The 121,896-nt window shown below is 40.3% G+C and overlaps 4 protein-coding genes and 1 long non-coding RNA gene across 12 annotated transcripts; 3 read left to right on the top strand and 2 right to left on the bottom strand.

The window, feature by feature from the left end:
• Positions 1–204: 204 nt before the first annotated feature.
• On the bottom strand, positions 205–37,211 carry FHDC1 (FH2 domain containing 1). The gene is made up of 12 exons (XM_032109624.1): positions 37,134–37,211; positions 32,117–32,751; positions 25,207–25,268; positions 24,588–24,690; positions 16,354–16,439; positions 16,172–16,272; positions 13,442–13,512; positions 13,217–13,324; positions 12,250–12,320; positions 9,803–9,920; positions 7,386–7,550; positions 205–4,242 (listed from the first exon to the last, which is right to left on the bottom strand). The coding sequence occupies exons 2-12, from the start codon at positions 32,597–32,599 to the stop codon at positions 2,197–2,199; spliced, it is 3,414 nt and encodes a 1,137-aa protein (XP_031965515.1). The 5' UTR covers positions 32,600–32,751; positions 37,134–37,211; the 3' UTR covers positions 205–2,196.
• A 5,585-nt stretch (positions 37,212–42,796) lies between these two features.
• On the bottom strand, positions 42,797–84,113 carry ARFIP1 (ADP ribosylation factor interacting protein 1). Of its 6 annotated transcripts, none has more exons than XM_032109628.1 (10): positions 83,981–84,100; positions 79,668–79,747; positions 75,670–75,771; positions 67,053–67,167; positions 64,492–64,563; positions 62,952–63,061; positions 57,662–57,883; positions 54,098–54,255; positions 51,836–52,010; positions 42,797–44,397 (listed from the first exon to the last, which is right to left on the bottom strand). In XM_032109628.1, exons 2-10 carry the CDS (start codon positions 79,743–79,745, stop codon positions 44,242–44,244), a joined length of 1,188 nt encoding a protein of 395 aa, XP_031965519.1. In that variant the 5' UTR covers positions 79,746–79,747; positions 83,981–84,100; the 3' UTR covers positions 42,797–44,241. The 6 variants fall into 6 exon arrangements, with proteins under 6 accessions (XP_031965519.1, XP_031965517.1, XP_031965518.1 ...); XM_032109626.1 differs by having other exon boundaries at positions 64,468–64,563; positions 83,981–84,099; XM_032109627.1 differs by lacking the exon at positions 83,981–84,100 and adding an exon at positions 81,619–81,636 and having other exon boundaries at positions 64,468–64,563.
• Positions 49,435–56,632, top strand: LOC116444328. Its single transcript, XR_004240276.1, has 2 exons — positions 49,435–49,613; positions 55,628–56,632. It is a non-coding gene; the product is annotated as an uncharacterized LOC116444328 (long non-coding RNA).
• A 60-nt stretch (positions 84,114–84,173) lies between the features above and the next one.
• TIGD4 (tigger transposable element derived 4) lies at positions 84,174–87,164 on the top strand. Its single transcript, XM_032109625.1, has one exon. The coding sequence runs from the start codon at positions 84,190–84,192 to the stop codon at positions 85,900–85,902; it is 1,713 nt and encodes a 570-aa protein (XP_031965516.1). The 5' UTR covers positions 84,174–84,189; the 3' UTR covers positions 85,903–87,164.
• Positions 87,165–102,948: 15,784 nt separating this feature from the next.
• Positions 102,949–120,207, top strand: TMEM154 (transmembrane protein 154). 3 transcript variants are annotated; one of them, XM_032109634.1, is made up of 7 exons: positions 102,952–103,164; positions 107,118–107,420; positions 111,397–111,708; positions 113,439–113,466; positions 114,633–114,718; positions 116,153–116,213; positions 119,972–120,207. In XM_032109634.1, the coding sequence occupies exons 2-7, from the start codon at positions 107,360–107,362 to the stop codon at positions 119,985–119,987; spliced, it is 564 nt and encodes a 187-aa protein (XP_031965525.1). In that variant the 5' UTR covers positions 102,952–103,164; positions 107,118–107,359; the 3' UTR covers positions 119,988–120,207. The 3 variants fall into 3 exon arrangements, with proteins under 3 accessions (XP_031965526.1, XP_031965525.1, XP_031965524.1); XM_032109633.1 differs by lacking the exon at positions 107,118–107,420 and having other exon boundaries at positions 102,954–103,164; XM_032109635.1 differs by lacking the exons at positions 107,118–107,420; positions 111,397–111,708 and having other exon boundaries at positions 102,949–103,164; positions 119,972–120,079.
• Positions 120,208–121,896: the final 1,689 nt, after the last annotated feature.

Here is a 121,896-nt window from a genome sequence, read left to right as displayed (position 1 = left end):
CTTCCGTGTTATACCCAAACCCATGCCGAAAGTCTCACCCCAAAAATGTTCAGAAACTGAAGTTCAATTGCATGTCTTAGTATAAAAACAAACCACAGTTTCTGCTGTGAAGTCCTTCCCACAGTCACCCACCCAGACTCAGTTGCTTGAGATCTTCAGGACCAAAGCCAAGAGTGTAACAGGAAGGAGAAAGTACAAACCTCATACCCAGTAAATGGGAACTTTATTAAACTACTGAGTTACTCCGAAATGTATAAATGTTCCATTAAATACAGTCAGTTTTCTTTTACACGGATTTATAGAAATTTATTTACATGTTCCAAACACATTTAAATTATTTTTCAAGCTTGCTACCAATAGAATTTGTTGGTTTCTTAAAAAAAAAAAAAAAGGAAAAAAGTCAATCATCTGCTCTTCCAGATGTGCATACATCCACACAGGTACAAACAAGCAGGGAGATGCTTTTGTATCTAACCCACAAGGGAGGCAGTATCCGAAAAGCTTATCCAAAAAGCAGAATATTTGCCCTTGCAGAAAAGCGGGGTCTATAAATTCTCCCTGTGGGACAGACTCAAACAAGAGGCCCTATGCAATACTTTTTGGTGTTTGGGTATGATGTCTGCATCAAGGTTGGCTGGTATGTGGGAGGAGCTAAAGGCCCCTTGCCAGATTCAAACTTAGCTGTTCCTGATACCAGCCCATGAGACGCATGTGAGCTCATTCTCAGTGAATTACACTCTCCCAGCACGAAGGGATAGAGCAGACAAACAGATCTATCACTAGTATGTCAACGCCACTTGTCCGAAGAGAATTTCCCTTTCAAAAAAATTTTATTCTTAAATGAGGCTTCATTTGTAAATGAACAAAAGGCAACTCTTTAAATAAAATGCTTAGGAGAACAGCACTTTCCCCACCTAAATATATTTCTCTTGGGAAGATGCACAGCATGCTGAGTTTTCCCTCATTCTCTGTATCTTAAGTCTGGCAGAAGTTAAAATTCGTATCTGCAGGGGAAAAGGGGTGTTTTTACTTTGCAAAAAGCTTATCAAATGCTAGTTTAATTCCTTTAAAGTCTTTAAACATTAAAAACCACATTTGAAGCAACCAAAAAACTCTACAAAAACATTGTCATGCGTAAGCTCTGTGTTTCATGCTAAATATTCTTGTTGACAAGGAGAGGGAGTGGAGGAGGAGGAGGAGGCAGGGAAACTAATGGCTCAATCAGAGCCATTGCAACATTCAAGTAGTTTGGTAGTATACAAACCAGTGGAAACATGGAATGGTAAGAAAGTGCTCGGCACTGCATTGCAGCCTTCTAGAGCTGAACTGCAAACATCCTGATATGTATCATAAATATATGGCACTTCTGTATGACCAAAAGCTGGCAAGTTTGCTCGTGATCAAAACAAGTCAGGAGTAGTCGTCATGCCAATGGCCCTTCCAACAGGCACAGCCTCCAGCTGTGCTATCCTATGCAGCACCGGCCATATCTACTTGTGCATGCAAGACAATGCTGCCACATTCTTGGAGAACAAGCCTCCTGCCCAGCAGAAAGCCTTCCCCAGACACACATTCATAAAACATGCTATAAATTCTTCAGGGAGGTTAAAGACAGCCACAAACAGCAAATGTCGTTTTACAATTTTTTGGCCAGCAGTTCCCAGTCTGTCCAATTGCCAGCAATGGACTTTGCAACAGGCAAAAAGAGCTCCCAAATCCAAGGAATTCCAATGAAAGCAACGGAAAGCACAATCACCTAAGTTCATTTCAGTACTGTTCCACAGGATTCATTTTGACATCAAATAAGAAACCAACAAGCACAAAGGCTTGAGTCCTAGGAAGAATCTTATGTACACAAAAAAACTGGCCTTTATCCATGTTTTTTGTCACAAAGTGTTTCATCTTGTAGTTAAAACTTCTTAAAACTTTTCAGCTTTTGGTGACCTTTTTTATCACAAATGCAAAGATTTGCTGTTCTGCTCACATTCCATCACAGTAGCTTTAAATACATTCAGATTAATAAAAAAGGATTTAGACCAGAACACAACTACTTGCCCCCTTTCCAACAGTGTGCTGTACTTCAATGAGCACATGATGCCATGTATTGGCAAGGTTACTGTTTTAAGGAATTTCACTACACAGACATCCAGTGGTTGGACAAGTGTTCACATTCCAAGGTTAAAAAACCCCTCTCCCTTATTTCAATAATGGCTTTAGTATTTTACCAATTGTGGTTCGGTTTGCATCCTTCAGTTTAAGAGATGCCTTTTCCACTGTTCCCTGTTCCTTTGGTGCAGGCTCTGCTTTCGTGCTGACAGCTTCTCCCTGCAGGATGCTCCTTCCAACCACTCTGGCACTACTTGCTCTCTTTAAGGTACTCACACTATTCTCCTTTGGATTTGGATCATCAGAGGTTGCTGCTGGCTTCACTTTAGGCAGCCTCTGGGACACAGACCTGGTAATGGGTGGAGGTCTGGATGAATTGGATAGATCCACTTTTGCACGCTTTGAAGAAGAGGCCACTGTATTCCTCGCAAAGTTTGGGACCGCGGGTGGTGCTTTGGGAATACTGACTGTGGCAACCTTGGTGTCCTCTGCAGGGGTCTGGGGTTTTACACTGGAGCGACACATCTTTGTTTCATCTGTCTTTGATTTGACATTACTCCTAATGGGTTTAGAGCTTGGCTTCTTGAGAGCGACTCTGTCCCTCTCAAAGTGAGCACTGCTTGAGGTGACAGTGCCCCTTCGTAACTTTGGCTCTTCCACTGACATGCTGTGCCTGTAGGGACTTCTTGGCAGCGTGTCTGTTGTGCCTCGGACAGAGCTGCGGTGAGACAGCCGACTTTCCACTGTACTGCTTTCACGAAGGGCTGGCTTGGGTTCTGGCTTTTTCACGCTGCTTGGTGCCCTGTTTGACCGAGAAATAGGCACCACTTTCCTCATACTTTCGTTCTCAGAGGCATTCAAAGTTCTGACAGGTCTGGAAGGAGCTGTGTGGCTAGGCCGAGTGCCACTGGGTTTTGTGGAGCTTTGAGATCGATCTTTTAGAGAGTTTGTCTTTGGTCCTGCTAGATCTTTATTTTTTATGGGTTTTTCTTTAGGAGGGGTGTGCTCGCTATCGGCATCATCCTTATCATTTGCAGAAGCAGAAAGTGGCAGCTCCTTGTCAGAGGTGGAATTCAGATTTGAGAAGAATGACCTAGCCTTGTGTTGAGCATCACTGCCAGAAGAGCATGCTTTGCCAGCCTCACTTCTTATTTCATTGCCTGCCGATTTAAAATCATTTCCCTCTTCAGAGTCCAATGTCAAAGAACAATCAGTCGTGGTATCTGACATGTAGCACACTGGCCCATCTTCCCTACTTCCTGAAACACTTGTATCCATAGACATAGGGCTGCTGCTGCTGGGCTCTAAAGCTTCATTCTTGCAACCCACTGCCTTGGCTTGATGGTTGCGGGCCTCTCTGGAACTTCTGGAAGCTGGAGGCAGCTCATCATCGGCAGTGCTCAGGGAATGAAAGCTGAGATCATCCAGAGTCTCCAGGTCCGTCCCACCAGCATCCTCTAAATATGTTAAAGGTGCATTCTCTGCACGCTTTGCTCCTTGAATATCAAACTTACATAACCCTTTAACAAGTTCATGCTCCTCAATTGCAAGGGCCAGAGCATTTATATCTGTGGACTCCTCGCAGGACACGTTGGAAGTGTGCACGTTGTAGTCGGTGCTCCTCTGTGAGTAATGGGCACCAGGACCAGCCGAGCCACTGAGGTGACTGGGCTGAGCTGGAGGCACCTGCCCTGAGCCACCATTTTTCACTTCCATTTCAGACTGTTGGTGTAAGTGCAAGGTATTTAAGTTGAGATCTCTTGTTTCTTTGGATTCCGTCCAGGCTACGTTTGGTCTTGCTTGTCGGGTGTTTGCACGGGGAAGGCTGTTAAACTTGTTTGGATCCTCGTCTTTTGAGATTTCCAGGAAACTCTGCAACTCCCTGTCTGCAGTCATCCCCAAAGAAAGTCGAGAACGTCTGGAATTTGTGTTTCTGTACAAAGGGCTTTGAGGCCTCTGCTGCAAGAAGGGAAGAAATTCTCCAAGTCCGTTTTTAGCCAACATCTCTACATCATTTTCACTGCTGCTCCGCCCAAAGCTCCCAAGCTCTCCAGCTGCCCAGGATCGACGCTTCTCCTCCAGCTCTTTTCGCCTTTGCAGACTATGAAGTTCCTGGATCTCTCGTTCCCTATTTTCCTGAAGGAGGAAAATCACAAATATATGTCTCAGAGGACAGTGTCCTATGCATGAGAACAAGACACATTCCTTTCTCTCTCCCTTTGTTTCTTCCCATCTAAGTTAGCTCCTACTGCTATCACCCACTCCCAACCTCCAACACATACACACACATGAAATCACCGTGGCAACCACAGCCTGCAACCATTAACCCTATGGAGAGCAGCTCCCTGCATAACTAATGGTGACGAAACATCCAGCCAGTCAGCGTAGGCAAAAGAAATGCACCAGACCTTGCAAAGACCAACAACATGACCCATCAAACCCAAGCAGATGTCACATCTTAGAATCACAGAAAATGCTGAGTTGGAAGGGACCCACAGGGATCACTGAATTTAACCCCTGGCCCTGCACAGCACCATCCCCAAGAGTCACACCATGTGCCTGAGAGCATTGTCCAAACGCTTCTTGAACTCTGTCAGCCTTGGTGCTGTGACCGCTTCCCTGGGGAGCCTCTTCCAGTGCCCGACCACTCTTTGGTTGAGCCAAAGAGTTCCGGATGCAAGATGGAGAACATCAAACCCCCACTAGGTGTAAAGGTGGTGGTCTTATCAGGTGAGTAAACCTCTACCTAATCATTATATTAATATTTTAAGACAAACTTGTCTGACCAGCGCACGGCCAACGTGGTTCTTCCAACCTACCTTACTACAACTGCAATTGTTCCTCAGCAAGTGCAATTTCTACACAGTGCTACTTTCCTCTAACATTACAGATTGAAAATTTTGCAAAAAGGCATTGCTTAATTGCATATGAAAGCAAACAGAAAAGTTAATACAACGCATGAGATTTAGATATCAAGTGACACCACTCAAGGACCATTACTCAATGTCTCGCTCAAATTTTGGATCTCATAATCACTGTTGGTTTCAAAAACTGGCAACTGTTGTACAGCGATTGCCCAGGGTAGGATGGAGATTTTGGCAGCTAAACTGAGGGATTTTGGTTCAGGAAGCCATAGAAGAGGTAGTTTGAATTTGAAAGACAACACAGTAAATGCCTTTTTAATAAAACAATTAGCAGTGATTTACTGTGAATATCAGCACTTCAACTGTTACCTCTAGGCTTCAGATTTAATCTAACTGTACCTTTGGTTGAACTTTCTGCATTACTTTCTGAAATGAAGAACCTGGCTTGCTGCAGCCAGTACAGCTGTAGCAAAAGAAAGGGGGAGGCTAGTCTTGACAGAGGATTCAAAAATTGCACGATTTTCCAGCATGTTGTTAAATCTGTTCTGATCAATGACACACTGTTCAAAAAAAATCACACCTATATTTGTCTAAAGCTCTGTGTAGTTTGATCATCCTGTTGTTGTGACAACAGAAGAGCTGCACAGCTAGAAGAAGTCACCTGAAAGCTTTCAGTAAACAAAAGCCTAATGCTTTGTGATGAATGGATTAATCTACACCTCTTAAAGTGGATTTGAGACTACACTGGGCTCTGAAAGATAAGATGCATTAGAGACCTAAGAAACCTGAACATCTAAGAAAGGAAAAACTTGCATTTCAGGAAAAATGTTTGGCAGGAGCTTTCTTTCACAGGTATGGGATTACAGAATGAATTTAAATATCAACTTTAAATATCTCCTTGTGAAGAGAAATGGTTAAAAAAATTGCAGATATTATTACCATATTCCATATTAGAAAAAGAACATTTTAACCTCACCTAGGACATGTTTTAGGAAATTTTATTCAATGGAAAAATCTACTTTATGCACACAGTTAAGCATGTCAAAAAATTGCAAAAAATGTTTAAACATCTGAAATATGTACACATGGCCACTGTGGTATAAGCCATCTTTTTAGACTGTTGGATGTGCTGTCTACCCATGACATTCTTTTGTCAGAACTGCCATTTCTATTCCCAATTCTTCTGCCAATTTTGTAGGAACAACGGTCAATCCACAGTTAGCAAGCAAATCTTCTCAAAATTTGCAAGCAAGAGTCTAATTTGTAATTTTTTAGAGTGTAGCTGCTTACTACAGAGAGAGGACCTCAAAAGTCATAGCTGTCCAACAACCACTTGTAATATGTGACTATGAATGAAATCCTCAACCCCAAATATTTGAACATATATGGATGAAGTCACCTCTTGCTTAACTGACTGCAATAGCTATCACCATTTGGTTTTATACATTTGTGCAACGTTCACATAACTATGTGCTGTCTTGGGTGGTAAAGGTTAGGTAAGCTAATGGTACAACAGACACATTAGCTGAACATCCAGTCAGCTCACTACAAATCAAGACTGTTCTCTTCTTTCTGAACTAAAGCTTTTATCCAAAGTGCTGCCAAATGCAGATTGCATAAGGGCGTGGATCCAATTAATGCATGCCATTTGTAAAGACCTAAGAAATATCTGTAACAATAGACAGACTTTGCTGAACCAAAACTGTAACCAATGCCAATACTGACTCCTCCATCTTAGTACAGTTCCTGAATTATTTAGGACCAATTCAGGGTACTTGGTGAATGAATGCTCACACTGGAGATAAGGTATCTTGCCTGCCATAGGCCTGTTCCACTTCTTAAGTTTTCACCCACAAAAATAATTTGGAAGGACAAAGCAGAATACACAGCCCTTACTTTACTTGGTAAAGTGCCTCTAGTCATGTAAAGGAAGGCAGTGGAAAGCCCGAGCTAGTGTGGATTCAGGCTAGTAAGTACATCCAAGGAATGGCGTGCCACACCTCAAGGCCTTTCCAGTGATCCAACACTACCAGTCCAAGGCCTGAACAGCGAGCAATAGTCAGGAAGTCTGTGCAATCTGTCTCACAGCTCAGCTTAGCAGTCACCAGCCTTCCTCACCGAAAGAGGAGGAAGGGGCCCACTTACAAGCAGGCAAATGAACAAACCTGATGTATCATCCCAGTGGTCTCGCCTGCCTGAAACAGAAGATGCAGAGCAGCAGAGCTGCTCACAATGGCCATTTCCCACCTGGCTTCTGGCAAGGAATGCTTACAGGAGTGCAGTTTTCTGTAGCCATTTGAGCAAATAGATCAAATACTATCAGATAAAAAATGCCCCTTAAGCAGAAAAACCAACTTAATTCACACGAGCCAATATCCATTTCAAAAGAGTGAGAATCTCATTCAATGCTCTTACCTTAACAGCCGTGTTGAATCTTACGCAGAAGTCCCTAAATATCTGGAAACATTCATCCAACTTCATAGTTTCTTTGTCTTCACAGAAAAAGTCAATGAGAGCATTTCCCTCCTTTTGCAATTCTCGTTTCTGGTGTTCAAGCTCCTTTAGATGCCTTACAGCAAACTGTAGCAAAAACCATACACACATGAACCAGACAGAAAAATTAAAGTCCCAACAGGTCATGTATATATTAGGAACTTACGAAATTCATGTTCCAACCCAGAAATTGTTACAGAGCCCAGGAAATTAACATTTTGAAGGAGAGCTCCTACTAACAAAAGAAAACATGCCATTTCAGCAAACTGAGTAAACAAGGTCAAGAAAAATGGACTGATCAAAATGTCCATTCTAGTGACTAGGACAGAAACCAGGAAAAAGTTCAAAAGCTCTTGAACAAACTTACAGCTTTAATTTTTAGATGAGTAAAACCAAAGACTCTACTAGAACATTGACAGACCACCTGGGAGATCCTTAAAAGCTCCTCAAAAGCTCCTCATTCCTTATTTTCCCAGTTCCTCTTCAACCTTCAACTAAGCATAAAGGATTAATTGCTCCTCCTCACTTTTCCAAGAACACATGTGACCTGATTCCTGGATACACATCACAAAATCAATTCCTTCCTAAGGGGACCCTAGACCACAATAAAAAAGGTTTTCATGCTTGAAAGGTAAGGAACTGCTGGAAATATGTGTATTTTAAGACACCCAGAAAATATTCCCATAAAGTAGCATTTTGAATCGTAAGTGTAGAGCAATACAGACAGGATGGGAGTAGTTTAGTGGAAGAAGATTCAAGAGGAAGAGAATAAGGCTGTGATTAGACTTTGAGCAGCACAGCTACTTGAAACACTTTGATCAGGTGCCCCTGCCTCCTCTATCTGCATCACCAGCTATCCAGTTCCATTCTTGCACAACCCCACATCTGATACCACCTGTAGCTCAAAGTAACCTGATGAGAAAAGTTAATTTTTCACACAAATCTAGTCTCTAATTCATGGTTGCCTAAATATTTTTCATAATGTATCACTGGGGTGGGAGAATGCAGCTGGAGGCACTTGTGACCACTTAATCCAACCCTGCTTTCAGGAATTACTTGGAAAATTATACCACTAGGATAGGAACAAATACGACTTGCTAGTCTTAAGAAAAAAAAAGAAAAAAGAGGAAAAAGAAAAAAGCCCACAATAAAACCTGAAGATAAACTGGACAACTGATAAAAGCATACATTAAAAATTAGTTCCTCCACATATTTCACTAATTATTTCACAAGGGTGAAATAATCAAAGCTGAGTTCTATATCAGCTTGGTTATCACCTGTAATTTAGAAACAAAAACTGGAAGTGTTTATGTAAGGTATGCATTTGTAAAATTTTTTTTTTCCCCAACATTTCTTTTGGAATGTGGCCTAAACAAGATTGTCATGTTACACAGAGCAAGCTATTAAATTTTAAAAAATTCCAAACATGTTAAAACATAACATTAAAGAGTCTGGGTGCAATGGATAAAAGCCAACAATTCAGAGTGAATGAGGACAGGTATCTCAATCTTAACCTGCCCCTTTCTTCATCAGCTTTTTATCTCCTGAAAAACTACAGGGACTATTAACTACATTTGCAAGTTGAAAATCAGGGTGGGTTAAGTTCCAGATCAACACCTGCCTCCTTTTAATAATTACCTATAGTGTGAAACAGAAAAAAATCATTTAATTGAAGTATAATATGTATCTCTCCAGGCATCACCACGTACTCAGAAAATCGCAAGAACTCTGCTTCCAAGGTAAGTGCTATATGCATCCAGACCTGTAAAGTCTCTGCAGTACCTAATAAAAAAAAATAAAAAAGGAAAACCCACACAGAAATAATGGTGTGTCTCTGAATAAGAGACTCTGTGCTAAGGGCAAATTAGTAGAGAAAACAGTCCCCTAACCTTCCAGCTTCTAACAATATCTCTTCAGTCACCCAGCAATCAAGATTCATATGCACAGCACAGCCTCAGCTAAAACTGATGTGCTCCAGAATAATGTAACATGCAGACACTATTCTTTGGGCAGCTGCAAAGTACAAAACCAGAGACCACTCCAAATTGTCTTACATTTTAACTACTGATCTTCATCAGTAATTTCGCACGCACTAAATGTGCTTGCCTAACAAGCCTTGGGCAATGTACACTCAATATCCCTCCCTGTAAAAACACAGTCCTTCCAACACTCTTACTCGACAAACAGCATGAGGCTGGAACACCTTTGTACAACTGACAGGGCAGGCATATAAAAACAATGCTTCTGTTTATTAACAGGTCCACACAAATTACATTCAGCTGAGGAATGCTGCTGTATTCAGGCGACAGTAACACATTAAACACGGATATCCTACAAACCTGGAGAAAGCTTTCCATCTGGTGAAAGAGTTTTGGGTCTCGTCGGAGGCTGTCTTTAACAGATCTTGTCTTGACAGACAGTGAGTGGAGCTCTGCTTCTACATTGTCAATGGATAACCTAAAAACAGCATATACAGAGAATCTTTATCAAAGGAGAAGGAGTGGCCCACAGGTTAGCCACAACATGCTGCAAAATCGGATGCTTTACATGAGGTGCAAACGGGCTATCAAACAAGACCTGCCTGTTCAGGAAATCTTTCCACAGTAGACACTGAAAGTTAGGAGAGAGATAAGCACATTTCTCCTTATTTGCAACCTGAAAAGATTCCCATGGGGTGTGGTTTCATGATTAGCTCCAGCCAGTCCTACCCACCCTACTCACCTAACCTTAGAAAGGTTAATGCTGCCCTGCCTTTGACTAGGTGTTCCTTTTCTCTCCTGGTGCCTGTCCTAGCACTCCTTTTTGAGATGGCCAGCCATTTCTGTGAACTGAAAATTAACCTAGGAAAAGGAAAAAGCCAATTTGCTTCCAGATGGAGCCTTTGCTTGGTCCAACTGATTACATGACTGAGTGCAGGAGCTACCACAAAAAGGGGGCCACAAGAGACTGTCAGCCAGGAGTACCAATTTTGGCGGTAGCATTTGGCATCACGAAATTGCATGTTACACTCTTCTAAGCAGTCACAGCAATGCAACCTACACAGTCTCAACCCAGCAGTTACAATATTTCATCCTTCTACCACATACCAGCAGCAGAGCTGCTGCTGTGAAAAGGGAACTCCGAAATTGAAGATCACAGGAAAGAGCTCTGATCTGGTGTAATCTAAGTGTTCTCCTGGGAGGCCCACATTCCACACAACAGGAGTTCCCACCTAAATGTCCCAGTCACTTCAAGGGTAAATGCTTCTAAACCTGTGGCACTTCCTTCATAAGAGAACTAAGCTTTGCCTAGGAATTGAAGCACTACAGTTTGCCAAATGATAAGAACAAACAACTGTACACGTGCTCCTCCTAAGGTTGTTTCACCACCAGCATGACTTTCAAACAGTAAAGCTGAAGAACTTGTGGCAGCCTGATTAAAATGCACATGGCAGCAGACGGTGACACGTGTGGCAGTAGACACATGAATATAATGTGCGCTGGTTTTTCTTTGCTTACTTCACCTGCAAAGTTTAGTTCCCTGTTTTGGGAAAACATGGTGTTTTTGCAACTAAGGAAAGCAGTAGGAAATACAGGCTACATTTTTCTGAACATGAAGGAGGAAGAGGGTGGCCTACAAGTAAAGAAGGCAAGACAACAAAAAATAAAGAACATAATGGTAGTTGTTTTAACATGCTCTAATTGAGAAGATTTATGAGCAACTTGTACATGACAGTTCTCTCTAAACACCTTCCTCATGCCCAGTGGTGAGGTACATATTTAATTTTGTTTCATTTTCCTGTACAGAATGCACTCCCTGAATAGACTTCAGCATGAGTTACAGCAGAAGACTTCCAGCGTTAACAAATGTGATCAAAGGACAAAGTGGTTAGAAAATAAATATCACGAAATTTGGGATTCTGCCTGTTCCTCTCCTGTTTGCCAGGGGGCTTGGATGCTGAGGAAAGCCACATTCCCCAGCAGGCCACATGGCAAACTGCCAAAAAGGTGTGTGGGTTGGATGGCAGAGAGCCACACAGGTGGTCCCTCAAAAATTTTCTGATTAACTCCACGGCCACTCCTTTCCTCAGAAGATTTCAGTCTTTTGCAGACATTATTTAACCCTCCATCAGATCTAAGAAACGGGATCCACTGTGCAGCTGGGAAAAGAATGTAAATAGATTGCCCTAAGCTCAAGAGTAAGGAAGTAGCAAAACTGGGAACAGAACTTCAGCATTGCTAGCTTCCAGGTTTCAGACTTAGATCACACTGTCTCACAAAAGTAAGTACAATTATCAAGGTACGAATCAGGTTCAGTTTAAAATTATGCAGCTTAAGACTTTAAGCTGAAAAAATTCAGAGCCACAAACCCTTCAGATTTTCCAACCAAGACAGCAAATGAAACCTCAAAAAGCATCTCAGTGAAGCCAGGGCCAGCACCTGTCTCTGGTACCAGATTTGGAAAAGTACTGTAGCCTACTCAGAGACTGATGAAAATTGGTTTAAGGAAAAACAGTAAACATGCTTTTAGTTCAATCCCTTAAAAGTAATGAACAGGCACATGTATTTGACAGAGACAGAAATACCAAAAACCTATGGAGATCATGTAATAAAAAAACCTCGTACCTGAAGGCACATTGCAGGCATACTTCTGCTAGTAAATGGAAATGAAGACCTCAAAGCTGCAGTAAACATTTGTAAGAATCTGTTTTGTGCCAAGACTTTCCTGAATAAGCCTCACTGCTTCACAAATGAGAAAATTCCAAGTCACCGTGTAACCGTAAGTTTTCAGTTTTCTTTTAACTCACCTGGCAGCATCATGAACACTCCTAATTTTTTCTGAAAAGTTGAGAAGAGCAGCATCTTTCTTTTGAGCTTCCTGAAACAAACAGAACAAAACCAAAACACACACAATCCATTAACATTCCACCACCATGCCAAAGTCCCTAAGTCTGGCTGTTCTAAAGCTTCTGGGAGGGCACTTAGAGGTTTCTCTCCCACACTGTTTTTCTTCCCATTCAATCCTAACACAACTGAGTGGAAGACACCCCTTAAAAAAAGGCAGGGATCAGAACTGGAGACTTTAAACTACAGCTTCCATTTTGCAGTGTACAATAACAGCTGCTTCTGCCAGTAAACACAAGCCAGATGTATCAATAAGGAATGCTAGGGAAAGAATGATGTACTGATGCCATTGTCTGAGCAGATATGATGCTTCCTGCACAAACATCAATTAATACCCTATTGTTTGCTGGTTGGAAATCTGTTAAGCCAGTTTATACACAGATAGCCAAAGTCATATAGATGCATTTAAATTCTCTCCCTTCTAAAATCAAGACATTTGAAAGGAAGGAAAAATAGCTTGGAAAAAGACTGCAGCAGCTTTAAAAAACACAAATCAGTCATCAAGGGAGAAAATAAAGCTATCAAAAAGGCTGCTCAGAAGATTCAATGGGAAGATTGAGAGAATATTTATCAAAATAAGACACTTCTACAGTGTAAGAATTTGGGACAGTAAGAAAAAATCTAAAATGAAGAGGTTTGATCAAGGCAAGTTTCTACATGATATAAAAACTAAAGCTTTCCATGGGGTTCCAGATAGGATGACCAGGTATTTTTGGTGAATTTTGTGGCAGGAGAAGAAAGGTGAAGATTAGATCAAAGCTGTGAGAAAGCTGCTTTTTTTCTGAGGCACATGGTCCCTTTTATTGTCTATCAATTAATGGACCTGTATTTGTAGAAGTTGCTTATACCAGCAAAATAGCTTTTCTATACCAGAGCAACAAAATGCAGCAGACTCATCCCAGGTTTGTTTGCTTTCGTATCCGCCAGCTTGAGCAGTGACGACAATTTAAATCCAACAGCATTGCCAGCATAACCTCCCTAAAAAGACACAGTTTGCAAAAGAGCACATGAGAAGCTGAGGCATGACATGAGAGCACTGCAATATTAACAAGGAAGTATGGTCCATCAGCCATCTCCCTTTGGGATGTCACTTACCGCATTCATAATATTCCCAGCCTGAAGGACCAAGTGCAATATGGAATGCAGTTCCTCACAAGTCATTAACTCTGTAAGGAACAAGAAAATTGCTGTCTAACAATTGTTTGTTTAGAAATACAGTCAGTTACCAAGCTCCTCTTCAGCTTTTTTTTTAAAATTTGACAGGAAACTATAATAAACTGAAGAGGTCGTGGGAAAAATAATGGCACTATATACTTCCAATTCACAAGCACAACTAACAGACCTCAAGTGTATGTTCAGACTTTAACTTAGCAAGTGTAGTATTTCCAAGGCAACCTCCAGCAGCTAAGGAAACATTTGGGGCCTAATCCTGCAATGTGTGAAGTGTCTCATGCAAGCAGTTCAGTATCCTCACCACCTACTCATTGTTCCAGTGTGAGGCAAGTGTTCTGCACCCTGCAGGATCCATTTGCCATCTGCCAGGATTGGGCTTTTGAACAATTATTCTTTTTTTAGGAGACTTGGCCATAAGGCTTGAAAAGATAACAGGCAATGTTTAAATCTTCCTTGCTTATCCCACTCCCACTATGAATCATCATTTTATTTCTGTATGATCACCAACTCAGAGCAGCATTTATTTTACTTGTCATATCAAAGATGATTTAGCACAAAGTTACATTCAGTGTGACAAAGAGTCAAATGGAACAAAACTGCCTTTTAAAGCTTTCCCATCACACAAGCCATTTGTAACACTGAACATTTGTAAATATATTCATTCATGTGCAAAATGCACAGCAGTGTTCCATCTGAATTCATACACTTTTTCACCCAGCCACATATGAGCAAAAAACCAATATATGTGCAAAAAAAAATGTATGTGCACCAGAGGGATTGCCTTAGAAATAACATGTGGAAATTCAACACTATAAAGAGTTAATAAATGTGGTACAACAAACAAAGTAACTCCAAATTTGCAAGTGCCCATATGGCAAGAAAATCACCATGAGCTGGTTTTAATGTAAGGTACTATATTTTACATTAATGAACAAAATAAAAGGTGGAATCCTCTTGATTGCAGTGTAAATACTTTTAAAAACTATTTTGCTTCCAAGTCCACATTCTATAATCTATCCTGCATTCAGCCGCTCAACACAATACAGTAATCAATCATTTTGGAAGCACACAGCCCTTGTACATTTGGATTTCAATACTGGCGGCCTAAAAACACAGAAATAATTAAATAACCTTCGATCTAACAAGCTATAGGTGAGGAAGCAAGGAGGAAGAAAGAGGAGAGAATAAATCAGAGAATAGCAAATTTCACAAGGCCAAGAGGAGAAAGCAACTTCTAAAGACTTCCCACAGTAAGAGCCTGCTCCGCGTCACTGTGGCATACATCCATTTGCAGGCTAGATGAGAATCCACTAGGCTGTTTAGACCATCCTAACCCTTAGTGATTACCAGCATTAGAATTGAAGTAAATATTCTCTCAGTTTAATTACAGGAAAGAAGCCTAGGAGACAGCAGTAGAAAAGGAGACAAAATTCCTAAACAACTTCAGGCTATCAACAAACCCTGAAGTGAGAAGACCAAATGGAGAAGTGCGCATGACAAAGTGGACTGAACACAGGGACAGCCCAGTCAGTGATTTGCATGACTGGCCTGATGCAGGAGTTGGAGACCAAAGTGTCTCCTCTCTGGAGGGAATTAATTCACCAGTTTACATCCGTCCTGGGTGAAGGACAAGGAGGACATTAAGGCGTGGCTGCTTTTATACATAACATATTCCCTCACATATGTCTGTTGCTCAAAACACAAAGAACAATGATTTGAAAGAGATCCCAACAAAAGGCCAAACTCAGACCTAATCCTAAGGTACTGCACGCTTTCCTGAGTCAAGGACAAGTTCAATCCCCACTGGTGGGAAAAGGCTTTTTTCCCTTTGCTTTCACTTGAAAGGACTATTCTAATCACCAGCGCTCATAGTTGAGTATTTTACTTACTGCACCTTTTTATACCACTAGAAGCAGTCTAAGCAGTGATCTACTAGCCTGTCAAAAAATTTCCAACATGAAATAGGAATTTCATATTGAGGGACAGGACAAATAGGTACTCAAGATACTGTAAAGGGTCAACATTAATGTTTAACTGAAACCAGGAAATCAACTATTTTCTTGCAGAGTACAAGACACTACATTACCTAAAAAGTAACCAGCTGCAGCAGTTCAAAACTTGTGAAATGTAAAGAACAAAACACGTAGACAAGCATAGAGAACATTAGCAGAAAACAAAGGAATAGCAACAGTATTCTCTGCAATAAAGATTTTAACCTATCAATACTGACACCTCAAAAGGAAATGGCACACAGAGAAATTTAGAAAAGTCATTTTTTTCAATGGATCTCTGAAAGAATGAGCAGAGAGGTGTAACAACCACATTCCATCAGAGGGAGAGCAGTGCAGGAGCGAGCAAACTGTACTCAAAAGATGACATCCTAATTTGGTCATGGACACCTTTGTTTCTGTTAATTTAGGATACATTACTTATAGGCTTCGAAAATGAATTTGTTGCTAGTGTATGCAAAGTCTCCAGATTCTTGATTTTGGAAGGAAAGATCCACCCTGATGGCATTTGTCATTTGATGGGAGTTAGCTTCCTTTTAATAGCTAAGGTACCTGAAATTCAAGCTCTGGTCTTCGTAATGCAGACTAATTAACATGCTAACAAAAACAAGAGTATTAGGCATGTCCCAACATATTTAATTACCTTTTGTTGCCCGTCTTATAATTTTCATGTCATTCTGTAGAGAAGCACAGGAGGGTGAGAACTCCGTCTCCAACACCATGGCTTCAATCCTAAGAGCATAGCTGGAGTACACAAACAGGTTTAGAACTGACAGCCAAAAAAGAACACTTATCATAAACAGAATAAACCTACTATCTCCTTACTTTGGCACCTGGATTAGTAAATACATGAAGGAATCGGCTTGAGACAGTTTTGATACATCTCCATCAAAGGCTTTTAATTTCTTTACCTAGAAAAGAGAAAAAAACACTAGCAAAGAATTTTATCAAAGATCAACTTGACTTTGGAAGGCAACACCTTGAAAAGCAGTAAATTTAACAGAAGGCATTGAAAAGTCCACCCAGTGACTGAATGGCTTCACTGTCTCAAGCTCCTGTAATTTGCACACACCCCAACCACAAAAAAATCTAAAAAATAATGTCACTCTTCTCCCAAAAACTGGCTACACAGTCCAACAGAAAAAACCATGATGCCATCACTCGGATTGGTGATTCTGATTTCTGATCAGTGATTGCTTTCATCACTATGTTTAGGATACTGATGATGATCTGAAAAATGACCCTCAACTCTTCCACAACTGTGATGTACATAATTTAACTGTGTTCGGAATATCCAGCATAGGACTTGCCTTGATCTTACTGGCATGATGCAACTAAACTTTAAGTTACAGGTTTTTTTTCAAGATACTTGCTTCAACCATTTCCCCTAAAATGCTCTTAAGGGGTAAACTTCATCATCTTGAGTTTGTATATTTTTCATTCATATGAAATATTTTAAAGATAAATGCACTCTTGCATTTTAAGTAATTTGTTGTCAGTACTCCCAGTACTCTGAGGACACCATTTACATGCAAAGGAAATACCACTGCATTAATTTTGTTGATCTTCCTTCCCAGCTCCACCAAAATCCATATATTTGCATGATCTGGAAGCCACCGATCCACCCACTTACTTACTATTTGTTTATACAGAAGAACTGAAAAATACATGCACATATGTTTAAGCGTAACTGGAATTTCTTCCATATCTTCCAACACAGCAACTGTGTCCAAAAGCAAAGCTCACTCTCAGTTACACTATTTCTTCATTCAACCAGACCAACAAGTTCACACCTAGCAGCACTTGTATGTTTCCACTGATTTAGACATCACCTCATCATCCTTCCTGTGTGTAACATCACACTTAAAGCCCATTCACAACCACATTTACACAGATGGTCTTCAGTTTTAGAAAGCATATTCAGCTATTTGAGAGAGGGACACTACACCAGGGCATCAACAGTTACCCAGCTGCCATGATTTAGCAAGATATACACTTTTTTTTTAAAGAATCAGCCTACAAATTAATCACTTCAGGTATTTTTCTGCTTTGACAGTAAAAAAGTAATTGATCTGTAGTGAAAGACAAATATGCTATGCCAAATCAGGGTTCTGAACTAGTAGGAGAAAAGGATTCTTTTAACAGCTTTTTTCTGCTTTATTCCCATTTTTCCACATCATAAAAAAATGGAAATGATGAGAACACATAAAGAAAGAGAAAACAAAAAATACGAATTAAACCCAGAATAAAAATGAATTTCCTTTCGAATTAAAAAACACATCAACAAACAAATGAACAGGAAAAAAACCTAACAAACTCTTATGACCAAGAAAGAGACCTCTAATCAGAGAGCAATTTTTATTCAGGCTATCTAACTCCATTTCCTAACACTGCCAGACCCCCATTTAACTCAAGACACTCAGACAAAAGCTCCTTCTAAAGATAAACAGCATACCCATTTTTTTTAGGCCTGAGAAAACTCCTAATTTACTGAGTAATTCAAGAAGTCTGCCAACAAAAAAACAGGAAAGACCAGACTTGACATTCCTGATAATTCTAAGGTGTTAAACGAGCAAGAAACAAACCCAAAATAAACACTTTTTCTACATCATTAAGTGGGGAGTGGGAGATGTCTCCTATCTCAGTCTTTAAAGGTGTTCTTTAACCTAGCTTCCCAAAAATAGTGGTCTGCAACCTAAACAAAAAAGCCTGCAAGTTCTCCAACCTCATTTTAGTATCTTGCAAACATCAGATTTTGCCTGAAAAGGATACAGGCATTCAGATATGGGAGAGAGGGAGGAAAGAAAGAAAAGCAGCCCACCAAAAAAACCCACGCCACCTCACCAAATTCATAGCATATAAGCCACAGGTAATTATAGGAAGATGCAATTTGAAGACTTAAATATACAAAAAGTGAACAAGAAGAGATCCTGAGGCACTCACAGGAATATTAACTTACTGATGCTACCAGTACTGTATTTAAATATACTTTCAACAGTAAGTAGCAATCAATGTTTTCTATGTGGAATTTTAGTTTTACATGCACTGGATGAAAACCTCTTTCTTCTACCCTAGTAGGAAAAAGGCCTGAAGTGGTACAAGGGATTCTAAATCCCAGAATTAGTTCAGAGGAGGAACATTCCTACACATGCACAACAGAAGACATTGACTGAGCCTGCCTTCTGATGGGTAGGATGGGGTGTGAATGTCACTATGCAGAAAGCTTTGGCCAATAGTCAACCCAGAAGAAAGTCTGTGTAATCAGACTTGAAACAAAAATGTGCTCATCACCTGCTTACACTTTTCCCAGCCTACATCTACTGCCTAACCCTAACACTGTCTCCTCCTTAGATATCCCAAACTACCTTTGTAAGAAGCATCAAGGCAGCTCACCCAAGAAGCCCAAAACCCTAGGATGGCGGAGAACAGTGACCCATTCCACAAACAGACAAAACAGGAACATGACAGAGTTGTATGGTCCTTTTCACCATGGAATTTGGCAAACATAGCCTGGTTCTCCATACATGTCTTAAGTTTTTCACAGACAAGACTAAATAATCTCTTATCTTGGCCTTGAAACAGTAAGTAGTCTGGGAAGAAGCTACAGTAAAGACAGGATAGCAATTTTTGTGTTCCCTCTTTCTTAAAAATTTCATAATTGAAAAATAATTCTCACCATGTGGGGAAAAAAAAAAAAGTTATTTGACTTTATCAACACTACCAATAAACTAAAAAAACCAACTTCTGAACCCCAAAGCTAAAAATTACAGGAACACATTTTGGATGTCTGTCATTACACATTCCAAGGGAGACTATTCAAAATCCCATGGGACTGTCTCTACTTGCTGCTGCTGCCATATTGTCCAAGTATTCCGGAAGAAAACCTAAGATTCTCTGATGGCTCCCAGAAATGGGAGTCAAATTCAAATACCAACTGCAGCCAGGAGCTGCAAAGAAACTATGGGGATTGACAACTATGTTCACTATTAATAATGTTAACAGATATAGTAGATCGGTTTATAATTAGTCCGAGAACACAAGAGAGCTAAAAAATGTGGTTTATTATAAAATTTTAATGAATAACCCTATCAGTTCTGGCCTTGACCTTCTCTCTTCAAGCACAACAAAACTTTTCCACAAGAGTAGGCAGGCACGTACCGAGATATGGCAGTGTAATGTGTGTATGCAAGAGAGCATAATTACATTGTATGCTCAGCTCTGTATTACTCAAATTGGGTGCAGAGCTACTAATTTAATTTTTCATTATATTTGTATACGGAATATGCATTTGCACTGTCCATGCATGCCCATGCACACTAAATCTGATTTTAGATACACAAGGTTCTCACATCTGTAATTTGCTTTATTTCAAGAACAGTTATGAAACATAGAAAGCCTGATCTTTGATTTGATTTGTGAACAACTCCAGTAGAGATGCCCATTGCAAGTATGTCATTATACCTTGCAGAACGAAAGCTACTGTATTCAAGTTCTTGGTAATTTTTGAGCTACCAGTAGCACTTATAGTGGGATTTTACTTTATGGCATACAACAGGTACCTTGCAGATCTTGTATCTATGCAGGAGCTTTGAAGAAGAAGAATAAACATTTTCTCTGTGGTTTTTTAATTATTATTTAATATGTCCATACCTCTGCAAATAATCAGGACACTAACAAAAAAGAGAGTTAAAAAATACCAAAGCCCCAAAAGGCATCACAGTGGAATCCAACTGCAAGGGCATGTGGGAAACCAGCTGATGGATGAGGGAGTGAGGCACCATGGGGTTCACAAGCCTGGGCAGTGGCAAACCACTATCAGCAAATGATAAAAAGAAATGGAGAAAAACCTGCAGGTAATCATAAAGGGCAAAAAAGGAAGAGGAGATGAAAGCTCTGAAGGATGGTCTGCCCTGTAAAGCACTAGCTGAGGAAAGGAGGGAGCAGTTAACTACAGACAGGGTTCATAAAGGGTAGAGCTGTTCCAGTAAAGCAGGTGACGGATGACCAGGGTTTGAAATCAGAGCACACAAGCAAAGGACAGGCTTGAGACATTATTAAGGAAGTTAAGACATTGTGTTGATAACCTGGGCGTGCATGTGTGTAGGTGAGCTGACTGCCAGTATTATATGCGCTCTTCTGTATATATTTTAAGTACAAATTCTGGCTACTCTAGCTCGTTAAACACTGGACTCTCTCAACTTTTCCAGTCTGGGCCTGCTGAAGACTGCAATGATATGCACATAAAAGCAGCTAAAAGCTTCTTCTCTGCTTTAGTCAGGATTCCAGTAAATTAAAGCTGTCAGCCATTTCAACAGGATATCATTCAGAAACAGCTAGGAATCTTTTCAGAAGTGATACAGCAGAGAAGACCAGTGCTTCAGTCAAGGTTCCCTGGAAAAAAAACCAAACTGAAAAAAGGGATGAAGCAGATGAGATTCCAAATAGGTGTTTCTTTCTCCTTAAAAAACTTCTAAGCACAGTATGGTACAAACAGCAGGACATCTAAGACGGCTTAAACAAAATCAGTGATCTTACCCTACTTGTTAATGTGTTGAGAATTTTTATACATTTGCTTGGACTTTTTTCTAACCACTGTATAGTGGCCAGGCCATACACCCACAAACAGCCCTGAACAAAACGTTGAGCGGAGCCTTGCAGCAAGCTCCATGATGGCCAGCTTCAAGTATTTGTCAAGTTTTTCAAATTAAACATTTGAAAATACCCAAACGTTTTAAGTTGTAGGAAAGACTTCACAGCAGTGCCAATATGTCAGTAATAGTCTTACTCAGTTCGAGAAAAACATTCAGTAAGGAGCTGGTATTTGCCATTTACATGCAAAAATCTCAACAGCTTTGATAGCTGCTGGGATTTTTCATAGAAAACAGCTAGAAAATTAGTAGTACTGACACCTATTTCTGCATGCAAATAGAGCTGCCACATTACAGTACTGCATTTAGAATAATTTTAAAGACAACAGATGTTAAATGTATTTGTTAGTCCAAGTACCTGGCCTCCATTGTCAAAAATCTCGAATACCATCTCAGGTGCCTGAGATACTATAAACTGAAATGATCTAAAATATGTCAAAAACGTCAAACAAGTGACCAGGGGCACATTCATGTAATGTGACTGTGTATCACAACACTTCTAGAGAAGATACGATTGGAGTTCAAAGCTGGTGTTTATTCACACTAGGTAAACTGTAAACTTAAACTTCTTGGTAAAAAAGAAGAAACAAAATAGTCCAGAGTTGCCCTTGCTAAAGCTATGAGCAGGAATGGCATTCCTCTCCCTCCTTTCACTTTTACAGTTTAAGGATTTATGGTAAAATGGAAAAGAAAAAGCAGAAGACATCTCAAAGCACAGTTACTGGTGCAGAGCACAAGCCTAGCAGAAGGCACTTGGCTCTCCGTCCAGCTTGCAAGAAACCTGTGCATACAGGCAAATGTGACTGTAAATACCTGAGCTACTGCAAAGGGCATACAGAGAGGAACTGCAGAAGCCCACCCACGGTTACACGAGACAGTTTGCCCTGGTAACTGAACAGCCACTAACCTTTTAGGATTGGAGTGCTTAAGTCTCTGCTCAGAGTAATTGCCAACTCTTACAACAACAAAGCAGGTCTTTAGGAGAACAGGAAGTATCTTAAGGGCAATCCCAGGGAATCCTTGCTGAGGATGGGTGCAACATTGTGCAAGGCCAATGTGATGACAGCTTGCCAAAGGTATCTCATGTGATATGGCAAAAAGAAATAAGGGAGTATTAAACAGAAGAGGGAACAGCAGAACAAATAACACCACTTCACCTGGTATCTCTAGTGATTCTGGATTATTTGTATATGGGGCCGTAAACTTCTGATGCCTTTCCCTTAGCAAATGGTGAATCACTATTCTAGGAGACAGCTATTCAGACTAGGAAGCAGGCAATAAACTAAGAAAAACTAAGGGGACATAGCACGAGAACAATGAACATACATTTAGGGGGAAAATAGTGAAAAAGAAATAAAAAGCTCTGAGGCTCCTAAAAAGAACGAATTTTTTAACTGCCTACACTAAAATTTTAGGAGCCACTGTAGTGAGCGATTTACTGGACCCACTTATTCCTTGGCCACATCAAGCATGAAGACGTGAAGGCATGGAAACATTTTTCCATACCAGCAGAATCATCAGTCCCTTCCATTCAGGATTTTCTCCCTGTCTTGCCTGCCACCACCCACCCAGCTCTCAAGGGGAAAAATCCAAAAAGGTTAAACAATTTCCTTTTTCTGATGCATGAAATCAATTAAATACATACAAACACCTGCACACTGGAAAGTAGCCTCTTTCCAGCCTTCCCATGGGAACAGCAACAAATCTCATGTCTGATACCCCTCAATTTCTAATACTCTCCTGTATCACAGAATATCTTCCATTAATTTCTCAAGTGACTCCTTCAAAGCACTTAGTAAGCTCTCTGGCCCCACGATCTTGAGGGACAGACCTGTTGTCAAATCAATAAACACACCTTTTTACTCTTAGCAGTACCTATTGGGTAGCTAATGCATCCAGTTGAGCATTGCAGACAAAATTGATAAAATTCAACAACTTACATTACAATGCTAGCTGAATGACAACAGTTATATCACACAGACTACATTAATAGAAAGATTTTCTACTTGTCATAAAATAACAACCAAGATCTAAGCCAGAAAGAGGAAAAGAAGAAAAAGTACTTTTCTTTAAGTCTAATTTTCTGACTATACACAAAGTTAACTAGGAGTCACTCTCTTTCAAGTGAGCACTCCATTGTTCTCTGACTTTCAGAGGAAGGAGATAAGTTCTGTTTATATAATGGAATATGTACTAAAACGCAAACAAAGAGGGAAGAGGGAATAGTTTTGAGGTCCCAGAACTACTGTCACCTATTTTTTTTTTTTATTAATTACCTTTCAACTTGTTGATATCCCCCCAACTCTAAGAGATACATTAATCAAGTATAAAATAACATAACACAATTTTTACAAGATTCTCTGCAAAGGCTGCCCAATTTAGGGTCATAAATTTGACAGCAAAGGTTTTAACATGTTCTACTGATGACTGGACCTGAGATTTGCTGCTCTACAGAGGAAACAAAGTGCTTTGACAGTATGACCTTGAAATAGTAAAGCATGTGAGTTGAGGCTGATCTGTATGTGGACCTTAACTTAGCAATTTCCCAAGTTTCAGTCACTCACTTTGATGTGAAGCACTCAGGCAATTCTAATGCTAATTTTGTCAGGTTTGTGGTTTACATTTCTCTCAAGTACATACAAATGGGTCAGTGCCAATAGTGAGCAGCCAAGGAACTGTACATCATTAAGCAGGGCTCCTAGGTCAGTTGATGGAGCTTCACCTCTTTAATCATGTAAATAGACTTGAAGTTTGGGACTGGAAGGGGAAAAGCTGCTCTTGGATGTTGGTCATACGGTGATCACAGGAACACTGAGAAGGTCATGCTAGTAATTCTGTGCCTTCTAACATGTCTCCTTTGAGCACTAAGCCATGGTAGCAAATTCCACGGGTGCTGCACTATTGGAACCCAGTGACCAGGCCCAGGAACAGACAGATCCCGGATGCACCAAGCAGGCAGTTAACCAGATGGCAAAAAGGCAGCAGCACAGGGCTACCAATATCCAACTCACAGGCACTGCAATGAGAAAGCATGAGGCAGGTGCCAAAGAAGGGAAATTTGTTTGCTTAGAATATACTTGGATTCTGAATTTTCTGACCTCCCTAGAGCAAGTTACCTGTACATAGGAAGGTTCCAGATCTTGCTGTCTATGGGACAAAAGGGACATCATAAAAACAAAAAAATGTCTTATCAGCTCCCTAAAAGCAGGTCAAATTACTTGATGTGAAGGGAATGACTACACTGCGACCTCAATACCATAAGTCAAATGAAGATTAAATTTTTGCACTCAGTGGTTCCCTATTCCCTACTCTCAGGAAGGCATTGAGATTCCTGTTTTACAGAGCTTCATGTTGGAATCCCAGTAAGCAAAATTCTACCAAAAGTAAGTTCCACGTAAAACCATTATTTACCTCCTCTGCTTCTGGTAACAATTTAAGAAATTCATGTAGCAGTTCAGAACCATAGGGCTGACTCCTTCCATGATAAATATCTTCAGTGATGGATTCGGCAGACCTTGAAAAAACAATTGAGCATATACATTTCTAACACTTGCAGGGTGAACAGTTGCACAGATTCAAAAAGCCATGCCTGGGCTACTCAACAGAGTTATAAAGAGGTTGTGGATGCATCAGTGTCCACAGCAGCGCTGCTCCAACACCATTTCGGTGATGCCTTTATTAAAGGGCAACATTATCAGTGAATACAGGCAGCAGTGAAACAGCTCGCTCTTAAAAAAGTTCCTCACATTGCCCCTTCCTAATTGTTTCTAAAGAGAGGAAAGGCAGTTCATGGGCAGTGTTACAAGAGGTTACATGAGGCTTCCCTTAACCATACCTGAAAACTCCCTTCAACTGGTTAATATCAGCAAACTCCAAATGTTTGCTGCTAAGTCATAAAGGCGCTCAAAACTAAACATACTAGAAAACAAATTATGTCAAATTACTTTTGAGAAAACGACATAAAACTGAAAACTCCACAAGGAACAGAACACAATGTATATATTTTATGAGAACCACAAAGAATTCTTACTTTTTGAATTGTTTGAGAAATATCCCAATGTTCATACTTCGTTTTGCATCCAAAATGGAAACCTGGGAGAGAAAGCAAGAGAGATTAATCTAACAATACCTAAGAAAATAGCGTATAATGCAGATATCATTTCTTAAATTGCTACAGGTAACTGTTTGCAGTTGCCACCAAATCCCAGGCCAAATAAATATACAGTCACTTCTTATCAACTGCAAAATATATATTATATATACTTATATACTGCAAAACTAGTTTATACCACAGAAATACACAGCACACTCACATCACCTTTTTCCAAGTGAAGCAAAAAATTCCATAGCAACATATAAGGAAGGAAGGAATCAATATTTCTATTTCATTACAAAGTAAAAACATTCTTCTTGCTTATTTCATAACCCTGCATCTACAAAATGTTGCTTATGCAGTAATACACTATATTGCATTTGAAAGCCCCAAGATTAGTGAACACCGCACTTCAAAACCCATGTAAATTCAGAGGTTTTCTGACAAATGTGAGGATGGGATTTCTAAGCAGAGGTCAGGTGCACTACTGATTTAATTCATGCCAACTAACAGCCACACTGATTCAGGGGAAGATAAGTAAGTCAATCTTGAATCAAACCCTGAAACAGATGATGCTCAAAACTGTTTGCTTTACCTAGAAGCAAACAGAAATCCATAATAAAATAACAGTCTCTCCCAGTTTTGTATTTCAAAGTTGGTTTGCTGTATCATCTTACATGTACAATTCTGAGGATTAGGCAGAGGGGAAAAAAACCCAAACAAAACACCCTGCAATATTCTCCCCTAATTTTGTAAAAAATTTTTAAATAAAAGTGCCTCTTTTATACTAGTTTTTCTTCCTGTACCAGCATACAAGTTTAAACCTGAGAGGCTTGCCCTGTTTCAGCAAATTGTGTCCTTAAGGTTAAAATTTTACCACAGCTATTCTAGTGATAACAGCTACAAAAGTCATGAGATTTACAAGGACAAGAGAATTGTTTCACCTTAACAGTTCCACCTGACTGCTACAATAAAAGAGCTCAGTACATATAGATGTTCAAGACTACTCTTGGACTCGCATGCTGTTTGTGGTTTTGACAACTGGAAAGGCATTTTGACCTTTGTAACAGTGCTCAGATTAGAAGTAGATATATAAATGCAACATTGGCATTGTCACGAAATTGAATTAGCCCGCAGTCAGCTGGTGACAGTGAAAATAAAGGTATAATTAATGGGCTACCCTCAACATACACCTCTCCTGAAATAGTGAGTCATATCGAAAAGTTTTCTGAAATCCTGGAATTTCCTCTCATCTGAAAACAGCAAAGACTAGAAAACACAGGAAATATCAGCATATTAGTTTTAATTAGATGATTGGTAGCCTGAAGACCTTCAGTTTTAGCATATGCAGAGATAAGGGGACAGATTGTGGTTTATTCTCCTGTTATCTTAAGAGCTGAGAGGCCCCCAACAGATCATTAAGGAAAAGCCCCTTAACACAGGACAGGTTCAACTATCTCTCCCCCTGCAGTATCTAATCTTTTTCAAATGTTTTACTGCAGGGACCTCTCACTGACCTCTCTAACTGTAGCTCCAGTCTCCAGTTGCTCCGGTCACCCCTAATTCTCTGATTTCTCTGTACTACTTTAAGCCTATAAGCTTCACCATCATTTGGCTTTTGGTTTGTTTGGGGTATTTAAGCATACTCAGAGTTAATCTTGTGCACATTTTTTAAATCACAGTCAGTAACTGCTACAAGAAGACTGATCGTCAGCTGAGTAAACCTCTGTTTTCCATGGCACAACTCAGATTTACAGTACAACTTCAAACAAATTACAGAATTTTTTTTTTTTTTAATATCTCCCCTTGAAGAAAACAACAGACGGGAACATACACAGCTGCATTTGTCTTATCAGCACAACATAAAAATGTCATAGCTGTTCTCAAGTACCAGGATTTTACACACACTTCTTGCTCTGTATATGACTGTACTCTATTTCTCCCCTGATTTCTTGTTTAAGCACACAATCAGAACAAGGCTCAGTTTTTGGTCACTCTTTGCTTGGTGTCTACTTCAAGCTTATCAAAAGTGTTTGAAAATGCTGTCATTATGTAACTACCTTCGAGGAGTTTCCAGATGGGAGCACAAGGAGGAGAAAAGGGGAACCTGGCAGACACTCCATAAATACAAGTCCCTACTCCTTGCACACAAATACACGATCTTCCATCTCACATTCAGTTACATATTAGATTCATAACCTCAGCCTGAACATCTGTTCACAATGTCTACTCTTCTCCACTGAGATTTCATTTGATTTCGCTCATGCAGAGCACTGTCTGCTGTTGCTTTTTACCCTTTAAACATTACCGCAGCTTTTTCTAAATTCTGCTCAGTCTGTTCCTGTCTTCTGCTCACACACTGCTGCCGGCACTGCACGTTTCAGGGCTCTGTTCACCACCCAAAGAGGCTTTGAAGTGCTGTCCACCAGTAATACCCCCGGACTTCTTGACTCAAAAAGTTACACTGGACTGTAACTGAGAATTGAGAACAGGCATTCCTAGTCTCACTGGGATTCTCTACAGCAAAAAAAACCTCTCATACGGTTTCTTATGATTTACTTTAGATAAATTCATGAGAGCTTTCTCCATTCTCATCTTCTACTCTCTGAAACTGGAAATACTGCAATTCTCTCAGATACTTTCCACCATCTCCACACCTGCACTTTGCTATCCAATGCAAAGCATCACAGGTCAGACACTTGCCACCTCTGCTTTATAAACAGTGCAATCTTTAAACCAAGGACAGCAATTTACTCATGAATCTGCTTTTCATCACCAGAGTATTCAACCCAGCACATTTCCAAAATCTGCAGTGGGCACAGATCACACAATAACAGGCCTCAGTTTGACAAATGTTAATCCACCACAGACATGTTCAGTTTTCAAGGCACTATGAGAAGGAGAAAATTAGCCTGAATACCACGGTGAAGCTGTGTTGATGGTAAGAGGATATCTACTCCTGAACCCCAACACAAATTTGTAATCAATGCAAAAGATTCAGAGGAGTGTCCTGGGAGACACAAAAAGACCCACATCAAAACTGACTTTGTAGCGACTGGAGAAATGGAACAGAAGTTTCTTGCCATGAAATCATCAATGAAGAACAGAAACATGACAAAGTGGATTTACTTTAACGGATCAGTAAAACAAAACATTGTATGCTTTCTTCGCATAAGAACAATGGGGGCTCACAAGGTGGGATACAGTTTACAAATTACAGCAAGCGTGGAACAGCCTGGTGGCTCAGGTTTGGTGCTGAAGTTTAGGTAGGATATAAATAACTTCCTGTTTCAACTTCCACTTCACATTACAACACACTACTCATCACTCCATGCCTGGAGTCACGGTGCAGCAGAGTGAACCTAGCAGCTTACTAAAGCGCTGTCCCACTCCGTGTCATCCTCCCTTGTCACGTTCCCAGCCTGCTCTCTTAGGCAGGTACTGGCACTCATCTCATCTGGTTCTTGCTGTTAGTTCTTCACTGGATTAACAGGTTGAATCAGCTCTCAAGAAGGTGGAATGAGCATCTGAGCAGGCACAGGGAAAACAGAGAGAGGGCATATCTAGGGGAGGGGACAAGAGAGATTCTGTTCACTTCTTCCATCTTCCTTCTCTCTGTTCTCGCTATCCCCTTGCACAGGTTCTTGAATTCACTGCACCCTTTCACAAAGTCATCAAAACTCACCCAAAGAGCAGAAGACTACTGCAGCAGAAAACAAACTAAGAACCTCACAGCACTCTGCTGAGCTGCTTAAGTATGTTTACAGAGGGTGCAGTATCTGCATTATATTATCCAATATCTGTCCAGAGCCAGCAGACAGATGGTGTGAGGTGAGAGACAGGAGCAAAGACACAGTTTGAAGGAGAAAGCAAGACTAATTCCCCAGGCTAACCAGAAGCTGTTCTGCCCACTCCGCTGCCAGGCTGATGACAGCCTGGGTGAGTGTATGTTGTGCCACACTGGGACACCACTGAAGAATGGGGAAAGTAAATTGGTGTGTAAACTTAATCTTGCACCCCCTATTTTTCAGAGCCTCAAATTACATGGAACCATAGGGCAAATTAAGCCTTTAGTGAAGGAAACATGTTAATTAATCTCCTAAGGGCTTGGTGAGGGCTTGTTTACAAAAAGGAAAGCATTTGCTGTAGGAGTTTGACTCAAACGTCAAAAGGGACTTCTGTTATAACGATGATGTTACATCTAAATTCCCTGTATAAATCACTGTCAAGTGAGGAATTAGAAGGACATGCAGTCTTGTAAGCCTTACATGTGTAGAACTTTTACCAAAACTGCTCATGATTTCATAATCAACAGCGATCTCTGGCAAAGGTATGAAACCCCAAATCTCCTCCACAGTCTCTGGGGCAATGCCCTCAACACTGGCTGTAGAGTAACTCTTCACCACTTCCACGGAAACTTCACCGTTGCACCAAGAGGGACCCCATAGTGACAACAGTGCACTCTCTGGCCATGCACTTCTGCACAGCAATTCAGACATGTGCTATTTTTTTCAGATTTGGATCTAAGCAAAAGTTGAGTTTATGCACTTGAAATTATCTTGAAAATTCATTGCTGATATACTGTGCCAGCTAGGCTAATTCCATTATGTAAACTTCAAAGAACAGTTTTCATTGCTAGACCATAAAGCACTGTCTAAAATCAACCGTGTTTTACACAAAAGGAACAGAGGTACCTGAAACACAAAATGTCTTGTCCACCTGCCCCTGCTGGCCAGCAACACGGCCACAAACAGAACTAGAGCTCCCTCAGCCCCACACTAACACGCTCTCCACAAGGTCACACTGATTCTGCGCACCTCAGCCTGCCCCCAGCTCCTGTCAGCCTCTGTAGGTTTTACCAGGGCGAGCTGAGGATAACCATCCCACATTAAAACAAGTGCTGGCAGCAGACAGCACCAGTGGCAGGAGTCACAAACAAGGCCTGGGCCTCCAATCTCCAGCCCCTTGCTGAACCATGCCTGCAGCAGGGTTAAGCACGTGAGCTGCTGCGCATCTGTACTTCCGCACTTCCAATAACACATAGCATCTGAGGAGGGAAGGATTATCTCCTTCCCTCCTCCCTAAGCAGATAGGACTGCAAAGTCCATTAACACATCAGAAATTGCTCACCACTGTTTGACACACTGCTGCAGCATGCTTGACAAAGCTTAGCGAGCGAGCTAAGTGAGTTTTGTCACTCAAGGGGCATCACTCAGAGGCAAGTCCTGTTGCCTCGTCACCTGCCACGTGCAAAGTCACCGTGGGAGCCCTGAACCGGCGTGCACAGGCATCAAGCAGGGCAAATACACTGCACCACCAGATCAGACAAACAAACATCCAGACAGACAAACAAAACCAGTAACTTTTAGCAAGGCAGGGTTTTGTTTCCAAGGCATTGTATATTGGAGAATCCCTGGTTTTGCAGGCCTCTGATTTTAATCTTTAACATTGCATTGAGTTCTGGAGCACACTGGGGCTTTCTCTGACCCACCTACTGCACTCTATGGGCCACGTTCAGTTTATGAAACTTATTGTAATATTTAATAGAACTAGATCTTTATCACACAGCAGTCCTGAAAGGGGGAGCTTCTGAGGAAACACAGGAGGCCGGAGCTCTGTACATCTGCACATGGCACAGGAAGTCCACTCACCACACTCCTGATTCAAAGATGAACATAGCCTGAAAACAGTGCAGAGGTTAACGACTACCTCTGATGATGGCCCCAATTACTACTTCCCAATGTCAGGGTTTCAGAGCCTGCAATACACATGCCTTTTTAAACCTTTAATTTTAATATGTACAACATGCATGCTATCAGTGCACTGGTTTCTCATCTTGTCCCTTCTGATCTTATTTTGACATCTCCTGAGTCCTGCAAGATATCAGCAACTTCAGGTACCTATTTTCTCACTAAAAATTGATGCATTGCTACATCTCTTAGCCTCATGCCCTCCGTATTTTGTTTACAAGCTAACACGTATGCAGACACACACCAGTGATTAAATCTGCATTTCAGCCCTCCAATTACTTCAGAGAAAGATCACTTGAGACAATTCAATTCAGGCGTCACAAAGAGGCTGTCTATAAACGAGGATTTAAGAACTAGAAAAGCTACTTATCAGTTCCCTGGAGAGTGTCTGAACCTGAGAGTACTCATTACAGAGCACTCCTCGCCACCAGAACAGAAATCAGTGGCAATCTTCAGACCTTCTTGGAAGGTTATCTTCATGTCCAGAAAAAGCAGGGAAGATGAAATAAAATTTTCCTTAGCATGAAAGTCATGCTTATGAAAGTGGAAACTTTAAAATTACCAAATAACAAGTACTCTTAATCACAATATTATATTCTATGTCCTTGGTGTCATACTTCCTTCCTGATGCCTCGAGGACACTGTGGGCATATACAGCATTAACCCTTGCAAATAGGACCCTCTTCTCTCCTGCCTGGTACATGTTTGCATGTACAACACCTTGTTTGCATCACAGACATAGAGGAAGAGCTGAAAAGACAATACAATTGTGTTCCACACTGGAAACTCACAGGCCATCCAACATGAGTAAATACAGATGCTTTCAGCTCTCTCCACTTATTCATATTTATTTTAACAGGTGATCAAATCACAGCACTTAGCAAGTTAAAATAATAAAACACAGTTAGGTCTTTGAAAAACAAATATGTGCCACCAAGAACAAAGAGTTTATGCTTCCCATCATTCCCCTCTCCTTTGAATCAAGACAAATTTGCCGTAAGGATGAAACATGACAGAGAAAGAGACAAAGGCGAGGCAGAATTCACATCAACTCCTACAGCATTATGTAAAAAAAGAGGTTTTACTTTAATTCTTACCTCCTCTTTAGTCTCTTTAAACGAAGACTTTAAAGATCGGTTTCGGGAGTCCTGGGGTTTGGCTTCTTCCTGCTGCCCAAAAAGTTCCTCAATTGTCTTTGTATCAATTTGATACTGTGGTCTTGCAGCAATTGTCCAGATATTGTTTTTACCACGGACTTGCTCTTCAGGGATAGTTTTCCAGAAAAAGCTCCGCATTCGTTTTTTTTTGCCGTGGCTGTCGTGCCCATTTACCAGCTGTGGAGGCAGAGGTATGTTGGGGCCAGGCAGTGGCGGAGGGGGGGGTGGCGGGGGCGGCATTCCCGGGGGGAGCGGAGGGGCCGGGGGAGCCCCTGTGAGGGGACATGGCGCAGGGGGCGGTGATGCTGCAGGCTGAGAAAGTTGAGGTGCTGCCGTCGTATCCTCGCTCATTAATCCCGTTGCGACTGGAATAGCCCCATTTTCTTTATCATTGACCAAGGAGAGACAATTCATAACATGCATTTTACAGCCTCCCTGAAGAGGAGAGTGTTACTTCCTTGGATGGGTTTGAAACATTGAACAGTCAGCGCAGCAGCCACTGGGATCACGCCCTCTCAAACCCTATCTGCCAGCAGCAGCAGCAGCACAAGAGGGGACTGTACCATCTCCGCAACCTGCAACAAAGGACAATAGGGACACTCAGATCACAGACACTGGACATTGTCCCTTGCACTGAAAAGACACCAAATCTAAGGTACAATGGCTATCAAGTTCTCAATCCAGAAGGAAAATTTAGTGGATCAAAAGTCTTTCACAGGGCAATTGTTTAATATTTATCCACACCGAGATTTCAAACAGCTTTAGGTGCCTAGATTTCAAGAACGTATAGAAGTAAGAATACCTCTAAATCACCCACAGTAGGTACCAAAACTACCTGTTAATCTCAGCTCAGAGCAATTTTGTAAGAGAATATATTTATCTCAAATTATTAAAACAAATATTATTCCACTGCTAATTTCAGATATGCTTTTAATGCTGACTGCACACAGTTCTAACTATGGTACTGGATTAACTGGATCAAACAGACCCTGTTTAAATCCTTTGAATTCATGGTTCAAATCCAAACTGCATTAAAATACCTAACAATATGCTGATGATTTAACCATCTAGGCTAATGTAGTACTTTTTTAGCCTTTCTATTTTTCATACGATTGTCAATAAGGGAAAAAATAGTGTGTAGCCCCTAAAGTCTCTATGTTTGCTGAGCACAAACTTACAGTATTACTGGTCTGGCTACACTACCTCCCAAAATACACTCAGAGAAGAAAGACCACAGTTTGATTAAGCTGCCCTTCATAATTTACTTCAGCATCTAGGTTAACAGAGCCAGCTCAATAACAGAGAGAAAGGACAGAGAAGCTGGTAGAAACAGGACCCTATACATCCTAAGCATTGAACATATGCAAAGCTTTAAATAATTAGGAGAGTTTTTACCTGTAGATTACCATGAAACAACTTTAAAAGAATCACAATGGGTTTTAGCATTTTTCTTACACAGATTCCTTCTAAATAAAAATGCTGTTATTAGCAGCAAATCTTCAAATAAGAGCACGACTTCCACAAACCCCACAATTTTGATAAGCCAAATCTATTGAAACAGATTTAATTCAAAAGTCTCAGAGAAAACAAATTAAAGTTTTTCAAATACATACCAGTGAGGAATCTCATGATTTTATGGAAATTTGGAAGCTATCTCAAAAACAAAACAGAATTTACAAAAAAACAATTTTAAAATTCAAAGATACCACACAATACAAACTCAGATAGGAGACAGACAGCCCCTGAGCAAAAAGCAGTCACAGGAAAATTCAACAGAAAAAGCTCAAGTTCAACTAATGCACTGGCACAAGAACAACATCAAATCAGAAATTTGGCACTGGCTTAGCGGTATGCCTCCTCAGCAGGGTTCACATGGAGCTAATAGCAACCCAGATCAATTTGACATTGTATAATGGTGATGAAAAAACTTCACTGTTTTTGCCAGAGATCCATCACTAGACTGTACACGAACAAACAGATCCAAATCATAGAAATGAGCCTTAGGGCAAATTCTCTCTTGGTCTGCAAGGACTCAGCCACTCACAGCTTCACTGAAGTCAATGGAAAACAACACAAAATCATCCACTGTACCTTTTCTTCTCAAAAGCTTGCACAGGTAGCAATGAACTCCTCTCTCCTGCTTCGGATTTTCTAATCTTACACCTTACATTATCCGGGTGTTTGCAAGAATAGAAAACATATATAAAAACCTGTATGAGGTTTAAATCACAGGAGTGATGGAAAATATTTCAATGGCATGGTAAAAAGGAGAGAAGCTACAAAGAAAGTGGATCAGGATAGAGTGTTTCAAATTTAAGTCAGCATTAATACCCAGGTGCTATTACAGGGCTCTGTATGTTCACACCTCTCCTCCCAAGTTCATGATCATAGAAGCAGAGAGGCATAAAAAAGCAGGTGCAAGGTGGTGGAAAGAGATTAACCATTCAAAGCAATGAAGTGTTGCATTAATTTAAAGAAATACTCAACTAGGAAAAACACTTTTCCTCCCTACTACTTATTTAAAAATGAAAAATGTATTAGCTAGTTTTCCACCATCACAAAGCAGTATTCAACATTATTATTTTCTAACTTGGGTTCCCACACATCCACCAAAAAAAAAAAAAAAAAAAAAAAAAAAAAAAAAAAAAAAAAGAGACAGACAGACTGACCAACCATGCCCCAGGCAATGTTCAAGAACCTCATTTTGAAACTTTCAATAAATCCATATGCTTTAGGAAAAACAGGATCAAATCCTAATGAAACAGAGTTGCAGGCAATGAATCATCAGAGTCCCAGCACTAATACACAAGAGTGGAAAACGACTGATCTCAGACCTGAGTCCTTCTGAGCTAGACAAGAGACACTCCTAGTGAAAGGAGTGGAGAAGACACGGGGAAGAAAACATCCCAACCTAGATGTAAAGACAGATAGAACAGGAAAAACTGTTTTCAATCCAACAAGCCCTGTACTGCTTTAGATGAGGTAACAGTCAGCCAGAACCAGGAAAGGGGAGGAATCAGTATTTGGAAGGAAGGCATGAAAGGAAAAGGCACAGCATAAAGGCTGGCATTCAGCTTTGTCTTCTGACAGATAAGCACAATCCAGGTGACAGAGGTCACCTGCTTGTAAGAGGATGGCAGTCTCGAGTTACCACAGATACCAGGAGACTGGTCAAAATTCCCTTCTCGTGCTGCCTCTCTGGAGAAGCAGCTCGAAGTTGTTCCCAGTGGAGGCTCCCACCATTACCGTGGGTGGGAGAGGAGAGAAGCTGGCAGCTAGGACAGGTTCTGGGCTGCTTGCTGGTATCAGCAGGTGCCTCTGAGCAGGAAGCACAGCAAGAGGAGGTGGGGAACAACACAGCCGTTCCAACTGTGAACTACAGATTACCAAGACTCGCTGGGACTGGGATGCGTAATAGAAGCCAAGCAAAATTTTAACTCCTAAGGAGCCTCTGCACACTTTTCAAAGGATTAAAGGGGGAAAAAAAAAATGGACCAAAGAACAAACGTTTAAGATGTCGCAATTATACCTCATTATTGTATGTTTGTTATCCAAAACAGCCCGAGAAGCACCAAAGCTCTAAAGTAACAGCTTTACTGCACGTTTTAATTGTGTCCATATTTGGCATAACAGAAATATTTTATTTCTTTGTCTCATTCATTGTTTTAGCCAAGCTAATCTAACTTGGAAATGTAATTTAAAAGTTAGAGGGTGGGAACAACTTTCTCCCCAGGCAAGAAGAGAAGCACTCTAAAGTAATTTGTTTCTTGCAAAAAAGGCAGTTGCCACTGAGACGGACAGAGATTGTGTTTGCATACACAAATTAACAGGTGAAGTGCACGATGCACTGAAGGGCATTTCATAATTCATGCTGCAAGACACGACTCCCTTTAACCCACACCTTATGTTCTCCCCTGCCCACGTTTCTGTATCAGGCGCCCTCCAAGTTCTCATGAGAACAACGCCGAGCCCAACCACAGCATTTGGGTGTCTTTGCTGCCAGTCTCAATAACAACCCTCCAAAGAGGCAAACGGAGCAACTAGTTGCTGACTGCAGACAGAGAAGCTGCAAACGCCGATAACCAGCCCCTGATCCTGCCAATACGTGCAGGTTACAAAGAACACGCAGCTTACACGATACGGCGACTTCGCACTTCCCCACTCAATGCATCCCACAAAAGCCCTGTAGGGCACCGCATCCCTGCCAGCCGGCCCGGGCTGGGCACCCGCGCGGGGCAGCGGCCCGGGCCAGGCAGGGACCTGACGGGGCTTGGCCGGGGGGATCCACTCCGGCTATTTTTCGTTCGGGCTCCCCAGGGGCCGCGCTCGCCCCGCCGCAGGGAAAGGGCTTCCAGGGGAGCAGCGCCCAGCCCCACCGCCGTGCTCTCCGCGCGGAGCAGGTGTCTGGCTGAGGTGCCCAGGCGCCCCTGAGGGAGCCCTGCCGCCGGGACCACCCGAGGGGCCGCGACGCAGATCCTCGCTCCGTAATTCCCTTCCACCGACACCGCAGGCCAGGGGGCAGCGCGGAGGGCGCTGGCGGCTCGGCTGCACCCGGGATAACACCGCGCCCGCTGCCCTCGGGCTCCCGCCGGACCCCGGCGCCCCGATACGCGCCCTCGGGCTCGGCGGGAGCGGCCCGACCCCGCTGTCCCTCGCAGGACGTGGCGGGGGCAGCGCTCGCTCCGCCGGAGAAAGCCGGGGCCGTCCGGGACAGCGCCCGCCCCGCCGTGCGAGAGGAGCGGCGGCAGCGGCTTTCCCGCCGTGGCAGGGGTCGGCCGGACTCGGGGTCCCGCGGGAAGGGGAGCCCGTCTCCCCGGGAGCGCTCCCCCCTCCGCCACCCCGGGAAGGCGGCGAAGGACCCCCGCAAGCGGACGGCAACCCCCCTGCGCTGCCCGGCCGCGCCCCCGGCAGCGCGGAGCCCCCGCCCGGCCGGGCGGTCCCCGCGCCCCCCGCTCACCTCCGCGCCCGCGGGAGCACGCGGCGCAGTCCGGTCCGGTGCCGCCGCCGCCGCCGCCTCCTCCCATCGCGCCCGGGCCGGCCGCGCCGCCAAGCGCGGGGCGGGGCAGCGCAGGCGGGGCCGGGCGGGGCCGCGGCAGGTGACGGTGACGGCGGCGGAGCCCGGAGCGGCCCGGCCGCGGGGCAGCGGGGCTCCGATCTACCCTGCCCGGCCCGCGCCACCGAAACGCCCGTGCGGGAGGAGAGCGACCCGCGACCCAGCGCCGGTGCCTCCGCCGCGGCGAGCGGAGATGCGCAGTGGCGCCTCCGGGGGCACTGGGTCTAAGCCAGCTCCGGCTGAGCTGATCCATCCGCATATCCATCCATCATTGCCCGCACGCTGTCACCGCACTCACAGCAACTATTTCTATAGAAACAGGACAGCGGTGCTACCGGCACCACGCCTGGCTGGAGGGAACGGGCTCCTCTCCACGGCTGAAGCCTTTCGCCCTCTGCCCGTGCTCCCGAGCAAGCGCATCCCTCGGTCCATCCCGCATCCCTCACCCGGACGCTCCCCGCCGGCTCAGCCCTGCAAGCTCGGGGGAAGCAGGCAGGCAAGACGGGCCCCTTGTGTCTCCAAAGCGGACGGTGTGAGAGACGTGCAGACGAATTTAAGATGTGATCACAGCCCTGGGTTACAGCGCTCCAGGTAGCAGCGCACGTGAGTTGTGGATACCCGAAAACCAAAGTACCATCCACTGATAAGACAGCAAACAAATGCAAATGGTTCTAAAATACTTTCTCAAGATATTGAATCCTATTTATAAAATAAACCCATTTTCCCAGGAAGAGTAAAGGTGAAGAACTTCACTAAATAGTTCACCCACACACCTCAACACTCCTTTTTACAGAAGGCAAATTCCAAAGGCAGAAACTCTTCCTTTCCTGAGAAGAGAGGGAGGGAGGAAAAAAGCCCCCTCACTTCCAGTCTTGCTTATTGTCACCCCAAGACAATAAGCCACCAGAGCTTTTGAGCTGAGCACAGGAGAGAGAAAACACCTTGGCAAAACCAGGGATGGGAAGGCAGGAGCAGCGGGACAAAATCATGTCTTACCTGAGTGTGTAGCGCCTCACCTGTCCTGTTGCCTCTGCTCAGGGGTTGGGAGGCAGGAACCAGAGGAAGAGCGGGAGACCAGGTGGCCTTCTCTGGCCCCAGGCCTGGAGCCCAGGCCCATGGTCGCTGAGGTTACACCATTCCTGCTCACAGTTCTGCAGCCAGAGATCTGACCTAGTGGTCTGGCAAGACAGCCAGCTTGAGTCACCTCAATTTTAAAAAATAATGTTAGAACAAAAGGAAAATTTAAGGAATGCAGTGCCAGAACCCAGTCATTTAAGCTGAAAATTCACTGAGTGAAAAGAGTTCAACTGCAGTAAAAGGCAATTCCCATCACAGCACACATCTCTGCCTGGCAGGGTTAGCAGCAGCTGGGGAGGACACGCTCAGCTTTGTGCCAGCATGGACATTCCTCGAGAGTGTCAGGTCACCCCTGAGGTCATCGGCGAGGAAGAGCTTTGCCGCTTGGACTGTAACTGCTTGTGCTGCAGCCAAAGGGACTTGTTTTCATTGCTGCCAGTCATGAGCACAAACGCTTGCTCGAAAAGACGGAAAGAGCAAGCCAAACAAGAAACTTGCATAATGGCATTGTATTTAAAAAGTCAGAACCCAAACAGGACAGCAGAGAACCTGGGAGCCAGTCCGGATGTGAAGTTAAACTCTTCACTTTTCCTCACCCTGTGGGTTTGTTCTCCCCAAACTTTTCCAAAACATGTTAGCAAATTAATTTTAAGTTTTTAGCAGATTTTTTTTCACCTAAACATGTAACACTCAACAGGCAAGTATTTTGCCCACATGGCTAAAATTAATTGGAGTTATAAACAACTGAAAACAGGTCTTTACAGTAGGAAGCATTAGGCAACTTTAATAATAGGTAGATCAAGCAGCCCCACCTATAATAAACAACAAATGCACCTCCCTAGAACAGATAGCATTTAGATGAGTTGGTATACTACAAAACCAAATCATATTGTTAATTTTTTAAGATTTCTAGTTAATGAAATGCTCAAAACAGTTTGCAAGATTACTACTTTTTTAAAGGCTTTTTTTCTTATGAGAAGAAAAAAAACCACCTTGTCTTTTGTAAACTCTGCTTTTCTTCAGAGCACAAAGAGCATCTAAGTCTTTAGGCTGAACACAAATTTAATGACTGAACAGATCTAATGGAAATAAAGCAATTTATACCACCTGAAAAAAAGGTGTCATCATCTTCATTACAAGCCCTCAATTCTACAGAGTTTGGACAAAGGTAGGAGAGAAAGTTAATTGTGACACTCCTATCACATTAAAACCAAGTTATATTTGGTTTCAAAATTAAGCACTCTGTTAGTTAAACTCTCAAAACAAAAAACCCTGCAATTAATTACCACCATCACATAAAACTAGCATGATGCATACGCATATGTAAGAAATGTAAATCAAAACTGAACAGGCAACACTTGTTGTTAGCATTATTTAACTCTTAAGTGCGTGAATTTACAGCCCTTAGTATTCTTTAAAAGGCAGCAAGATGTATAATTATTTAATTAGCACAGTAAGACACACCATTTGTTAAGTACCAGGAACACACTGCTGATAGCTGAACTGCTCCCAACTGAACCAATGGATTTATGCTGCCATAAACAGCAAGAACAGGGAAAACCTGAACTAAGAAGTTGTTTCGGGTTTATTCTGTTCTATATCTGATCTCTGCACTTAATTAAGAAATGTTATCAGACAGACACTGGGACCCATCTCAGTCCTACCAACCAATGTTACAAGGGAACTCTGCAAAGATTCCCCTGATCTCTCTTTCTGCTCCTCCTGGAATATCAAATACTCCCTTCCTCCAGTAGCTAATCTCTTTAAAACAGATTCTCATAAAGAAATGACACTGAGTGTATTTGCTCAGAAAACAAAGTTCTGTTCACCTACAGCCATTATAAAAAGTTAAATGCTCACTTTATGCTGAGAACAAGTACTTCACAGAAATACACCACCAAGAACAGACAGCACAGATTTGTTGCTGCTCCTGCTCCCCCTTCTTACACTTTTTTTTAGAAAGGCAGCTGAAGTTTAAAAGGCAGTGCTTCTGTGCCAGCGCTCCCAGCTGTAGGAAACAAAGGATTTGCAAACCACAGACTGAGCTTTTCTGGCCAGGGCCACTGCAGTGCAACGTTCAGACACTGCTGCTATGGGCCGCAGTGCTGGGGCTCTGATGAAGACAGCAACACATCACTTTCCACTGCTTCTCCATCAATTTATGCTCTTCTTCTCCAAGGCAGGCACAAGCCATCCTACTTGCTGCTCCTCCACCGCAGGTAAGTTACTTCCTTCACTCACTTCAAACTATTGCCATGATGATAAAAACATGTAAACACCCTTTGTCTCCCTGGCCATTTGGTTTCCACAGAACACTCAAGGAAATGAAGAGGAAGGACCTTGGTGAAAATAGATGTAGAGAGGTGAACAAGAGTGCTGTCACAGACAGAGAACTCTTGTTTCCTATGTGTCCCTAGCTTTAACACCAGAGCACTTTCGTATGGAAAGAACATAAAGATGTCAAAAAGTGACTGACAAGGCTAGGTAATAAGAAATGAGAGAAATATAAACCAATCAATAGTCAAATCCTGTATAGATCTTCTAATAAAAAGAAACACCTTTCAGTTTGACACAACTTAGCTACCAGTAGTTGGATAAGTTTAGGGTTGGAGCTGCCACAAAATATTAAAAGATTCATGACTAATATAAAAATTTTCGTGACAAGTACCACCCTTAAACCAAGCAAGCAACATGGAAAAGATAACTAGACTAAAAAAAACCAAAACCAAACCTAAAGATAACTGCAGATCAGGAATGCTAAATGATTACAATACCTTACACTTCTTGTAACACCACAACAAGGAACAAGAGCAGATAAGCAAAGCATAAAAACCAAATATGCCCCCCATTCAGTTCAAAATGGAGTTGAGGGCAACATTTAGCTTTCCTTTTACATTACTTTGATCATTTTTGAAAGGACAGACAGACTAGAGATAAGGTTTCTGGGAGAACGAGTTGACTGAGGATTGAAAAAAAAGCTGTTACTTTAATGATGCTGGTATGTTACTGTACTCTGCTCGTATAGATCTCTTTCCAAATAAAAATACAGATACATTTTGTAACCAGAAAGGTTGTCTGTAAGGGACTTGTCAAAGCATGAAGTAGGCCAAAGAGCATTTTTAGAGCAAAAAAACTGTTTGTAGAATTCAGATGAACAAAATAACACGAGCAACAATTTTCAAACAAGCCAGGAGTACAGATAACTTATAGTATGGTCACTGAGAATCAAAACAGCTCTCCAAGTCTTTGGTACAGCAGCTACAACAGTGTATCTGAAAATGTTATTGCTTTGAATTCTTCATCCTAAGAAACCTCACAAAACACCGTAAGCATTAATGCAACAATTTCTTAACAGAGATGAAACCTTTCACAGACAAGTCTTTCCTAGGTGGGTATGGACTCCTCTAAAAACAACAAAAGCACCCCCATCCTGACAACTGTCCACCTAGATAAAGGCTATATTACAACCTTAAGATATTTATAAGGCTTTCTTGCAAGCATCAGAAAGCCTGACACCCATAATTACTTCCCATTGGAAACGTTGGAAGTGTCTTTTCTCTTACAATCTCTTGATACAAGTGTCTAAATTTGGTTAGATCTAAAAAGCTAATTTTAAGTGTAAGATATGAGCTTCAATTATTTCATAAGCACATATATTTGAGTGGTGACAAAGAAAGTTCTAGTACTACAACAGGCTACTATCAGTTTAATAACCTATTGACCAGCAGAACAGAGAACCCTCCTCACCGAGGCCACCCATTAGAACAATTGCTTTGCTGAGCAAAATGAAAATAATTCTTCCTTCCCCCTGATACTAAACAATACACAGACAGGTTTTAGCAAGTAATCTCTTTGGTCCAGCCTTTTCTTCCAGGTGAAGAGACTCCAGCAGTTTTAAGCCATTGCAAAAGTTTGAGGGTTACACAATGCCACATGGGTCAGTTTTTCATAAGGCAACTGCAGATTCGAGTTCACTCTTACCATTTTTGACCGATGAGTTCCTTCTGAGCAGCAACACAGGCAGGAGACCTGTGAATCTGAGGCAGAAACCAAGAGCACATGTTCTTTATGTACCCTTTTCCTGCAGTGGTCTGAAAGCTGGTACTTCAGTTGTGGTCAGTGGGTTTGATTCTTCACCCCTGCAATAATGCATTTCCTGGCTCAACCCTACAGTCACACAGCTCCCTTTCCTTGCACCATCATACCACACGTGTGCCAGGATTCAGAGACAGTAGAAGTCAATGGCTTTGTAAGAATTGTAAATGAAATTTCATTTCCTTTTAAAGTCCAAGTCAAGAACCGCATATACTGAAAGATTTGTTTCACTATGGATTTAGTTTCCAGTTGAACTTGCACATTATTAAATCAGCATCACCACCTAGCACTGCTTTATGAGATATTCTTGGGCAGGGGTGACAACTCACAAAAACAAGACTAAGCTTTCACTGCAGAAGCTCCCTTCTACTTTTAACCATCAGAAGTCAACAAAGTTTGACTGCAAACACGTTTAATATGAATACAAAATTCACATAGGATATACATTCTAGGGAACGTAACTGAGCTATTACAAGAGATTCTGACAGAACAAAAACATAAAGAAGGCTCTGTCAGGCCAAGAATTTAATGAGGAATGATTAAAAAGTTTGATTTACAGTTACATTACAGTTGTTTTAAGCACTGAAAACTTTAAGAATGTCAGCTGAAAGGTGTTTGAACATACAGTACATAAATCATACAATCCACACCATTGTAAATAACATATTTGAAGTATTTCATTTTACTTAATATAACATAAAGCAACATAACATGTGCAAATGAGGACTCCAATATACTGAATTTAAAATGTCTATGATAAAATTGACGTATAATTTTACATTTAAGGACTACAGAAATTATGAAGAAATTAAAAATGTGTCCTCCATTTTACTCCCATTACTGAAGTATGCTTTTCAATTAAACAGAAAAACATACTGGCCCGATTATCTTTCAAAATCATACCTGTCCATGAAGTTTAACTAAAGCTTTAACTTGCTCTAAGTGTACAATGACACAGCATTTACACAGTCCTCTTCCCCTTGTTGGGAGCTGACAAACTATTACATGAAAGGGTTCTTAGATTATGTACACTGGTGGAAAATATTATCTTATAAAAAGGCACATACCTGTGATTTAAGGCTAGTACGGTATTTGTTTCATAGACAAACATTTTAACTGAAATTAGTACATTTCATGGTTGGCCTAACTCAGCAAACCACTTGGTGCAAAGCAAAAACGTGTGCTCAGAAGCCTCAGACTGACAGTGATTCTTGCTTTAGTGTTTTTTGTTTGGTTTTTTGTAACCCTTTGATGGAAAGGTATATTTTTTAAAAAGGCATTTGCTGCAATTCCACTTGTCAATGAGCCATCTGCTATTGTTGCCTTATATGCAGATATCACATATAGGCCTTGTATTATTCATCTGCAAAATATTCTTTTAACTTTCTCCTTCTCTAAAAGTCATATGAAAATTACTAAAGATGTTTTCTATATTCATCTATAAAATACCAGATGTTGGTACAAATAATGTAAACCTCCATTTGGAAATATTTTGACTAGCCACCAAAATGACCAGAAATCACAAGTATTATTTGTCAGTGCAAATCTATAATAGTTTTGTTTCCCCTCCCTTTTTCCCTCCCCCATCCCAGTTACAGAAATAACCACCAACCTTTACATACAAAAGGAGTGCTCTATACTTGAAATTACAGAAATTACATTTGGTTACCTTAAAGTCACCCACTTTCCTATCAAATTCAATTTTACAGTATTATAAAAGGGGAAAAAATTTAAAGCTGTCCATTCAAGAATCACTACAACAGTGCTTCAACCCCAACCCTTAATTATTCTCAGATTTAAAGATTTTTAGGTTAACATTGGGTCCTCTTCTATGATCTGATTACTGTTCTTCAAGCCAGGACGGGGCATCTGCTCCAGGAGTTTTCAATTTGATGTGGAACTGTTTAAGTGTCTGTTCAAGCTGCTTTTGATTGCCAGCAAAGTACGCTGCAATGGCATTGTGGAACAGAACAAGCTGATTGTGCAATACCTTCACCTGCAGGCAAGGAGAGAGACATTAAGAGGAGGAGGCTGATGTTAACATCAATCAGAGGTCAGTTATAAAGAAATAGGTGTATTTCAGATGCTCAGACTTACTATAGATTTATTTAATAAAAGCTTAAAAATACAGATATGAAATGCAAATATGGAATTCTTTAACATTAAAGTGATTTACAGTTTTCATAAAGTATGTTTAACAGTCAATACCAACTCCGCATGCACAGAGCAAACACAATTCACTAAACAGCATAATGTTATCAAATATCAAACACTTGATTACAAGTACTTGATGCCTTGAAATCAGATGCCAAACCTCTAAGATACGTGCCTGCAGGCCAAATGGACCTCCCTGAAACAGTACATGACAAGGTCATTATCTGAGTACACAGTTCATGTATTTGCCACCCTTGCAGAGAGTTGCTGCTTTCCATCTCATGTATACCTAAATCAAATTAAACAGATGTATTTCTCCCAACGATATTTCTTGCCCATCTCCTGTAACACAGGGTCATTTACAGCACTTTGTCAGTATCTTGACTAACATTTGTGCAAAGTAGTCATGAAACACACCTGTCAGAGCAGCAACCAAAACCTGGGGAGAAGAGCACAAGGGCAGCTGGAGTTTTTCTCTTCCAGCCTAGTCTATAGCCTGAGTGATGAAGTCAAAAGTCAAGGAAATGTTATGTTTCCATCCTAGCACACCAAGAAACGTGAAGTTGTGAATGGAGAGCAGTATGCTGAAAGGCATCTGTCCAGTTTCTCCTGCAGCCAAAACTGGTCTTTTTTGTTCCTGAGTGTACTTTCAGCCCAGCACCACCTTCCTCTTGTGTCAGACCCCAAATCCCCACAGTGATGGCCCTGTACCTGTTTCCAGCCTGGGTGTTGAGCCCAGCAGCAGGTAGCCAGTGTAGAAAGGAACAGAGGAACAAGGTGGATGACTGAGCCCCAAGGGAAGAGGTGGGAGGTAACAGATTAAGCTTTCTCTACTCAAATTTTAGATCACTGCCTCATCTCTCAGCACAATCCACAAGAGACAAGTCTACTTCTGTCATGCTGGGAATCAAAACTGTCCTTGGGCCAGGTTTGGCCTATGCCTACCAGTGGGCTATGCCTATTTTAACAGGTTATTTGTTATTGGTTACTGTGCTTCTCTGAAATGCATGCAACTCAATACAGAAACACTTTATGGTCTTCATTTAACAAAACATCTCAAATTAAAGCCCCCCACCATTATATCTGACATGCTATGACACCTGAAGAGTGCATATTTACTCAGAAATGTAATAAACAAATTTTAAAAATACCTTGAGAAAAAAGGGCTGAGCACATGTGTATGCATCCATGCAGGAATATCTGAAAATTCTAACACAAAGCTAAAATTTCTGATTATATCCCATTTTTTTTAACTGAACATAGACGCATTGCAAACATTAAGTGATAACCTCTTCTTTGCTGGCCCAAATTTTCATCTAAGTTGCTCTGACAATTTGAAAACTGGTACACCTATGTTTTCTCCTTATGTTTCCCCTAATAATTCAGGCTAATTTATGCAAATACATGCCAAAAACCAGGCTTTTTGCCTCATTAACAGTGTAAAATGATACGTTATTCCACCAAAAGGCTCCCCAAGAAAATACATGAGATGTGTGAATGGTTAGAAAGGAATTCCCCATCATACCTTGAGATGATTTTCTTTTTCATTTACAATAGAATTTACAGAATTGATCACATACAGACATTTTAACATCTAGGAGAGACAGGATTTAGCTAACTACACTTGTTCAAACATAGTTCAAACTCTTTTTTGAGTCATAAAAGATGGCCTCTTCTTCAGTTTATGTGGGCAGACAGGTATACAAATACATGGATTTTTCATCTATAAAAATGTTCATTCCCAAAATATTACACTTTACAAGTGGAAAATGTCACAACAACATGAAGGCTTTGCTTTTAAAAGTTTAGATAGAAACTAGAGTGCTTTTCTTGAGCAGATACTTTCATCATTGTCATGCAAGACTTCATGCAATCCAAGCCAGGAATTCTACAGAGAAGTACACTCACTATTATACCATATTATTAAAATGCTATAAGAGTTTTACTCATACAGTTAATAGGAATTCAAATAAAACAGGGGTAATGAACCTCCCCTCCCAGCCCAAGTTCATCAATCTGAGACTAAATTGGGTACTTTGTCAGGGTAGCTTTTAACATAAACCTTCTGTGAACTGCCCCAAAATTTTCTGATAATTTAAAAAATTCAGTCAGGCTTAGGCTCAAGTGTGTGCGTGTGCACACAGACACATACAGAGGTGGGAATTAACAGTGTAGAGGCAGATAATCTGGACTGAAATAATATGGTTTGCTTTGGAGGGATTTTTTGAACTACCAGAGCTACCTCACTGTATGAGGTTCTATCCCCTAGATCATTGTGGTATAAATTTTGTGATTGTTATCAAACTGGTTGCAGAGGTTCAAGGTGTTACAACTTCTGCTCTCCTCCTTCAGAAGCTGATTGCAAAGTGAATCCCAAAAGTGATGGTGGGATCTTCTTTTCCATTAGCTTCATTCAAGTAACTTTAAGATGAAGTTTTTCTAGAAAAAACCACCCAAACTGACTGACACTGTACAAAGAAGCTCTACTCTGAAGCAGCAGCCAGCAAAGAGAAAAAAGCTGTAAGACCTCAAAACACCTGATGTCCACAGGAAAACCACCGGCAACCACAGCTAAGGACTGGACAGCAAGTATTCACTTAAAACCAAATTCAAATTTACCCACTTTTCCCACGAAAGCATCTCACTCCAACTTGGGGAATGGGAAAGTATCTTACCCACTCCCATATCCAGTCACTGATTCCAACTTCCACACTGTATTTCACCTTAGCCCTCTGTTGGCAAAACATTCATGCAGATAAGCAGTCAGTTGGATCAGGGAACAGATCTAGATTAAAATTAAGCAGACAACAATGTATCTGCTTTAACCTGGATCAGTTCCCCAATCTGATTCTCTACACAGCTGCAAAAACACTTTTACAAACACCAGAGAGAAGGCAGTGGGGGGAAGAGGGGGGATGAAGGGATCACATTTTTTTTGCAGCAAAGCCTTGAAACGATTGTCAGATTACAGCACTAAAGGCCAACTCTTGATCACCAAGCTGTAGCACCAATTCCAGGAAAGGAGTGTTTGAAGATTTGCCTTTCAATCAATGAATGCTAATGGTATGCTGCTAAAATACAGTTAAAATACAGGTTCCAGTGTGTGACTAACATGCCTGTCAAAAAGCCATCATGCTTTACGGCTGAACAATAGTTAAAATCTTTGCTCCTTGTTAATTAACTACATATACCTATTTGTTCCTAATTATAAGCAGAGTAAGCACTCCATAATACAATTGACAAACATATCTCAAAACAGAACTGAACTTTGTGGATAAGCCTAAAAACCAGACACATCCCACACAGGAGACTTAAGTGTCATACACAGAAGATACTATAGGTTGGATTTGACTTTTCACGCGGATGCTCTTAGCATTTTAGTTTTTCCTAAATATTGTCCTCTTTCCCCACCTCCCGCTGAACATTGTATTTTCCGTGGCACAGTAAGTACATATTTCTTTACACGTCCTCATTCAGCCTGTTTCAGCCATCTCAACGACCAAAAAGACAACACCCTTTCAAGTCTTTCTGTGAGTCTGTACTTCCTCACAACCATCATAATCCTTTCTCCAAGCTATCTTAATTTTAAGGTACTTAGTCTAAACAGTTTCATCATCTGGGTCTCCACTGGATTGCAGAGTGCTTTCATTTGTAGAAGCAAGCATTTAAGAATCAAACTCCTGAAGTACAACTCACAGAAGTGCAGTCAATTTTTTTCTCTACACAGAATGGTATTTGACATTTCTCAAGTGCATCCAAGAGTAACAGGGTTTTTTTTCTCAAAATGACAACACCTTCTAAAACTGTTTTCAGAAATGACAGAAATCTTTCAGCTGAGAACAGGACACAATCCTTATTAAAAAAAAAATCTATTTGTAAGATACAGATTTTGAATGCAACTATTCTTACAGCCATTAGCAAATGCTACAAATTTCTATGGAACTCTTGTCAGCTGGGGATAGCACCAATAAAACTTTGTAACAACATTAAGAAAAATGAGTTCTAACTTCAAGATCAAATGCTGTAATAAAAGTCAATAGAAATCTTGTGTATCTTGGTTTTACAGACAGAAACTTGCAATTCCAGCTTTACTGTAATGCAGCTCTCTGAACCTTTGAGGGCTTTTAATTGAAATACTAGCACAAAGAACAGGCACAAAGGGACTGCAACCATGCGATGCCTTTTCCCCATATAGGGAAAAGCTAGATAGGGCCAGCTAGATTATGGGTTCTTTGGTGACATTTGCAGCAACACAGACCAGCTGGAGCCCACCAGCCAGTTAAACTGGCTTTAGAGGTTCTTTGTAGCACCATTTACTAGGAACACACTGCTGATAGCTGAACTGCTCCCAACTGAACCAATGGATTTATGCTGCCATAAACAGCAAGAACAGGGAAAACCTGAACTAAGAAGTTGTTTCGGGTTTATTCTGTTCTATATCTGATCTCTGCACTTAATTAAGAAATGTTATCAGACAGACACTGGGACCCATCTCAGTCCTACCAACCAATGTTACAAGGGAACTCTGCAAAGATTCCCCTGATCTCTCTTTCTGCTCCTCCTGGAATATCAAATACTCCCTTCCTCCAGTAGCTAATCTCTTTAAAACAGATTCTCATAAAGAAATGACACTGAGTGTATTTGCTCAGAAAACAAAGTTCTGTTCACCTACAGCCATTATAAAAAGTTAAATGCTCACTTTATGCTGAGAACAAGTACTTCACAGAAATACACCACCAAGAACAGACAGCACAGATTTGTTGCTGCTCCTGCTCCCCCTTCTTACACTTTTTTTTAGAAAGGCAGCTGAAGTGTAAAAGGCAGTGCTTCTGTGCCAGCGCTCCCAGCTGTAGGAAACAAAGGATTTGCAAACCACAGACTGAGCTTTTCTGGCCAGGGCCACTGCAGTGCAACGTTCAGACACTGCTGCTATGGGCCGCAGTGCTGGGGCTCTGATGAAGACAGCAACACATCACTTTCCACTGCTTCTCCATCAATTTATGCTCTTCTTCTCCAAGGCAGGCACAAGCCATCCTACTTGCTGCTCCTCCACCGCAGGTAAGTTACTTCCTTCACTCACTTCAAACTATTGCCATGATGGCAAAATGTCATCTTACACAATAAATAGAAAAAAAATAAAGCTTACCTCAGAAAAGCTCTTAGCAGGTAATTATACTTAAGCCACTATTTAAGTGCAAAGGAAGTCCTTTCTGTAGCTCATTTGGGAACAAAATTACATGCACCCTTTAGTAAGAATTTTTACATCTCTAGTGTCAAAACTGAGAAATGTCAACTACTGATAAAAAGGCTTAAGCATGTGAGATTCCCTACTGTATTAATCTAAAAGGCAGGAAGGAAAAAACAATCTCTTTCAGAAACAATTTTAGGCTGTGACTGCTAACAGGATGCTTGGTCTAATTCAAGACTGTCACTAGGAAGACAACTTCTTCAGTGTTCCCTAAACCATCTAATTTAGTTTAAAAAAATTATGGAAACTTGTTTTGTACAAGATGGAAATAAAATGCTTTTGCTCTGAAGCCTTCCTATACATATAAACATAAATTGATCAGTGTATTATACAGATAATGGAAACCATGAGGAAGAAGGGTAAGTCCTATTTTAAACTAATTCGAACTTAAGCATCAGAATTCCTGTACAGAGATGAGCTGGAAGGATCAAACAATTTTAACAGAAGTACATTGTAGCGGTAGCAAAAACTTACTGAAAAATGAAAACAAAGGCAGGGAGAATGGGAAGACACCTTCAGCATATCTGTTTTCAACCTAGCATAGTTTTAAAACACAGCTCTTAGGAGCATTTTCTAATTTAAGAATCAGTATCAGCATTTAGATTAGACTTCAGCTTCTTCAAGAAAATTAATTTTAATATGGATTTTTTCAATCCTTTTATTTTCCAATTTTTTCAGCAAGAACCAGAAATAAAGTTAGGCCAACACCAATTTTTTAGTCACCTGATCATATGATCCATCACAAAGCCAACTTTTGATGGCTATGTGATTCCAGACCAGGGAGTCCTAATGCAGATGCCTTTATGAAGGAACAGCGCTCAGGAGCTATGTTTTAAGCGTGTACCGTTATGGAAACCAAAATGTTTGCTTATTTTCTCGATTTTTTTTCTCTTATCATCTGTTGATGGTTCACATTTCTTCCCTGACCTCTATTTTTATTCTAAGAAGTGGATGCAACTGCATATGTGATAATATATTCAAAAATACAAAGTAATAATCCATTTTAATTGGTTTAGCTTGTCCCCATGATTTTTCCCTTAAATTTTCCTCCAAGGAACATGGTTTGCTATCGTTGTCATCTGGGGCCAGTCATGTATTCTTTGACAGACTATTTTTACCTGTGTTTAAATTTTTAAAATAAATTAATCAAGCCATATTGAAAATGTTAATCCACTAAGAGACCTGGATAAACTGACAACTATCTATCTATATTTTAATCACATTTTCCTTCCTCTGAAGACATGGGAAATACAGCCACACATGATTATAACTATCTCCCTTACCATGACTAGGAACAAAAATCAGATCTTGAAAGACCATACTTTTTACATCTAATTAGAGACAATTTAAAAGGACTCATTTATCACAGAACAATTTAAAGGTTGTTTTGTATGGCAGTTTTATTTTTGCCTGGTAGAATAAGAAGGGTAAGAATACCATCATTAAGAGGATATCAATGAAATGGTAGGGTTGAAATAAACACTTATGGAAAAAACCCCACCCTTCCAATCAACAGTTCAAGAGTCCTGTTTTAAATTAAGAAACTATAAGGGAATTAATTACAGAAAGTAGTACTTCTCAGTTCAAATTCTTAAAGCTTAATTTTGAAGAAGCCTCTTCATAGTTCTCTCGCTTTTATTGTGCATAACCTCCATGACAGTGTTGCCAAACATGCATATTACTTTGAATATTAAATCAGTAATTATGTGACTCATTTAACCATTAAATATGGTAAACTGGAAAAGTAATGCTTTTGCAAACTTGAAACCTCCTGTATCAACACGAAATTTACTGCCATAATGTTTGCCATTTGTAGCTGGAGCAGCTTGCTTAGGGACTTCTAAAGCTGCCTGCTCTAAAAGGGTGTCCTCCAGTGATATAGCAAGAACTCAGAAAATTCAGCTTATTTTCTTTGCTTGCTCTACTTTTAAATGAATATCTATTTCAAGATATAACAACTTAAAATATTTCTAGAAAGCAGTTAACTTCTAGAACAAAACTCCTAAACATAACATGAGAATTAGCAGCTTACCTTATTTTCTTCCAAAAATTTCAATTTGATAGATACGTCATTACGCATTTTGTCGTATTTCTCTTTATGCACTTGAAACAGTTGCTGTGATTGTTCAATCTTTGGCAGAGTGTTTGCATCACGAGGGCCAAGATTCAGCTCTTCCAGGTCTGTTCGATAAGCATCGTATTCAATCCTGAGAAGAAAGAGGAGAAGGGGGAAAAAACCAAAAAAAATCTAAGGGTAGCGTCTCAAAACTGACCTCACAATTAAGTACAGAAAAAATTTTAAAAACTGGTTAAGTATTTTTCCTCCCTGCTCCTATTTACCAAACAAGCCCACTCTGAAGCACATGTATAAAACTGCCTCAACAAGCACCCTCCCTTTTCTGTTTCTGCCTCGGTCACATGCTCTCAGCCCTCTGTTTTGTACAGGCTTCAGTAGTCAGAGCTTTTCCTGGGACATCTCAACCTACTAACCCAGAAAAAGGTAGCAAATATTTTTCAGGTCATTCTTCTGCTGTTGAATCAGTTCAATGGAGAGCTTGTGTTAAGAGTAAGAGACACATCAAGAGCATGACACCCCCTTTAAGCAGATGTTTGAGGAACAGGTCACTTATACCAAACTCTGACCTAAAGCACTTTCAGCATGCTCCACGCTTCTCCATATGCATTAACTGGGCAGTTTCATAACTCTTCCACAACACTTTTCTGAGAACTTGTCTGTCCTATGGAAAAAACAGACTGCAAAAAGATGGTGCAGCCCTGCCCAAAGCATTACTCTTCCTTCCACAGTTTTCTGTAGCTGTCAAATGATGGAACCTAGCATATCCACCAATTTTAATGCGACAAACCACACTATTTCTGGCCTTTTAAACATGCTTTCTCACAAACATTTCTTAAACTGGAAACAAATAAGGATTAAAAACCGGTTATAAAACACAGTTTTCAGTTGATATAACTGCTCAAAAATAAAATACAACCTTTTCAGAGGTAAGAGGAATAATATTCACAGGGCTCTTCCTGATTCTCATTGCCACTATAATTGAGGATTTATATGTAATTTATGGCTTAATTCCAAAAAGGAAACTATTAAACTAATAGAGAGCAGATAAAAGATGGGAACAGATGAACACTGAAGCGCAACTAGGGACAGGAAAGAAGAGGCACAGAAATAAATGCAACCTATTTTCACAGTGCAAAATGACGAACCGGCCCTGTCAGTGAAGAACCTTCGTAATTTATTTGCCTTATTAAAATGGCAAAGTATTTGATTTCTTTAGTGAACAGAAAGAGAAAGCAATGAAGGTATTTCAGGAGGGAAGAACCATATATAGAAAATGACTGACAAAAACAACTGCAGCAGATGTATTTTGCACAAATTTTCAAGGGGATACCTGGAAAACGTATGAACCAATTCTTTTTTTTTTTTTTAACATGCCAAAAATAAAGCAATACCTTATCTACACATTAATTCTGCCTTTCATGCCTTTGAAAGTTTACCTAAATATCAAAACAATAACTTACTATTTTGCTTAAAAATAAGCACTAGAACAGAACAATTAAAAAAGAGAGGGAAAGAACTTCAAAACTCAAGCAGTTTGCACTTTCTGACCTAAAAAAATCCACAGAATCACAAAAAATTATGTGCATGAACTACATCCTTTGTCAAATTAAAAGAAATTGTGAAAGAAAGTCAGAATGGAACCACTCATCAGAAATAACTACAAGTTCCTGGCAGGAAAAAGGAACCCAGCTTTAAAGTGCTATGCCACATCTAAAAGTAACCTTCTCCAGGGTAGGAAAGCCATTCCTCGCTCACTGAGAAAGTCCGGTTTTATTTTCCCCTTTCTGACCAAGCCTGCAACTTCTGCATAAAAACTGAAGTGTGAATTGCAGGCATTGTTCATCAACAGAGGCACAAGAGTAAATGTCTTTCAGTCACAGAGATTATTTTACCTATTGCAATGCAGCTGGATAGAAGGGCTAATCTTCCACTGTCACGCTACCTTAGAAAGCTACCTTAATCTAGCACGCGGGAAATGCCAGCTATAATTACTCCTACAGCTAACAAGTAAAATTCAGTCTACAAGGGAACATGTACAAAACATTTGAAGATCTGTGCAATCAGTTATAGTTAAACGGAAACCCTCATTAGATGAGAGCTGTGTTACAAGGTTTTTATCTGACAGGTTAGTCACTCAAATACACAGCCTAAGCTGCTACAGAGTCTGCTTCCCAAGAATTAATTCATAATGAAAAGAGCTAGACACAGGATAGCTACCTGGCACTTTCATACTGTTTCACAGTCAACAACGTATCCTCAATTGTTTTATTTACCAGTGTATTCACACTGGCAATAAAAAAGTTAATAGCCCCGAGAAGGGTTTCTCCATTTTTGGCTAGAAGTTTCTGCGTATCTGCATTGTAGCCAAACTCCTCCTATAAACAAAGAACAGAGAAAACAAAAGCTGTAGATCAACTGAAATCATAACATTCATCAGCAAATACATAAAAAAATGCAAACACAGATGTGTCAGTTCTTTCACTTCCGTTTGGGTATGATTATGATTAAACCAATATGACTTTGATACCATATTCAGTTCACAGTTCTTATGAAATCTCTCCACCATCAGTAAAACATGGTTTAGATTTTGTTACCACACATGATGTTAAATCCTATTTTATAATGTGATTTTTCTGCACTCTGGTATCTTGAATGTTACTTAAAAGTAAGTGCTAATGCAATCTTCGCATTGTCATTCAGCAGGGTTTTAATCCAGCATCTCTCGTGGTTGTCTAGGTAATGCTTTAATACGAACAGAGACACCACTACATTAAATACAGTAATGTAACTAAATGCGCAAGGGCACACAGCATTAATTAGCTATTAAGTTTTATTCTTACATTCTGGAAAGGAGCACTGCAAAAAAACCCCCAGCATCTATCACGGTTTAATAGGCTGTAAATAATTGAAGAGCAGAGCATTATAATGAATAACAAATAAAAATATTAATGTAGCTCATACATCAATTTCAAAGGGACAAGGGCAAAATTCTTTCCAAGGCATTTCAGCCACATTTAGATATATGTTTGTCCATGTCTCTTTGTTAACAGCAGTGTAGACTGACCAAAGCTGCAAAGATTTTCCTAATGCATGGATGCCAAATGAATCCAATTATTATATCTATGTCATCCATATGGCATCTCCGTATTCTACAGATGGGAGTTCTCACAAAAGAGTACAATCTCTGGTTGTAATGACTGTAAAACATACTAGGTTTGTATCTGGAACTTGGGCCTTTTTAGAGCTTGCACACTGCCAACAACTGACTCAGAAGTGCTGTATTCTCCCAGTCTCCTTTCATCTGTCTAGAAAATGAACACCAGAGCCAAATGATATTTCATGTTAACAAGTTCACGACAGTAAGGGTAATGCATAATGGGCAACGGTAAGACAAGAATCCTCTAGAAAAGAGGATGCAGTGGAAGTGAGCAACTGAAGGAGAAGAAAAAAGAAAGAGAACTTAGGGCAAGTTTTCATGAGCTAAGCCCTGTAAACACTGCTAAAGATCTGTCATCTTTGCTTTGTACAGCTGCTTTGGGCAGCAAAAGCAGTTGGCTAAATTGCTACAGATTTTGCTGGAAAAAAACCCCAAAACAGTATTTTCCAGCTGGCTTTGCTCTAACATTGCCGGCTACACAGCTAACACGAGTGCTAGCACAGAGAACAAATAGCAGCATGCTGGCAAAGACAACAGCAGCAGGACTGCCCCTTGCAGCAGCTTAGTCTCATCTCTTTTTCCTTCTGCAGGCAAGACTGCAATTAGTTTTCCAGCTGGTCCTCTCACTCAGATCATCCCAAATGAACAACACTACCACTTCAAAGGGGGAGGTACGAAGGATGGGACTGCAGCGGCCTGCAGTACTAAGGAACGCGCTAACCAACAACCGTGTCCTTCCAATGGCTCACAGTTTCATACACACTTTTGAGCTTTGTCCATGACCTCTGCAGATTATCTCTTATGAAACACATAGGAAATCCTTTCTGTACCAAGAGTCTACGCTCATTTCACACCTTATGCTCAGGTCAATTAAAATTTGGATTCATCTGCCTATATAGTTAGAGGCACATGAGCCTGGAACTAGGAGTTACCTTTGTATCCGAAAGAGAAACAGCAACCCATTCACATTAAGTAATACCTCACCAGATACCACATTAAAATTTCGTTTTGTTATCATGTATAAAAGAAGAAGTATTACGTTGAGACTTGGAGTTTTTTTAAATTTTATTTAAGCTTATATACTGTTATCACATTAAAGACTAACTATTCAGAAATTTTACTTTTAGTCCTGCACAAGTTTTAGAGGCAACAATCCAAATATCCAAAAGTAGGCCAGGCTACAGATGATAGTACATTGCAGATTAAACAGAGGGAAAATGCAAAGAGGAAAGAGACAAACACCAGGAAAGTCTCCAAGAGGCAAAGGTCAGATAACTTTTATTACAGCAGCAGAAACCTTTATTTGATTTTCATCAACAGCCCCATTCAATAATCTACACGAGGTGAATGACGGAAACAAATTCCAGACCAATACAAGACATTGAAAGAACCTGGAAGATCAGTATTCCCATTAGAAGTTACAAGCTAATCATGGGAAAAAACCCAAGATTCACTAAATGAGCATGATGCCAGATTCCATCCAAGTTTTGGAAGAAACACCAAGCTTCAGCACATACTTCGTAACAACCACTAAGTTCTGCCACAAACCACATGCCCATATTTGTGTCAAGAATAAACTGATTATTAAAAGCTTCTTTTAGCAGATCATTTAATTTCTTAGCTGCTAGAAGTGTGCTACATTCACAGATTTTCATCTGTCAGACTAATATTAAAAATTCCTTCACATCAGTGTAGGAGTTTTAAATTTTTTCAGCTAGCTGTCACTTGAAGTTCCTCTGTGCAAGCATGAACTCCACCTACTCCCTTAAAACTCAATGGGAAAAGAGAATTATGAAAAGACAGATGTTTTTAAAATCACAAAGATAATTTGAGCTGTTTCAGCAGCTATGTTTTAGGGAATCATTAAGCCATTTAATACTGGTTTTCCAAAGGATCAAATTGTTTTAACTTTGCAAATGCAGCACAAGCAATGTAGAAGCAAGTCAGCTACTACACTCTGTAAGCAACATCCACGTTCTCTCTCTTTACAGCAAACAGCTTTACTACTGGCAACAGAAAGTGCCAGTACTACGTAGACTTCTAAACCATGGAATCATAACAACCCAGATATCTCAAGACTGCCTCTCTTGCTCAGCAACTCCAGACAACATAAGAATACAGGTTAGTCTTATTAGTAGGAAAATTCTGATTAAGAAAGGACTTTGAGATCAAATCTCAATGCTTAAACATGCTACAGAAAAATAATTTACTCACATTCAATGTGCACAAGTGAAGTAATGTGCCCTAATCTACTTACTCCCAGGCACATTCCCCAAAGACATCTTGTAATTGAAATGACGTAACACTCTGGAACACTTTGATGACATTTCATTAGAAGCAAACTTAATAGTAAAATGCATCTTCTCTGCAAAGCATAATTGCCAGTTCTTGAGTTCAACCATCAACTAGAGGCTAACATTTAAGAAACAATAAAGAACTACAGTCATTTCAGTCATTTCCTATAGTTTTAAGTGAATAACATAAGCTTTCAACACAAAGAGCATGTAATATATTGTTAACTACAATGTTTGTAAAAGTAGAGGCTAACAAGTAGATACCCTGCACGAGTCAATTAGGCTTATCTTAATCTCTGCCACTATGTTTTTACATTGTAAAAGTCTTACATGAAGTTCCAATGATTTCAAACTCAGGTCAGCAAACGCATCTCCAAGTTGCCTTTGGGTATGTACCATCTGGAAGAGCTGCGTGGACAGTGTCTGTGCCAGTCTCAAGATATTTTCATATTTTTTTTTGTTATCTCTCAATATATCTATCTGAGCTTCTAGTTCCAAGTCTACTGTTCTTGAGCCACGACCCAGTTTTTCAGAGATGATCTGACGTGTACACTGCAGAAAAAAAAGTAAATTATAAAGATTCAAGTATATTCAAGACAACATAGCATACACCCATTTTCAGCTTCAAGGGACATATAATTACACACAATTCTTTCACAACCACCCCTCCCAATATAAGTTTGCACAACAAACTGAAAAAACAACACAGTCTTCAGAAGTTTATCAGGACTCAGCAAGAACAGTTGGACAAGTCTCAACTCCTACTAAGATGAATATTCGAGTTAGCAAATCAAGAGCATAACTAATTGTTTCTCAAGTAAAAGAACACATCTCTTTATAGGTTTGGTGAATCTCATTAAGTTAAAAGAAGCATTTTAGCGCACTGCATTTAAAAGTTAGTTAATAGGAGCATTACTATTCTGCATAAAAATGTCTAGTTAGTAATTTTCTGGGCTTTGTCTACCAATCATCCTATTCCAGAACATCCATGTTGCATTTTCCAAAAATGTTCTTTTTGAGGTTTTTCTTAGGGGTTAAGTAAGAAGGTGGTGGTTTTCAGCATGTTTTTCTAAATCTGACTAGAAAACTGGGAACTCCTACTGAGAAATATGCAAAAGTATTAAAATGCAGTTATTATTTATACATCTATAAAACAGAGACGATTTACTCAGACTATTTCTTTTCTGTCATAAGTCAAATTCTTAGTAGATTTGCCGTTCATTAACACACTGAGCAGGAAATCTGCTCTTACAAGGCTGTAGACACTTTCACCCAGCCTATGGCTGTGACAGAGGAGGCTGCTACCACGTTCCACTGATCCGTGACACCTTGTCCGCCAGCAATTCGAGCCCAACTTGGCAGTGAGCCTCCCAAGATGCACATTGGGATTTCCCTTGACTGAGACACAGGAGAGAAGCCATTTGCAAAGCAGATGTGTAGCAAAGCTATACTATTGCTCTATGGAAAGCAGAATTATTTACTGCTGTAGTAAGTTACTTGAAGTTAATCTGTGGTTGTCCCAATGGGTGAAGGGATAACCAACTTAGACATATGAAAAATTACTGATGGAAACAAATGTTACAAGGAAATTAAGTTACTCATCAAGGCCACAACTACTCTGAAAGGAGTTAACCTAAGCACAAAGCTGCTATTTTTATCTTTTTTGTGAAATAATGCCCAAGTTTATCTTATAACATACTCCCCAAATACACTACAGCACTGGATTTTCCAATTCAAGGACTCCCCAAATACTCTTTCCCAGGGTTTCCCAATTCAAGGACTTTAGTTTAATCCTGCCTTTACTCGTGTCCAAAGGAGATGCACATTCAACCTCCTGGAACTTCCATGTCCTTTCTAAATGATGAACACAGGAAAGAGTCAAGAATGATCATAGAGAACAAGCTGGTCATTACCCATAAGGTTTAGGTTGGAAGGTACAGATTATTTGGGCTACTTCGTTAGATTCAAGTAATTCACAAGAAAAAGCACAGCTAAGTCTAGGTGACATTTGTCTGTCAAGCATCAGAAATTTGGGCAAGCATAACAATTCACAACCTAGAATATAACTTTACTACCAAACTCTCCAAGAGAAATTGCAAAATACAGCTTAGCAATGAGTGTGCTCAGAGCATAAATAAGTCTTTCATTAGGAACTATGAAAGTGATGGTCAAATCTTGGCTATTTTCCAAAAGAGCTGACACACACACACACACACACAAATCCCCAAGGAAATGCAAGAGAAAAATCTGAATCATGGAAAACAAAATTTTTGAAAGCAAGAATAAATTACAAATGAAGGGATTATTTTCAGCCAAAGGGTATTTGCTTCAGAAGTTACAGCAAAACACCTAAAAAAGCCCAGCATTGACAAGTGAGGAAAACCCAGTAACTGGAAAGACTTACACTGCATACTTTGTTAAACTCAGATGTAGCGAAAGATAAAGAAGATGCCCCAATCTATTTTGATTTACTCCAGTTCTACGTGGACTAGTACAAGCACACAAGTTGCTCTATATTCTCACTAGCAAACAAAGAAGAATCCACTCATTAATTTCATCATGCTTTGTTCTAAGAGTATCTATAAAGGAAACTGTCATGAATAAGACCATGCTACTCAAAAACAAGTCACCCAATGCAAAGTTTAAGAAAAACAACTCAGAGAAAAAAAGTTACCAAAATACATTTAAGAGAACTATGTTTTAAATTGCATGTTAAAGATAAACAGAGGCATTACTGGACATGTCTCAGAAATAAATGTTCCACTAGTAGCCCAGTGTTAAGAGAGATTTGTAAAACAGGTTTGCCTTTTTTCCCCCCCTCAAAGTTGAAGAAGTTGTATGAAAAACAAGAAGATAAGCTTGTGAGAATTGCTGAAAGTCAAGAAGAGTAATGACTTTCTTGTGCCTAAATGTTTTTGCTAGACTGAAAACCACTTTCTCATCCAAAGGGGAAGGCAGAGGCTGAAGAAAGAACAGAAAAAGATCTTGTCACTAGACTATGGAAGAAAGGGCAATTTCTTTCCATGCTAACTCACTAACTAGGGAGCATACGACTGGCAAATGTGAAGGGGGATGGTAGTTGCAAAGGCATTTATATATGGGAATGACTTCTGAACATATCCAATAATTTAGATTTCTCAACCCCTGATACAGACACCATGGCACAAGAACTACTCATGTCAGATTCCTAAAGAACTTCCCAACCACAGATTTCACCACTAACTCCACTTGTAGATTAATGTCTGGTACATCGATACCAGGGATTTTAAGTTCAGAGGGATTCAAGTGCTGACCATTTACTCCTTCTCCTTATTTCTGCATCTTCTAACCTATGAACAGTTAGCTATTATGAGATAAGGAGGACACTTCTTCCCATGATCTTTCTGATGGGAACCAAAGCAAGCCAGTATTTCCACAAATTTAAACACTGTCCTTAACCATATTAAGTATGCTTTTTGTACATAGCCTACTAAACAAATGTATGGCATCTCCAGGTACATTTCCATAATACTCCATCAACTCAAAATGAACTTTTAAGTTCTCTGAATGATCTTATATCTCAAAAAAAGAGCGTAGAAGTAGTCAATATGGAATTCTAGAAAGATCACAACTGACATATCTCCTTAGGCATGTTTGGAACAGCTAAAAGAAAACATTAATTTAGTTTTCTGAAAATGCTAGTCTTTATTTCCTATGCCATAACTGGTGTGATTCTGGATTTCAGGAAGGGGAAGCTTAAGCCATGAAAGAAATCTAAAAATCTGGACTTTGCAGAGACTACAGTCAAAGAAATAATGTTCTAAAAAGGATCCAAGACCCCTTTCCCAACATTTTTCATTAGTCTTCTAGCTGTTGGTTCACGTCAGCGAGTTTGAGACATTGTGAGTTTTTTTGGTTTTGTTTTCTAAATCAAGGTACCAAAAATACAAAATAAGGTCAAGTCCTGTCCTCTTTAGTTGTGGTATAGCAGATTTGATCCCAAGAGTCAATGTTTTAAAGAGACAAGAGAATTTTAAAGAACAGCTTCAGCTCAATAGCACATATTCTGACTGGACCACAGCACACTGTCAGACTAGCTGACAGAATCAGAGAATGGGTCAGGTTGGAAAGGACCACAGTGGGTCACCTGGTCCAACCTCCCTGCTCAAGCAGGGCCATCCTAGAGCACATGGCACAGGGTTGTGTCCAGACAGTTCTTGAATATCTCCAGTGAGGGAGATTCCACCACCTCTCTGGGCAACCTGTGCCATGTGCTCGGTCACCTGCACAGTGAAGTTCTTCCTCAGGTTTACGTGGAACTTCTGCGCACCAGTTTCTGCCCATTGCCTCTTGTCCTGTTGTTTGGCACCACTGAGCAGAGCCTGGCTCCATATCTTGACACCCTCCCTTCAGATACTTTATAGGCATTCATGAGGTCCCCTCTCAGTTGTCTCTTCTCAAGGCTGAACAGGCCCAACTCCCTCAGCCTTTCCTCCTGAGAGATGTGCTCCAGTCCCTTCACCATCTTTGTTCCCCTCCTCTGGACCTGCTCCAGGAGTGCCGTGTCTCTCTTGTACTGTTGAGCCCAGAATTGCACACGGCACTGCAGATGTGCCTCACCAGGGCTGAGTAGAGGAGGATCATCTCCCTCAACCTACTGGCAATGCTCTTCCTAAGGCACCCCAGGATACCACTGGACTGCAACTTCTGCAGTTGCTACAACTATTTTGATGACAAGAAAAGTAGCCATTTAAAGAGAAAAAAAAAAGAAACTTCTGATTCTAACAGAAAGACAGCATAAGCATTTACTAGAGGGTAGAATGCTTCCCATTCTCACTGAGGAGGATGTCCTTATCTGGACTTAAAGAACACTGGAGTGATTTAGACTTTCTTTTCCACAGATTCTTCATTTCTTCATGGTTTGATGTAGATCCTACTAATGCACCTGCCCACAACTCCATCATTTCAGTTGCAGGCACAACATAAAGTAATTTTTCAAAACTGGTATTTGTTTAAAACTTGACAGGAATGCACTCCCTGACAATTGTTCCTTACTTTATAGCTTTTTAGTGAGAGTCACTTATAGCAAAGTTGTCTGCTTTAAGCACCTTTTCAATTATTATGTTATTTTTTAAATTTCGTCATATCTCAACTGATCATGAAGTAGAAGCATATAAAACATACACTAATTGAAGCAACTATTACAACACTAAGAAAAAACAATCAGCCAAGACAGGACAAAATCATCAGAATACCATACAACAAGTTTTGAACTTAGAGATGGGCCTGATTTTTTCATGTCAACTAAAATCTTATTGTATCAGCAATCACCTCCAAAATAGCAAAAAGATTTAATTCCGAGCTTTAGTGCTGAAATCTCTACATTTGGAATGATGAAGGGAACATTAGAAATGGAACATTCTTTACCTTGCTAAATCAGTAATACCTATTAAAGATTTTCCACATTATACCAGGGATTTAACAAAGAGTGCTACACTTGGAAGAAAACTAAGCCTTTCCTATACATTCTTGCTTATGCTCACTGCAACAACAGCTCACTTCATACAGCTCTAGTCCTACCTAGTAGCAATCTCACTTACAGAATACATACACACACACACACACATATATGGCTGCATACCTTGTAAGTGTTTAGGCTCCACTTTCTCACCAATTCCAGTTTCTCCATTGCTGGATTCTTTACTTCATCTGCTAACAGAACAGGTCCACTCTTCTGCTGAGCTCTGCCCCCTGTGTCAGACACAAAGCAAATCTTCAAGGCCTTGCGTCTGGGCTTTTTGTTTGTTTGTTTTAAGGGTAAGTAGCAGATATGGAAGATTTGTGCAATTGCAAATCCAAAAGCAGAACAAGATGACAGTATGAATTTAAATGAAGAAGCAGATTTTTGAAATCAGTTCCAGAAAGAAAGACTTATTTTAAAAGTGATATAAAATGTATGTATATATCACTATTTCATGTAGTGACAGGCTGAATTAAGTGGACTGAAAGCTTAAAACAGCTTTTGAGACATGTTTATTACTTAATCTATGCTTAAAAACTCCAACAGTTGAACACTCTTTTGCATTTAGTCAATCTAAAAGCCTGTTTACAACCTGAAGACCATTAAACAACAACTATTGGCATCCTGTTGTCATGAAGTACAGAGTTTTTAGATCTTTTCCAATGAAAGTCATTCTTTCCAGAAGATGTGTTCAGCCAGTATTTAACTTACTTATTTCAGTTTTATTAGCTCATTGTATTAGCAACAAATAATTCTACAAACCAAGAGAATAAAACCAGCAGAGAAGAGATTGAAAGCAACAAATTAAAATACCTAGGGCCAATCACCACACAATTTGCCACTATCCAGCATTTTCAAGCTAGTAGATCACGTGGATTCCATGTTTCAATTTTGCAAAATTCCTAGTGTCCTAAATATTAAAAACTGCTAAGTATCATCACTTTTTAAGCAACATTTTTATTTATTCATGTACATACTCATTTTAAGTACTCCTGCTTCTGATCCCTACTGCTACTTACGGCCACCTTAGTCTTGCCAAGTTATTTACGTAAGCAAGAGTTTGGAAAAAAGGTTATACCGATGCCCCAAGATACTTCTTTAGCATAAAGTTCTGCTGTGCTCTTTACATCTTCAACACGCTGTGCAAACATTAAGTAATTAACCCTCTCAACATCCTTATGAGGTAACTGAGTTTTCTCCTTTTATGCAGGAGGAAACAGACTAAGATGTTAAGTAATTTGCCCATAGGCACAAAATGAGTCAAGTGGCAAAGCCTAGATCGGGTGTTGTGCATTCCTAATGGCCACCTCCACAGTCTATTGCAATATGTGACCATTTGGGCAAAAAATGCTAAAAGTGTCAGCTTTAACCTAAATAAAAGATTTTGGTCACTCCTATTTTATCTACTGTTTGTTATTATTAGGATTAGTTATAATTTTAATTTTATAGAGTAAAATCAGCTTAGAGAGAGGAAAGCAGAGGTTAATTTGTAAACTGCTGAAGTCAGAAGTGAGAGCCACCAAAATCCCCCAGAAATTTTATTTCCAACTGATAGTAAATCAAATAATTAGAAACGTGGAGGGGTTAGTACACTGTCAGCAGAGACAAGGGCGTTATCCATTCAGTGCTTCGATACCTGTGGGAATAATTAAATCACAGCCTTGTCCAGCCAGTCTGCTAGCTGCTGCACTGCTAGGAGATATAACAGATGATTTGGGTGATGCTGACGAACCTGAAAAGCGGACATTTAACCATGAAAATCCATCATCTTCCCTCAGACGTGAACATGCACTCTTACGGAAACACGTTTCCAAAACAAAGAAACATCTGCTTCAGCAGCTATAGAAGTATTCACAGAAAAGTTGTTGGAATTTCTGATGGAAATGCTTTTTAGGAGGTGCATCTCTCCATGTGAACTACTCCAAGTTTTCATGATTTAATCTTTTTCATGATTTAATCTCTACGTCATGACGACATTTTTTTTTTTTTCTGTAAGAGCAATCAAAATACAACTGGGGGGCTCATCAGTTAAGTACAGACAGAAAATTCCATGGAAGATGGTTATATAACAATCCACAGCTGAAACATTCTTTTTCAGGTCTAGGTAGCGTTCACTCTGCATTGTCCCTGAATGGAACTTAAAGCATTAAGGGGTGAAGTAAGCCTCAAAATCTCTGCCAGTTTCAGATACACTTACTGACACCAGCTCTTAAGTCTGTATAAACAGGCAGCAATAAGTTATCCTGAAGATCATTCAAGTCATTAGCTGTAAACTCATTCCCAAAAGAAAGATTTTACAGCATTTGCTTTTTCCCTTAAAAAAATAAACAAAAAACCAAACAAAAAACCTCAAACCAAAACAAAAAGCAACTAACTTTTAACTAAGTGACCTGCACTCTGTGTGCTCTCTAAGCTGTTTTAGGATTATGCTTATTATGCTTTTCAGAGCTTTGCCACTCTTTAGTAACAGATAAATCTGAAGTGGTATCCTTATGGAATTTTCAGGATTTAAAAACCAAGTAAGCTTTTCCTCTATAGTGATGACCACCATATTGGGGGGGGGAACATTTACTGCTTTCGCTGATAAATTCCAACGTACTTCAGGGCTAACAGTGTGATGAGGGAAAAGAAAATCAAACCTGAACTTGGCAGTTTCAACAAAATTTAGTTATCAGTAACACCAAAAACATCACTTAAAGTAATTGGATCAACAATCAGCTTTAAAACCTTCCACAGAGCACTACTAACATGGGGTAAATAAATCCAATGATTTGGATCCAACTGCACAGAAAAGATGAGACAGAGACAGCTAACTTGCTGTGTCCTTCTGTAGAGACACGTTGCGTAAGAGCTGCAACTGAATTCACCCAGGCATAAAAGTTTGACTGCAAGATCCTACCTGAATCATTTCAGCAAGCAAGCCAAAACAAGCAGTTAAAAAAATCCTTATCATTTGACAGAGTATTAACACAGACTTATGCATGCTTCATCATTCAACATCGCCCAAATCTGAAAAGCCCTTCCCCTCCAGTACTGTCTACTTTGCATTCAAAAATGAAGCCCTAATAAGGACACTCAAACAGACGACAGAATTTTCAGAAATAGGGCAATCATCCAACTTTTGTTCATGGTTTCATAGGAAGCCCTAGCTTTTACCACTTTCTCTGATTTTGTTAAGAGCATCAGGAAAAACCTGAAGAAAATATCCTTGGAGAAAAACTGTGATATTTAAAGTGTCCAAAGCTCATAATTTGTGTACAGAAATTTCCACAGAACATTTGCATTTCAAACATATTAGTGTAGCTTGAAAAATCTTAAGACACTTTTCCCTTACAGACTAATACAATTAACAGCTGGAACAGTTATCCTGCCAATAGAATACAAAAAGGCAGGAATGGTGAGCAGTTTGCCATCTGCTCCAGTTTTTAGCTAGATATTTTGCTAATTTCAAAGGCATAAAGAAACACAGCATTCACTTTGTAATATATGTAAAGTACAGCATGTAAATCAACTGCATTCATAAGCAAAGAATTCTACCAAACAGGAAATGAAGCAAAATGTAAATTAAATTTATGACTACAAAGAGACTTATTTTCACAGCTGCACATTTGAGATAATTTTAAATCTTTCCAATTCAGAAACTGTCCAAGGTACATAATACATTAAATACCATTTGCCCATACAATATCATGGTATTCTATTGCTTTTAGACTGGAAACAGTGACATTATTGGCTTATTTATCACTTTGCATTTCTCATTGGTTAATACCACATAGATTCTCTAACAAGAAGAATCCCACTTTTTAATCTACCCTAGGTAAGTGAAGTGTGTATCAAGAAATAACTAACTCTCCAGTTACGTTTCAAACCAGACCAATAACCTGCAAAACCTTAAGAAAACTTCAACACAATGTAATAGTAAAATTCTTCAGCCTGACACCAGTTCAAGGTGCCCAAGGCCTTCCCTTCCTGTAAGGGCAGACCAACTTAACACTGAGTAGTTTCCTTTAGTCCCTTGACAGATACTACAAGTGCAGTATATATTCTCTGTTTTAACAACCCAGCTACCAGAGAAGATAAACCAGTTGTCACTAATGCAAATCTCATTGTGTACATTTATAAAAAACCGCTCAAAGCAGCTACAGAACATTGTATTTCTGACCATTTAAGAATATGCCTAAAGATTTTAAATTGAGAAATACAAAAAAATACCCCATTTACCTTTACTTGGAAACTGTCCTGCCTCAACAACTCCCTCTTTGGCACTGTCAAAGCCACGAGATGTTATTTTGGTTTCAGAAAGTCCAAGTCCAACTGGTAACGAACATTTCAAGTCCTGGAAAATATATTAATAAAAACGGAAATTTAATGATTTAAAAAAAAAAGAGGATTGAAGTGACTCAAAAATATTATAATGCAGTTTCAGCAGCTCTCAGACAATCAATTCTGCCTTTAGCCTCGAAAGAGTCCTTGCTGGTGTCACAGCTTTCTACTGCTATGCACAAATAAAGCTATAAAAAAAAATATAAATGAATGAGAAACACTATAAGTATAGCCTGAGTATTTATTCTAGAATTTTTTGTTATACTGATGATCAAATAGAACTGCTTCTCTCAGAGAAGCAGTTACCAAACATGTGGCCAGAAACATCATGTTATGTGGTCTGAAGCTGGTCCAAGCAACCATATCAGTTTAATAAAGTTTCCAGTTAAAAACTGACAGGGGCGCAGAATGATGTAAGATTATCAAGCAGAAAACACCTTACAAACCAAAAATATGGAAGCAACTATCACAATGTTGAAAATTTTAAAAAATCACTAAGCAAGAAATAGCCTTAAAATTCATAGCATCCTTATTTTTTACAAATAGCACATGAAATCTTTTTAGTATTTGACACGGGGAGTCATCCAGAAAGGCATCACTTCAAAAACTTCCTTCTGAGCACCTATTCTACAACATAAGTGCTCAGAGCACAAAGTTGCCACTTACTTTTGTTTGCTTTGGAAACTCCTTCATTTAAAATTGCCTGTGATCACCTAGTTTAACTTTTGAGGGCTAGTTTAACTACTTCAACCAGCTCTCAAGGAACAAAAATCTTCACTGAAACGCAACACAGGCCTAAGAATCCACACACCACAGCTGACATACCATCCTACTGCCCATTTTTGCTATCTTACCTACCTCTACAAAAAGCTCCCCACAGGCTTCCTGGACCATACTGCCAGCGATCTAATTGAAGTTTAAGCCTCTGGTGTTATGGAATTAGACATGGTGCTTTAAAAAAAGTTCAGGTTTTAAAGCAATTTAAAACCATTAATTAATAGAAGGAAAAAGTGAGTGAAAAAGTACTATAAAAGTGAAAGTGAAAAGGTAAAATACAGTTACAAAAAATAAAGCATCAAGAAATCAGGACACTGTCAGCATCTGGAGTCAGGTACTATTTTGTATCCCCTCTGCTTCCATATAGAGGTAAAAAAGTGGAAAAAGTATGGAGGACCACTAGAGAAAAGCTATACATAACTTTAAGATGTTTGTGTCTAGACACATGTAGTAACTGTTTATGATCCATACAATGCTTCTAATTGCAAAAAACCCACAACCTTTAAAATCTAATCCATGTTTGACCTATTACTGTAGTCACTCAATCCACAAACCAGAAGCAAAGTAGTGCATAAGAATGATACTGATACTGCCTAGAGGCTCAGATTGTCAAGAAGTAGTTTTGGATCACATCCCCCCAGATTTCTTTAGATGTTTTCAGTTTAGGACAAACCCCTGGGAAGAAGAAAAAAGGAAGAACTACAAACACATGAATTCCAGCAAATTCATTTTTCCATGTGAATTCCAGGAATCTTGCTGACATCAAAAACCCAGCATACTACTGCAAAGAGCAACCAATTCCTACAGCCATACTTTCACTTACATGAACAGGCCACTTGATAATAGATTATGCCATATTTGTGTATCTGAAGCATTATACCAAAAAAAAGAAAAACAAACAGCAAGAAAAACAAATAGTAGTCACATGCAGAACCTGATCTCACAAATTACGCGTATCAGAACATTGGATACATACTGGTTTCAGTCTTCACAACTGACTTAACACTGGTCTTCCATTTAAGTACCCGCAGTTGGTGGTATGCTGGAAAGCCTTTGCTTCAACTTAGTTTAGCTAACAGACAGAGGCCATTTAGCTCAAAATGTAGCAAGTCACTAGAACATGAAAAAGCAGAGACACTTGAAAAAGGATAACCAGATTGCAGAGAAGATGCACTGATTTCACTAAAAGGACACAGCGTGAATTATTTTTTTCCTGAAGGCACCTTGGCATGTTGTGTAGTTTTCAGAAATATCTAAACCTGGAGCCAAACAAATGCAGACAGCTAACCTGCTTAAGCCTGTTTGCAATAGGAATCTAAGCAATCAACTGTATTTAAGGTTAAAATGCAGAACATCTGCTTTGTACAGACAAAAGTTTGTATCTAAACCTAAGCAACTGCACTACTTCCGTACACTCAATGTAATTCCCCTTTGAAGTTAAACACAAGCTGAAAAAACTATAGAATTAAGTAAATCAAAATACAATGCATCCATCTCTTAAATAAAAACTTGGTATTTGGATTACGAAAATTTTAAACATCTACAATTGTGTATATATACACACCAGAGTTTTTTACATTAATATATACATATGTATATGTATACAAACACAGATTTGTTTGAAGAGATCTACTTTTTTCCCCACTGTCAGAAAGGCAAAGTTCAATGTAAGGAAAGGCAAAGTTTAATTCAAACCTCTTTTTAAATACCTATAAACCAGTTCAAATATATCTTTATGAAGAATGATATTCTTACGTATGGATTTAAAAAAAAACCTTTACCATTTGTTGATTTGTACATGACCAGAATGAAGAAAAAGTCAGTGATTATCAAGATAATACCTTTTTGTTGTTTACAAACATGCAAGTTACTGTTCAGGGGAGACACATTGCTGCATGTAAACTACATTTTTTAATGTCATTCTTGCAACTGATTGTGCTTGCTTTTTTTTTTTTTTTTACACAAGTGTAAATAAACAAAAAAGATGGCAAAAAGTCTGTAAGCACACTGACAAAACAGTTTATCCCTTCAATAACTTACAAAGAGGGATAATTTAGAAACACTGCACAAAACGTAACACTTAAGGGAAGGTATGACTGTACTTAATGTTTGAGTGGTAAGAAGACAACATAAATAGCTTTCTTTTTTCTTCCCACTAAAAGTAAGTTTGCTGTTACAACACAGGAAGTGAGGACAGATTTCCCTACTACAATATGGTGATTATATTTCGGCAATGTATTGCTCTTCTAGCTAAGTTTAAGATTTCCCCCCTTCTTTGTAAAAGGTAAATTCAAGTCTTTAGAATTGATCAAAATTTACTGATATATTTCAAGTCCACAGATCTATTAAGGGATCACCATCACCAAAAAACAAATAGAAAAATGCTTCATTAATAATTTTCACTTGTATGAGGCTGAAACCATATTTATGCAATTATCATCTAGCACAAATATTTTAATATTGTAACTTCACTGAGACCCAGAGCTAGAGGTACAAAAAAAACACAACTCAGAAGATTCCCAAGTTAAAAGGTTGCATTACCTATCCCATTCTCAGACATTTGGCATGCTAAAGGTTCAAAGAAGCAAAGGCATGAAATACAGCTACACAGAATAGCTGCAATAGCTTAATTAGGTCTACTCAAGACAGTTCAAACCTATATGTCATAGAACATTTAAGTCACTTTAACCATTTGTTAAAGTCCAATTTTAATTACTTCAAGTCACTATATTAAACTAAACGTATTTTAGTCAGGTTAGCCTTATTTACACAACTCTATTATACAGATCATCTGATGAACCAGTATGAATTTTTGACATAGCAATCCTGTTGAGACAGTAGACACAGCAAAGAAATCGTTCCGAATGCATGTTCATGAAAAAATGTTGGCTGAATTACAAGACTATTTCCACAATGATACTTCCCAATCATGCTATCCATAATAATCCAAAATGAAGAGGGGGAAAGACCAGAATTGTATTGTTTCTCCAACAGCAGAAACCAACCTAGCCAAAACTTAATTTATTGAAGCTTACTTAACTAAGGAGGAACTAAGGAAACAACTAATAGTAATGCATCACTAAGCATTAACTTCTGCTTAGTACTAGCAGGAGGTTTGACAGATACAGTTTTACTTGCCTTTACTACCTTGAATTAAGGTATTCTTAAAACCTCACACCAATGGCTAGTTTAGCAGGGGAGCAACTAATATCAGACTAATCACATGCTTGTTTCTTTTTTAATGGTGGATGACATTTTAAATAAAACTACTCAAGTTGCCTTCAGGAAAAATTTACAACATATCTGATTGTAAAGTTCAGTTTAAAGTGTGATTACAAGTGCTATGGAACAAAAGGTTACGTAGATAGACACAACATCTATCCAGTGAGATACATGGGCTCTGAACGTTAACTTATCAAAATCACATGCAAGTAGAGCTCCTTGTACATATCCAGCATTTTCTTCTTCTCTTTGCCCCATTACATCACTCAGTTCCTATTTTCCATCAATTAAGCCACTAGACCCTCACATCAGTATAAATTCAACATAAATAAAAGGGAGGAGACCTGAAGGCTTCAATGTTTGATGAAGTGGCAAAGAACAGACGAACACATTTCTTCTACTCTCCAATACACTGCTCTTCACTCAGAAGACCCTTTCTACTACATCCCTTTTGATTTACCTAATGTCATACTACAATCCAGTTTTAAATTAGCTTCCCTTCTACTCTCATCATTAACACACATATTTTTAGTTTTTCAGACTGTATGAAGAACATTTGACTTTTTTATCTCCTCAATCCAGTTTTCTAGAACTGACACAGTTCTAGAAATAGATTTTAAATCAGATCTACATTAATTAAACTATAATTACCCAAAGTAAAAACCTAACTATGTCATTCAACATAGCAAAACCTAATAGATGAACTCAGACCAGTTCAGTTCAAACTCAGTTGCAGGCAGAATGTGAGTGACAAGGCTGGCATTTTTTTTCAGAAGGCAAAAGACAAAAGAGAATTGACTTTATCTATTTGTGCAGTCTGGCGATAAAATTACAGAACAAGAAAGTGAACACATGCACTCAGATTCATCAGATCTCAGACCTTATTTCGTAATTCTGGTAAGATAAATTGAAGACTCACAACAAAGTTCATTATCTTTTGCATCCTGAAGTTTATTACTGGTATTATACACATGCTTAACTATGATTTTGTTCCCATAGGAGTACAATAAGAACCACGAGAAGAGGCAATACTAAAAATGAAATTAAACAAATTCAGGCTCAAACTGATAAGAACATCATATAGACTTTGTGCAGTACTTTAAACATAACAAATTGCTTACAGCTGCTTGAGTATCTTTACAGGCAGATGAAACTGTTTTCTGAAAATTTTCGTTTATTCCTATGCAGCTCTCACACTATATGGCATGTTACTGCATATAGGAATAACAGCAATAATATACTTCCCTCACTCCTTCTACAGTCCTCAGCTCCCAATCCCCCCAGTCACATTAAAACACCACAGTGCTAATCACATAATTACAATAGCATGGGAGGAAAACTGGGCTCTAGAAGTCAGGGGTAAGTGAAGTAAAACAAGTGAATAACATAAACCAGCTAGACTTTTTTGTATGTTGGGCTTTCTTACAGAAAGTAGTAAGAAAAACTTTTAGTTAGGAAATGCTGAAGTCTTCTGTGTAACAAATACCCAAACATAAGTGAACAGTTCCATAGACCAAGTTCTTAAAGCTCAAATGAGATCCAACAGAGCTTGTGGAGTTAAAAAGCACTATGTCAAGCTTTTGTGTAATGAAAGAACATTGGATATATGTTCCAATGACGACTGAAGCTACAGCTTTTCAGCTTTTTTTAGTAAAAGAGTTTCCATCCATCATTCAGGCAGGACAAAACTTGTCTGAATTCCACGGGCATGTCTTACTAGAGAATTAGAATGTAGCAGCATATTTCTGACAGAGATTTTACAGTTAGGAGAACACTTAAGTTACCTTTTAAATATGCATTATACCAAGAAGATGCATCAATTAATGCATTCTCACAAGAATGGAACTAACATGCTTCCTTCTGAACTGCCATTATGACAATCTATGCTCTCTGATGTTCTGAAAAACTAATGGCAATTTTCTTTAAAGAAGGAGCAACCTTACTTGTTATTTCCAGGTAAATACATTTGCTCTGCACTGCCTTGCAAAATGAAATACTTCTCATGCTTGAATGCCTATTAATAACTGCATTGGTAAAACCCAAATACATATTTTCACGCCAGAGCAGCTTATGGACAAGGTCTGATGGAAATGCTAAGCACAATGCAAGTCTAGAGGAAAGTGCAGTTTTGTAATTAAAGAATTCTAAGGAAAGGTTGCACAAATACCTCTTACTCAAAAACAAATAATCAAAGCTGTTCGAGTCTTTGTGGCAAAATAGCTGCAGAAGACCAAAAAATACAGAACAAGTAGTATTTTATTCTTTACATCTGAACTGTACAGCATCTAGATGAGTATTTCCCTGATCATAAAAATAAGGAAGCAGGAAATTAAAATAACCTTATTCCCCAGCTTCCCAAGAAGGTGCAATCAAAATCAGCACACTGGAGTGCTCTAAACTCTACTGTGGTCACATACTCTTACTGAGCACTGTGGTAACAGTACAAATTATAGTGGTCATGGTTTCTTGCCCCTTTCTTAAGTGACCTTATAAAAATCACTACTTGGCTTGCCATTTCCATAAGCTGATATGAAAAAAGACCCCAGAAATGTTGTGGTACAGTGCACACTGCTTTAGGTTAAAGCAAAAAATTACCTGGCAAGGAAAAAAAGAGAAAGCAGGCATTAAGCATTAGAAATAACAAACATGAAGCAAGATGAATAGAAGCTAAATATTAGAATTTGAGACTAACAGATTAGTAAACAGACCTAGATGTTAGTTCCAAGAAGTTTATTTTCTTTGTTTTGTTTATAAGAAGCCTTGATTATCACATATTGAGTTTAGGTCACACATGCAGGTGTGAACTTGTACAAGACAGTTCAAAAAAATAATTGAAGTGCACTTCTTCATTGATCTCAGAATAAGCACTGTGAAAATAATTACAGCAAGTTCAAATATGCTTGCAGAGTACAGGTTTTTCTGCACTTTGAGCAAATATTTGACCCATTTTTGTCAAAGTAAAGTTTCAGAATATAGTGGACTCCGAGCCAGCAAAATGATTAGCATGCAGGAAAAATCTACTCCAACTTTTACGTATGGCCATAGACAGAAACTACCTTAAAATTCCAACTTTACACTTTGACTAAGCAAGGGCCCCAACGCAGTCATTTGCTGTACCTAAGTGTTGCAAGCATTGCACTCCAGAAGCAATCACTACATAAGAAAAAGGTAACTTAGACAGCAGCCAAGTCACAGCAGCAGCAAGGTCATCAAGATTAAAACTACTAAGTCTGTTTCCCTACTTTGAGGTGAACCCAAATTCATTACCACTTCAAGATGCATTTCCCAACACACGTCTCCCTAAACACACATCCTCATAGAAATGTAGTTTTAACTTCATTTCATTAAACACTCTGCTAATTTTTACATTACGTCACTGGTAGATCTTAGTTGAACAACAAATCTTATGAAGGCTCCCCTCCTCTAATCAGCATTTTAACAAAACAGAATAAAATGTTGAAGTTCTGCTGAGTATTTCTTTTAAGAGTAATTCTGCACTGCAAGTCAGTATGGAACTGTTAAAACTTAAGGGCTTTCCTTAAAATCTAAGCCTCTGCACATATCAAATAAACATGGACAATTAACCGGCCTCCATACTTCCAAACGAAAATCCAAATAAAAGGAGCCCGACCCCAAATTCCACACGCTGTGCCGTAGCGCACTCTGCTGGATGCCTGAGCACGAGCAGAACTGATCGTTCACCTGCACCAAGTTGAGGGGGAAGAACTCAGCATTTGCCACTGCCAACGTGCCTTTTGTACGGAAAAGATCACTGCAATATGCAATCACACTGTGTTAGTCAGCTCTGACAATAATCTATGTGCTTCAAAGGAGTTTCTTCAGTAAACCTCCAGAAAACTATGTCAAGTGAAGTCTGCTGTGCATTGCATTGTGTCCTGGGGAGACATTGTGATGTGTATCCCATATCGCTGCCCCATGCCCAGGAATTCATTCTGTGCCCTTCTATGCCTTTAAACCGAGCAAGAGGGAAGGGAAGCACCCGGCTTTTTTTTCTTTCCAGCCAGCTTTCGGCAGCTTTTTTTTCCTCAGCTCCTTTTCCTTCAGAGAGTTGAACTTTTGTTTTCCTGGGACTTCAGTTTTCTTTTTTCCTTTTCTCTCTGCTGGACTGTTTCAACATCAGAATACATTGGGAGAACTTTCCACCGAGGCCTTGGCCCTGGAGGTGGGCCCACCACCTCGTCCCAGCTCCAAAGATGGGGAGAAAGAGATCTACGGAAGGACGCTGAAATTTTCCCAGGTTTCTCTCAGCAGATCAAGAGGTTTTAATATTTAGCATCATTATCCCTTTTCCTGTGTGTTTGTTAAATAAATAGTTTTTATCTCTTTCACTTTCCTTCAAGGAAAATTTCTTTTTTCTCGAACCTGGTGGGGGAGGGGTGGTTATAGCCTGCCTTCTCTCAGAGGATGTATTTCTAGATTTGGCCAAACCAGCACACATTGTAACTTCAGCATTTCTGATAACCGTACCATGGCAGACAGCAAAGAAAATTCTTACCCTGTTAAAGCTGTGCTCATGAGAATCTTCCAGCTGTCCGTTGCTAGTCACAGGAATTTCTGCTGCTGAATTTTTGGGAGATTCTTGAGCCATTGCACTTTCCTATAAAAAGAAACAGGTTAGCATTTGTCTTACATTTCCAATGAGTAATCCATAAGAAAATATTTGATGTATGGATTTCATAACAGTTGATTTTATTTCAAATGCCAACTGGAAATAGTCTGATATACTCAGTCTGTATATATTTATTTAATCACATCCTCGAATCACAATAATACTCTAGCACAGCTCAGTCAGAAGTAATTTAAAGTCTCCAGATTTAAGAGAAAACTAAAATTTAACCCATTGGCATTGGGGGAGTAAGACACAAATGAGACATGTGGGCTCACACAAATATTTTACAGGCACACTTGAGCCTTAGAGTAGTTTTTGTATCTCAAAACTATATTGAGCTTGGCTAAAAAAATTGTATTAGTTATTCATAAGCAATAAATACTAAAGAAGAGCAATATGTTTAAACATATGTTACAAGAAAAGCAACAACTCCAAACTTTAAAATAAATTCAGTTTCTTCTTATTTTACCATAATACAGTGCCACCTTCTGACTAAACTGTTGGTACGCAACTCTTCATGCAGTCAACAGCAGCAAACCTGAAGTGAAATGCAGAAGCGCCAAAAGAACTCAAAAGTACCAATAGAATTCAAAGTTAGTTTCAAATGCAGCTGCATCATGAACAGCAGCAGCAGCTGTGACACCACTGCTTTCAAATACAACCTAAGGTAGAGCCTAGAAGATATATTCCCAGAAGAACTGCACATCATTTACTGCACATCATCTAAAGAGAGAAAGACAGCTTAACACTCTCCAAAATTAAGAGGAACTGAAAATTTCATCCTTTTCAAAAGGCTACTCCTAACTCTGCAAGGCAGGTTCCTCAGTCACATAAAGTGTAAACAGTAGAAAAATCAACACACAACCAAGTTTGTTCACTTAGATAAAAGTTGTCTGAGGTCCTCAGACCAGCCCATACAGTTGTGCAAGACTGGCAATACAAGGTATAGCATCAACAGATACTTGAGAATAGGTACTCTTCTACCTCAAAAGCTCTTAAATCATCAAACTGAACCAGCTTTTTTCACTCCAAAGGCCAGGAAGAGGGTCAGCCTGAGATCAGGATCTGAAGTACCATCAGCTTCTCCAACCACATGTGAAGCTTCACAGACTATCAATATAGAAGGAAGATTCTACTGGTACATACTGAGCATCACTTGCATCATTCTTAATTGGAACATCTTCTGGCATACCCCCATTGCTAATATTTCTTCTACTTTCACATATCACCACTTAATTTACATTAGTGAGTCTGATTTCCTTTATTAGTTTTGAGGCCTCTCAGGACTTTTTCTAACTAGTCACTGTCTGTGGGCTCCAATAAATGTACTTCTACTGAAGCACACCAAAAGGTCTATGCTTATTTCATGAGTTAACTTTTAACTTTTAAAACAGTTAATTTGTTTCATTTCATAGAATATAGAATATCCCAAGTTGTAAGGGACCCACAAGGATCATCAAGTTCAACTCCTTGCCCCTCACAGAGAGCTCCTAAACAACACCATTAGATTAAATGGTCTAGTTACTGCCACATTACATTTTGACTTGAGAAATCTGTCCAATAGCTCAAGTTTCTTAAACTTGCTCTAAATCTCATGTGTGCTTAAGCTCTGAGACTGCTAAGAACTATACTTCTACTTGACACAGTCAAGTGAGGTATTTTTCAAAATGCTTGGCCTGTCACAGCTACTTGCACAATACAGAAACATTAGCATAGGCCATGTCCTGTTCACAGCTATTTTTGTTCTTCTTTCTGCAATTATCAGAGAACACTGTGCAAAGGGAAAGTCCTCTACTGTCAAGGGGCACTTTGCTAGGGATCATAAACAAAACTGCATCTCTAATTAAAGGAAAAACAAATACTTGACTTAGGTGCTTTTCAACAAGGATCGCAAATAATTTTGCAAGTATTTACATTGATATATTTTTATGCTTTTATTCAGAGATATCAAGCTCAATGCATATGCACACATCTCTAGTAAATACATATGCCAGAAAACAAAAAATCATCAGCTTCTCTGGACAACTAGAAGCAATTCACGTATTTTTTAGGCACTGCTAGTTGAGTCAGACCTATATATCTAGTTCAGAGAAAGCAAAAAATTACTTGGCAATGTCAGTTCCATGCTATGTTTGAACTACAACAATTTCCTATTGCTGAAAAGAGGACATTTCACCACTCTACTTTTCCAGTCCCTACCACTGTGCATCACGTCCCACTCACTCACCTGACTGCAGTCACCACACACAGCTCACTAGCCTGGCAATAAACCTTTTCACCACGTAATTTTCCAGTTTCAGCGAGTTCAATCAGTTTGCAATGAGGTCAGACAAGCACCAAAGCCATGAAATGAGCAGCTGAAAACAGGAAGTGGGATAAATTGCTAATTTGACTCAGACATAACAAGAAATGACTGTCTGCATTTTAGTCAATAGTTTAAGCTTGCACTGCTGTCAAGAACGAGTCCTTGCCCTTTGCCCCCAGCTCTTCCCCCCAGCAGCTTTCACCATCCCTTCACCTCCTTCCTGAGCCGGAACAATGTATTTGTACAGCAAACAAGATTCCGGAAACACTGCAGGTTAAAAGAAAGCGACCTATGCTCAAAATGAGGATGGGTATTTTCCACTCCCATCAATTCTCCAAAGCAGGCACAACTCCAACACTTGCTCCTATGAAACAGAGCAGGTAGTAATGCAGTAAAGAAACTACTTTCTTTGAAGGAGAATGAAGGACTGCCCACAGCATCAGCTTACTTCAGCAGCGCAGTATCTCAAAATACTTTTTCTGACTGTAGGCTACTGCCAAATCCAGCAGCCATTTCTCTTTTCCTCTGGATGTGTGTTCCTGTAACTTCACACAATCATGGTAAGGTTATTCATCTAAGAGAAAACTAAACCACCAAATCACATTCTGTTTCAGCATTTCTGTTGAAACAGGGAGTATGATTCCTGAGTCAAGTGTCTCTTTGGCAAGTGCAGTCCACAGCTGACTTAAACTAAGCATATAAAGAAATTGGTTCCTCAGAAAAAAATTTATCATATGTATAAACAACCTAAAGTAAATCTAAATAAGTTCCTAAATTTGTGTTGATGTATTAGACATCAATGACATAAGCACTCCAGAAAAACATCGTGTTTCAGATGGAAGTTTTATTTTGAAAAAATAGTATCATCCTTTAGTAACAATCAGTATTTTCTTTGTACATCTCTGTTTACAAATATCAGATTTGCAAATACGCTAAATAGCTGTGGAATCACTATTCTGTTTTTGCTGGAAGTTTAAAAACAATTCACTGTCACTGCAACTCCAATAGTGATAAAGTTAGCATTACCTTTTTTCATTTTTACTCAAGAACAGTCAGGAAAATGTTGACTCTGTCTTTCTGAAAGAGCATCCCAAACACACCTGATTAGCTAAATAATATTGGGAACCTTAGGAATTTGTTCATAATTCTAATAGGTCACAGACCTCTCCACAGAGAAGGGGCAAACTATATCTGCTCCCAGGGAAAAAAAGTCACTCCTTCAGCAGTAGATAGAATACCTTGTTATACTGAGGTTACACAAAGATTGCTGCCCTTTAAACACCACCCCTTTCTTCCTGCAGTACTCACATATTTCAGACTCCTCCTGCCTCAATCTATTCAATTTACAAAACAAACAGTGCAGCACAGCAGCAGGCTACTGACTGAAGTAATCCTTTGCTACGAATTAACTGGACTGTTCTTAATGGTGTCTCAAAACCAACCCCACCCATTCAAGATGCTGCGCACAAACTCATATCCCCATACTAACAGCACTGTGCTATGCATAGCAGAATTTTTGGGAGTCTGAAACTTGTTAGGATTGGTTGATTTTACACTATTATAACTATCACCCAATCACCTCAGAGCCAGACTGGACCTCTTCTGCAGCTGGATGAGATTCATCAAGTGTTGTGGATTCACTGCTGTGTTCTGACATACCTGAAAACCAAATAGGTTTGGCATGCATTAATTAAAGTGAAAGGAGCTGGATGTTGCACCTCATAGAAACTAAAGCAGGCTTTCAGAAAACATTTCTTTTACAAGTTCTGCTAAAGCAAAGTGAAACCTCCTTCTTTTGACGGTGAGCAGGTCTTTAGCTCTCCAAAAACGTAAGAGGGATTAGGAATACAGTCTAGTGTAACTTCCATTGCCAAAGCAACCTTTCCCCATAGAACTAAGCTTGCAACATAAAACCCTGGAAGTCAAACAAGGTTCTTCAGCTGATATGTATACTGTCACCTGCAACAATACACTGACTGTATCCTACCACTGCAAAGATGACCATTTCATTAAGACATAAGATTTATCCAAACATTGCAAGATTATATTGATGCTAAGCCACTGAAACCTATTAAGCTGTTAAATCTGTTGTGTTTACTAGAAACAGAATCCCTTTCATTTTAGTCTCAAAAAGATCTCAGCTACAGAGGCAATGGAAGACTTGCACAAACTTGCACATTTCTTGCACATGTGCAAGAAATCAACTCTGAGTATAGTGATCATGAAAGATGAATTACATACCCAGTTTTAGCTTAAGTAAGAAAAGTATCTAAGTTTGATTTCAAATAGCTGGTAACTACTGGTGACACCACAATTCACTCAGCTGTTTGAGAGGAGGAGACAACCAATCATTAAAAATTAATCAAACTGTCAGTATTGCATATAATCACACATGACTTCAGTTCATTAAGTCTTGCACCATTTCATACATGTTCAGACACATACCAGATTAAGAAAAATTATAAAGAGATTACTATTTGTGTTTATATTGTACTTCAAATTCTTAAGCTATAAAACATTCTAATTCAAGCAAATAATTAATAAGGTAAGCAGCTCACATAGCAAGGGAAATAAAATAAGGACACAAAGGCTGAGAAACGGACTCACCCAGATCATCTAGATAATATTACATTGGATAACCTATTACTTTGTTTTGGAAAACCAAACATGTAAAATAAGATATTTTCTACAGAAAAACTGTTCATCCAGGGTTATCACTGAATGAAGTTAGATTTTTCTAGGAGCAATACAAAATTCCCTTTGAAGTAATTAAGAAATAAATTAAACGTATACCTTATATAGCTTTCTTAATTTTTCAAATATCTTTTGAACATGAAAGACTGTACAGCAGAGGTGCTGTTTGCCCACATGGTCCTGTCCAAACTCTCCTTGTGGTTGAAAACAACCTCTGTGCTTAACAGCTTATTTCTGAGTAGCTAAAACAATTACATTATACAATAGAAGAATAAGTGTGATTTCCTTGTTCTACTGGTTAAACAAAAAGCTGAATTCATCTTGTAGTGCAGCCTTCATTAGACAATCTGTTCTTCAGTGTTCCTGGAGTTACATTTGTACATCGCATACAAGCTTACATACCACGGTAACACTGTTTTAAACTATTAAATGCTATAGGCAAAAATATTTTTGATAGATTTAAGAACTTGTAATAACCTAATCTAGAGTCAAGAAGCATCTCACAAATCCATATAGAAGACACTGCATAAAGGCAAGCAATTAATTTTTTAAAATCCAAATCAATTCTCCATTTGTGTTAAACACTCTTCCATGATTAATGTTTTGTACAGTACTCTTTTCCTACAAGTAGTGCCAATGCTTTCGACACAGCTCTGCAGGATCACACTGTTCAACTTTAAAACACAAAAAGGTGAAAAAAATGTAGTTTAAAGGTGGCTTTCATAAAAAGTTCAGCTGCACATTCTAATTTAACCACAGAATTTCCTGGTTTCTAGAGCAAAAAAATGGGGATGTAAACACCAAATACTGGATGCAAGGATGAAAGCTTTCTATACCTTCACCAAGATTCAGAAGTGAAGACAGTCATGTGAAATTGTGGTAATCACGCCATCTACATACATGTATCATTTAAGGTTCCAGTGCAGAACTGCATACACACTTTTGCATCTCTGTAGTTCTTGCAAGTGCCAGGCAAAGGGCTGTTCTTTATAAGAAGCTGCTAATCCCCAGTGCAGTGTGGATTCTGCATTATCAAGGGCTTGGTTTGTTTCTCCACTAAAGCAGCCACAACTTTAGAACACATTAGGTGACTGGTATAGCAGGACATTTGCTACCATCAGCTGCAATTAGAACAAGTCAAAGAGGTTCTACTTGGAAAAAAACATGCTTGATCCATATCCTGACAAGAACTGAAACCCCGTCCATATCTCTCCTGACCCTCTGGGTTTTCTCTTTCCCTACTATACCAATTCTGCAAATCCACACAAATACTGCACCACAGTAGAACAGAGGACACAGAATAGACTAAGAATCATTCCCCCCATGGTGAAGCTACCTTAAATGCATACTGAATTACAGCCTCAGTAATTTTAAGTTTTGCTCACCATAAATAAAACCACACAATTTTTAACTCCTGGGGATTTAGATATCACTTCTTTAACTGGCAAAGTAAAAAGCAAAACAAAGCAAGAACTTACAAACAACATAGTAAGCATCCTCTCAGATGGAGACGTCAGAGACATTTAACCATTTATAATTAATTGTTATAAGAGCATGCTTATGTACTTTTCATTAAAAAGGCAAATTCACATTTGCTTATTCATGAAAATATGAAGTAAATGTCATCAACAATAATTTAATTTTGAGTAAGAAGTCTATTCTTCACATTCTTACATCAGTTAGGTAAATGATTTATGGTGTCAGAAATAAGAACCATGGGATTCTCAAGAATCAGATCTGCTTCTCTAAGTAGGATGCACTGGCTCCTTTGCTTATTTTTCTCCTAAATTAATTGCCAATAAGGCATCAGCAAGATATCTTCTGTCTAAAATGAAGTTTATTACACACTTTTATTGTTGTCTTATTACTTAACTGCATAGACAAAGAATATGAATTTTTCTAACACTGCAGAAAATTCCAGTGCTCATGGAAAAATAATGATTTTATGGATGTTTTCTTAATTTCAGTTTCTAACTAAGAACACTTCCACTAATTCTTGTCAAGATTGAGATCAACCACTTTTTAAAAAAGACTGTAAAGAGCTGTATTAAACACTTCCTGCTGCAATCACACCATAATTTCCTCTTCAGGGTCTTGAATTCCCTGGCTGTTCCACTTGCAAAATCTAGTTATGCCTGAGAGTTACAAGATGTGATTGGAGACAAAAACTGGAGAACAGGGCTGCTGCTGACTTTCACACTCCCCACGCTTCGTCAACTTGGCCCTAAATGCTTTAATGCTCTGCTCATCTCCAGATTAGCTAAGCCATGGACTCCCATTATGGTTTCAACTTCCACCAAACCAGAAAAAAGCAGCTGATCAAGATACTGCCTCAGCTTCCAGTTTTCCCAATCTGACACTCTTCTGTGTTTCTTATTCCTGACATTTTAACTGCATGTGTACATACATACATACATATGTAAACATACACATGACTCAGAAAGTTTTGGAGTTGCACTGATCAAATAACATCCTTCTCCAGCCCTGCAAAAAAACCCCTTCTGTTATCTTGTATAGTGAATCAATTCTTAGGTAACAGAGCCACCGACTGCAAAGCGATAACTCCTTGCTACCTTTTCCACCAAGCATAAAAAGCACATGTTAGACACTGAAACTACATCCTGGGCTGGATGTTCAGAACGATCCCCTTCAAAGCCTTCCATGCAAGATGAAAGGCTATTAGGGAGTTTCAGTTAAAAACAACCTATTAGAGAGGTACTGTAAGAAACACTGGAAGAACTGCCTCTAGTTTGCAAACAATACCACATGCAACACCTGCTTGTCACACAACACCAAAGCGCTTCCATACTTTAAGAACAGTAAGCAAAACACAAATTGGCACACTTAAAACAGTAATTGCCAGGGCGTGGAATAAGTCCCAGGGGCACAAAATTTACACAACATCTACAGTTTTCTTCCTCCACCAACACATAGCTTCCCTTTCTCTCTCGTGGAACCCGCCTGCTCCCGAGCTCAGGCGCTGCCCTCCCCGTGCGGCCGCCCAGCACCCCCGGCGCGGGGCCTACGAGCCGGGCCGACCCCGACCCGCTGGGCACTGCCGGTGCCGCCGGGAGCCCGAGAAGGGGAGGCCGCTCCCGTGGGGTGACACGTCGGACGGGCCATAGCGGGAGGCGCGGCCCGGCCCTCCCCGAACCCGGGCCCAGCGGCTGGGCTGGCCCGGCCCGGCCCGTCCCTCACCTGCCGGCGGCGCCGCTGCGGCCCCGGGGGCGTCGTGCTGCGGGGGGCGAGAGGGCAGGACGGAGGGAGGGAAGGGGGGATGGAGGAGGCCGGGCGGGGCGGCGCCGGCGGCCCCTCTCCAGCTTTATTTTCTTCCTTCTCCGGTGGCAGCAGGAGCCGGAAGCGCCGGGCCGGAAAGGGGATGACGGCGGCGGCCTCTCTAGGCTGTCATGTCTATGGTCGCAGCCATGGCAACCACCGCCAGCACCGCCCGGGAGGCTGCTCCAGCCCCGCCGAGTGCCGTGCCCGTGGGATCGGGCCGCCGGCTGGGAAAGCAGCCCGGAGCGGCAGAGCAGGAGCGTGCCTGCCCGGCTGTGGGCGCGGATGAGCGCGCCTGGGAGACGCTGCTCGGTGCCATGGCAGAGGCTCTGCCCGAACCCTCAGTGAGGAGGAAGAAAAGCATATCTATCGAGGAAAAAATTGACATCATAAGCGCTGTGGAGAGCGGCAAGAAGAAGGCGGACATTGCAGCCAAGTATGGCATCAAGAGGAATTCCCTGTCTTCGATTATGAAGAATAAGGAAAAAGTTTTGGAAGCCTTTGAAACTTTACGGTTTGATCCTAAAAGGAAGAGACTGAGGACTGCTTTTTATGCCGACCTGGAGGAGGCATTGATGAAGTGGTACAGAATTGCACAGTGCTTGAATGTGCCGGTCAATGGCCCTATGTTGCGCCTCAAGGCGAATGATTTTGCCCAGAAGCTTGGACACAGTGATTTTAAATGCAGCAATGGCTGGCTTGATCGTTTCAAGTCGAGGTATGGTTTAGTTTTCAGAGCTCAGCCTGTAGAAGCAGCTGCTACTGCTACAGTGGATGCTCCAACTCTTTGGTACCAAAATGTGCTTCCTTATTATTTAAATGATTATCAGCCGAAAAATGTGTTTTATATACAGGAGACTGGGCTGTTGTATCAGATGTTACCACATAACACGTTTGCTTTTAAAGGGGAAACTTGTTCTGTAGGTAAACAAAGCAAAGAGAGGATCACTGTAGTGGTGGGTACAAATATGGATGGCTCTGAGAAACTCCCACTGCTTGTTATAGGAAAAAACAAAAGCCCACGCTCTTTCAAAGATGTGAAATTGCTGCCAGTGGATTATGAAGCAAATGATAGGGTGTGCATGACTTCAGGAATCTTTGAACAGTGGATGCATAAACTTGACGACAGATTTCAAGCACAGCAGCGCCGAGTGGTGGTTCTTGTTGATTCTCTCCCAGCTCACACAGAAGTAAAGAACCTGAAGTCTGTCAAATTAGTGTTCTTTCCTCCAGACTCTTCTTCATGTATACCTATGAAAGAAAGGATTATCAGAAGTCTGAAGGTTAAATACAGGCACTGTCTTATCAAAAGATTTGTTGACTCTGTAGAAAGCAATAAAGAGTTTATGCTGACCCTTCTTGAGGCAATTGAGATGTTGTACCTGTGCTGGAGGGAAGTAACACCAGAGACTATTGTAAAAAGTTACAATGGAGCAACTTTCAAATTAGAAACTGAGACAAATGATAAGGACAATGAGGTTGAAAGTGATTTTGATTTGATTGCACATGCACGGGCAGCTGGAGTAGAGTTTCCAGAAGGTTTGTCTTTGGAAGAATATGCAGCTCTAGATGATGGCTTAGTAACTTATGAAGTGCCCACAAATAATGAAAGGATGTGTGCCAAAGAAAGCGCATCAGATAAAGCTGAGACATTTGTTGGTGATGAAGATAAGGATGAAGGTGATCGACTTCAGGGAGCTGAACAGCCTTTACCATCCAAAAATGAGGCTTTGAGTGCTTTAGATACTCTTAGAAAGTTTCTCAGAAGTCAAGACACAGATGATTCTCTTTACGATTCCCTAGCTGACTTGGAGAATTTTATTCAACATGTAGCATGTGAATAGATATTTTAGTAAAGTGGGAAAGCATGTAATTGGAAAAAAAAAGAAATTATATAAGCAAAAAAGATAGGCATTTAATAACAAGCATTGCTGAAATGTTCTCTGGTGTATTTTGTTCAGGTGCCTAGATGTATGTAACAAAATAATGAAAAAGGGCTGTGAACTGAAATTTTCCACAAAATCAGGAGCAAATAACACATTTGAGGTGTAGAGAGGGAGTAAGCTGAACCCTTAAAATGCTAACTCTAGTAAGTACAGTGGAGGCAAAAGAAATTCTTTGAGCAGTTCGGTGCACTCAGAATAAACTGTTGACTGCTTTGAATTCTTTCTTCAAGGAGAGACTAGCACTGCTATACATCAATACACCAGTGGTTTTGGGTTTTTGTCAATGGAGTAGAAAATATTTATCACCCTGGTGCTTTTGATACATAAACACAGAATTTAATAACACAGAAAATACATGCTTAAATTCTGAGAAGTAAGGCATTTTAAAAATAAATATTTTTCACCCTTCATCAGGAATTCTGGCCATCATTTACTCTTGCAGCAGATGATGAACAGCAGAAAGTTACTACAGCTTTGGATGTGTTGTTTTGTTTTCTTAAAACTGCTCATGTGTGGCTTCACTCAAATGGCATAGTCATTTATCCAAGAGTCAAAAGACAAACCTTTACTTAGTCTCTGAGGAGGTCAAAAAGGAAGGTTATTCTTTCGCTTTCCACCTTTTTGGTGCATGGATTTGATGTAGGTCTTTCTTTGCAGCTCCGTGTATTTCTACAGTAAATTCAGAAAAAAAAATCAGTATCTACACTAAAAACCTCACTGAGCTGTTGTTTTATTTTCAATACTTGGAGGCTTTGCTGTAGGATTCAATGCACTAATGTGGTTTATCACTACAAGTCCCATTAACAGGGCTGCTGTTTGCATGATTGCAGTGTGAAGTTGTGTAAATTGCAGTACGTTTACATGTCTTCGAGTATGCGTTTCAAACAGAGTAATCATATCAGAGCCAAAACCCACCGTGTATATGACCTTGTGGATTTTTTCAAAACCTGTTTTAAATCGTTTCCATTCTATCAATTTAATTTTTTTCAGAAGTTAGAGATATTAATTTTTCTAATTTAGAGGAAGAAGAAAATATTTTATGGATGCCCTTTAGGCAACTTGTGTAATAAAGAATCTATTATGCTGTGTATAATTAAACCATGAGAAAAAAATCGCATGCATATGTGAATCTATGGTTTTAAATAAATAGTTTGGCTAAAGCTTTGTTTACTGTTTTTTTCTATAGGACAGTTTATCCATTTATGAAATAATTGCAGAAAATTTATCAAATTGTTGGAAGGTGGCAAAAATATTAGGGTGATTTGTTGAAAAAATGCTTATAGCTGTATGAATGTTTTACTAGACCCCCTACCAAAAAAACCCGACAAACTTCTGGTTTCTTGTGAAATATCTGATGTGAATTCCATCCAAAGGATATTCTGATTAAATAAAAAAATTCTGTTGAAATCCCAATAAATAAATTCCTACATGGAGATTTATAGATTCTGTGAGAAAGGTATTCCTCTAAATTATCTCTTCTAGGTATTTATTACTTTAAAATACAGATGCACGGTCTTTTAAATTAAGAAACTCTGTCACATTTGACTTGCTTAATACTTTAGAACAAGCTTATGAAAAGTACTTTCTATTCTGATTAAGCTTATTTGAAGTTCATATTAGTCCCACAGAGATCTGTAGATAATTTTACTGTAGTAATCTTTTGATTTGAAATCTATTTCTTTGCAACAGCTTCTCCTGCTAAAGGGAAGTTTAGGGAAAAGTTGCTCTTATCCATATACTAAATGTGTAATTTGTTATGATTTGACTCCACGAGGCCCTCACTGGCCCGGGTTCTGGATAAAGACTCTGTGTTTCCTTCTGAGAGAATTCAGAGTGTTAAAGTGATGGATCTGAATGAGAAAGACAAGCGGCAAATCTTGGTTAAACAAGAGTTCACTCCACAAGAAGTGTAGTTTTTGCAAGAAGAGGCTTAGAAAATCAGGAGATGGGAAATAACGTCTTTAGCTGGAAAGGAAGGAAGTGAATTACTGAGTGTTGTCATACTCCCTCATGAAAACAACAGGAAGGATTTACTAATTTGGCCTGGACTTTGAAGGTGAGTTGTGGAACTTGCTTTAAAAAACATACATCGAAGTCCTGTACCTTTAGAGAATATATGACTTTTTCCTAGCCTCTTAGTTCATTTTGAGAAACCAAGATAAAATGCACTCACTGAAACTGGTTCTGTGAGACAGACACTATATTCTAACACTGTAGCTTTCAAAATTATTTAGGAACCCAAACATTTCTCCTCACTCGGATTTTGGTCACATTTATAGTGCGAGAACGTGAAATCCATTCTGAAGTTGTTGCTGTTTCAGGTGTTTGTCACAGGGAGATGCGGACTCCCAGATCCAAAGTGCTAACACTGAAAAAGGAAGCGGTGCTCTGTGTAAATGTCAGTTTAGCCTGTGCACACAGTTTGAGCTGGAGATTTCTTTACATTGTCTGGGTAAACCACCAGGACACTGCCTTTTTACATCTGGGGTGGTATCTTTTGGAGGGAGAGGAAGAATATGGCTTTAGATTGCATCATATTTAAAATGAAGAACCTTTCCTACAAAAGGCAGGTAACTAAGGCTGTCATTTGCTTTTATACTTTAATAGTAGTATGGACAACTATGTGCATTTTCTCTGTAGCTTTTCTACTTCATGCTGTGGTTAGATAGTGATTAGGTTCTTCAGTGTCAAGTCAGTGAGGTTGCTTTCAGTTACCCAAAAGTGACTTCTAGAAGTGGGAACTGAAAATATGAAGTTTTAAAAATATAACTGATTTCTATACAAGGCCAAAATACAAAAAATTATTTGGAAAAGATGTTTGATATAATCAAAAGCATCCTCAGATTACTTCTTCAGACAAGTAATATGTGAAATAAGTATACTCTTCAAATGGCACAGGTTTTTGAAAACTGTAAGAAATATTACTGTGGGTTTTTTTGTTTGTGTGTTACTATGTGTGCAGTTTTGGATATCTTTCAGGTCTATAAAACTACATCTTCCTTTAAAACTGTTGCTGAAAGGAAGATCGCTCACCCCTAATGGTAGAAGGAAATAACAACTTTTTGCATCCTGAGGCAAAAACGGAAGAGAGGAGGCAGTCAGGGATTTATAGGAGGGCTATCCATGTGTGCCTGTATATCCAAGATTTGTGACATTTTGATAGCTGAACAATCAAGGGAGTAAATGAGTCTATGGTTTCACACTATTATGCAATTCTTGAGAATAATACCTGCAAACACACAGAATCTTTAGAGATTTTAAATTTTAGGTGCAATATTTTTGTAAACTTAAATTAAATTAAAACATTAGAATATTAGTAAAATACCTTCAAGATTTTTTTGGTGGCTGTGTTTATTGAAATGGTAGAGTAATATTGGCCTACTCAGGACTTAACGAAAATGTATGGTGACTGGGCAACCATGGAATGTAATGACAGTGTTTCACATTATTTTATTCCTTTAATATCAATAAAAGCTGGTGCTTCCTATTTTTGGGAGGCATTGGTTAAATGAAGAGTTTGCAAAGTTCTCATTGGGAAGTGGGTGATGCTGGGGCCAGAGAAGAGTTTCTATATTTATGCAAGGAAGTCAGTATGTGTATCTAGATGTTTTAATATCCCTATTTTGGGGGATCCTTCCTTGAAAATCAGATACAAGCCCAGTCAATTAATAAGCAAACAAATCTAACTGAAATTTTTGCACTGGGATGAGTGACAGCATACTTCTGTCAATACATTCATTAACAACAGAAAAAAATCTTTACAACAGATGAAAATATAACAACCTTATGTTTGTCAGCCTGTTTTTACACACAGCCTTTATGCTGGTAAAGCACTGTGGTATAGACATGTGTTGCCCTTTTCCTGATACAACTGCACTGTGGTATAACCACATCATTGGTTTTTAGAAACAGGAATTCAGGTGTAGCTCATTTCCCTTCTTGCTAGCCCAGTTACTCCATTTGAACTGTATTTTCTCCTTTCAAAGGTAGCTGTTTAACCACATTGTTCGAGTTAAAACCATGCAACATCCGGGTTAAAGCAGAGTGGGAAAGCCAGTAGTGTCTCGCCAACTTATTCATAGCTGTGTCACCTCTGTTCTTTGAGCAGAATGGAAAAGTGTAAATTGCAAATTAGTGTGATCAGTAAAGTGAACAAATAGCACACTGAATTACCAAATCTGTTGAGTGAGAAGGTGCCATATTTTTGAAAATTTTTTAAATGGCTCTTTGTGTTTTAGAATATTTCAGCTGAAAGTCACGTTCTTCCTAAGCTTTCATGTCATGCTATCTCTGTCACAATGTTCCAGCCTTGTGCATGAACAGCACCAAGGGGAACAGGTCACTCCCCTCAGCACACAGGTAGCTACAACCCATGTGAGTTGTCAGCCTGCCCACAGGTTGGCGGCTGTGTCACTGGGGAGGTGAGCTCCAGAGCTGGTTTGCATCCTCCCCTTCCACGCCTGTGTTGCTTTGTGTGCTGTACCAGCGCTTGGCTGTAATCACCAAGGTACTGACTCATCTGTCTGAGAAAGTTGTGGTCCAATGGGATGGTGCAACCTCACCCCAAATGCCAAATGAAATAATTCATGGTTTATTGTTTGAAGACGGCGGGACTCAGGATTACTGAGGAGGGCATTAAGATGTCTCAGCTCTCCTGGCCCCTGCTCAGTAGCAAAGCTGAAAGAGAAGTTCTTGCTCTGGAGAAGTTCTTACAAAACACTCGCTATTCAAGAATTACTTCGACATGTGATAACTAGTTGTTGGTTTTCTCATCTGAAGTCATCCACTTCTCTTGAGAGATGTGCTGTGAGGCTGCCTCTGTATCGTGTATACAAGGAGACACCCTACTGAAAGCGCTGCTTTTCTTCTAGCAGCTTTGGTGCTTCTTGTTTCTAACCTGTATAAATGACACGATATGAGACTTTGCTATTCAAAATTCTATTTCTTTCCCCTTCCACCTTTTTTCATCCATTGCCCTTATAATTTTATATTCATTGATATCCTGACAATTCTAGTGTTAACGTTAGGATTGTTGGCCCAACATTCTGGCAAGCTGCTTTCCTCCTTACTCTCCCTATTTCTAATATTATCTTTTGCAGGTCATATTTTTGAATCATCTCATGTAACAGCCAGTATCACCCTCTTGGTACACATCCTCGTGATCTCTGGCCCTAATTTTTCCAGTGCTGTATTTAGTGCCTTTCCCAAATTCTTGCTTCATTTAGCTGAGAACATTTAGTATGTCTTTTTGTCTTTTCCTTTTGTAGAAGAGGGTGACCAGTGCTTTTTCCAGCAGTCCCCCAGGATGTCCAAGAGAACTGGTAACAAAACACATAATCTCTCTCTCCTTTCAGGTGTCTCCATTTTCTCTTTCTGTCAGTGCCCCCTTCTGACCTGTTCTTTCAAAACTCTCAATTTGACATTTAGAATCTTTGTTTAAACTGCTCCTATTTCTCTTTCATGTCTTACCCCTACCTGCCTGTATAGCATCTTTGCCACACTTCACTTTTACATTTCCATTTCTAAATATCATATCCCTACCCTTAGCTCTTCGGATCTTTCTTCTCTCCTCTTTTACTGGCCCCATCTAATATTTAAACTACATTTCACACTCCCTTGTCCTCCTTTCTATGACTTCATGTCCAGTTCTCTCCTCCAAAAACAAATACTTAACTCTCTCTGCACACAACCAGCTTTTTTATTTTCTATCTTACTTGGCATGTCTCCATGATATTCTTCCATCAAAGATTATGTAATGATTAAAAGTATGTTATCATCCCTAAATTTACCTCTTTGCATTTTATTTTTTCTCCCATCTTAGTAATTTCAAGTCTTGCCTTTGTTTGAACCTTTCTTTTGCACTCCTGATCACCAGCATGAATTTTATTCGTTTTTTTTTAACCTCGTAAAAAAATAAACTCACAAACAAAACCTGCACAAAGACGGAGTTTGGGACTGCTTGTTTACACAGCTAACTGTGTTACAATGTTACATTAAAAAGTCAGATTGAAAGCCAGCTCAGACATTAGCTAATTTCTATCAAGGATTTTATTTGAAACTACGTCTTTTGTTGTTTATTTTGCTCTTTGCTATTTCAATAGCTGTTTGTGAGACTTCAGATATTTATGCCCAGTTCTGCTTCGTAGCCAGCCCATATGGCCTGAGATCATGGAGAAAGGCAGGAAGAACATAAAAAAAGAGGAGTTGAAAAAGGCAAGGTCCTGGTCTATTGAGATTCCCCTGCAGGAGGTCAACGAGAATTTTAAGTCAGGTTAAGCAGAACTTTTTATTCCAAATCAATATCAAGAGTCCTCTGTAAGTCTATATCCATATATACATGAGATCACAGAAATTATTATGAGAGGTAACACCACAAGTTCTCTGAATTCTGGATGGCAAGAAATGGCCACCCACAATTCAGCACCACTTCAAAATTGACACAAGTTTGCATTTGGTTTTTTTTTCCCAGAACTAATGACACATGATCTGTGTAAACGGTCTGTCACTGCCCTGCCCAGGACTCGTCCACATTCAGAAAACAAATAAGACATTTGCCTAGAGACAAGGCAAGGCTGAAACAGCATTTCTGTGTAAGAAGTGTTTCTGCAGAGTCTAGAAGTTGCAGTAAGAGTCAGATGAGCTTGAAAATTGACATGGCTTTTCAGAAGTTAACCAAGAGACACTTTGTAATAGGGACTTGGGATCTGAATTAGAGATACTTATTATGTGCTGTTACCAACAACTGCTGAAGTATTTTTGAAAAGCTGGCTCGATGGATATCAATTTTACTGCTCTGAGAAAAAGTGGCTCTGAGTATTACATGTATACTCAACACACGGCACAGACAAACATTACAATTCAAATTCTAGTAGAGACAAACCCTTAATTCCCTGTGAGAGCTGAGGGTGGCCAGACTCAGTGCATTATACAGTGAGTGCCCGCAGAGAAGCAGGAGCAGATGTGGCAAATGTTGTAGACATGCAACAGCAAGGCAGAAATACAAGTACGGGCAGACAGAGCTACAGGCTCTTGGCTCTGCTTGTTAAATAAATACAAAGAGCCATCCAATGCCCCATTAGGAGGCTTTCCCTACATGTCCTATTACCAACCCAATTTTTTCAAAAAGCAACAGAAATTCTATTAGGAACCAAAAGAAATTCAGGGTTTGATAATTTCTTGCCAAGTTGGCAATGTTGTTCTTCATACCCTTGCACCGTGTAGAAGTTGGCAACACAAACCCAAACTAGAAAAGGTAAAGCTGAAGTAAATGTGTAATAAAATTTGTACATTTTTGTGTCCCATTCTCACCTGGCCTTCACTCATCCCATGTAGATTTAGGTGCCCTAAATCATACAACACCTTCAAAGCTTCGTCAAAGTCTAATCTGTCGCCAACAGTTTACCCACCAGAGCTAACAGGAGAGCATTTGGCAAACAATGTTTGGGTGGCTAAAAATCATCTTGCAATTTCGTCTTAAATATTCATGGTTAAATAGCTTTAGTAAAATAACTTGATCGTTCCCTAACAATATCTACACCGTTATCCATACCCAGCCAAAATGCACATGTGCAACTCCAAACCTGCATTACTTGTGAAATGCCTACATCTGCAGTGATGATCTGTTGAGGACTAATGCTGGGATGGCAGATAGCATCCTGGACAATGAGATTATATGAAATTTACATTCACGTAAGATTCCTAAGGGATTACTTGGAATGGGGATTAGGTACCTTTATGAATTTAAAACTTCCTTTGGATTTCTTCATCCTCTCACCTCATCTCACAGGGGAAGAACCCAGTGGCTTGCACTGGTGCAGCCTCACAAAGGGGATCATTTTGAACAGTGTTCTTTGGGGGGAGCTCTGCTAGTGTTCAAAAGCATATTGGTCTGCAAGGATTAGGAAGAAATTTTGCAGCATGTGGAAAACAACCCATAGGATCCAGCCAGTGGGAGGTTTAACTGCTGCTCTGCCTCCCAAGTGGGCTGAGCCAGCCTCTTACGAGGATGCTGACTCCTCAGGCAAGGCACATATTTGTGAGATTACATCTTCCAAAAGCAGTAATGCAGGTACTGATTTGCTTTTAATTCATCCTTCTCTCTTCTTCCTGTCTGCCATTCCAGCTCCTCAGAGATTAAAAATTCCCTGTCAGCCGCCTGCCTGATCTGATCAGTCCCCCGGTTTGGAAACCTGGGATGGTTCTGTGCCTAATTTACAGGCTTTAAATATAAAGCCTATATTTGGTGGGCATATTTTTTGGGTTTTGTTTGGGGTTTTTTTTTGAGTATCAGATACTTGCATTCTCTGAAAGCATTTCCAGCTGTAATGTGAAAAGAATGAGTCGTGAACCTCAAATGAACTCCACGTTTCTCTCTGTGTGGAGATACAGTTATAAGAATTTAAACCATGCTGAGATATGCCCTTATTGACATTCAAGAAGGGTGTAGATGCAGGCTAGGTGTGGATTGACCTTTGCAGACATGGTAGAAGGCATAAAGCTTCACAAGTACTCAGAACCAAAATGGATTAAGAGAGGAATTATACATTCACTTCCATGAAGCGCCTATTTCCTATAGGATCATATCTACAATTCTTTCCATCAGGGGTTTCATTAGCAGCCATTAGTTAGGACTGACCTCTTTTATTCTTGCTGCATCTGCCTGTAACTGTCTGAATGCCAGTTCTTATAGAATTTCAGTATTGCTTGCCTCGTGCTAAGGGTACACCTAAGGTAAACCTGTACATTCTGACAGAAGATCAAGCTTCAGAGAGCAGGATACAGGCAAGGTAGCAGCCTGTCAGAAACACGATCTTCTCACTTCAGACCACACTTGATGCACCTACACTTTGGCACAGGGGTGTGACTGCGGATGCATAGAAAAGGAGCCACAGGAGTTAAGGGGTATCAGTCTGGGCACTGCTATTAGGATGTGTAATTGGGCTGCTAGCATATATACTGCAGTATATTTCACTGTCACAGCTCTCTACAGCAATGAAGTAAATATTTAATGAAGTTATGCCATCCTGTACTGCCATCACAGATACTGGTCAAAACATGGATCCACCTGAAAATATGCTACAGTACATCCAACACAGCTGTTTGATAAGGATTTCTCCCCATACCAGACTCAATCAGAAGGCAAAATTTATGATTTTTTTTCAGGTAGTCTTGCAGCACTACAGTCAGCTATACTGAACTGAAAGTTAGATTTAAACACAGGGTGTTGAGAGGCAATGCTTTCTGCCACAAATGCCCTCAGCACATCCCTCCCTGGGTTGTGACTGATGGTATTTTGGATGCATATCACCAAAAAATACTATCACCTGTGTGAAGACCTGGTCAGTGGTTAAATACACCATGTGTTGAGACAGGGTATTATTTTCAGAGAAATAAGAATTGTAGGCAACTCTGCTCACATTGCCATCTGAAAATGAGGCTGCAGATACATGATTTTCCAGCTTTCAGCATGGTGTCTGATTTCAGATTCTAGACAAAAGTGTACCATTTCTGAAACAGCATCCTTGCCATTGCAAAAGCTGTTGAAAACTTGTTGAGTTAGCGATGTGTGGGTTTAATACAATCACCCTGACAAAGGGATGTATCATATATTAGCATCTGTGATGGTCAAACCAGTGTTAACAATGTAGTGCCATATAGAAAATGCTTTACCTGCATATTTTTTTAAAAAATATGTATTTCAAAAATATGATCATTTTCAAATAATCAGCTATGTTTCATTGCTTCAGTCCTAGTTTCCCCTGGCATAGAGGAGCAGGCAAAGTGCCTTTAGGAGCTCCAACACATTTTGATACAGGGGCCTGAAGTTAAAAAGGCACATGCTCAAAACACAGGCTGAGAGCCATCCAAACAGCCTTAATTTAGCCTCTTGCTTGCATATACATTATAAATACAGTCTCTCTACAGACTATCACACTTTCTTCCTTTAATATCTGTCTGGTTTAAAGCTGGATGCTGTTTCTTTAATTCTACTGGGATTATTTATATGCTTAAATATGTCCTCAAATTCTTCAGAGCTGGACTATGACAGGATTGAAGGCTGCTTCCATGATTTTAAATGTTGTTTCACAACACTACAGTAGAACTGAGTACTTGGGTTAGGTCCTTTAAAAGTATTTAAATGACAAACTATGAAAAATAAATTTTTCAAATCATCTAGGAACAAAATTTTCCCCAGATCAGATATCCATACTCTTAAATGTAGGTAGTGATTATTTGCATCTTTAGGTATCTGAGAAGCTTTAAAAAAGCTTGTCTTTTATGTTTCTTTAGAGTCTGGACTCTATATTAACTATTTGTGAAGTAAAGTTCAGTAATTACAGTGAAAATATGCAAAGGACAAGAACATTTAATTCAAGAATAGAGAAAGGGACCTAGATGGGAGGATCAAATGAGAGCTGTCACAGCCTAAAAAAGTATCAAGCAACATTTAAGCAGCATTATTTTAGGACATCAAAGATTATTTTCAGATGCTTTAGGTGTGGCTGGAAAAATCTTAGTACTCACATTACAGTTTGGATGTGCTGGTGTGTTTTTTTATGGTCTAGTATTCCTGAAGGAATGTGCTTTTCAGATTTTATTCTCTTCTTATGAATTGTTCACAGCTGAAACAATACCTTCAGACGTCCAGCCGAAGCACCCTAGAAATGAAAGTAAGCAGGATTTTAAAAAATCTAGCTGAATTTCCCTCAAGTACCTTGTCTCTCTACTCTTCATTTTACTAAATTCCCCAGTGATTGCACCTGAGACAGATTTGTGTTTGGTTTTCAATCCTTTACTTCATCAATCTCACTTCTTATTATCTCTTTAAGAGAACTGTTTCGATTTCTACAGAGCACTGTGGGTTTTTTCAAGCCAGATCTTAAGCTAGCATTGACTCGGAAGTGACAACTACTGAGTAGGCACCTCCATGTAGGACACACAGCACCGATGTTTCATGTAAAGATAATTCACTGGCTGACAGCTTTTTTCCCCGTTTAAGTTGCTGACCATGCATCTATCAAGAGAGCTGGCACATGAAAGCCTGTGACCAGACAAGGCTCTGATCCTTGCCTGGGACACCCAGGCTATGTTTCTTCTCTCACTCCCAGTAGCAGCCACAGAGAATTTCCATTCTCTGAAGTGTTATTCTAAATTGCACAGATACTCCTTTTAGCATTACTGTTGTATTGTCTGCTGTGTATCTGTGTGAGCTGTGAGGTCTGCTCCCCTCCTGTGCCTGCACAGTCATTTCTGTACAAAACAGCTTTATTCCTGATACTGGAGACTCAGGAGTCAGATCCTGCACTGAACAGGCTTTTGAACACACTTGCATCCCTCTGCAAGGCACCTCAAGCAAATTAATTCTTCCTACCTTATTATGTGGCTCTAGTTTTGGGGTCCACTTCTGGTCAGATGTGTTCCTCAACCCCTGACTGAGAGTAGAAGGGGACTCTCTCCTGACAACAGTTGCCATGCCCGATGACCCATTTGTTCCTTTAACTATGACTTGGGTTGTTTGTATCAACTGCACACTTAATACAAGTTTGGGATACATTGCAACCCTGCAGAAAATGTGTATTTCTATTTATATAATTTCAGTCTCTAATTCCAGCTTAAACCCTGATACAACATGTGCATAATCATTTTTAAAGAATGAGACAAACCTTTAACTAATAAATCCCTGTGCTGTTCCACAAAGAAGCAAAAGCCTGATTTATTCATAAATAAAAGGTCAGGAAGGTGACCCAAGCCTTTTTAAAAACTGATGGTTTTTATTTCGGTTTCATTCCAGCCCTGGTCTCAAAAGAACAATATATAAAAGATTAATAAATTGTAAATTTCTCTCACAGTGGTGATATGTTAAAATGAATAAAAGTGCCTGAAAATTCGATTCTCAGAATTGCATTGCTCAGGCCTTGGCTGCTTGTCTGGATGTTCATGGCTTCATGTCTCATGCACAGTTTTGAAAATAAGTGGGGCACAGCATCCTGGTCCAAACACCTAGGTTTTACATGTTAAACCAGACAGTTTTGGGTACAGCCACTGTTGGAGCCCAGGAGCACTCTGAAGTTGCAAAGTTAGGACAAAGCACTTATTATTTATCTGCCAAGAGGAATATGAAACTGGTAGTATTGAGGTAAGTGAAGGCTTTAAAAAAAAAAAAACCAACCCTAAGGTTGTACTTTGGGGTGTTCATCCCACCTTTATCCAGCCTGCATTGAGACAAAGATAGACCTCATGGAGTCCCACCTAGCTTTCAAGGATAGGAGTCTAGGAAGGTTGTGGGTGAAGGATTTTATGCGTAAATCCCCACTAGGCTAAAGGAAAGCTCGGCTGGGGACTACCTACATCAGCTAGTAATTGTGTTTCTCTAGTGGTCAAATAACAAGATGATTTTGCTCACCAGACATCATCCTTTCGGAAGTGCAGTTTCAGCTGTGGATTTTGCCTGAGGGAAAGCTGAGCTCCCAGGAGGATGCATCTTTCAAAACACAGTCAGTACTACAACAGAATGGAGGCATCATCTATTTTAGGATTTCACATAAGTCACAAATGACTTACGAATCTTTTAGCATGCGCAAAATGTATAATCCATGTACTGCTTTCCCAAAAATGAGTAGAAATGAAGTGTCCAGCTACACTTCAATATAAATCTGCCAGTGCTCTCAATGCCCCCTGAGGCCTCTTCCATTTCAGAGATTTTTGATCTTAAAAGTCTCTATTTGAACCCATTTGTTATTTTGTTAAAGGAAACTTAGGTGCAAACATCTGAATATTTTCAAGTATAATTTTGCAGATACATCTGGATATTTTCAAGTTTAGTTTTGTATTTTATTTCTGTTCCTATTGAAGTATCCAAAATATTATCAGCATGATATAACAGCCCGTGTTATGCACAAGGAAGAAAATAGAGAAAATAAAAGACAAATACAAGTCCAGTTGAGCAAAGAGATTCTTAAAACTGGCAAATACTTGTTTATATGCTTTTATTGTCACTCTCATTTTAGTTCTATTACATTGTCCCAGTTAGGGACAACATCTTATTATTCTAAGCTTTGTTCTAATCTATACTGGTGGCATTGGTTTCAGAAAGATGTAAAAACTTTTCCTGAAGTACCTTTGTGGCTGAAATAAAATATAACTTGTCTTTCCATATAATCTAGAATTGATTTGTTGGAAAGAGAGCTTTGTCATCTGCAATTCAGTCAGGCATTGCTTGCTCTGAAACAAGTGCATCTGTGGATGCGGCTCCAGATCCCCATGAGATTTCTACACAAGGATGCTCTGGATTTTAGCCTTGATTCTGCAAATCTTACTTAGCTCAGCAGCCTGCAGAAGTGCCACTGCAGCCGACACTCTGGCTGACTTGAGAAGATTCCTGTGGGCTTTGCACAAAATCTTTTGCTTTGATGATTTTTTTTTAATGTTGCAGTGAATTGCAAGACACTGCTATTTTCCATTCCTTCACAGCAACTTGTGGGAAAATTTTATCTGTCCTTTCTCAACATATGTCAGAGACAGAAACAAGTCATTAAGGGACTAGCAGAACTCGGCTGGCTCTAGCCCCTGCCTGCACTTCAGGGCAGGTGGATTAGCTGCTGAAGTCTGCAGCAGACAAGCTGCACTAGCACGTTTGTAATAAAGGCCCTGTAACTAACCATCAGCTTGCCACATCACTTGCAAAAGTTTAGCTGCTGTTGTTCTCACAGGAAAAAGGAACCAGAAGTGCATCAGCCAAGTGGCTGCAGCATTGCAATACATTTCTGTTTTTCTGAAAATGTCACTCTGATGACATCCTGTCATCTCAGTGATGCAAATCCTTCTTGATTAGGGAAGAATATTAGCAAACAGCCCTGCTTGGTGGTCAGACATGCCCTTTGGAATATAAAAATCGATGAAACAGTAACATTGAACATGCCCAAATGTTTCTAGATTGGTAACATACATTGTAAGCACCCAGAAAATTTTGTGGTTTTACCTGTGAAAAGACACTTCCTCTTGCTAAGGTGCATTGTGGATCCTAGTAAATGCACTAAGTCCTATGAAATTATCAGATACACTCTACCCCTCTTACAAAACCATCCATGACTGAAGCCACATGGATTTCCAAATACACAAGTTTGTTTTGCAGTAAGGTTGTCACTACAGCTTTTGGTTTCTGTATTTCTACTATGAAGAGAGACGCATGAGGCTGAAGACAACAACCAAGGCAAAGGTACTAACCTTGCTTCCCAGGCAGGCAAAAGGGAGCCTGCTGGGAGTACTTCAGGGGAGCATGATCCCAGTGCTGCTGGAGATGGATCAAGGTAACTGCCCTTGCTTGAGAGCCTGATTTGTCAGCATCCAAAATACCTCATTCCTCTTTCTCTACAGTTAAAAAAAATTAAAATAGTCAAATGCATGCCAAACTGCCTTTGCATCCCTCTAAAATCTTAATTAAAAGGTACTGTGGCCAAGAGTCACATTTTCTGTACTTTTATTTGCCTTAGAAATCATACTTGTATACACAGCAGTAGATGGCTATCTTGCTTTCAAGGGCAGCGATGAGTTGTTAGCCAAACATTTGTCAATAGTAGTTAATGGGAACTTGAGGGGAAATGCTACAACCTGTGTAGAAAGGCTGAAAGGGAAAAGAGAAAATGATATAGTTCTTTACATTAGAAATATGATGTAAAAATTCAGCAAAGGTACAAAAAACCCAAATCCTTTCCTGTTTTCCCTTCCAGTTTCTCTGTCTAGATTTATGTTTTAGTAATGGATGAGTGTGCTGGGCTAAGTCTACAGAATGGGGCAAAACCACAAATATGCAGGGCAGGAGAAATCAGCAGAACATGTTTGCAGGCCATGTGGTAACAGAGTGGCAAACTTGGGAAGGAGATGGGGAAGAAATGGAAAGCAGTATAGCACATCTTTTCTGTATGTTAAAGCAATGAAAATAGTGTTAAACAGTAAGACTTTGCCTACTGTTGACTAAAGTTCAAGGAAAGCTGAGGATGGACAATAGTGACAGCCCTAGGATCTGAGATTCCACTCCTGAAAACACATCCAGGCTTTGCCTGTGCTGGGCACTGACCCATTATCAGTTTTCCTATTGCCAGACTAGACAAATTCACCTCTGAGCACATAGCAGATGCCTGGGTGGCCTAAATTTCTGGACTTCCATCATTCAAATTATGTCAACTACACACTATTACTAATCCTTGGAGTTTCTGTCATTTTTTAACAGAAAAATCTTAAAAGTATTGGCAAGTCTCACCTCTGACACTTTTGTCTGACAAGTGTTATTGTGAATGACTATGACATCATACTGAAGAATATATCCTAGAAATATTTAATTAGTTGGTCAGTGAAGCGGTTTCAAAATTCAGAGCTCCTCTTTATCTTCTTTAGGTGCAAACATTGTAACTTTGCTTTTCTCCCCCACTATTTTATGATGTTCATAAACATACTTTGCCAATACTAAGCAACTGGTTCAGATTTTTAGTTAACTGTATCATTCGAGTGGCTTAAACCTATCAACAAGCTGGTCATTAAATGAATCACTGACCTATTTCTCAGCTACTCAAGCTAAATAACCTATAACTGATGACCTATAAAAGCATCAGTGTGCTAAGAAAAATTATTAGCTGGAGAAGTAGAGCAGCAATTGATCACTTCCCACCAATGTGAACAGAAAGATTCACCAGCTTCAACAAATTCCAGAACTCAACAAATTCTGATGAGAAATCAGATTTTCACAGAGACTGATATCTAGGGGAAGCACTATGAAGCTCCTACACAGTCACCATTCAACCCTCCTTCCTTAGATTATTACTGGTAAATTTTATGCAAGTACTTAAAATGACTCTAACCTGGGATGCTCCAGAGTAAAATCTGGAGCACAGACTCTCCTCAACTCAGAGAGAGATGAATTTTAGATCTAGCACTTATTTCTACAGTGGAACAAACCAAATCTGTGGTCCAGCCACTCTCCCTGCTTAGGTACATGTATGGTTTAGATCCAGATCCAAATCCTGGGCTCTGGGTAGGCACACTCTATATAGAAAGAAGATTTTAAATGTTTGGTTTAATTTTTAAGTCCTCCACTGCTCTTACCCAGCAACAGGCGATGTGTGGAAGCCCCTGGCCAGCCCTCACATGTTTCTAAATGGTGGAGAGTGATGGGGTGGTGGGAACAGAGGACAGGGCAGTGTTTGGGGGGGGCAACAGCTAAGGTCTGCTCACCCAGACAGAGACAGCCAAGGGGAAGCGAAAATCAGCAGGAGTGAGGAAGGGAGGCAAGATTACCTGCCCCTTGCCACCTCCATCAACCATGGCCCTGTGGACCCCCATGCCAGGCCCTGCCTCCTGGTGGGAATTGAAACCTTCTGTCCCCTGTCATCTACAGCCATCATCACACTGGTGTCTAAGCACTTTCTAGCTAAGCCACCTGCTCATAACAGAAACTGATGTGGTTTTCTTCTTTTTCCTCTTCCTCAGCACAAGCCAGCCCAGAATACTCAGTTTCAGACTGCTAAGAGAGCCAGCCATTCATCCCATTTGCTGAAGACAGCCCACTTGGGGGTTGCCTTTTGGGACTGTAAGTGCATGCAGTCTCCCAGCTGAATGGGGGGAGAATTACAGCTTGAAAACCAAGGCAAGAGGGGACGCACTATTGAAATTTTCTTGCTCAACCACCCTGAAAAATGACCTAAACCCTTCCTGGTAACATACATACATGAAGTTTTGTGTCTGATTGGTATTTGTATGATCTGTGGCACTGTGTGTAGATGAAGATAGAAGGTAGTAAAGTCAGGAGTGAAAGGAGAAGAGAGTGGGAGCTCCCTCACCTACAGCATAAAGGTGCTTCAGCCAAGTGCGTGCCTGAAGAGCAACTTCTGGTTTTTTTTTTTCTTCTGCTTTCTTTTGCAATCATTGCTCGCTTGACAGGCCCAGACGGAATTACATCACTTCCTAGAACCCATCAAAGAGAGTCCATCTCCTGAAGAAATGCAGCTCAGATGCTCCCCGGCAGGAAGCAGGAAATGTAGATGTTCGGGTGCAGCAGGGAGCCTGCCTGAGTGCCCCTCAGGTGGCAGCGCTGCCGGGGCAGCATGCGGAGCGCCGCTCTCATTTCCCTGCTCTCTGCCCTGGCGCTGGCTGGAGGATCTGCCGGCGATGGTGAGTAAGAAAGCGCCTTTCGCCTGCCGAGGTGGGACCGCGTGTCTTGCCTGCAGCAATAGGACCAAGTTGGAGGGCAACACCCTCCAAACTGAGCACTGGGAGGAGATCTGTGGGGACTTGCTCTCTGCTGCTTTTTGCTGTGTTTACTCTCTCTGTTTTCAGTTGCCTGTCGTTTTCAAAGCTTTGACTTATTTTTTCCTCAGACCTATCCCCGAACAGCAGCAAACAAATCCTACAATTCCTACATTTCCTAAATTGCAGGTGTGTAGAGAACCGGAGTTTCCATGTTGACCTATCAGGCATTTTGCTTCTAATTTTAGTTATTTGTTGAACTTTTTAAACTCCACACCCATACCATCAGTGTTTAATAGCAAAGTTAAAGGCAGAGCACTGCTTCCATTCAAAAGGTGACTGCCGATTTCCGCAGTCCCGGTGCACTGAAACTGGTTTAACAAAGGAACAGTCGGTTCCGGAGGCAAATATTTTGAATTCTCAGCTGCAGAACAAAGTGGCCGGCACCATGGACTTAGGTCCTGACCCTCTGAAGGGAAGAACCATGAGTGGAGAAGCCACTTGTGACAAAATGCTGAGGCGCTGGGGTGTCGTTGTAGAGGCTCTCTCCTGCTTGCCGGGGTCATTGGTTGCACTGGCATTTTGGCAGCCAGCGACCGAACATGACAGGCAGCTCTTGGAGTGAAACCTTGCCAAGGTGGTGCTACATGCCTTTCGGTGTCAAAGAAATCCCTGCCAAAGTGCCTCGGTACGGACTAGAAGTATTTGCTGCCTCCCTGCTGCTGCAGCGAGCGGGAGCTCTACAGAAGGCGGGGAAAGAAGATGGTCACTCTCAGATATCACTGGACTGTTCTTAATGTCCTAAAATGCACTGCTGGAATCGGTTTGGTGTGGACGCTTTTCCCCTGAAAAGCAGTACTATAAGCAGGGTGTAGAGCTGGGCTGCAGGCTCCTGGCATGCTGTTGAGCTGCTTGCGCTTAGGAGACTTGCTTAGCTGTAAGAGCGAGCTAAGCGAGGTATAAAATGGTTTGGGTTTGGCTGTGTTACTACAGCCCTGCTGCATTGCAGACACTTAAGGAAAATATGCTGCGAGCATTGAATGTAGCTCAGAATCAAAGCGGTCAGGGGAACAAAAATCCTGCCATGGGGCAGAGCAAAACAGAGGTCCCAGGGAAAGGGAGGAGTACAATGAAGGCAATGCAGAGTGATCAGGCTCCTGCTTCCTTAGCTCGTGTGCAGGGTACTGAGAGCTACTATTTCATCACCATGCCCCCGTGGGGGGGGGACGCCTTAGTCCCGGGGCTCCTCAGCTTCGGTGCCCCGCTGCCCTTCTCTGCAATGGGCATTAGAGGCTGCAGGAAGCACCAGGCAGATGTCACATGCCAGGTGCCCCAACCCACTCCCCACTGCCTTCAGAGCCTTCCTATCAGTAGGTCCACCTTTAAATTCTGGTTGATTTTGGAAGGGTTCCTCTTTGGGAGTGACTCAGTCCTGCCAGAGCCCTCCCCAAGCCTTGTCATCTCTGACTCTACAGAGCCAATCCACAGTCACAGGGGAAGGGGAGGAGAGCACCCCATACAAAGGTGGCTTTTGCTTATGCAACCACCCTCAAAATGTACCTGGGGGCGTACTCTGACTGCAAGGATGGGACAGGGAAGTTGTGAACTTGGGCCTTGGGGGTGAAATTAAACTGCTGGGGGGAAAGTTTATGTAGGACTTACGTACCCCACTGGCACTGGTGGGTCAGGAACCCCTCTGCTGAGAGCAGCTTCCCAGGGAGTTCCTTTGCTCTCACTCTTCCTTGCTCACAGATCAACAGGGCAGGACCTTTAAGGGAGCTTTTTTTACCCTCTGCCAGACATAGTCTTCACCTTTTAAGTGGTCTACTGTCTAGAGACCATTCACAAAATAGGCAAACAGAGTATGATTAAATCTTGCAGCACAGACAGATTAAAGTCTTTATAAGTCCTGTTCCCATACCATGCCAGAGCCTCGTAAAAGCCTAGCCTTGCCATTTGGATTATGATTTATGGATGGTTTTCTTCCTGCTACGCTACAATCACTCTAATCCAGTATCTCTGAGAGCATTCCTGAGGTCTCAGCTGTGGGTGCTGGCCTTCTCCCAGCTCCTTACTGAGGGGATGTTGGGGTTTGCACCAGTTCCCTTCCCCTTGCTTTAATGCAGTCAGGAAGCCCTACAGGTAACAGTGTAGGGCATCACCCCTATTGTAGACCCAGAGCTCAGCCTTGCAGCAGCCCTGAAGACCTACCTAGGTGTGTGTGCTGACCCTAGTAACAAGCATTAAGAACCTTACTACAGCTTATAGGAACAGACTCTGACCCTCCAGTCATTTCCCAGGCCATGCTATCTTGCACTGTGTTCGGTGAAACACATGGAAAATTGCAGCATCAGTGGTCTGAAATAGGGAGCAAGAAAATGTGTGAGGGAGAGGATCAGTAAAACATGTAAGATCTCCAAGTGGAAGAGCTGGGATAGTTGCAGGTAGTGCTTTATTTTGTCTGTGTCTCTGTGCTATTGTTTTGAATTGTCATTCAAAGAAACACTACTATCAGAGATCCAGATATTCAGCAGCTTGTACCCTGAGCACAGACAGCAACTCTGTCCTTGGCAGAGAAGTGCCTTTTAGGCTGCCTCCCCTACAAAGCCAAGGTCTCTAAGGGAGCAGTAGTTTTGACCTGTTCCCTCCCTGAATAATGAACTGAGAATGGATTTGAACCCGTTACAGTCACCTTTTAAAATTTTCTAGCACAGCAACAATGTAAGGAATTACAGAGAGGATTTGCTACACTTTCTCTTTCCAAAGTGCAGTGTCCTAAAAAGCAGACGAAAAATCCTTTCTACTGAACACATCGATTTCTCCTATGTATTTACTACTATTCCTCCCTTTTATCCACACACATGAACCATCACTGTTTTATTCAAGTGCTTCAGGGACATTTCAGAAAATCTCTCATTTACATCAGCAAGATTGTATACTAATTTTCAGTCAATGACACCAGTCTCTTTTCCCTCAAGAGATTTTACTATAGCTGGAAAGCCTCTGGAGCTTTTGAATCTTTAATTTCAGGGTCCTCCTGAGAGCAAGGAGCAGAGAGATTTGCATCACAGTGAGGTCACACGGGTATCACAGATGCAGAGCTAGAAGGCCATCAGATTAAGTAGAAGCAACTAAATGCACAAATTGGTCTGGAAAGCCTTTAGTATTGGGGGTGAGAAATGAGACTACAGATTCACAGTTGGACTCTAAGATGTGACTAAATTTGCAACACTGGCTGTTAATGCAGCACTTCAGCTGGATAGAAATACAGAGAGGAAAAGCAGTTTCCATCTTGTATAAATGAGCTTAAACAGTTGTTTCCTCTCTCAGGTTATACCTAGATAACGCTTTCTAAGCACCTCGTTTTAATAGGATCTTGTCTACAGATTAGCCACCCTGAAATGCTTGTGCTCCCTCATCAGAGGAACTTATGCTCCCAACAGCTAGCCTGCAGGCTTTTAAGGATTCCTCTTCCAGCCAGACTGACAGGCAAGACCTGCCACAACAGGCAGCTGGGCAAGCCCTGGCCATGGAAAGGAACAGCCCTTCTTACAGCAACCTGAAATGTGGGGAGAGGAACAGTGCAGGGACGAGCCAAGCAATACATGAGAGAATCATACAGACCATGTGGAGTGGTATGACTGTACCACCAAAGCAAGGTGTGTATGGAGCAGAATGATATAGGATATGGTAACTTTATTCCAGCTTTATAGCCTTGTTCTGTCACCTGCCCATGAGCCTTCCTTTCACTGCATTTTTATAGCTTATGGTAAAGTCTGGAGAAACAAAAATTTTCCTTTCAAACTAGTAAGCCTGGCTATCCCAGTGACATAGCTCTCGCTTTTTCTCTATCTCATTGCTTTTTATTCTGTCCGTAGGCACTATAGTGTAATTTGGAAAATTCCCTTGAGAGAGCCCAGTCTTTGAGTCTGATGGCAAGGCAGCAGAGAGACCAATGCTTCTACAACAGAACTGAATGTGCTGACTGCCAGCTATTTTCCTGTGCTATTTTCCTTTGCCTTGCATCCAAGTGAATTCAGAAACCTGTTTGCCTGCTTACTTCATCAGGAAGCCCATATCACCACCTCTGTGTGCTGCAGCACAAACCTCAGAGGAAGAAATGCTGCAACAACAGAAATGTTGTTTGATTGAGATGTCATTTTTTGGACTCCAATCTGTTGGTATGTTCAACTGCCTCTGTCTCCCATGAAAAGCAGGTTTAGGAGCACCTCCAAAACTCAAGCAAAGTCCATCAGTGACCTAAGCATATTTTTAAAGTAGAAAATATTGAGTAATACCTTATACTGTGGTATCTGCATACAGGGACATAGCTTTTTCATAATTTGTAAGAACTGTTAATTGGACCTTTTATGAGATGCTGCTAATGCTTGCTCAAGCATTTTGGTTCCTTGAGTACCAGATCCTCTAATATCTCAGTTGTGGAAACCTGAGAACTTCCTGCCTTCCACCTCCAGCTTTTTAGCTTCCAGTTCCAGCTGTGTCCACCTTCCCATCAGGATGGGATGCAGCTGCATGCCAGCCCCTCTCCCTTCTGCTCTTGAAAGCATGGGAAGTGGCAATACAGGCTGGGCTGAAGCTGTGGTGTGTTCCCATCCACTTCCCTTAACATGGGAAGAAGTCACCAGCATTCATGCCCCAGGTGGTCCAGACAAAGGTGAAGCTGATGTGGTTGTTGTATGAGCATTTGCTCCTTGGACAAGATGTGCAGAGAGATGAATATGGATGTTGGACTGTAGCCAACAGCATGAGGCTGAGCTCAACAGGAGAAAGGGCACAGGCTTTGCAAAGTCAAGGAGATATCTCTATGGTCACGTGTGACTTGCTCTTTGTTGCACTCCACTGGCCTTGCTTTTCCGTCCTGAATGTCATGCTGTATTGTAGTCAGATTCCCATTTGCAGGGAGCTAGTAGATCTCTGCAAGATGAAACCACAGCACAGCTGACAAGACATTTCATGGTACGCATTATCACTGCAAATCTGGCGTGGAGAAAATGTATGAACAGCACCTCACAAAATCTCCAATTTTCAGATGCTCTTCTGCCCTGCTCCAAACCTTGTAATGCCCAGCTTTAATTCACCCCACAAAACAGCCACTGGGGCCAGCTGCAACACAGCCCACTTGCTATTCTGAGCACTTTAAATTGAAACACTATGAAAAATAGCAACTATCTTGAGGTCAATCACGTGTGTCTCATGTGGCCTGGGTGGGTAGCTCTGGCAAGCACTACAGCTGCACCAGGAAGCCTGAGCCCGACACTCCCTGCTGGACTGGAGGCACAAATCCTTCCCTGGTGCAAGCCACTGGGCCAACACAGGTGCAGGCTGTGCTTTCCTACTGTGTAAAAAGGGTGATGTGTGGGTGGCCTGAGAGTGAGAACAACTGCTGGGTGACAGGTGAGGCATCCCTTGAGGCCGAACTCTGCTCCTCAGAGGGGATGGGGGAGCGGGATGTGTTGGGGCAGCAGGTAAAATGCAGGAAATAAGAGCAATATCCTTGCAAGAACACTGTGCAATTGGCTACCCTTCTGCTGAAAGATGTATTTAATTCAGTCAGAGAAAAGATCTCTGTAAGAGGAAATGGTGTTCCCAGAGAGATGCCGTTTTGTCCCTGGAATTATGCAAAGTGAACAAAAATATGTCAAAAATATGCAGCAAGGTCATTCTCTGTGATTTGCCATTTTCTTTGCCTAGAGACTAGAAAAGGTAATTCTATTTCACACAGAGACAAATGATTTGAAGTCTGTTTCATAGTTCAAAACCAGGCAAAGTAGCAGAGATACTGGAAAAGTCTCTCTCAGAAATCAAGCACAGCATACTCTGCAGCTGAAAGTTTATCACTGCAGTTAATGAGGTGTGACTGTTTGCTTTGCTTTAAAGCCACACCATGCTTTAGACATTTGAAAAATCCATTTTAGCTCTACGAGTAAATGAAAAGTAAGGTATTTTCTCCACACCCTTTCCCTATTTTAAGCAACAGGCTTGTCCCTCTTGATATATCAAATGTGGCAGGCAATAGGTTTCAAGGGCGATGGCTAGAGGAGGAAAATGAAACAATGTCATTGAAGAGGCTCAGTGAGGCTGCAGTGGCCCATCAGCTCTGCCTGTGGCACAGTCCATCATGCCACAGTCTGCAGCACAGACATCGCTAGTGCTGCCTCGCCGCGCTGTACAACAGCAATTGAAATGGAGTGGCTGCAGGCACTGGGAACTACAAACTACCTTGGAAAAGAAAAGTCAAACGGCCAAACTAATACGGGAGAGGAGCTCTTCCTCCTGGCCTCTGCGATAAGATTAAGGACAGCCAGCAGATCACGGGAAGGCATGGAGCAGCACACACCTAGGGGTCATTACCTGCAAGGGAGGCAGAGAGTGTTTTGCTCTTGACTGAAATACTGAATACAGAAGAGAGACTATTGATACAAAGTGCTTTGCCACAGAAGAGATATCATTTTCATTGTCCTACTGTGGTGCAGAGTCTGGTGACCTTCACAGTATTACATTAAGTATTCAAATTCTTTCCTAGTTTTCAGGAAAGGATGAAACAATCAGATGCCTGTGTGATATGTGCAGCATAAAAATATAGATAAAACACTGCTGTCACACTCAAATCATTTTATTCATCTGAAATTGGGTTTCCTTGAATACAGTCTCATGAAATACTCATCTCCTCTTTGAGACAAATCTGGTGGGAGAGGAGATGCTGCAGAGTGGATTAAGCAAGAGATAGCGCTCTAATCCCAGTTTTTCTCTCTCACTTGGCATCCCTGAGAAGGACAGCATCCCTGTCCTTCTGATTTCTCATTTGTAAAATGGAGATGATAACTGCTCATCTCTCAGGGCCATTATGAAGATTAATGTGTTTACAAAAGCATTTAAAATGCTAAGTACTTTTGGTTCCAGTCCTGTGAGATTGGAAATGCCAGCACTGAGGTGCTGAAAACCTTAAGCTCTTGCTAACTCTAGTGGAAACTCTGGCTGCCCAGCACTTTACAAGAACGAGGAGAAACATGTAATTGCAAAAGTCATGAAATCCCATCCTGCTTTATTGCATAAAATGAGATATGCACTGTGCCGGCATTGTATCGGAAAGGGCAGATAACACAGAATACCCATAGTTTAATTTCATGCCAAGAAAATTATTGAAGGTTTTGCTGTTGTAATTTATCTAAAGACTGATTCTTGCACTTTTGGCTACAACAGGATTTTTGGTGTCAGTATAGAATACTCTATCAGCCCAGAATTTGCTGTACTTCTTTTAAGCTTTTAAACTCTATGACAGTCAATAGACTCTTACCTAGACACACAAAAAGCACTTGTGTCACTATTACCAACAGCCAATTTTAGCCATTCTTCTTGCAAAATGCATGAAAAGTGAAACCAGAACCGAGATCAGAGCTCAAAACCCCCACTCTTAGCACTTACGGGGAATACTCAGCACTGATGCTTTGCCACACACTCCTTCAGCCAGCCTGTAGGATCAGACAGAGGAACAGCTAATTGGACCTGTATGCAGTAAAGTCCCCATGTTACTACCACCTCTTCTGGTCCATGCGGAAGTGGAAGGCAGCAGCTTTTGCATCCTTCAGACTTCCTTTCGTCAATTCTGTTTTTCACAGTAAGACAAATTTAACAGATTTGAGAAAGGCACAGAAACAGGGAGATGAGTGAACCAAAGAAATTGGTGAACCAGGGATAATGGTCTCCCTGAAGGCAGTACCTAACTCCTTGGGTAAGGGGAGGGATGAATGTACCAAGACTGAGACACAAAACAGGCTGGTGTGGTTTACTGAGAAGTAGAATAATTTCACATGAGAGCAAGACCGATTGCCAACCTGCAGGAAAATAAGTCTGTTTGTGCAAGGCAGCTCTGTGCAGATAGATGACACATGCTGACGTGTCCCAGTAAAAGTCAGCTGAAGAACGTGGTCATGACTTGTAAGATTTTGTGACAAATTTGAGATCTAATTTTACATCCGATGCTCAAGACTTCAAATCTGTGTGTATGGGGCATCTGGTGTTTTGGTTTTTTTTTTTAATACATCAAATGGGAAGTAAATACTAAAGCTGTACACTGTGACTCACTGATAGTACTAATGAAACCCATAAAATGTTAAGTTGTCCTCATATATTTGGCAGGCCCTGGAACCGATGGATCAGGAGACGGATTGGTGATATTACCCACTTTTACAACAACACACCTTCCTGCTACGGGTCCTTCGACTGTGGATGACCATGAGCCAGTACTTGTAACAGCAAGCACTACTGAAAGCAGCTTTGAAACACAGAGTTCTCCAAGTACTGAACTGAATGCTGTGAATGATGAGGACAGCCTAGAAGCAGCAGAACAGTCTATCTTGATATATGTTGTCCCTGTGGTGTTGCTGGTCCTGCTGATCTTCTTGATCATATTTTTTGTAATGCATCATAAAAGGAAAAAGTCTAAGCAAGGTATATTTGTCTTCTTGTGCATCAAAAGGCTATTTTCAGGATGTGTTCAACATTAACAGAACATTATTTTGAGGCATGGGATGCCACATTTAGAATGCCCTTCTCTGATTGTAGTTGCACATTTGACAAGTAAGAGAGGGATCCTCCCCAGCCAGCAGTACCTGGTCATGGACCTCTCCTTGGGCAGGAGCTACTTCTGCTTCTTGGCAATTCCTGCTCATGCTGCCACACCCATGGGAGCCCTGGCACCAATCTCTGGCTCCTGGAAATGCTGAGAATGCTCAGGGATGTAACTGTGGCTGCAAATGCTTGTTCTGTCTTTCTGCTCAACAACTTTACGCAAGGTGAAATTAATGCTTCTATAGCCCATAGTGCCCACAAGGTAAAGCTGCTTGGAGCTTCAACAAAATAAGAACAAGCAAAACCATTTTAAGGAACAATTTTAAGGGATCCTGATTTCATAGGTTGGTGGCTGCTATGAAGACATCACAGCAAATGAGCTAGGTCAGACTGCCTGGGTGCTGCAGTAGGGTGAGCAATGCTTCAGGAAGGTGCCATTATCTGTTAACAAAGGAATTGGTAACTTGGAGTGTCAGGCCACAAGAAAACAAAGTGAGGTGTCATATTAAAACCACATAGTTGGTAAGTGAAATCCTGAAATAGTCATATCAGTGTCTCTACATGGTCAGAGTGCAGCTCTAAGCTCATCAGCCTGCAGACAGTGCAACACATTCAACACAGATTTTAAGTCAAGTTTTCAGGGCATTTTTAGGCTGCATTTGCCTGATCACTGGGTTTCCCTCTAACAAAATCTGAATTTGCAACCAGACACCCAGTTGTCTGCTTGTTTCTGGATGATTGAAATGCAGGTACACTCTTCAGAGGGTTAGGAAATGTGGTGCCTTTCAGGAACACGATCCTGGGATCTCATGCCCCGTGCCAACTGCTTGGACCTGGAATTTTGAGCATCCTCAAGGTCAAGGCTGGGGCAGATGGCTCTGTGGTTCTGGGGTGGCTCTGCAGTCTGGGAATGTGCTAGAACAACTGGGAGGTATCACCCACTGGCAACAATGAATTAAAAATAAGGTGATTTAAGACAGGTTTTTCAGTCACTTGATTCCTGGAGGTAAAGATATTTATCAGAATTATGTCTGTGACACCATTGCTTTCCCCATCTTTACTTTGTCTTGGAGTCACAAGTAGCATTGGATCCCTTTTGACATCTGGCTAGTTCAGCTTCATTTGCCTAAGATCAAATCTGCCATGCAGTCCAACTCCTCCCCACCCTTCTCCCCATGAGTGGCTCCCAGAGTCTCCAGACAGAGCTGGATTGCCTGAGTGTAATCTGTAGCAAAATGTCCCAATGCTTCCAGTAAACAATTTTTTTTCAGAGGTGGTTCCTTTTCAGGATACCATTTCCCTCAGCACATCTGTTTTGCTGAGGGAAGTGTGCATCTGCCCTGTCCTGCCCACTGCAACACCAACACTGGGCTTCCTCCTAGTGTGGCTGAGCTAATAACGAGCTGCTTTTAGATTCGAAATAATGGGGTCCTCTGAAAATTACAAACAGGATAAGATGCTTTGTCTTTCATCTGCAATTTAGTTTTTATGCCTTTTGAAAATGCAACCTATTTTACTTGACCCTATTCAAGGCTTGCAGTCTGGACCTTGTAAATACAATGGAGTATATATCATGCAGAATTATGAACACCAATTCTCCTCTTTTCCAGATGAGCTGGGAAGTGAAAATGTGAAAAGGTAAATTTTATGAATACCATTCTTTTTTTAAAAAAAATTCTTTTACTCTAACCTTTGTCTCCTTCACTATCTCTTTTAATTTAGCTGTACACTAAACATCATTGCCTTTTGCCATCAATTGAACTAGCTATCTCAACAGGTGGCTAAAGTGTGACTTCAGTACCCGGCTGAAGGTTTAAGACTAGAGCAGGAGAACAAGACTTAGTGGTGACTGAGGCAAGGGCTGCTCCACAGACACCCACAGCCCTTGCTACGCCTGCTCTTAGGCACCTCCTGCTCCACCAGCCGCAAGAGGTACAAGGTGCCCCATGAGCTAAGGGGATCAGTTCCCAGGCTCATCACAGGCTTTTACAATTTAGAACAAGCTCTGTGTCTTGCTCCCCTATTTTTCAAGTTTGTCTTCTTACTCAGAGGTGAGGCAAAAAGGCTTGCCTGGCTGCCCCAGGAGCAATGCCTTAGCTGCTTGGAAAACAAGACAGAAGCTGCATGGCTCATATCAGAGTGATAATTTTTATTGGTACCTTTTACTGAGCTCCATCTTGCTAATCAATGCTGAAAGTTCATGAATTGGCTCTACGAGAAAAAAAAAAGGTTTTCTTGCTAAAAATATTTTTTCTATCATATGACTGCAGGAATGATAAGCAAAAGGGAGCTAAGCAGAGACATTTAAATAAATGCAGCTACTCCACTCCTGACCTTTCCTTTTGAAGTCACTGCACATGTCAGTCACAGATATGATGAAACTTTAGGCCTTCAGCTTTTAACACTGGAGCAATGGCACTTCTGTCACGTGTTCCAGGAGGGCAGGAACAAATTTTTTTTTTAGTTTTCTATTTACAGCAGGGAGAGTTTTCAAGAAGCTGCAGTGACCCTGTGCTCTGGCATGCCCCTGGCTGCACTATCTGAGTCCCTCTGCGTGTTATGTCTCAGCTGGCCCTACCTCTGCCCAGGACTGGCATCTCAGCGCCGCTCCCTCGCGTCTGTTTGTGGCCCCTAGGTTTACACCCACTGGGCTGACATCTTCTCAGATTACTAGGCTAGGATGGCTTTCCACAGCTAATACATGTGTCTGGAATTATAAGAGAGTCATACAAAATCACTACATTGTAAATTGTTTGAATTAAGCATTTTGTGTAATGGTTTTTTGCCCCCTCTCTTCTCTCAAGTCCTATTTTTGAAGAAGACACGCCCTCTGTTATGGAGATAGAAATGGAAGAGCTTGATAAATGGATGAACAGCATGAACAAAAATGGTACACGGTAACCCCTCTACTCCATCCTCCCTCTCTTGCCTGCTGACGTAGATCCCATGTATAGGAAATCAATGGAAGGTGTTTTGTATGCATATCACTGCTTTTCCTACAACATTTTTAGTTGCGCTCTTGACTCCCTCCTACTAAAATAACTGAACAAATGTCAGGGATAGAATTTTTCAGAGGAGTATTTTAGTTTGTGTGGGAGTTTATTTTTAATATGTGATGGAAACTCAGAAATGTTTTCAGTTTTCAGTAGACATTTCTATTAAACACACTTATAGCTGTGAATGTTATTTGTATTTTTAAATACATATTTTTAATGCTAAATACTGGTTTCTCTGAATTATCTAGTCCTTTCAGTCTCCAGAATTTCTACAGTTTTGTGCTCCACATTGAGGCATTGTAGAAGAAATATGTATTTGCTCATAGTTCAGACCACCATTTATTTAAAATTGCTGCCAGGAACCTCTGAATATGTCCTTCCCCTCCCTTGCAAAGCTATCAGCCCATGGAGCAATTAGAACATACAGTAACTACCAGCAGCTGCATCTTCAGCTCCCTTCTCAGTTACTTCTAAGTATCTTGCATTTTACCCCCCATTTTTCTCCCAGGTGAATTCCCCAGTCAAAATCTCTAAGGGGTCTTCATTGTCCTCAAGAAGTTGCAGGTTGTTGGTAAGCCATGAGTTATCCAAGGCCTGATTTGGAACGATGAACAGCTTTTCACTGGCCAGGAAATGCTGAAACACTGGTATTTTTTTCATTCCTGGTCCCTTGCCTTCTATCCAAATGGCTCATTTGCCTGACCTACTAGGCATGCTTTGTTTTTCAGGACATAAAGCTCTTTGGAGCATTTCTTTGCATTAGCACAGTGCTCCACATGATGGGGTTTTGACCTTCGCGGTCTGTAAGCTCTTGTAGAAAACATGTGCTAAGTGGCAGTAGTGAAAGAGAGGCATTAAGTGTATTGCATGGGAAAAAAGTGGTGTAAAATATAGTTTAAAATTTTGTGGAGAGAAGGAAACAAATATTTTACATACTTTTTTTGTGTGTGTGTGTGTTAGCGTTCCCTAAACTCCAGCCCCAAATTCCCAGCAGGACTATAAAGCATAGGTGCAACTGCCAGCAGTGGAAGATGAGCAAACAACCCTCCCTGTGGCAGTGTGTAGATGACAGTCCTCGAAAGTAGCTGATTTGTATAGGTGTACATAGACAACTGGAATATATGTAATAAATAAATTATGGCAACACCTACCAAAGGGAAGGAGATGTAAGATTTATGCTATGGGGACTGTGCAGATAAAAGGGTGCAGAAGTGCATCTGCAGATCATTATTCTAGAGTGACTGCATGATAAAAGTTGATACATTTTTTAAATAAATGTAGAACAACTGCCAAGTGTAACTATAGTCTTGTTTCTTACCCTTTTCCAGGTGACTGTGAATGTTTGCCTACTGTAAGAGAAGAAGAAAAAGAATCAATTGCCAACCCGAGGTACATTAATTCATTATATTATTTGAAGAAATATTGTCAATGTCATTAAAAAATAATCTAATTTTTTTGTAAGTAATTATAGAATTATTCTTTGGTCAATCTAAGTTTTAAAATTTTTATATATAGGGACCTTGACTTCAACTTAAACTAAAGGCTTGACACGCTTATTTCTAAACAGGTCTCTTCCTGTAAACTGCACTTCTAAATAATCTTATGCCTTACAAAGTGGTGAAAGACAGACAGCCAGATTGCACAGATGGAGTTTCACTCACTGATCAGACTTTAATCACAGTTTCCCAAGGTGTTAATACAAGCATTCAGCATAGCTTCCTTGGCACTCTTCACCACAGGCACCCAGTTCCCCTCTGCCACCTGGTGCCTATAGGTTCTTGGGAAGCACTACCAGATGTTTTGGCTGGAGCTGTGACCTGACAGACAGGGACTTGTCTGACTCCAAGAAAAAAACAAGAATGAGAACCACGAAGGACCTTCCTGGTGCCCCCCTGCAGCACTCCCCCAGAGCTGGCACTAGTTGATAGTCCAAGCAGAGATCCCAGTGGGATGCAAAACCGCAATCCTGACAGCTTGTAAATTTAAAATCTTTCTGGTTGGTTTCCTCAGGATTTTGCCCAGAACTCCTAAACCCCTCGCAATTTTCCCTAATTAAAAATTCTAGTTCCAGCTGGAAACAAGAGGCTGTACGTTGCCCTTGCCTGCACCCTTGTGTTGCAGCTGCATTTTGAGGAGTGGGCAAAGCAGCTGCTCTGTGCCAGGTTATGATAACAAACAAGCCATCCTGTGTGCCAAGAAAATCCCTGGTGCAGCAGAAGCAGTGATGCAATCAGGCAAGGCCAGGAGCAGGGAGACGACCTAGGTCTTCTGCTTCCCATGGCATCAGAGAATTCAGCTGAACATGCCACTCTGGCAGAATTTCACCTCCCACTGCAGACTTGTCATAATATTCCAATCCTCTTTTCTGAGTTTCCTTTCTCAGGAGTAAAATAGGGATGTTAAATCACCACTGCTGCAGAGTTTGCTACTCAGTTGCTCCAAAGTTGCAGTTTCAGAGGAACCTTTGGATGGGGCTTGTCACCCACAGCCACTTGTATTTAAAAGGTTTCTTTTTACATCTGTTGCAAGTGAAATCGTTGTTGTTGTAGTTCAGTTCTGTTTGAAAAAAAGAGGCTTAGTTCCTAGGTTCCAGATGAAAGCAAGCACATTAATTTTACCCTTAGAAACTGGAAAATATCCTGGATTTGTTAGCCATCTGGGTCTTCCCTTCCTGCCACTAGATGATAACTCAGAGGGGGGAAAATTGTTAAGGAGAGGCAGCTGCACAGCAGTTCTCTAAAAGCAGATTTGCTGAGCCTACCACTGACTATAGCAGGGAGTATAGGACAAAGAATGCTTGAGCCATAGGCTAACACCAGCAGAAGTCATACTACACAACACCACCCTTAGCATTGCTGACTTTCAAAATCTTTAACAATTCATTTTAAGGGAAAAAAATCATCATGACCTACCAGCTTGAGCTGACATTTTAAATACCATCCTTGTTAAAGGAGTTTTTGTACTGGATTTGCATTAAGCCCATCAGAAGAAGGGGGTTTTGCTCCTGGCTATCAAAAGGCATCTTCGAGCTACACCCTACCTCAAGCTCCCCACCTGTAAAACAGAATTATTTTAGAGCACTACAGTGAGGCTTAAGCCTTGATACAAAAAAGCAACCCTGTTCAGATAAGTATGCTTCAGTCAGAGCAAAGGCACACAGATTATTTAAGCAAATTTTCTTGTGAATGGTATCTTAGAATCAGACTAGATTAGAGAAATTTATGCCCTTAAATTGTTGAAAGGCAAACAAATGCAAATAAAAATAGGAGATTTATCTCTAAAACATTCAGAGCTGCTCATACAAAGGATATTAGTTGAACACAAAGTGCAAGAATATTAGATTCCATTTAAGATTCTGAAAGACTGCTTTGTTTGGGCAAAATTCTTCTAAAATTAAGGTAATTTCTTTTTTAGATTTTATTGATATTTCAGTATGGGAAACATCTTGAGGGTACACTGAACAGAGATGGTATTTTTTTGCTTCACAAGGATGCTGAGGGGGAGTTCATCAAGACCCAAATGTCTTGAACTATGAATGATTTTGATATAATTTTGAAAACATATGAGACAAAACATTTCAATAATGACACTTTGACATTTCCAGAATTAAAGTTGTTCCAAAACTGCTCTTCAGATTAAGTGAATTTTTAATATAAAAATTTTTGAAAGTTTAAAGAACAGAATGGTGTGGCGGTAAAATATTTCTAAGTTGAGTGTTTCCCTTACCCCAAGGCTACTTCAAATTTAATTTAATGTGAAATTTTGAAATATGCTTCATTTCCATGTGGAAAGATATTTGAAGTGGTGGGATTTCTGGGTAAACAAACAAAAAATTGCTTCCTATTTATTTCCAATTGAATCTTGTCAATCCAAGATCTGCTGCTTTTCCCAACCAAATTCTTAGATGAATAAATAATGTCAGAAAGATAATTACATACAGATAAATAGACATTTTCAGCAGCTCTTTTGAGCAAGGAAAGTGAAAGACTAAGAAGTAAAATGAAACAAAGCTATGATTATGGCAAAATGTGTACTCATGAGCATCAAGGCTGCACGTTTGTGCACAGGAGGCAAGATACGATAGCCTGGGCTCCCTGGGAGGTGGGGTCCCCTACCTTGGCTTTGTAGGCTAAGTTACAAACATACGTATATGCACATATTCAAAATTTACATACAATTTTCAAAAGACATATTTGAAATAAAAACTCTTGCCTTTGAAACCTAGTGCTAGAATCCTGATTGTGCCTGAGCACAGAATTGCAAAGCCTCTCCAGCTGCCCTGGGCCAGGGCTCCCATCCCATGCATGCAGGAGGGAGCAGGCAGTGGGTGCAGGGTCGGCAGGTGAGGGATGATCTTCTGTGGTGCACAAGGGGGTAGAGACCAATCTCTGCTCCAGGGACCTTTACTTTCCCAGAAAAAGAAATGCAGCCTGTCCCCTTCACAGCATGGGTCATTTGAGGGTGTGGAGTACAAGCAATGCCCATAAGCTTTATCACCTAAGAGGTTTGGCTTATCTTGGGTGCTGCTGGGTACCCTCCTAGTCTTTCTGTCTGAGAAAGGATGACTCCTTCTTGTGGAGAAATGTTTTGGGTGGCTGCTAAGTCGGTACACAAAGAAGTACTGCATTCCCAGGATGTGCCTCAATTTGGCAAGAGACTTAAGAAAACCTGTAAAATATTACAAGTGGCCCTTTTAGCTTCAGAGGTGGTTTAAAACCTTGATGTTATCCCTGCTGACTGAAATCAAATCAGCCAATATAAGATGTCACATTTTTAACATTGGCATGAGCCAAACGTTATTAAGGAAGTGCTAGGGAGCAAGCCACTTGGGCAGAAACCAGTGGGACAAAGAGAAAACGCACCTGTTATGAGGTCAGATGTAAACCAAAAATTCCAAAGTTATCCTCAGCTGTGGAAAGAGGGCCAGGAGCAGGAGAAAGGCTGTGCTGGGCTGCCACAAACCATCAGACAGGAATCAGAGCAGCCCTTGCTGCCAGCATTGGTTCATCCATTGCATGAGTGACAGATTTATTTTCTGGTAACACCTTCTCATGAACTCTAGAGATAGTCTTGCATATTATTTCCTTCTGAGACAATTAACCCAACAGTGTGACACTGGTGTTTTTTTCTTTTCCTTGTGTACACAGTGATGGTGAATCATGAAGTCCTCAGAACAGCAAAGAACTGGCTAAAAGGAAGCAGCACACAAGCTCATTATCTCCCAGATATTGGAAAGACTGGATTTAAATATAATTCCTCTCAAAAGGCCAGGGAAGCAAATGCTTTTGTTGTGTCCTGCTTTATATGGTCTTCAGAAAGGAAACATCACCAAGGGAAAAGAAGACAAGAAAGAGGAGAAAAAAATGAAAAGAAAAAAAGAAAAGCACTGTAGCAAGATTAAGGACTGATTTAAATTCTTTTTGCAATGAGATTCACCACATATCAAGAGAAACCTCTTTTTTACCCTGGCTAAAAGTTCTCAAAGTAGTCCATGTTTCTGTCTGGCTCTGCAGTTGTGTATTGTGCAGCACTTAAAACCAATTCTGTTCCAGGCTTCGTGGGTTTCTTTGTTTTGTTTTGGGTTTGTGGGTGTTTGTTGCAGTGTCCATAATTCTGGACTGCCCTGGTTTGGTGAATGTGAAGCTCATTCCTATGCAGTGTTTATTTCTCAATTTTCTTTTTCTGAACGGTGCACTGATTTGCACAGGACTGCTGCTGGGGAGGTACCAGGCTAGGACTGACAGACCAGCTCTGAGGACAGACAGCAGCTGAAAAGCCTCTCAAAGGAATAGCCAGAAGTGACTGCAACCCAGCGACTGCATGGACTCTGCAGAGTGCTTTTTGATTTTCAGATTAAAGGCACTGTAGAAGTGAAAAGTATTATTTTGAGACTGCCTTTCAGTTTGTTATCTCCACAGATGAGTGCCCTGGGATAGCTCTCCCCATGTAACTCTCCTCCCTGCCCAGGGCTGTTCTCTAACCACCTACTTCGGGAATATTCAACTTAAAAACATTTATTTTTTTAAAAAAATGACTGAGGTTGAAAAATTGAACAATTCAGTACTCACAGTTCAGTACTCACATTAAATACAGGTTTAGATAAGTATGTTATGCATAACTACTTGGTCAAGAGGTTTGCTGCTGCTTCTGTTTTTAAATACTGAGCCTGCAATATCTGAAAGACATGGACTTCCAAGTGTGCCTGGTCACCTTTAGTTACAATGAAAAAAATCAGACTCCTGGGATACCTGAAGGTGGGAATATGAATGTTGTAACTGTGTCCCTTGATTTTAGATAGCATATCTCTTAGGGATGTAGCTTAAATATGTAACACACATAAAAGTGGATCCTTGTCTGGGCAAAGTTTCTCTTGCCTTATTTAAAATAGCAAATTCATATCCTACCGTATCTTATATCCTACCTATCCTCATCTTCTATTTAAATATGTAATGCCTTCCCACTCAATACATGTTTAATATGATCAAGTTTTTTTGCCTGCAAATAATTCACTGATATGTTACTATGCATAGCTTGATTAAAGGGGGAAAACAAATGCCTCAAGCCTCCATGATGCCGTCTAAGTATCACTAACAGCTGACAAATACAGAGGATGGTTCAGCTTTTTAAATACTTAAAGGCATGTCAAAATACAGAAGGAAAAAGATGTTTAGAGCTAACCATATTCATTCATTACTGAATTTGACTTGATTAGTAATTTCCTCAAAGAATAAAAGATTTCTTCATTGTTTCAAAACAATTTATTGCAAATATTTGATTTAGTAGATGAGTGATGGTAAATAAACTTTCCCTGCTTGGATGATTTTTAACTTTGAAAAAAGTGTTTTAAGTTCATATTTCACAACTATTTTTTTAAATGTTTCCACTATTTCCTGACAGTGGACCCATCCTGTAGAATATTGGTTTAAAAGAATGCAGTCACAAGGGGAAGAAAAAGTGCAAGATTGAAATTTAGAAAATTTTAAAAAATGGAAGTAGATATTTTCCGGTAGCAGGTTTGTTGGCAACTTCTTTCCAACAGACAAAAATGTTTTGCTCAGATTTCCTACAATTT

This window comes from Corvus moneduloides, chromosome 5, assembly GCF_009650955.1.
Source record: "Corvus moneduloides isolate bCorMon1 chromosome 5, bCorMon1.pri, whole genome shotgun sequence".
NCBI lineage: Eukaryota > Metazoa > Chordata > Aves > Passeriformes > Corvidae > Corvus > Corvus moneduloides.
Note: the sequence above shows the minus strand (reverse complement) of the source record. Positions and strands in the feature narration are given on the sequence as shown.

What these genes read in the sequence shown, in the direction of transcription:
- FHDC1 (XM_032109624.1), bottom strand. Translation starts at nt 32,599, where the DNA reads ATGCATGTTATGAATTGTCTCTCCTTGGTCAATGATAAAGAAAATGGG. An exon ending in TTAAAGAGACTAAAGAGGAG is followed by an intron (nt 25,269 to 32,116) that starts GTAAGAATTAAA and finishes TTTCTCTCCCAG; the next exon opens with GTTTCCATTTTGGATGCAAA. An exon ending in TTACTAATCCAGGTGCCAAA is followed by an intron (nt 16,273 to 16,353) that starts GTAAGGAGATAG and finishes TGTGTACTCCAG; the next exon opens with CTATGCTCTTAGGATTGAAG.
- ARFIP1 (XM_032109626.1), bottom strand. Translation starts at nt 79,745, where the DNA reads ATGTCAGAACACAGCAGTGAATCCACAACACTTGATGAATCTCATCCA. An exon ending in AGGTCCAGTCTGGCTCTGAG is followed by an intron (nt 75,772 to 79,667) that starts GTGATTGGGTGA and finishes TTCTTTTTATAG; the next exon opens with GAAAGTGCAATGGCTCAAGA. An exon ending in AATTTTTGGAAGAAAATAAG is followed by an intron (nt 44,398 to 51,835) that starts GTAAGCTGCTAA and finishes CCTTGCCTGCAG; the next exon opens with GTGAAGGTATTGCACAATCA.
- TIGD4 (XM_032109625.1), top strand. Translation starts at nt 84,190, where the DNA reads ATGTCTATGGTCGCAGCCATGGCAACCACCGCCAGCACCGCCCGGGAG.
- TMEM154 (XM_032109633.1), top strand. Translation starts at nt 103,098, where the DNA reads ATGCGGAGCGCCGCTCTCATTTCCCTGCTCTCTGCCCTGGCGCTGGCT. An exon ending in AAGGAAAAAGTCTAAGCAAG is followed by an intron (nt 111,709 to 113,438) that starts GTATATTTGTCT and finishes CCTCTTTTCCAG; the next exon opens with ATGAGCTGGGAAGTGAAAAT. An exon ending in GGAAGTGAAAATGTGAAAAG is followed by an intron (nt 113,467 to 114,632) that starts GTAAATTTTATG and finishes TCTTCTCTCAAG; the next exon opens with TCCTATTTTTGAAGAAGACA.